The sequence below is a fragment of the Diceros bicornis genome, chromosome 9 (genome assembly GCF_020826845.1).
Source record: "Diceros bicornis minor isolate mBicDic1 chromosome 9, mDicBic1.mat.cur, whole genome shotgun sequence".
NCBI lineage: Eukaryota > Metazoa > Chordata > Mammalia > Perissodactyla > Rhinocerotidae > Diceros > Diceros bicornis.
The window spans coordinates 56,961,579-57,096,790 of NC_080748.1; the positions used below are offsets into that span (position 1 = coordinate 56,961,579).

Here is a 135,212-nt window from a genome sequence, read left to right on the forward strand (position 1 = left end):
AATACCCCTTGTGTGTGCACACATTGTGATCATTATTCCTTCATTCAATGAGCAATTACTGAGTGCTGATATGAGTCAAGAATGTGCTACATCTTTAGCACATTATCTTAATAAAGACAGATATAAAGGCCTGGTCTCTGATCTCAAGGGGCTTCTGATGTAATACCATGAAATATTTGGCAATGGAGAGACTAGTGTAAAGTGGAAGAAATGACTGCGAATTGAAGAAAATCAGAAATGATGATCACGAAATTATGAAATAGCAATATGGGTTTAAAAGTAAGACTAATTATAAAAGTTGATTTGCCACTCTAGGTTTTTCAGTGGAAGAAAGAGCAACGCTTCCTTCTAATCCCTGTGGAATTGTTTATTTCAGCTTGTGGCCAGGAGGATTGCACTCTATTTGCAGTTTAGCTCATGTTTGCCTACAGAAGACTATGAGACTAGGAAAATATGGACATATAACACTCTGAGGAACTGGTAATGACGGGCTGCAAAAATGCTGGTTTTAGTGGATCCGGGAATACGGAGGAAAGCAGCAAAACTTTCAAGTAGGGTTTCTCAGCTTTGGCACCATTGAGGCGAGTTTGGCTGCAAGTCGTGCTTACCCAATTATATCTTGGCTGCTACTTCCCTCGTTAATTGGACCAGCTATGCCTCCGATTGCCAAACCCTGAACTATGTTCATAAGCAGAAATATGGAAGACGTTAAGAAGAAGATCTAGGAAGGCAGAGTGGATGGGTGGTTCTTCTCCCTCTTGACCATCTAATCATCATCTGCTCAAACTTCAAAACTCAGTGTCAATATCACCTCCCAGGTCCAGGTAGAATTCTTCAGCCTCTTCGTTATGTGACACCCATAAAATTGCTCTGTATTACTTTATCCTGGTGTGTTATAGCTATTTAATTCAATGTCTGTCTCCTCAGACATGGTGAATTCCTGGAGAGCAAGCACTGGGTCTCATTAATTTTCCTGTCCCTTGGGACTGAAACAGTACTAGAAGCCTATTAGGCACTTAACATTTGTTAAATGAACAAATGATTAAAGAAGACAAATAAGAATAAGAGGGATAAATTGGTAAACCCATCACAGAGGACAATTTGGTAATATTTATCTACCAAAGTTAAAATGTATAAATCCTTGGGTCCAGCAATTATATCTGCAAGAATTTATCTTACAGATATATACACACACATGCCAAATATTTATGTACAGTGTTATTCACTACAGCATTGTTTGTTAGCAGAAGCCCAGAAATGATAGAAATGTCCATTAATAGTGGATAGTTGAAAAAGATTACAGAATATCCATATGATGGAATGCCAAGCAGCTATGACAAACACAATGTGGAAAGATTTTAAGATATAACGTTAAAGGAAAGAAGTGAGATTCAGAACAGTGTAATATGCAAGCATTTGTGTAAAAAATGGAGGAAATATCTAGATCTTACAGTTGCTTATATCTATATAAGCAATATATATAAGCTTATATATTTATATATGTGAATGTCGCTGGAAGGACCCAGAAGAAACTAATAACTGCACTTTTTTGGAGATTGAAGTTTGGAGATGGTGAAAGAGTTTTCACTGTATTTCCTTTTATACTTTTATTTATTTATTTAATTTTTTAATAATTTTATTTATTTATTTTTCCCCCAAAGCCCCAGTAGATAGTTGCATGTCATAGTTGCACATCCTTCTAGTTGCTGTATGTGGGACACGGCCTCAGCATGGCCGGACAAGTGGTACGTCGGTGTGCGCCCGGGATCTGAACCTGGGCCGCCAGCAGCGGAGGGCGCACACTTAACCACTAAGCCACGGGGCCGGCCTCCTTTTATACTTTTAATTTCTGAAAAATATAAATATATGACTGGTTCAAAATATTGTGTAAATTTTTTTTAAAAAATAAAATTACATATGGATTGGTTATAGCAACTTTATTCATAATTGCCAAAACTTGTTAGTAACCAAGATGACCTTCATTAGGTAAATGGATGAATAAACCATGGTACATCCAGACAATGGAACATTATTCAGCTCTAAAAAGAAATGAACTGTCAAGCAATGAAAGACTTGGAGGAAACTTAAATGCATATTACTAAGTGAAGCCAATCTGAAAAGGCTGTATACTGTATGATTCCAACTATATGACATTTTGAAAAAGGCAAAACTATGGAGACAGTGAAAAGGTCAGTGGTTGCCAGGGGTTGCAGGGGAGGGAGGGATGACTAGAACACAGAGGATTTCTGGGGCAGTGAAACTATTCTGTATGATACTATAATGGTGGATACATGTCATTGTTCATTTATCATGACTCATAGAATGTACAACACCAAGAGTGGTGTCATATTGTAAATTATGGACATTGAGTGATAATGATGTACCAATGTAGGTTCATCTATTGTAACAAATGTACCACTCTGGTGGGAGATCTTGATAATAGGGGAGGCTATGCATGTGTTGGGGGGAGGAGGTATATGGGATTTCTCTGTACCTTCCCCTCAATTTTGCTGTGAACCTAAAACTGCTGTAAAAATAGTCTATTTAAAAAGAAAAAAGAAAAAAAAAGAAAACTGGTGAGTTAGATTTGCACTATCATTAAAGGACCCTAGATTCTGAAGCGATTCCTGGCCATTCTCCAGTCTGACATTGCAATCTAGCTTATGTGGGCTGTGGTATATTATTTTTGATGCTATGAGTGATGTAAGTGCATGCATACATCCATGTATACATACATTTCCTGCTAAAAACCATTGTACTTTTCTGTCACCTGTTAATCAGGGCTTGGGCCACCCTGTAGTCCCGCTACAGTCTCTCGATTAAAGTGCCCATGCTTCTTTCTGGCGCTATGGAGAGACAGTGGATCTTCATGCCCAAGAATGTGGACTCTACAGCCAACCTGCCTAGACTGGAATTCTGGACTCATCTAATTCCTAGCTGTGTAATCTTAGGCTTTTGTTTTCTCATCTCTATCACGACAGAACAACAGTGCCTATAGTGTAGGATTTTTGTGAGGATCAGATGAAGGAATGTATGTAAAGCACTTAGCAATGATTGGTACATACTTAAACTATTGTTGTTGTTGCTGCTGTTATTGTTATTTTTATCATCATCATTATAATCATCATCAACCATGCCTAATCTCTACTGGTTTCTTTGGGCAAGGGTAGTTGCCTATTTTGAGCATAAAGAGGAGTCAGAAATCCTCAGGAACTCAGGGCCCAGTCCTCCTGGTTCCTCCTGATGTTGTCCATGGAGCACACGTTTGGAGTCCTGGTTAAAAAAAATCTGATGTCTTCATTGTGACTTGTCCAGTTGGCAAAGATCACCTCAGTCTCACTGCACCAAGACAGACATGGGCATAAGGGTTAAGTGATTCGCCCACTGTGAATAGTGGGTCTGTACAGAAAATGGAACTCAGGCTCCTGTGGGCTCTGTGCTGTGCTTTCCAGTGGTCTGCATCATGTTGGTGCCATCAAAATGTATTAAGCAATGCACCAGCTTCTGCAGCACTGGCGGTAATTCATTAATTCTGACATCCGCCTGTTCCTAACCAAAGAGAAATTGGTTCTGTAATTATTACCCTAATGATAGTTCTTTTGTTTTAACATGCACATAACATTTATTTTCTCCATCTGGGAGAAAAATGGGGAAACTTCTATCTTTCAAAGCTGGTGTCCTATTTGTATTTTTTTGCATTTTCAGCATCAATTTTGGAATCTCTCTGGGGTGAGGAGGTGTCTTAGTCCATTTGGGTTGCTATTAACAAAATACCATAGACTGGGCAGCTTATAAACAACAGAATTTTAATTCTCATAGTCCTAGAGGCTGGGAAGTCCAAGCATGGTTGGGTGAGGGCCCTCTTCCTGGTTCATAGCCTGGGCCCTCTCGCTGTGTCCTCATATGGTGGAAGAGGCTAGAAAGCTCTGGAGGGTCTGTTTTACAAGAACACTTATATGACCTAAGCACTTCCTAGAGGCCCCACCTCCCAATACCATCATCTTTGGGGGTTAGGATTTCAACATACAAATTTTGACCATAGCAGGAGGTGACAATCATTTAATAACAATTATTAAATTAATGCATGAAAAGTGATTAGAACAAAGCCTGGCACATTAAAAGTGTTATATAAGTTTTGCTGTTTTCACTATTATGTCATAATAACTGCTCCTTTTGGCTGATTGTTTCATTGGATACAACTTGTAGAAAAAGCACCACCCTATTTTAGGAGACAGGGTCAGCAAACACTCCCCCAGCTGAGACCTGTGGCAGACATTGCTAATTAACCATGGCACTCTCCTGTGTAAGTCCAAAGTTGCCTTACAAACCTCATCGTATCCCTCTAGGCAGCCAGCACCAAGCAATTGGCATTGGCATCTGAGATAAAGCATTTGCTGTCCCAGCCTAGGACCTTATGTTCTAAAGAGACCTCAAGAACTCTGGCACTCACTGTGAAATAGGCGTGGTGAAGTCAAGTTATTCTAAGCATTCTCAAGGCTTCCCGGTTCAAGGCCTGAGTGAAACCAAGGCCAAACCTATTTGGCCACCTCCACACCCGTGCGCATTCTTGATCTGACCTCTTCAAATTTTGAGATTCTTAATTTTTGACAGTCTTTTTGCTGAATGTCTCTTCAGCAACGAGGAGTCTGAATTTTGCCCAAGTGTTTAGAATTAGCCCTTTTTTGAATCAAAGATGTGGTTCTAAATGAAAAGACACTGGTGTGGCTTAGTGGTATCGGTTCTTGGTATGTAAAATGAGAGAAACCCTGAATTACACACAGAAATAATTGCTTGGAAGCTCAAAAGCCTTAAATGTACCTTGGGTAGTGTATTTTACTTCGTTACAAGGTAAAAACTTATTTTTCTGATTCTATATTTTACGAAGGACAAAAATGTACATTTAGACATTCTGTAATGTAAGGTTACCTACTTGTGCCTACAAACTGACTCTTAAACTGTTTTAGCCCTTCATTTGGCTAAATGAATACTGAATGATGCTGAATATAACTTCTGTTTTGCTGAATATGACTTCTTTATGGTGCTGAATATGACTTCAGATTTCTTTTTTGAGTTGAGCCAAGTCACATCTTGGTTGTTCAACTTTCTCATCTGCAGTATTAATATCCAACCTCAATCCAATCAACATTTATGGGCATCACAAAAATTTAAAACATATTTCTAAAATATTTTGTGTGAAGTTTCATGAAAAGGCTGTAGAGACATGTCTATATGTTTTACTTTTACAGAACATTTTTCAGTTTAGCTTTTTAAATTCCTCAGCCCAGAATAAGGGCGCATTAAGGAAGTAATGTCCCAGTTCATAATGACTGCTTACTGCTATTGCCTGTGCCTTCCAATCTGAATGTTTCTACTTCTGGTTATAGTCCCTTCCACAGGCATGGCTCAGCTGGACTGTAGTTTTCAGGAGCTGTCTTAAAACTGGATTTGGTTAATTGTTGGGGTGACAGATGAATAAAGGTGATCCAGGAAATTCTAATGACCTGGCGTCTGTGAGCAATGTTCCAGATTTGCTAAGCTTCTTTAAAGCCTCCTGGCTATTATGGAAGGTGCATTTCGGAACCTGTAATAGGATCCCCCACCTAGGTGGCTCTTCTGGATTGTTCTTTCCTCTCCAGAAGCAGGTGTTGTCTCTGGTGTCTACTGCTCTCCTCAGATGTGCAAGAAATTTCAGCCATCCTTTTCACATTTTTATATATGGTGAAATTATATAAGGATCAGAATTCCTATATTTCAGAATGTAGTTTTCCTCTGATAGTTTTACAAAATATTTTGTGTGTAGAATTCGTGTAACAAATTCCTTTTGTATTTCTTGATCCCAGGGTTCCAAAAGACTTTTCTCTCCTAAAGGATCTTGGTTCCTATGAGCAGTATACTTCCTGTGTGTGTATCTGTGCCCCAGCCTTCCAGGTAGAAAGGGCAGACAGAGATTCCTCCTGCCTTGAGTTTTTTGTTTTTAAAAGAGAATCCAAAATAGGTTGGGTACTATGCCAACTTGTCAGTGATATAGTTGTACATATTGTTGATATCAGTTAAAAGGGTGATAAGAGAAGCACATTTTTTTTGATGTAACAAGGCCATAAATTATTCAAAGAATTCACCAAGCAAAGACAGTAGGTCCATGAGTGAGCCTTTTAGTTGAATTGGTATTTACAGAAGGTGACACCCTCTTTCACACCACCCACCTCCTCCCTGGGTGACTCAGCCACCGAGGGAGAAACCTCTCAACTGTTCGTTAACACGGTCAGGTAGAAGTGGAAACTACACACAGTAAACTCCAGGTACACTTTAGTTTCAGCCGGATCTACCTCGGGAATCAGTGCAGGCTGTTTAGACAAAAAGTCCTGGTTTTCTGCTCAAGAGAGGTAAGTTGATTTGCAAACATAAATACATCTGCCTTACTTGTATAACTTTCCCTGTTTTCTTCACAAATGGTTAAAATTAGAACTTACTGTATTAACTTTGTCTTTTTTCCAGTTAAATTTTCACAACTTCCAACGGGCTGTTCTGCTTGTCAACAGCTCTGCTGTTCCTCGTTGTGATTTTAGATGGCATGGCTTTTAATTTCTTGGCAATTTTACACATTTTCAGGCATCACAGAAATGAGAGCCTATTTGAGTTTCCGTGTGGGAGCTGTCAGCTGGAGAATCTTGTCATACATAAGGATAGTCAGTTCTTTACGGCAAGGGGCCGGCACTTGCTGGTCTATTTTTTCAAGTGACTATAAAAGTGTTTTTTAAAAGGACCTCCTTGTTTTCACTGATGATGCTTTTGGTGAAATGCTGAACTGCATTGTTTTATGGATAATAAGTCTTATTTGTTTTTTCTTGACTGCTAAAAACATTGCAAGTTACTGAGCTGTGAGAGAGCGATGCCAAACCCCCTCCACTGGATCTTCCCCAAATAAGAAAATCACATTTTCTTTTTTTGCATGAATGTACCAAGGAATAAATTAGGGTGGGGTTAAATGGGGGTGTGTGGTTTCCCACAGGGATTCGTGTGCTTTTAGCCAACTTTTCTGTGTTATATCCTGAGTTTTAATCTAAGAATTAATTAATGGATATGGAGACAATTTTCAACCTCTATTCATATCCTAGTCCTGAAAAACCAGTTTTGGAAGCCCTTTGATAAGAATAGAAAAGTTATTTTAACCAGGCTTTCCTTTATAATTAATAGCTAAACTGACTTGTCTGACTCCTGTTTTTCTTAACCACCATTTCCATTCGTGATACAGAGCTGTGGAAATCCAACTCAGGGGCCACTCAGTTTGCAGCTAGCAGCTCTGTCTTCCAAAGGGGTGTTCCCCACAACACACCCGTCTCTGCCTTTAGTTCTAGAGTTTTTGTTCTTTCCCATTGCTGACCAGGTCATGTGTCGTCTTGGGTTTAGAGCTGGATTCCCAAAGGCTTACTGAAGAATTTTATAACTTGGCTTTCAAACATTTATGGTAATCAGTAAGCGAAAGTATAGCATTTATTTTTCATGAAATGTGATCAAACTTAAAACTGGCTTTCACTTCCACAGTTTATAATGCAGATATGATCTTTCTGATATTTGCTGTACTCCAGTGTTTAAAGTATTAGGAAAATCAACTTGAGAAAATTGAGATATGACATCAGAAAAAATTTTAGTAAAACATTTGGTTGATTCTAAATGTCAGGATAGACAGAGAATGCAGATAAACAGGCCAGGATTTTTAGTAAAATTTTAGCTTCCTGTAAATCTTAGATCTAATTGACAAAGATTTTCAATTGGAATGGAGCATTGGCTTATTTAGTCTAACTCATGAATTTTCTAGATGAAGACAACAGAACATATAAATCTTAAGCAACTTGCCAGAATTTTAGTAACAGAACCAGAATGAGAAGCCAGATCACCTAAATTTTGTCTATTTTCTCAATGATTTTTCAAATTTTTTTCACATAAAATATGTAGTAGCAATAAATGAGCTTCCTTCTGGCTTTATAAAAGTACTAGAATGGTATGGAAATGAGGATTTCCTTACCCGGTAGTACTTGAAAATGTTATTACAGTCTGTACGGTGTGACAATGACATAATGGGATACGTTTTTACTTTGTGGTTTGTGGGGTCAGTCTTGTTTATTATATTCACGGGTGTTTAATCTCAGGAGCGGTCAGCCCTCTACGGAAAGGTGATGTGGTATGTGTGCGTAGGTTGTGGTACACCCAATCCGGGACATCCCTCACCTCACTATCATTCCATAGGTACTGCTTACCTGGCTGTCTTCTCTAACCACTGGAATTTTGACTGAAATACCTGAGAGATTCATTTTCCTGAGGACTTTGTAAACAAGACAAAAGGCATATGTTTTGAATGACCGAACTCATACTGTGGAATGAATTACATATAATTCACTAAGCGGTCAGTTTAAGCAAACAAGCTTTAACTGATTGTATCCCATATGATTTGGGCATTAACTCAAAGCATTCTTCAAGAGGAAAGTGATAAAGTCCTCGGCCATCAGTCCAAGGAAAATCTTTGTTGGTCCCACACAGCTTGCCTACTGCTGTTATTCTGCTTCTAGGCCATTTATTGATCATTTTCCCTTTTCTCTTGCTGAGAACTTTGAAATTAGGGTTTTATGTGTTAATTGCTGTGAACCTGTCTGCAGATGCTTAAAGTTCACTTTTTTTTTTTTTTTGGTGAGGAAGATTGGCCCTGAGCTAACATCTGTTGCCAATCTTCCTCTTTTTGCTTGAGGAATATTATCCCTGAGCTAACATCTGTGCCAGTCTTCCTCTATTTTGTATGTGAGACACAGCCACAGCATGGCTTGATGAGTGGTGTGTGCCTCCACGCCCGGGATCTGAGCCTGCAAACCCCAGGCTGCCAAAGCAGAGCACGCATATCAAAGTTCACTTTTTAATCAAAAGTCTTTATCAAATATATTTCTTAATTGTATCTAGTTTACCATTGTGAAAATCTGCGTAATTTTAGAATTTGGGAAAGGCCCTTCCTCAAATGGATGCTTTGTCAAATGGCAGCTACAGCTATTAGATTTACCTTTTATATTAGTTGCCAAACTTTCTAAGCATCCGAAGCATCCTTTTATTGTTATTACTAATGGGAAGAATGCATTCTGTGGCTATCCATTAAATGGCAACTGGCTTACTTCTAGACTTGAGAACCAGCAGTCCTGAGCACTCATTGTGCTGTGTACTGGAGAGCTCTAAGCATCTAAATAATTTATCTTTTGTCTCTAAACCCAGGCTTCCCTGGCCTAAAATGTGACTAAGTGTCCACTGAACTTCCTGAGGGAAAATAGTGAACTACAGACTATACTTTTCAAACTGGGAAACACACATCTTGGGAGACTTAGGCAATATTCCAAAACATGCACAGATGCCACAGCATAAGCATGGTCCCTCTGCATCGAGAGCTAGCTTTAGTTAAGAGGTTTTGGAGAAAACTGCCCCCCTACAACCCTCCTCTCCCCTCATTCCTTTCCAGTGTTCTCTTTTTTGTCACTAGTTAAAAGTTTGAAAGTAATTCATATTGAAAAAAGTGCAGGGGGGGAATCCAGATAGACTTGGATTTAATCATGACCCCGTTGTGACCAAGAGTACTGTACAGTCATGCTTATCTCACAGCACCAACAGATAAAAGGAAAATTTAGGATTCTTACTGAATTTTATATAGTATATGTATAATATTTATATAATTTATAAAATATTATATATTATACATATCATATGACATGTATATTATATGACTATTTTTTTCACAATAACACAGAGAAAGGTAAAACATCGAGGAAAAAAATCTCTGCAATAAAAATGTAAGACCCAGATAAAGAAAATCACACTCACTTACTGTAAGGCATAAAGACTTTCTTGAGTAGAAGCTTCTTTGAGTTTTGTTCCTGGATGCGCAAACTGAATATCATAAATGTCAACTCTTCCCAAACCTTTTTATAGGATTCATGTAATTCCAATCAAAAGTTCCAATAGAACATTTATTTTGGAACCTGAGAAAATAATTTTTGAAGTTTATCTAAAAGAAATGAAGATGTGAGAATACCTGGTAGAATTTCTACAAAGGAAATTAATGAGCGGTGCTTGCACTAGATATTCAAATGTGTTATAAAAAGACAATAATTAAAACAGTTTGTTTCTATGGCAAGAAACTAAAGACAGATTTCTGGAATAAAACAGACAGCCATGAAGCACATTCTAGAATATAGAAGAATTTAATATGTGACAAAGGAAGAATCATATATCAATGGGAAAGGGATTCGTTCCACTATTAGCAAAGTAAATCCATATGGATTAGAGTTTCCATATTTTGGTTTCCAAACAATAAAATATTTTTTAAAAATTAGAAAGAAAACAAGTATAAATATTTAATTAATCTCATTTGTTCCACAAATATTTCTCTAGAGCTCATTATGTGCCAGATGCTGTAATACATTTTGGAAATACAACTGTGGAGAAGACAGTCTTGGTTACAGCCCTCAAGATTTACAATGTGTGTGTGTGCCTGTGTGTGTCTGTGTGTCTGTGTTGGGGATGGGGGAAGAATACTCAGCCACACAAACAGGCAGTCTGTGTGCTAAGTGTTGCTATGGAGAGATGCTTTTTGCTATTTGAGCACTCAGTAGGGCCCTTAACTTAGCCTGGGGAGGTGGGGATGGGAGCAGGTTGGGGTGGTGTCACTGAATGCTTCTGAGAGGATATATAATATGTGACCTGAAGGGCGAATAGAAGTCTTTCCTGAAAAGAGAGTAAAGGGTAAGGAGAGCTCAGAAAGAAGAATGTTTTAGGCGTGGGGCATAGAGTGAGCAACAGGTTAAAGATGATAAAAAGGATGGAACCCTCAAGGAACTAGAATGACTCACTATAACTGCAGCTAGAGTTTGAGCGAGAGTGGGGAGTGGGGAGAAATGAGGCTGGAGGGTATGGGCTTGTAAGCCTTGTTAACAATCTGGATCTTATCCTGACAGAAATGGAGCACCATTGAAAAGTGTTAAGCAAGGTGGTGACTACTTTGGCATCAGTGAGAATGGATTAGAAGAGAACAAATCTAGAGATTGGTAATATAGCTAGGAAACTGTTAAAATGGTAAGGAGATCATGATAACTTGAACTGGTAGCTTGAGTATAGAAAAAAATGCAATCAAGAGATATGTGGGAGCAGAATTGTAGGACTTGGCAATTGCTTGGATTTTGAGGGCAGAAAGATGTTTCATGGATGACCTACAGAGATTTCTAAAGAGTGGAATAATTCATAAGGAGAAAGATAGAGAATGCAAAATTAAAACCTGCCAATTTTAAAAAAAATCAGAATTAGAAGCTAAATGAAAAACTGGGAAAGTAAAGATGAAATTTTCTGGTATATAAAGAAAATAAGAAAGCAATAAGAAATCTATAATAGTAGTCAATGGATGTCACAAAATAAGAAATAAAATAACCAATAAAATTGTGAAAATATGAGGTTGAAGCAAAATAATTCTGCTTTTACCTATTAAATTATTAGAGAGATTAAGGAATGATCATTTGAAGTGCTGGCAAATGTATAGATACTCATATGCTGCTGGTAGATTTAAACTGGTATAACGTTTATGGAAATAAATTTGACAATAGGCATCAATAACATTTTAGAAGTTATACCCCTTGACAAGTAATTTCACTTCTAGGGAATCCATCCAAAGAAAATAATCGGAGATTTGGTCAAAGATTTTTGTATGGTTTTGTTGAGAACATCAGAGGAATTACGTTATATCGATAGGTAGACCCATAAGATGATATATTTTGTAGTCGCATGAGAAATAATTATTTAATTATTTTTAAATGCCATTGAAAAATGTATATCAGTAAGATCTAATAGGCAAAGAGGAACCCTGGGAGAAAATAACAATGATTGATGAAAGGTGTCTGATTATTTTCTTCTTTGTGCGTTCTTGTATTCTCCACATTTTCTATAATGAGCATGTATTACCAATACAATGAGAAAGATTATACTGTGTAAAATTGGGATCAAGAATGATTACATGACAGAAGTGTTGTGAATATGAAATATGATAAAGTATTTAAGGTAACTAACAGAGTTTTGGCTCATAGTCTGTGGTCAAGATTTGGATTTTCACTCTTTTAACAAATATTTTCAGTTAGAACTAGAAATAGCCCACGAGGGGCTCAGGTGATAGATCACTTTTATTAAATAACATTTTTATTAATGAACATTAGACCATTGTCTTTTATAAAATGAAATGGATAATTGTCCCAGAGAGTAGGATTCTTCATGCTAAAACTTGATGTTATCATTCTGCAGAGAAGACAGGTGGTGGAAATAAGAGTGGGTGAAGGTCTTATATTAAAAAGAAGAACCAACAGTGAGAAAATTTTTATGGTTGGTGGTTATCAGACTCAGAAAATTGGTAGCATATAGACCTCTGGCTAGTAAAAGATTTCATTTATACTACATTCTGAACTTTTTTCTCCATCAGTAAGCAAGTTTCCCAATGCTAAGCAGACTGAGGCCATGAGACAAAGGAACTAGCCAATTTCTAAGCATTGTGGCAGGCTAAATGAGTCTTTACCAGCTTGATAATTACTGGATTTCCTTCTGCATTGTGCATTCAGGCTAAACACAGTCCGTTAATTTAAATGGACTTGTTAACATTTACACTTCATGAAGTCCTGTTGTTTTCTCCTTAGATAATATTTCATGGTCTCTTAGGTGATAATTACTCGTTTGATGGTTTGTTTTATTTATCTTCCAGGAGATAGTGCTTCTATTCATTGGTTTGTAATTATTGGGCCCCTCTTAATTCTTCTATTGAAAATGATTTGACAGCATTTGTCCTTTTCCACTTCTTAAGCGGTTTTCCCTGTTACCAGGGATTTCTGGTAACAAGTACTAGTGGATCTGGCACTATTATTGGGCCATGAAATGCTCAGGATGTTTTCATGCGCAAATACCACCAGTGCGTGTACATATGCCATTTTCTAGATATTTTTGCTGTGTTTCTTTCCTTACTCTACATTAGCTATTTTATACTTTCCATCACTATAGAGATTTCTCCTAGGCAACTACTTACATTTCTTCTTTTCCATAAAAATATAAATTTACATAAGTATATTAGAAGCTTGATAGATTGATTGGAAGATTTTGGAGCAGTTAAAATATCCAATTATCACTCTATGCTGATCTCACGATACTTTGGTAAAATGATCAAAGAAAGTCTACTCCAAATCTCACTTTTGGTTGAGGTCCATCATGAATCTCTATGCAAAGGGAATGTCATTCTTCTCACCCTTTCTGTTAGCCTGGTAACTTTCTACCTGTTGGCCCCTTTTTGTTTCCTGGGCTTCTGGGACAGGAACTTTGGTGTGAGACCAATTTGGGTTGGGATCCTAACTGTACGCTAGCTATGTAACTGCAGGCGAACTACTCATCCTAAAACCTCTGTCCAGAAAGAACTAGTTTCACCCACTGCCCACATTTCCAACTCCTGCCCTACCTGCAAAAAGACTCTGACTTCATTGAAGTCATTCACCATCAAGTTTCACTTAGGTATAGAATGAGGATAATAATAGTGTCAACCTTAAAGTATTGTGTGAGTTTTAAATGAGATGCTACATATAAAATCTAAGCCCAATATAGCTATAATGATCACATGACCCAAAATATCAGCAGTCAGAACTGAATTCTTTTTCTTGTTTTTTCTCTTTTCTTCTTTCATCCCCTATTTTGTTAATCTATTTTCTGCTTCACATTTCTTTCTTTTCTGTTTTACTTTTCGTATTCTCTTTCCTCTATGCACCACTCTGTTCCAGTTTCTTTGCTCACACAATATTAAGAGAAAATTAGCAGGGAATGGTAAAGATATTATTAGCTAAGGAGACATTTTATCCTGAGGTGGGAAGGGAAGAGTGAGACCTACAAAGTTTTTTTGTCAAGAGGACCCAAAAGATGGAAAAGAAGATTATAGCTTAGTTGGGAGTTGGCCCAGGGAATTCCTGGTGTTGGGACAGGAGGAGCTGGGGCTGGGATTGGGCTAGGGGAGCTGGGATTGGGCTAGGGGAGCAGTGGATCCTAATGGATCTAAATGCTCCCATGGAAGTGTTGTTATTAAAAATGGAGAACACTGAAGGAAATTGAGAAAAACCGTAGAGAGATGAAGAGAAGCCGAAAAGACAGATTTAAAAAATCGAGGATGCTTGATAGTTTCAACTGTATGCAAAGAGAACTAAGAAAGTTGATTGGTTTTGTGATTCAGAATTTAAGAAGAGCAATTTTATCTAAAACCTAAAGACAGATGTCTTTGGGCAGAGGCTGAAGGTAGTGGGTAGAAACTAGCTCTTTCTGGTGTTTGGCCACAGTGAGGAAAGGAAAGATGGACCAGAAGTTGACACGTTTTTTTTCCTCTGTCCTTATTGACTTTGATGTCATGATTTCACATCAGAGTTTTTGACTTAAGCATTCAATGTTTTAAAGGGAAGGGTTTTTGTAGTTCCCAGCATAACAGAGACAGACAACTTTCACACATCTTTTCCCATAGCATTCCACATTTAAAATACGGTTCTGGTGTCTGCCATTGTTAGCAATATGTATAGGTAATAGCTTTTATTTTGGAGGGGGGAAAGATTAGAGTTTCATCTTTCTTATAAGAAGTAAAAACTTAACTGAAATGAAACTAAATTGGACTTAAAAATAAGTCCACTTGGCTAAATTGAGGCTACTAAGGTGTCATTATTTGAGTGTTGAGTAGATTTGAAACTCAGGATAACCTCCGTCCCTGAAATAAGTAATTCCTTTAAAGAATGATATAAAAGTAAGATTGTGTGAAAGATGTAGGAGAAATGTAGGAGAAACACGTAGATTTGATGACAAAAAATTTATTTTCCCACAATATTAGTCATTTTCATTAAAAAAAACCTCCTGCGTACTTACTAAATTATCACCTGACAATAGAATACATTATATTTTCCTTTCTCATTTACTTTGTGTCAGTGGGCCACATGGGGCTAGGAAAGAGTATAAAACATTATCAAACTATCTAGTAGGGAGATAGATCCAAGGAAGGAGTCTGGTCAGGTACGGTGCCAGGCCACTCATGGCTTCAGCCTCAGCCCCGGTGAGGCCAGAGGCTGAGCCGTCCAGGGATGTTGGAGGAGTCATTCATTACCGCTGCTCCTCCCAGCTACACTCCCAATATTTTCTGTCTTTCGGAACTGCAGGGCATTTCCCTGAGTGTCTGGTGTTGGCTATATCTCATGGCTATATCTCATGACATATAGTGTCATGTAGTGAAGAGAGCCCTGGTGTTGCAGTCATACAGACCTGTTTACAGTTCCTGGTTCTGCCCTCATTGTGTGACCTTGGGGAGATTATTCAGCCTCTCTGAGTTTTCAGTTCCTATAATTAGAGATAATATTACTCACCAGGAGGGATTAAGATAATGTGCATAAAGCACATGGCACATAGTAGGGACTCAACTTTGCTAGGAACATTGACCCTCTTTGCTAGGAACATTGAACACATAGATATATTGCAAGGAATAAGAAACATTTTATTAACAGAAGAGACACTAATATCTTATATTTTGTAGACCACCACGGGCTTTTAGAGCTTCTATTTTCTCTCTGATGGCCTTGTAACAGGTGGGAAGAGCATTAAACTTGGGAAACAAAAATATAGAAAAGTAAATTGAACCAACTAGGAGGTTTATTTTTCCCTTGCAAGGAGAAATCCAGAGATAGATAATCCAGGACTATTGTGGCAGCTCTATGATACTGTCCGGGAACCAGGCTCCTTCTGACTTCCTGCCCTGCCGTTCTCAGTGTGTGACTTTAGTCCTTGAGATTCGTCCATGGTCTCAAGATGGCTGCTCCTACCTCCTGCATGGCATCCTGGTTTCAGAGAAGGGGAAGGGTGAAGGGCGGAAGGCTGAGTTCTTCCCAGGGACTTTCATGAAAGAGGCAACAAGGTGAAACTGGGGTGTCCCAGAGAAAGCAAGTGGGTTCGTTGGAAGATATTCCTAGAAAGTATCCCAGAGACTCTGGGGTGGAGCCATTGAGGTGTTTATAGAGTACCTGAGGCTAGTCAGTGGCAGGGAGAAAGAGGTTAAGGGCCATGAGCTTGTTTGAATGTCTTCTCTCATTTGACTCCATTTAACTAGACCTTCTGGAGTATGCCTTGCTGTCAAAGTCAGGAAAATATCAAAGCCTCTAGCAGGAGGTTGGTCTGATTAGAGCCAGCCCTAAATATAAGGTGAAGAGGAGATACTTGCTTTTTTCTCAATACAGCTCTCTACAGGAAGCGCTGACGATCTGGGAATCCCTGGCATAGAGGAGAAAATGATGAGCCTTGAACTAGAAAGCCTCGGGCTCAGTCCCGGCTTTGCCACTCACTAGCTGCTCAAGCCAAGCGTCTACTTCTCTCTCCACAAAGTTGGGGTTATACCACTCTTAAAATGTTGTTGTGGAAACCAAATGAGGTAAACTATATATTAGTATAAAATCATCTGAAGTATTATTATTGTGTGAACTCTCCTTCTTACCTAGCAGAACCTAAAGGGGCAGCAGAAGCCTGGCTTGGGAGGAGAATTGAAGTGGGATATGGGTAGGATACCAAGGAAAAGTCTAAAAAACAACATCCGTATGGAATCATACATATGTCGTCTTTTATGTCCGGCTGTTTTCATTTAGCGTGTTGCAAGCTTCATCCATGTTGTAGCACGTATCAGTATTTCATCCTTTTTTATTGCTGAATAATTTTCCACTGTATGAATATACCACATGTTGTGTATCCATTTGTTGATGGACATTTGAGTTGTTTCCACTCTTTGGCTATTAACAATAATGCTGCTATATCCATTCACGGACAAGTTTGGGTGTGGACATATGTTTATAACCAAGGGAATAAGAAGGAGTACCCAGAGAAGTCTGCTCTGGGAGGGTTTGTCTGCTGTGATGATTCCTTGAGAGGCTTCCCTGGTTCTCTTGCTCTCAGGCGCTGGGGGCAGAACTCATGGGACTTCCCAAGAGTGAGAAGTCAAGAGTCAAGTGACCCCTGCTGTCTACCCACCCCCCGCCAGTCTAATGCCAGTGCACTGGTCTAGTCTTGCAGTGATTCGTGATGAGCATTATTGCTGGTTGCCAAGGAAGGAGTTGGCTTCAGTTTAGAAGCCAGATTCTGCCTCTTACCACCTTGGGCATGTTACATACTCTCCCTGAGCTTCAGTTGTCTTATCTGGGAGATGGAGGTAACAATAGCTACCATGTAGAGTTTATTCAAGGATGAGAGACAGTGCTTGTGAGGTACCCTCTTCAGAATAGGTGTACCACTAACAGATGTTTATGCTATTGGCAATTGCCCTGTGCAGTAGGACAACTGAAGATATAAAGGGCAGAGGTCAGAGACAGTTGTGGCTCAAAGCTCTTTGAATGACTTAGTTATTTTAGGAATGTTTGAATCACTTTTTCCATAAGTACTCTGTTAGTTTGCTAGGGCTGCCATAATAAAATACCACAGTCTGGTTGACTTGAACAATAAAAGTTTATTGTCTCACAGTTCTGGAAGCTAGGAATCCAAGATCAAGGTGTCATCAGGTTTGGTTTCTCCTGAGGCCTTTCTCCTTGTCTTGCAGATGGCCGCCTTCTCTCTGTGTCCTCGCATAACTTTTTCTCTGTGCACACACATCCCTGGTGTCTCTTTGTGTGGGCAAATTTTTCTTATAAAGTCACTAGTCAGGTTGCATTAGGGCCCACCCTAACAGCCTTATTTTAACTTGACCTCTTTAAAGGCCCTGTCTGCAAATATAGTCACACCCTGAGGTATTGGGGGTTAGGGCTTCAAAATATGAATTTTGGCTGAACACAATTCAGCCCATTACAAGCAACTTGGGAGCACCTGCTGTGCCCCAGATGCTGAAAATATATAAGGGAAAGACTCAGGCCTGGCCCACAGGACACTCTCAGCCTTTTGGGAGAGGCAGACAAATAGGCATATAATTGTAAAATGCCTTTTCTCCATTTACCCTGCCCCCTGTCTCATGACTGAGTTTGCAGTCTCTGCAAATGTATCATCAGATATACATTCAGCATTTTGATCACCTCAGAATCCCAATTCAATCAACTGTGAACTCTCCAGGTCTTTACCAGCTCAGGGAAAGAATTCCTCAGAGCCCATTTAGGAACAGGAAATAGATTAGCCAAGAACTCAGAGAAGTGGGGCCAGACTGAGAAGCAATGAACAAGCAGTAGCGATTGAAGTTTGTCCTCACAGGCCTCTTTTCCTCCCCTTTCAGACAAAGTTTTAGCAATCTCCCAGCACAGCCAACCAAGGGCTGCCCTACACTCCCTGCATGCCCGTGGTCCCAATTCAAGGCTGTTCCATCCCCTCCCCACACCCACCACACCTCCCCAATGTCTTTGCTCTCTGCTTTCCAAGGCATGAAGTTAAGAATTGTTGAGCACCTACTGTGTGTTGGGCAGTAACTAGACAATTTACATATGTCATCTAATTTGATCCCCCAAACGACCATATTTCATCTCATTTTACAGATGAGGGAGCTGAACTACAAAACACTCAAGATGACACAGTCAGTAAATAGCATCCCTTAAATGCAGAGCTTTCTGACTTCACTAACCCTTCAGACTCGCAGCTATTAGTGGAGTGAACAGCCGCTGGGCTCTGTGAAGGTAATGCCGTGGTTGACTACATTGGTTGTTGGTCTTAGTTTGGGTTCCCTTGAAGCTGTGTCTGAGAAGAATTTGGGAATCTGTGACTTATTGAGGAAATGTTCTCGGGAGGAAGGAGAAAGGGAACAAACAGGAAGGGGAGGCAGGGGAAGGAGCTGAGCAGGATGTGCTGTCTGCTGGTTTGGCTTCAGCCTGATCCCATGGTGAGCTCTGAAGCACAGATCACCTGCAGAGTTGGCTCTACCCTGAGGAGAGAGACTCGTCTTCCTATCCTGGGTCGGTCAGTCACAGTTGTAGTGTGTGGGGAGCGTGTGTAACCAGGCAGCCTTACCAGCTAAGGGCAGTTCCCCAGAGGAGGTGCAGCCTGAGCCTATAACCCCCAAGCACCAGACTGGTAAAGGAGTCTGGGCACCAATAGCTTCCACTTCTCACTGAGTCCAGGGGAATTGACATTCTAAAAGACGACCCCAGGGCCGGCAGGGTGGCGTAGTGGGGAAGTTCATGCGCTCTGCTTCGGAGGCCCAGGGTTTGCGGGTTCAGATCCTGGGCACGGAGTACGCACCGCCCATCAAGCCATGCTGTGGCAGGCATCCCATGTACAAAATAGAGGAAGACTGGCACAGATGTTAGCTCAGGGACAATCTTCCTCAAGCAAAAAGAAAAGATGAAGATTGGCAATAGATGTTAGCTCAGGGCCAATCTTCCTTTAAAAAAAAAAGACGACCCCAGGAAAAACAATGCCTTGCCAAAGGAATGTATCTTTACCATTTCAAGTCGTGTGGCAAGTTATCGTAGGAGATACTTTTGCATCAGAGGGCTGGAGATGGGGGATTTTAGAACCTCCAAGTTATACCTATAAACAGCTGTCTGATAATACTGCTGTAAATCCAAATAGCTTTAATAGTTTAACAAAGTGATTTTTGCATACATTATTTATTTGACCATCACAACAACCTTGTGAAATAGATGGCAGGTTTCATTACCCCCATTTTTACAGGGAGATTGAATGGTTCAATTATAGACCGTGGATATGATAAATCTGAGCCTAGAACTTGCTTCTGACTTGAGATCTAATTTCCCTCCAACATTCCATACACTGTGTGATTGGATGGGCTCTGCAAAAAACATGATACCTCACCTGGGGTGACCAGCCACCCTGTTTGCCTAGGACTTTCCTGGTTTTAAAACTGGAAGTCTCACATTCTAGGGCCAACTTATTCGTTAAGCAGAAAAGGCAGTGCCTAGGGCCCACGATACCTTTAGGGGCCCACATTTCAATTCCTTTTGACAGCAGAAGAAAAAACGAATATTATAATAATAATGAATGTGTAATAATGAAGCCAGACTGGATTGTTATTCATCTTTATACTAACACAGTCATAAAATATAATTTTTAATTGTGTGTGTGAAAGAAGAGGCCCATGAAAGCAAAAATCCCTAGGATTCATAGTCATAATGCAGCCCTGGAAACCCAGTTAGTCCTGGGCAAACTGGGGCTGTGGGTCCCCTCAATCCCCTAACAGTCTAATAGTAGTGGTTGGTCATAGCTGAGAAACTTTGGGCTTTCCCCTGCAGTGGTTGCCTAAAATCACCCGTGTTTCCCCAGATCCGTGATTTCCAGCCTCTGGTTGCTTGCCTTCTCATCACACATCAGTTTCCTGGGCTCACTGTGGCTCCCCCGGAGAAGGGCTGAAGAGCCTTGCTAGGGCATTCTGCGTACTGTGCCATCAGTTCCCTGTCTCTGTCTCCCTACTCACCTGACCAGACACTTGTCTTACTCATCTTTTTGTCCCCAGCTCCTGGATCAGTACCAGACAGTGCTTATGTATTGATTGAATAAGTGAATTAATTGATGGCCTGATTTGGCTAATTGCTTGTTATATAACAGCAGGGACACTGAAAGCTCTGGGTGTTTCTTCATCTGTAAAATAAATACGTTGAGATAGAAGAACTCTCAGATTCTTAGCGGCACTTTGTGTCATGTATTCATTATACTAGATCATGTGACTGTCAATGTCATTGAAAAATGTGTCTGTTAGCAATGAAAGAGTCATTTGTAGATTCTTAGAGTCATTGTTGTGTTTTCCCCCACCCCCATTTTTCTTTTAGATCCTTACTGGAAGGCAGCATGTCCAATTTTAACTTGAGAAAAACTCCTCCCACAGGAAATGGTAATGTAGATGATGTTTCTCTTACTCAGAAAACTTAAAAATATAGAAGAACCAACTCACAGGTCCTACTTCTTTTATATAGATATTGAATGCTTAGAAGCAACAGTCTAATTTAATTAGCATTGCTAAAGTTAGGCTTAAGAAAAAAGTAAAAGTGCCACAGCTTTACTCATGTCATTGCAATTTAAATATTTAAAAAATACCCTTTTTTATGTGTGACTTTCTATGCTGCTGGCTCTCATGAGATCAAAGAATTAAGTTATTTATAATTAATGCACCAGGACTTATTGACTGTTATTTACTGGGTACTTTAGAAAGCAGTCCTGTGTGTATTTCCAAGGCATATGTCTTTTCGAGTAAAATGGCCAACCCACTAAACCCCAACTTGGTTTATCCCAGGCCCGTGGTTCTACATTTCCAGGTGCCAGATGGAGCCTCGTGAGCGGCATTGGCGGTTTCAGTTGGCACCTGAGCAATTTCATATGTTATCTTTGATGATGGGGTGTGGAATTTGTTCTTTCTTGCTAGTGCATCCTACTTTGAAACAGTACTGGACTTGCCAGCCTAGAAGATTGATGCTGGCCGATCAGATGTGCCTCTCAAGATTCTCAGATTAACAAACCCACACTCAACTCCAGGCAATTACATCTCCTAAGTTTTCATTTTTCTGTTGATAGATATGAAGAGTACCACTCAGGGGAGCACACTGAGGCAGCAGGGTTTTCTTGAGATGAACAAAAGGAGGACTTTCTTACAGGATAACAGCTGGATAAAGAAACGTCCTGAAGAAGAAAGGTAGGAGGGTGTGGAAAGTGGGTAGATGGGTGAGCAGAGAGAGCCATTCTCTGCTTGGGAAGCTAATGGCCATCTGAAAAGCCAATACTTTCCTTCTAAAACACTTTGTTGCATGGCCTAATTTTTGGTAAGATTCAGTAAACAGAAATTGGTTATATCATATTTTCAAGAAAATCTACCATTTTTAATATTCATATATCTAATAGAATGTGAGTCATTAGTGAGAGAAAGCAGGGTTTCATTGTCTAACTAGAATAGACATTTGTGCCTACTTGATAACCTGAAAAGAAAACATGACTTTCCAGTTTCCAAATAGGTAATATTTAATCCATGGTAGGGAGATTCCTGGTGCATGTTGAGTATGTCAGTTGAAACAAACACATAATAGCATGATTACAAATTTAATAATAATTTATCTAAAATTTCATTATGCTGAAGTGAAATCAGTAAATTCTCAACTCATATTAGTCCTAACTGGGTCATATACCTCTAGGTATTGGAAAAGTAGTGGCAAATTTGTAGGTGACAATATTTACCACCAAGAAGGTTGTCTGCTTTGAGCATTGCTTCTATTAGCTATATGTTTAAAGATCTGAAAAATATGACCATAGGCAGATTGCCTCATTGCCAACATAGATTTACAGTAGACATTTGTCCAGCCCAAATGTACTTATTATAAATTATATATATATACGTATACGCATACATTTTTTGATTCCTCTTATGTGTCAGGTTTGATACTAGGTACTTTACATATAAAGCATTATTAAATCTCACAACAATCACACAAGGTAGGTATTATATCCTCATTTTACAGAAGAGGAATCTGAGGCTCAGAGAAGTTAAGTAACTTGTCCAATGGCACACAGCTATTACGTGGTGGAGTTGAGATTTTAACATGACCCATTGTCTTTCCATTACACCAGTAGTTCTCATTGAGGGGCAGTTTTTTCCCCAGGGGACATTTGGCAAGGTCAGGAGACATTTTTACTTGTCAAATTGGGGATTACTCCTGACATTAGTGGGTGGAGGCCAGGGATGCTGCTAAACATCCTACAATGCACAGGACACTCCTCACAACAAAAAATTATCAAACCCGTAATGTCAATAGTGCTGAAGTTGAGAAGCCTTGCTTCTCAACTTACTCATGGTTGAATACTTACTGATGAGAATACTTACTCATGGTTATTTGAGGAGCATACTTGTAACTGTTAAATAAAAATGTCTATTAATTTCTGTTATTAAATCTTATTATTTTAAGGAACTATAGGGGGTTTTGGAGATTCATACTAACTTTTGCAGTTAATACTTTTGGACGACAATCATTTCCTCCTATGAAGCAACATTTACTGCTTCTGTTGAAGCCTAATATGGCATTTCTATTCTTCCATAGTGGTAGAATGATGTCAAATGTAGATCATAAATTTTGGGTTGCAAATATTTGCACAGATGGGTGAAGATAGAGATGTCTAAGACAAATTACAGTTGGTAGGAATGATGGTTTTATGCCAGGCATGCCTCCTTAAAAAGGCCCAGGGAAGCTAGTTTGGATGCCATGGCAGCTGCTGAATGAAGAGGAAATTGGCTCAGATGCTTCTCTCACTCCCACTGGCCCAATTCTGGGCTATGTGTTAATGCTTCTTCTTCAGGTAAAAACGTGTCTGGTGTTTGCTACTCTCTCACAAGCTTAGGGAAGGGATAACAAGAGAGATGGAAAAGCTCTCTTGGGATCTTTAAGGGTGTATATTCGCCAGAATTGTTTCAGTTTCACTGTTCATCTTTCTGTTTTATTGTCTACTACAGTTCTTTTATAGCTTTATTATAAATGGTTTCAGAGTGTTGAGCAATGTTAGTGGAGCAGAACCAGTAGAAATGTGGTATTTCAGGTTTGGTTGGGTTGATATGAAAAAAGGTTCAGATACTCACTCTCTGCCTTGGCTCAAGGCCAAAGGCTCTACTACATGCTTTGACATTTCCTAAAATTGCCTGTACTTTCAGGTCCACTATACAAAGTAAGAAAGACATAGCTTTGGCCCTTTATGTATGAAGGTCTGTTGCAGGGTTGACTGGCAGGAAAAGCAAAGGTTTGAAATAAAAATATCTGAGTCCTAGACCCACTTGCTAACCTTTTGGCCTTAGGAAAGCTGCAAAATCCCTGATCAATGTCCTTATCTGTGAATTGGATATAACAGTGTCTTCCCTGCCTAATTTATAGGATTATTTTAAAGACCAAACAGAGCAACTAGGTCTTCTCATGGTTAAAAAATGGGCTAAATCTCCTGTGTGTGTTAAACCTCCTTAAGCACAAATATCAGTACTTATTTTTCTACTTTTTGTCAAGGAAAACTGAGTCTATCAAATGAAAATTTCCAGACATGATAGGCTTAATTAAATTTAAAACATGTTTGTAGAAAGCTTTTGCCTTTCTGCAGAAAAGGACTCTTGTAATATATACAAGGTAGATGGCCGCATGTTCCCACATTCTGATAAAAACAAACAAAATAACAAACACTCATTCCATTGTTGAATCACATGGAAATCTCATGGGATAAATTAGAATAATGACCATTTGTACTGACAAACTTGTTTCTTTTCACCACGATCTTTCAAGTGGTGACTGGTTAAAATAAATACGTAGTTGTGTTTTCATGCCTGAAGTAAAATTATTAACCTTGCCAAGAATTGTGAGCTCTTTCCTGTCTTCCTTGTTCAGTACTTACTAAATACTGTGGTAACTTTTCACGTGACAATTTTGTTCTTTCTCTGCAGAGATGAAAATTATGGTAGGGTGGTGCTCACCCGACATAACTCCCATGATGCTTTGGACAGGTGGGTGTTTCAGACAAGTTACATCATTAGCAGAAACACAAAGAAGGTAGTTTTTGAGAGAAGACTTGTTCAAGACAGGCTGAATATTTGTGGCTAGCCTCAGGCTTTCCCTGACTTTCTGGGCTCGTGAAGGAGAATCTGTGATATCATCAGGGGTTTCCACAGGGCAAACTCTGTGCTTCTCCAGTTCCCTGCTCCCGGAACTACAGCTTGGAGGCGTTAGAATAACCAATCCTCTGCCTGCTCCGCTGAGGTGGCCCTCCTGATGGGAAAAGGAAAGGGCTCCCACAGAAATGTGACCAGATAAAACATGTCTGAACCTTAGGTAAAGGAACCCTAAAAAACAGACATAACAGCTCCAGAGTTCACTTGTTTTATGGGACAGTATACGTCTTTATAGAAACTCCTGGGCTTGTGGAAAACCACTAAATGATACTCAGTGGCAAATAGACTGACAAATGCAACTTCGTTGGAAAATTCAGACAAAACTAGTAATCACAATGATGCAAATAATCTAAGATTGATCAAATAGATAATATTCTTACTAAAACACATTTACACCCACACACGTACAAACAACCACACCCATTAGAAGAACCTAATTCTTTATCAGATGCAGGTTTTATTGGGTCTAGTAGCCTATGTGTCACCAAGAGGTACTTAGTAAAGGAGTGTGGTTGTCTTTCTTTGTGTGGACTTTCAAAAGTTAAGTAGACACCTTGAATATGTCTATTTTAGAAACTTTTATCTGTGAATTTCTCGAAACCCTTTTAAACCTGTTCATAATTTTGACGTGTTCTAAGGATCCTGAGCTTACAGCCCTCTACCCAAAGTATCCAATTGGTTTTGTGGTTCTTAACCTTAGTTCCTCCCATTGACTGTTCTGTGATTCGGCCGACTCCACCTGTGCCCTCTCCTTGGTCTTCAAGATTTTGAAGATTACAGCCTTGTTCTCAGTTGGCCTTCATCTCACCCAACAAAGGGATCCTGATCTTTGAGTCCAGCCACCAGTGGAAATTGCTCCTTCATTTTATTTGCCTTTCTCTGGAACTATTAACGAAATAAACATAGTTGTTTTGAACTGTGACTGGGAAAACTAAGCTTTATATTCTTAGTATATTTCAGGATAGCAGAAGCTTAATGCCTTCTGTGCTTATTTTGTATTTTAAGCTATATTGGTTTTCTGAACCCTTCCTGTTGGTGGACAGCATTTTAGCTAAAGCAGCACACTGAGCTTTTATCTTCAGTAACAAAAATCTATAGGCCCAAGACATTTTCACCTCGACCTGTAACTAGTGACTCAATCTACATCTTCCCAAAAGGGTGGTGTGGATTATTTTTCTCCTTGCATTTGCTCAAATGGATGCCCACTTGGCACTTTTCTTCCCTTTTGCAGAGGCTGTATCCACTTTGAGGTTCACTCAACACCACTTTGGAGCACCTGCTATGCGCTGACATTGTCCTAGGTGCTGGGAATACAAAGATGCATAAGACACAATCCGTGACTTTAAGGAGCTCTCACATTCATGAAAAGAGATGGGTCCATAAAGTAAAGCACTAGCATTTACCATGGAAAGTGCTATTGTAGAAGTATGTGACAGTGCTCTGAAAATAGAGAGAATAACTCTGCCTGAATAAATCAGAGACCTCACCAAGGAAGTGGCCTTTGGTGTTAGTGCTACTGCTTGAAGGATGAAGAAGAAAGGTTTTCAAATGAGAAAGCACGGCTGGTGGGCATGGAGCAGGGAAAGAAGCATTTCCTGCAGAAGTGACAATATGTGCAAAGAGCTCTGCATAAGCAGAGACTAAAAAAAAAGGAAAAGAAAGCTAAATAATATATTCTCATCACCTTAAATGACAGCTTCAGATTATGCATAAACTAAGACATTTTGCTACGTACTTCCTCTGCCAGATCATTGAAATGTGTCAAATAAGGCTGATAGCACAAACATGTGCAGAGATGCCTGCTGTGAGCTAGATGCTGGCCTAAGGACTGGGAACAAAACAAAGTCCCTGCTTTCATAGAACTTGCATCCTAGTTGAAGGGGGCGGTGGGGGGTGGGGTGGGGACTGAAAATAAATAAACACAATATAATGTGTCGTGTTGCCATAAGTGCTAGGAAGAATAAGCCAACTCATGAGAAGTAAAGTGATGGTGCGTGTGAAGAGGCTGTTTTAGGGAAGGGGGTCAGATGGCCTCACCTGTTTGCATTCACCCATTACACATGGTGGTGAACCATACCATGATTTCACTCCAAGTTTCCTTAAAAACTTGGATAATTGCGTTAAGCATTTTTCATTACTTTTTTTTTTTTTTCTCTTTTTTGCCTTCACTGACACTATTCCCTCTACTTCTGTTTGAAAATGTTCACATCTGTTTATCCTCCATGGCCCAGCTCAAGCTGCACTTCATCCATAAAGCCTTCTCTGATTCCTACCTCTGGAAATAAGCTTTCTCAACTTAGAACTTTCTTGCACTTTACCTGAACCTCTTTTACGACACTGGCCGCTTTCTACCTTTGGGTATATGTATCTAACTTGTCCCTCTAGTTCTGTGTGTGTAGAATCCATAGTTATTTCATTCTTGACTTCCTTATAGTCATCGCACAGTGCATTATGTATTGCTTACCTCCAAATATTTGCTTAATAAAAATTTACTACATCAAGTGAAAAATTAAATCTTATATATACTATTTTAGTACTTTTACTGATTCAATACATTTGATCTGTCAGCTTCAAATGATGCTTTGAAATGCAAACACAGTAAATCATGGTATAGTTCCTCAAAGAGCTTGCTTTCCCTCTATCGTGGGCTTATATGAGGCATTAAACAGGATTGTTTTTGCTGATATATGTCTGATCAAGATATTTCCGCCGCTTTGATGATCATGATTCCTGCTGTTGTCTTCTATTCTCTCTTTCCTTATTTCGATGTCTTCTTCCCTTTCCTCTTTTTTCTGCATATCTATTTTCCTCTACTCTCTCTGTCTCTGTCTCTCCTTTCTCTCCTTCTCCCTATCTCCTCTCTCTTCTCTTTTTCTTCCCACATCTATCCTTTCTCTCTTCTCCTACTGTCTTCTTTTCAATTGTTTCCAACTTTTCTTGTTTCTCTTTTCCTTTCTTTCTTCCCTCTTCCTCCCTCTCTTCTGCCAGCAAGTTCTGGTCTTTCAACCCTGTCCACGGTGCTGAACTTTAAGTAAAGCAGTTTGTATTTAGCCTGTTATGCTAGCTTATGGTGCTGCTGAAACTCTGCAAACAAGACATAGCTGATTACAAAGGATTGAGTTCCTATTATGTAAAAGTCAACAACATTGACAGGAGTACATATTAGTTATTAACCATTTTACATGTTGTGTTTCGTTGTTTTACATATCCTTATCCCCAATTTGAATATGTTGCATTGTAGTTAGAAATAATTAGACCTAGAGAAGGATTCCTTTATTAGCACGGGGAATTGGGTTTGCCATAATTTATTCTATCCAAGGCAAAACTTTGGAATATTTGGGTACTAAAATCTGTCTTTTCTTGATAACATGTATATCTCCTACCTGAATAGGCCAAAGTTTTACCAAATGCATGATAGATATTATAAAATTTTTTTTGTAATCTTTTTGATCTTTCTGTAATTATTATTTGCTACAGGAAAGCAAATGAGAGAGATGTGCCAAAAGCCACAATTAGTCGGTACAGATCTGATGACACTTTGGACAGGTAAGGTGTTTTTGAACCGTGTAAGCGGAATTCATGACATATGTTAAATCCCATTTCTTATAAAGCATGAAGTATTTAAATGTTTACCAAAGTAAGCTTTGAACCATTAATATTTTATCCCCAGGGACAGAAGGGCTAGAAGGACTGAATTATCTTCTTCAAAACTCATAAAATCTTGATCAGATATACTATTTTTCTAAAATCCTGCTAATAGTAGATTGATATAAAAAATTCTGAAGAAATTGGTTTGAGTATAGGTAGAGTGGGCACTGCATGGAATCTGTTCAATTTGAAATGGAGAATATATTTATTTGGGGGCATGTAAGTAGTCGGTCCTTGTTTTAACTTTTGGTACTTCCACCCTGATGGTGGAGAAACAGCAGTTTCTGTACAACTACTTTCTGGAGAGACTGGGAATTTTTAATACAATACTTTTGATCTACTCTAGGATAAAGACATTAGCTCTTTACCTTAGAAAGTGAAACTGCTCTTTCAGCAACGGAATCACCATATGGCTCAAAGAATGAGTCCATTAAGTTGTGCCTGCTGTTAGTTCCCTCTTACTCAGAGGGAAAGGGCTCATCTCTATAGAGAAAAGTGACAATGTCTCTTCAGGTGGATATGTACATGCCACAAATCACATTTTTGTTTTATATTTGGTAGAGATTCTTAGCTTAAGCAAAGAGCAAAGTTAACATTTTTCATTGGAGTCTAGACACAATGGACACCTGAGGCCATTGATAGTTGAGGTCATTCCCTGTAGCTAAAGATGTCCTGCTGGTGTAGACAAACATGCCACCTGCTGCATTTTAAGCAGTTATGCTGACACTTATGGAATCTAATAGATTCTGTATTCAGACTGTGCCAATGTTAATTAATACAGCAAATGTGTATCCTTCTGCACACTTTATAGGTTTTCAAGTCAGTCTACCTAACAAAGGACAAGCAACACCAACATCCCTAAGGAGCTGGCCTCACTCTTGTAATTAAAGCCTTGAGAAAAATGAGTTTGTAGAACTATACGTGCCAGATCTCATCTCCACGGCAGTGTGTGGAGAGAGGAGTCAGAGTACCTCTGTTTATTCACCCTGGCTTCGCAGGCTGTCCTATTGCACCATTAACTGAAGACGGAAACACTATCTCTAAGAATGTGGGAGACCTAATCTTTTGTGGGCTGAGTGTCTGAAAGTTTCTACCAAGTCAGTCAAGAAAGAGCCTTGGAACATTGGCAGTGGACTAGACTGGACCTCACAGACAAACTAGTTGAGTCATTCTCAGCCTTGGCTGCAAATTGGAATCACAGAGTGAACTTTAAAACTTTGCTAGTAACTTGATCCCACCACTTCTCACCTCTCCAAATCTTGATTTAATTAGTCTGAGGTGGGACTCAGGTATATATATACATATATTTTTTTTGGTGAGGAAGATTAGCCCTGAGCTAACATCTGTGCTAGTCTTCCTCTATTTTCTGTGTGGGATGCCTCCTCAGCATGGCTGATGACTGGAGTAGGTCTGTGTCTGGGATCCGAACAGCGGCTGAAGCGTAGTACTCGGAACTTGAACCGCTCTGCCACCGGGCCGGCCCCAGAGGCTCAGGCATTTTTAAAGCTTAGGAAGTGATTCTAAGATGAAGCCAAAATTCAGAGCTACCAATCTAGCCCAAACTCTTCATTTTATACACTAGAAAATGAGATCAGAGATTACGTGTTTTATTTCCATGGAGATTTATGGCATGTTTGGAAGAAGTATCCTGGTCAACTCATTCCCCAGAGAGTGCTATCTCCCAACAGTAAGCTACATCTCTCTAAGTGTGGAAATAGATGTGAGGGAGAGAACACTGGGGTCAGTGAAGAAAGGCAAGTCCTGTTAGCAGGAGTCAGACTTCTGTAACACAGGCCACTCCGAATGAGAGGTGTGAAATAATTTTAGAAGGAAGATGATCAAGTACATCTGGTGCATATCAATAATAATGCATTTATTTTAAATGAGAAAAGTACTGAGTTTACATTTAAAGAGTTCACTTTAAAAATATACGTATGTAGGTAAAAATACGAGATGTTCTAAAGGGACATAAGGTAAATAGTAGTGTATGCAGCATGCGGTGCAATATGGCCCAAATCTTGAGGGTGGTTTAATGACCAATGTGGAAAATCTAGGTTAGGGAGACCTCTAGTGTTCTGCGGCGGAAGTGCAACATTTCCTTTGGTTCTTTTGATCGTATTGCTAATGATAGTGTTGGGGTATTTCCTGTCTCCAAGACTGACTCCTATTGAAACAATCTATTTCATATTACAAGTTGGCAAAAACTTAATTTCCAAGAGAAGTTCAAAGTTAATCTCACTAAGTAATAAGAAATTGGCATATGTATTGGAATGGTGGTTTAGTTTTCTCCGTTATTATTCATAGACTGATACCCCTAGTGGCAGGGAAGAGAAAGTGGAGGGGAAGAATAATAAACGAAGGAAGACATGTTGACCTAACATATGAGAGTTGGAACAATCACATTGCAGAATCAGGTGTATGACATTGATGCCTACTGGAAAGACTTTGGAAATAGACTACTTCCCAGTTGTGTGGCCAAGAGAAAGTCATCCACCTTCTCTGAGATGCCATTTCTTCATCTATAAAATGAAAATAATCATGCCTGCCTTGTAGAAGTGTTCTGAAGAGTAGAGGAAAATGTATAAAATGAAAGGCAAAGATTAGTAGGTAGCCATTTTTATTATTACCTACAGTCAGTATTGCCTATACAGATTTACACTGTAGAATTTTGATTAACTGCATTTAATCGTACCATCAGAACTCGCCTTTATTTACACCTTGAGAATGTTTGATATTAAGATTCTACTTGCTTTAGACAGATTGTTGTTTTCAGGGTACCAGAGTAGCAATTTCCCAAGATTACGTTTATCTTATATGAGGATCTGATAGACAGCTATAGAATCTGGATAGAGTTGTCAAGGAACATTTAAGATTTAAGATTTAGGATTACCTGATATCTTATGGTATCCACACTGGTTTACTGCAGAGCCCTTTAAATACAAACATTTCAGAGGCTCCGTAGCAGTCAGTGCAGGGGACATATTCAGTCTTTGGCCTGATGATCACTTTAGACAGGAATTTTTTGTACATGGATTCGAGGATTCTGTGCAAGTCAGTGCCTGTATTATGAACAGTCTGTTGAGAATGGGGAGCTCTGAGGATTCCAACCTTCCTTCCTTTTTACATTCAAGAGTTATCAGTTTGTGGCAGTATGTACCAAAAGCAGAAACTGTGTTTGGGGTTGACTCATAGAATTTTGAGTATTATATCTAAATAACTTATTAGAGTTATTTACCCAATATTTTAGTTACACATGTCAAAATAACATCTAGGAATTGAAATTATTTTAAACTTACAACAATTAAGTCATATCTTTTCCCACATGAATTTTTTTTAGAGTGAGGCAGAGTTAGTGTCCATCTTCCCAGAAATGGTTTATATAAAGCCCTGTACTAAAGTTGATGGTTAAAGTGAAAGTTTAGAGAAAGTGATAGTAGATCCATAGTGGGGGATCAACAGAAGAGTCTTGCTGACCTTTTGTTTTCCTGAACCTAACTTTGCTACATCCTAGTTTTGTGCAAGCCTGAAGAATGCTCCAGAAGACAGCCCCACATCTCAGGAGAACCTTCCTATATGGTGTAGGGAGGAAAAGGAAGGAATAGGGGCTGTAGCCATGAGATTCTGCTAATGGCGTGGAGACTACAGGATTCCTAATTTTCTTTCCTGACCCAAGGGACAGACAAACACACATTTTCCAGACCTACCCTCCTTGAGGAGACCTGAGATTAGAGGAATTAAAACTTCTGATGGCCAGTAGGACCTATTAACTAAATGTGTTAGTCAAAGTAAACTAATTTGCCAGGGTAGACTAACTCTTTTAACAAGTTCTCTCTGTAGTTCCCAAATCTCTGTGGTTTAGCATAACAGAAGATTATTGCTTGCTCTCATCTGAGTCCAATGTGATTGGCTGAAGGAGTAGGGGACATCTGTGCTCCATGAAGTGACTAGGGATCTAAGTTCTTTCCGTGTTTGAGTGCTTCCATCTTCAACCCATGAGTAGCAAAGCTATAGCAGAAGGGGAAGAAAGAGCATGGAGGATCACGAAAGAGGTCTTATGATGGGTCTGGAAGTGGCAAACAATATTTCTGCCTATATTCTTCAATCTAGAACTCAGTCACATGGTCCCAACTTAATTGCAGTGAAGATTGGGAAATGTGGTCTTCCTGTGTGCTCAGAAGGAAAATAAAATGAGTTTGGCAAACGTATAGCATTTTCTATGCTACAAAACATTTAAAGAAATACTTAAGTCTTCCATTGATGCCTTTTACTGACATAAGAAGTACTGTCATTGACTAGATATTATTAAACAATAATGATTATAAAATAGTTAATGAATTAAATGCTCAGTGAGTCAGAAAGGCAAGTAGAAAATCATCAAAATAACCTCATAAATAGATTTTTTCATAAGTAGTTTTTTCTATTGTAAAATTTTCTAAAATGTAACACCTGAAAAATTCTCTTTACTAGAGAGAGATTATGTTGTGAAGTTGTTCTAGCATGAAAGAGGTCTGAAAGGAGTTTAATAATCTAAATGTTCATTTAGACTTTTGTCTTGTTTCTTTATAAAGGATCTCAGACAGAAATGATGCCACTAAAACATATAAGGCCAATACCTTGGATAACCGACTAACCAATAGGTACCAGTATCTACTGACTTTGGGAATGGCTCAAGTATAATATTTTTCTAAGCATTACTTATTTACTTACAGTTCTTCAGTCCTACTTAATATCTTTCTGTAAATTCTTATCTTCTATTTTTTTAACATGAAAATTCTGGGAAAAAAGCCTTTACTCCTGCTCAAGATTAGAGAAAAATAAAACCCTGTTGCCTGGCTTAAAAATCAAGAGAGCTCATTGCTTCAGGCCATCATTCTTGTCACATTTATGTTTCTGTTTAAGTTATCCTGGGGGCAAGATTATGAAATACATGTAAATGCCAATTTTACATTTCTGTTGCTAAAGAAAATTACTGAACCCAACAGATAAAAACATTGGACTTAAATGATACTGAATTTTCTAAAGGAAAAAAATTTCCTTTAGAATCTGGTATAAGAGATAAAAAGGTCATAAAATCATCTTATCAAATTTATTCAAATATGGATGCTTTCATTTTCTCAAATAATGTCTAACTTTTCATTATAATAACTCTAAATCCAGGGACAATTGTAAATTGATGCAAGTATAAATCCTTTGTTGCTGCTCAAACTTTTCCCTTTTTTTTTCCTTACCAGAAACGGGTCCACATTTAGATCACCGGAAGTAACAAAGAAGTATGTACTTTTCTAACTGAAGTCAAGTTTTAAGAATAAAGTGTATTTGTTCGTATGTGTTTAAGAAAAACCAGGGTATACCTCCCTCAGGCCAAAGTTTATTGTAACATAGCTAAGCACCTATCGCTTAGGCAGAGTTGAGCGGTAGAAATACCGAAATGGTCCTCAAAGCTTCAAATATTTACTCTCTGGACTAGAACAGAAAAAGTTTGCTGACGTCTGCTCTCACCAAACACCAAAACTTGTCATTCTTCTTTCCATTTCTTTTTTTTAAAATCTAGATTCTTTATTGTTTTCCCACAAAACTTTTTAAATTTTTCCTACTCCTATGGCAACTCTTCCTTCCCCTCCATTTTGCTTACCTCCCAAAACACCATCACATTTACAACACAATTGAGCCGTGAAATCATTAGGTTAGGCTCTGCTGACAATCTATTTAGATGAGATATATTTTCCCTGGAATGTACTATTGGAGGTTACTAATAGTCCAAACTTGGTAAGTTTTTGAAAACTTAATTAGTTTTTAAATTTGTATTTACAAGTAAAATAATTTTCACACTGGGCTACACCTCTTACTAGTTGAAACAGGCCTGGATCACTTCCATTTTTGTGAGGGTCTGTGTATATTTATAAATACTAACGATTTAAAATGGTGTGATTTTTAAACATTTTCTTCAACAAGTTAATGCTTTTAATACAAAAAACATGCAATATAATTCTGTTAGTCGCAAAATAATTACAGGATTAATATACATATGTATAAGTGCATACATATGTATATATGTATTTACGTACTCATGTATATAAACCCATAGGACATCTGAATTGAATGGTCTGGATTTCAGACACACAATTACTATCATATAATGAATGATTTCTTCAATTAATTCCTTCAATTTTAGTTACTTAGCTGAGAGCCTGATAATTTACAAAATGAGTAAACTAAGGAGGAACTTTTTCTTTTTGTTCTTTGTTCTTCAAGTGAAAAACTGTGTGGAGATGGAGTGCAGGTGGGGTATGAGTAGATTATAAGACCTTTCAAAGGTAAGCTAGAATGAAAAAGTTTCAGGAATGTGATCATTTGCTGTTCTTGTCATTAAACAGGCAGCCCGGAGGTTTGTTGATTGCAAACACCGCCAGCAACCCAGCTTCTCCCTCTGCGGCTACTCCTGTAAAGAAAAAGAGGTGTGGTGGGCTCCTTGTGTCTGCCTCTTGCTCATATTCTGTCAAGGACTGTTCTTTACTTTCTGAACCAGCTTGTTGACCAAGGCCCCCAGGTGGCGTTAAAAAGTTGCTCTGCCCTTCCTCCTTGTTCCTTCCTCCACTTCCCAGGGATCCAGCACCTACTGGATTTCTTTGTCCTCAAACTTCACTCCTTTTTTCTGCTAATCTCTTTTTCAAATATGTGATCTTTTCTCCAGTTCCCTCAGGGTCTTGAATATCTAGACTTTTGGGTTTTTTTTTTTTTTTTTTGGTGAGGAAGATTGACCCTGAGCTAACATCTGTTGTCAATCTTCCTCTTTTTGCTTGAGGAACATTGTTGCTGAGCTAACACCTGTGCCCATCTTCCTCTATTATTTTGTATGTGGGACACCACCACAGCATGGCTTGATTAGCGGTGTGTACGTCTGTACCCGGGGTCCGAACCCACGAACTCTGGGCCGCTGAAGCGGAGCATGTGAACTTAACCACTATACCACCAGGCCGGCCCCTCTAGATAATGTTTGTGATGATAGAGCTCAAATGTTGAAGGGGCGAGCTACTTCAGGTAACACCTTTTAATAGAGTCCTACGACAGAGAATGCCTTACCCTGAAATCATGACTGTGGTGTGGCTGTATGTTGCCACGCCCCTGAAACCAGCCCGAATCATGACCGCCTCCTCTGCTCTGCAAGTTGGGTTGACCCTCCTTCCAAATATAGAGTCAAAGGCTCCATCTGGAGACATCTCTCCATGTTTGTGTGATTATTGCCACCTCCTCTGACTTTCCCTGCGTGGCCTCCCACATTCTGCCTGTGCTGAGTTCCATTTATCTAGTAGGTGTGGAGGAGAAGCTAGACCTGTGGTGGCAGAATATACTTCATGAGACAGAATGTGATGGTAGAAGCGATTTTTGCATGTTGAAGAGAACACAGTGCTAGTGAATCATGATGCTTATGGAAAACAAGCAGTTGTGAACCTCAGTACTTTTTAAATTTTCTTATTTTCTTTGCCTGCACCTAGGACCAAGCCTGGTATAGGGTAGGTGCTCAGTATTTGTTGATGGACTGGCTGACTGCCATGGCGCTGCCGTAGCCCTCCTGGAGAGAAACGGCTGATTCTCTTTTTCCTGTGGTTGGAATTCCATTTGTATCCACAGTCTCAGAAATGTGATCACCTTTCTCTTAGACCCAAATTTCATATCCCCCTGACCCTTTGTCTGTTAGAAACAGATTCCTAAGGTTGGAAGGGAAATTGAATGTCAGTTAGTTCAATCTCCTACCAGTGCAAGAATCTTTCATTTGATAGGTTGGGCTTAATTCAGGACCATTGAAACCCGCAATGAGACTCTCACTTTTGTGGTGTACCTTTCACTAGCTCTCATGGATGGCATCGACTACTTACGCTGAGTTGAAATCTGCTTTGATCTACCCCCATCTCATCTTAGTTCAGTTCTGTGGTGGCTCGGAGAATACCTGCTTCAAGAATTTAAAGCCAGCTCTCCTGTCCTCCTTATCCCAGCTTTTCCTTCTCTAGGCTACGTCACTCTCCTCTGAACATCTTCATATTGGGTTCATATCTTAGTCTTTTCGACAGTGCCCTTAGTTATCTCTACCAATTAAAATTATACCCTAGTAATGTGAAGATATCTTTCCAATTGAATATATATGTATTTGTATATATACATATATATAAAACTGAGATTAGCATTGCTGTGGTGTTCATTTATGTTTTTAATGTTCTTACTTGTCAGAGTTTTCTAACCCACAGTTTTTTAAAGCCGTATTTTGAATAGAGCATAAGCTTGTTGTTATTTTTCTTATGAAATATTTCAGACATGCAGAAAAAATAGAAAGAAAAAGAGGTATGTTGATGATAAACACCCATGAACCTAGTATTTACATTTTACAAATGTTATTTTCCAGATTTCCTTCAGATTTCTTTGTAAGGAAATGTCTACATTGTTTAGTGTCAAAGGAAATGGGAAAAGGAATTTACTTGGGGGAGCAGATAGCCTGCAATATATAGCAGTTACTTCCTATGGCATTTATGAAATAGCTTTCATTTTATTTCTGAGGCCTTATAGAAAAGTCATCTCATTGCCTTTTTAACTGTCCAACTATTTTCAGCTTTTCCTGCCTGACATGTGGGTGGGATCAGGCCTTTCAAGCACCATGGTTATAACTGATGTCATTTCTTAACAGACAGTCCTGGTTCCCACCCCCCCCTCCAGGTTATAAGGCCACTCTAAGCACAGGAGCAAACAGAAGGTAAGGGAAACGTGTCAGATGCAATTGCTATGTAACTTGTTGAAAGAATGTGTTGGATACTGACGAAGTATAATTGTGGATGCTTTGGAAGAAATTGGCGGCAAGTTGGTGAACTCTGAGCATTGAACAAGACAGTGCCCAGTGGGAGTGAGGTCAGGGTACCAGTGCCCCTGGTGGGAAACCTGACAAGTTGCGAGGAGTCAGTAACTAGCTGTATTAGTTTCCTAGGGGCTGCCGTAACGACGTACCACAAATTGGGTGGCTTAACAGAAATCTATTGCCTCGCAGTTCCAGAGGCTTTAAGTCCAAGATCAAGGTATCAGCAGAGTTGGTTCCTTCTGAGGACTGTGAGAGAGGATCTGTTCCCTGCTCTCCTCTAGCTTGTGGTGGTTTCCCGGCAGTCTTCGGCATTAACGAGTTTGTATAAGCACCGTCCCAATCTCTGCTTCCATCTTTACATGGCTTTCTCCCTGTGTGCATGTTTGTGTCCAAAGTTCTGGTCTTGTAAGGACACCAATCATATTGGATTGGGGTACATCCTACTCCAGTATGACATCATCCTAACTTAACTGATTACATCTGCAATGACCCTATTTCCAAATAAGCTCACATTCTGAAGCACTGTGAGTTAGGACTTCAACATATGAGTTGGGGGGACATAGTTGAATCTATAAGCGTGGTAGAGGATAGAATGGAGTCAAACAGCGGACGGGGCTCCAATGTGAGCTCCTGGCGCTCAGCTGCTTGCAGGCTGTGATGAGCCCAGAGGACTGGGTGGGGTATGTGTGGCAAGTTTCTGGCAAGCGTCAAGTGATAGGTGGGTGTTTGCTACTTTTACTTTTTGTTTGGAGCAATAATCATAACTAAAATTATAGACCATGCAGAGGACACCTTGTTCTACCATTTCCATGCTAGGAATGTCAACAATAAATTAATTTAATAAATGTTTAATAAGTGATACTGTGTGCCAGATATTTTTCTGGGATCTTGGGATATATCAGTGGACAAAACGTGGAGCCTTATTCTAGCTTTCAAAGAAGCAGACACAAGTGGAGAACTCCACTAATCTGTGTCACTTACACGTGAAGAAAAATAGGTCTCTGATTGGGTTTTGCTTTAGGGTGTCCAAAATTGTTTTCAAGTCACCAACGTTTAGAATATCTTCACCAAATATTTCCATGTTTCAATGGTCCTTATTTTCCCAATTCAGCAATTGGAAAAGAAAGTTATTAAATGGTGTGCTTGTTTAATATGAGATTGTTTTTATTTCCTAATATTTTCATCTGCTGTGCAGGCTTTTATATCTCTGTAATTTCTAACTAATGGAAATATTTGGAAATAAATATCTTCTATTATAACTTAGGTTGGGTCTTAAGGATGTAAATAAACTTTAGTTGACCAATAGACACAAAGAGATCAAGTTGCTTTTTCCACACCTGTTGTTGTATCTGTATATACATGTGTGTATTTATATATGTACAGATATATATTATTTATATATGTTGTATATTATTTATATATGTATATAGTTATACACCATCTGTTAAAATGTTTTTTTTTAACCTGCTCATTTATAGATGACTTCCTATTATATGAACCGCCAAGTATGGATTATGTTTCTAGTTTAAAACCTTCTTTCCCCTCAGGCTGTGTTAAGATATTTCTTTATGAGTGATACCTTTCATGGAGCTACCTAAATGGGGAAAATATTGACTAGGAGTTTTTCTAGTTACTATTGTTTCCTGAGTATTGTGCTATCTATCCAATTCTGTCTTGATAGACAATAACTGGTGCTTAGAAATACTTATGAGTTATTTCCAAAATAGCTTCTTATTTTTGTCTTCTATTCATTATTCCAATATTAATGTAAATTATCATTATAATAAGCAACTGGTTATATAACTGTGTAAAAATATGGAAGGATTATTCATGAGTTACCGTTTCATGCTTTCAATGCTGGTTTAGCTTATGGCTCTCTGCACAGAACTGACAGTGCTTGGCTATATGCCCTTACAATTTATGCATCACTGGACGTGATTTACATGGAGGATAAAATGAGTTACAATGCTGCTATTTCTGATTCCTGGATCAGATTCACCGCACCGGAACTAAAAAAAAGAGAAGATTGTTGGACTAGGTTGATCAATTTAGATATCCATTCCTTTTTTAGAGTCACAGATATATTAATATGATGGCTAAACTGAAAGACTTCTCTTTGAGGATCAGAGCTAATGTCATGCCAAGTTTTCAGGGGAAGGAGAGAATAATAACAATGTAGCAATGCCTTTGATTTCTGAAGTGCTTTTCTTTGGAAGAGCTCAAAGTACAGCTTCTGTTTCTCACCTTTAATTCCAGTGCATTCCCAGAAATAGCCTTTTTAATAAAAACTGAAAAATAGAAGCAATTATTAAATGATGAAAGGAAGCAAAGTCTTCAAAAAGAGATCTTTGTCCCCAGAAAAACACAAAGAAAATGAAAATAGGTCAAAAACAGATAAAAATGAGGGACTCTGATTTTTAATGGTAGCTAATACCTCCATGCTAGCCTTATTTCCCTTCATCCTTCACTTACACACTGGTGTCCTTCTCTCTCCCCTCCTATCTTCTGCAAATGAATTCCCCGTTAATACTGACACTCTCACTCCCTTTTCTGTTCTTCATTTTTTTGAAGTTTCATTTTTTCCATCACCTAATCTTTCCTGGAGATGTCATTTCTCCCACATACTCCCGTCTGTGCAGCACATTTGAAAAGAACATCAGACTTCCTAATTATTACAGGAATGAGTCCTTTTCCTGAACATTTTTTCCCTTTGACCTCTTTGTGGTTTTGACATCGTGCATCACCCCATCCCTCAGTTGTTCCTTTCTTGAATTATATAGTGTGCAATAATCAAACTTAGTTGTGTTTGGATTGAAAACCTGTGTTGGTGTTGTATTTGGATTAAAATCTGTTACAGACATGAGGTAAGCTGCACCCAAAGGGTCTCAAGTTTTTTTTTTATCAACAGAAGAACCAATGATGTCACACCTTTATCTATATTTATATGTATGTCTATACCTATGACTATATGTCTACGTCTATATTTATTTCTATATCTATATCTACATGTAATTCTCTATATATAATTAACATAAGGCTGGTGAGTTTAATTAGAGCTTAAATGAGAAAATTTAATTTTCTAAAATAATCATATTTTATAGCTAAAGAAAAAAGCAATTTCTTAAAACAAGTATCATTTTTTGTGTGTGTGAGGAAGATCAGCTCTGTGCTAACATCTGCCAATCCTCCTCTTTTTTGCTGAGGAAGACTGGTCCAGGGCTAACATCCGTGCCCATCTTCCTCCACTTTATATGGGATGTCGCCACAGCATGGCTTGCCAAGCAGTGCGTCGGTGTGCGCCTGGGATCCGAACGGGCGAACCCCGTGCCACTGCAGCAGAGCGCGCACACTTAACCACTTGCACCACCGGGCCGGCCCCAAGACAAGTATCATTTTGTGCATGACATACATTAGTCTCAAAATGGGAGGGTTAAGACCTGCGTGATCAAACAAAATTTTGGAATTAAGAGTTGAATATCTTTGAAAGTCTCTTGCCCTCTTTTTGATAAAGCCAGATAAAGGAGAGGAACTGTAATTCATGATAGCATGACATAACATGTAAAGTTTTGAACTTAAATAAAATTTCTCTAGCTGATTTCCAAGGTTGCTCTTTGGTCATTGGGAGGTAAATGTTCTCTGACCTCCTCTTCCTTCTCTTGCTGAGAAGGGAAACAACCACATAGTGTTTTGAACGACCAACCTATGTCAACAAGATTCTTTCCTCTGAAGTATTCTTATCAAATGCCATCAGAACCTATAATTTCTTTTCATTTTAATCAAGACTGAATCATAATTTTAGCTTTATAATCTCTGTTCCTCATTGCATTCATCTGTCTTTTCCTCTCATTTCTCTGATCAAACCCCTGCTCACTGGTTTCCCCCCTTCTCCATGATCAGATGCCTTTCATCTTAAAAGAGCCTTCTAAAAATTAATAGCCTAGTCTTACAAATCCATTCAACTGGCACCCTATCTCTCCTTCACAGCCAAAGTTCTCAGAAGAGTTGATAATACTTTCTGTCTCCATTTTTTTGGGTTCCTGCCACCATTAGTTCATGGAAATAGCTCTCTCCAGATCACTAATGACCTTGCTGATAAATTCTTATTGATATATCAGTCCTGATAAGCACCTGACCTTTCAAATGGCAGCACTGGCTATTCATGTCTTTATGAAATCTTCTCTCTCATTGTCTTTTGAGAACTCCTCACCCCCACCAACACACTCTCCTGGAGTTTCTTTTATTTCTCTAGTCATTCTTTCTCACTCTCCTTTGCTACCTCATCATCCTCTATCAAGCCATTAAAGGTTGATGTTCCTAATGGCTCAAAGTCCTTCTTCTCTTATCATTCTCCGCTCTGCCCTTTGACAGCATTATCCATGCCCAGGGCTTCAATGGCCATTTGCATGTTCTCAACTCCTTCATTTCTGTCTACTCTAGACCTCTTCTCTGAGTTATTTTTGGATAGCCAAGTGCCTACTTGACACTTTCACTTTAATGTCTCAAAAGCACTGCAAACTCAACATGTTCAAAATGAAATTAATAATTTTCCACACTAAGCTGGTCCTCTATCTCAGTTAATAATACTGTCCTCCAGCCAGTCAAAACCCCCAAAACTTGAAGTTGTATTTTGCACCTTTCTCTCCTTAACCACCAATATCCAATCCATTAGTAAATCCTGCCAATTTGCCTCTTAAATGCCGCTTGAATCCAAATACCTCTCTCCATTTCTGTCGTCATATCTCCCCTGGGCTACAACAGCAGCTACCTAAGTATTCTCTCTTCATTCACCCTGATAACTCCCCTCCCCCAATCTCTTCTCCACCCAGTTGCCAGAGTGATATTTATAAAAGGATGATCGGAACATATCACCCTCCTAAATAAAGATTATGACTTTTCATTGTTCTTAAAGACTTAAATCCTTAGGATTGACTGCCTACATTTACCTTCCTTCCATTCCTCATAACTCCCCTTTGCTCTCTGTTCCAGTCACTGAATCTGTTTTAAATGTACTATACTCCCACCTTCTACAGACCCTTATCGTGTAAGCTTCCTCTGTCTGAAATGCTGTCTTCTTCCCCATCTGGGGCACTTATGTTCTTGTGGCCATGTTTTGACGTGATTTTTCTTCAAAATGTCACTTCTGACTTATCTGTGTCTGTTCTCTCTTTTAAGCCAGGCATAGAAGGTGGCAGCTTCTTTTCCTTGATTTGTCCAAATAACACTTGCATAAGGTTTTAATAAAGATGTCAGATGGTGGGAGTGGTAGCAATACACCATAGAAGGCCAAACCAAACTACGTAAAATGTAATATTGGAAATTCCTGTTTGTAAGTTCCTTGGCCACCCCTGTTATTGGTCATTTCTCATTGGCTGACATTTCTCTACAGGCCTGGCCCTGTTCCTGTTTTTCTCTGCAGCCTCTCACTCCTTCTTTCTTCTATCTCTATTTTACTCTTTTTCCTCACTCTCTCTGTCCCTCCCCCACCACACACACACATACAATTTCTATTAATTACTTACACTGGGTGGTTTAGTTCTCTCTTTGCTATGCTAGGCTGTGCTCAGAGAATCTCATCCTCATGACCAAACATGGTGATGTATTTACTCTTTGGGAGGCACTCTATGCTACCTTTTAAAATAAAATTACTTTCTGATGTCACAATAATATAAACATCTAGTTACCGACACTTAAAATACCAAAACTGTCATCGACTTCTCTGTCTCCCTTACTCCTCTTATTCAATCAGTCATTGCAGTGAGTTTGAGGGATTGGATGTTGACCGAGGGAAAAGGTATGACCACAGGGTGACAGTAGCACACTACAAGCTTTATTTGGATGGCGCTTTGACAGGTTTGCCTGGGAAGGAGTCACTCACAGCGTGAGACTTTCCAAAGGCAACCGCACAGGGGCCACCACCAGAAAGAAAGGAGGGCAAGGGAACTCCTGAGGGAGGTGGGGAGCAGAGAGAGGGCTTCCATGTCTAGGTGACGCCCCTCAGCAGCATAGCGGGCAGTTCCTGGGTCAGAGAACTCCGAAGGGCAGCAGCAGCTTGGGGTCTTTAATATCTCCAAAAGTTGGATAATATGGATGCACGAGTAACCACAACACCAGATCAGCTGTGGGATCACGAGAAAAACATCAGCATTTGGGAGGACCTCTGATGTGTAGGGAGACCGTCTAACAGGAGATTCCGGAAAACAGTCCTGAAAGAGGTTTTGGGGGAGAGGAGTAGAGGAATTACACAATGCTAGGTTTCCAAGCCTGGGGTGATTTTAAGCATAGTGATGTCACCAATCAATGTAGAAAGAAATAGGGGCAGAATGGGGAGTACACAATTGGTTTCATGAAGCTGAATGTGCGTTGATTTCAGCTGGTAGAGCTTGGGATACTGAAAGCATATATTTGTGGAGGTAATTTCCAAGCAGCGAGAAATGGGGAAAGTGCTCAGGTAGGAGATCCAGATTTGAGAATGAGCACAGAGATTTTAAAGGTGGTATCTTCAGAGTGAAGTTACCTATGGAGAAAATTTTAGACGAGAAGAGAATGAAAGTTGAACCTTGATGTGTGTCTACACGTCAGGTGGTAGAGGAGGAACCGGAAAATGAGACCATAATTAGTGGAATTACATGGTAAAGGTGAGGTGTATGTAGGGTGGAGACAGGGAGGGCGGGTTCATCCTACCATCCCAAACCAGCCCATCCTTCAGTCTCATATGAATTACTTCCTCGACACAGCTTGCTCAGCCCAAGGGGTTGTTTTTTTATCTGAACTCAGAAAGCTTATCGTCTGAAATCCTCAGTTGGCAATTAATTGTGAGTTACCTTGAAATATTACTCATTTTTGGGGTATACTCATCAACTAGCTGATGTCATCTTATAATCCTTTGACTCATCAATAAATTTATGCATAGTAATTTGTCAATAAGTACATATTGGTTGATTAATTTTAATATTTCTTAGTATCTACAAGATAAGGAATTTCCCTCAATCCATTATCATATTTGTCTCTTTGTAGTTAGGCTTTATTCTATGCGCTTAGTTGTGATGACTGTTTAAACATCTCCCTCTCTCTTTCTCTTTCTCTCCCTCTGTCTGTCTCTGTCTCTCTCTCTTTCCAACACAATTGTTAAGCTCTGACTATGTGCTGGGAAAACAATTTGCTAGAAGCTAAGAACACAGAGATGTGTAAGACCCAGTCCCTATTTCAAGAAACACAAAGTCTATCAAGGAGTCAGTTTTGAGCCAGGAGTGCTAAATATGAAGGCTGGCTCCAACTGAGAGCAGGTCCTTGGGGTTATGATAAAGGGAAAGGCTGAGACAGCAACAAAATACGCAGAAGGATGGAGAGGGAAGCAATAGAGGATGTGTTTGAGGTGCAGTAGGGTCAAAAGACAAGATGCTTGAGGTAAGCCTTAAAGAAGGAGTATGAGTAAGCCAGGTGCAGAGGTGAGGTGGGGATGGGGCCATTCTAAGCAGAAAGGAGAGGAGGAGTAAAGGTTCTAATGCCAGAGAGCATGGTGTGTGTATGTGCGTGAGTGCACACTTGTGCGTTCATGTGTCTTTGTGTGTGTACAACTATGGGATTTCTATCCAAGAGATACTCTCTGAATTCATCCTTTATTACTAATGTTTAGTAGTAGCAGGACATCCAGTAATTACAAATTCGATGTCATGTGAAAAAATGTCTTTTAGTATAAGACATTATGGGTAGATATCCATTCACAATTTATAAGCAGCTTAGGTAACTTTTCAGAATATCATGTTTCTATTTTAAGAGTTAATGCTTTGCTGTTATGTAATTTGAGCTCTGCTATGTGCTAGAGATTATGAAATATATTTAAAAAAAATACAAATGTCTTCAATATGAAAAATTTTAGGTCAGAGCCAGTGACAGTTTTTCCTTTTTCACTTCTTCCATTTTCAGATTTATCAGAAAATCTGACACAAAGCATTTTGTCAGCAATCACTACGTATGTCTTCATTTTTCAAGTTCTTAAACTTTTTCTCATCTTTGAGTCCTTCAAAAGAGTGATGACATTTACCCCCAGGCTTGAGACAATGGAGTGGATATTAGGTACCATTCATAAGAAATGTTCAGTTGCTTCATAGTGAAATATGGGCATAGCATTTCTAGGAATTTGATGATGAAGTTGCTTCTGAGTTCAGAACCCACCGTTAAATCTTGGTATTCTGTTCCTGGTAAATTCAAGTGCTTCTGACTATGTATGTAGGTGACTTAGAGGTTCAGTGGTTAAATGGCATGTGAAGTTCATTTAAGAAACTCACTGAAGCTGAAATAAGGTAGTTGCTTAACACACAATATGAATGTTTATGATGTTACCCATTATACTGATTCAGGGACAACAGTGAAGCTACCACCACTACCACCACCAACAAAAAAACAATGTCTTCTTTTCTGGAATCATTTCCAAAGACAGAGAAGGAAATAATATCCGATAAAATTAAAATAGTGGGAACACACCTAGGAAATTACCATATAATTAAACACTTGCTACGTACTTTCATAATTTCTCATCCATATTTGTTTCAACCTCTTCTCCTTCAGTGGTTTTCACTTCTAGTTAGCTGATTGGTAGAGCTGAAGGAGGAAAAAAAATCCTGATTGAGAAGCGAGTTGCCATGGCAACCTTGCACTACAGTTATATTTTTCTGTCTGTAACTATAAATGGTAAAATGTGACCTTTCTAATTATGCGGCAATATTTTTAACTCTATTGGTACCAAACGTTCTACAAAGTTTGCTATCATGCTAAATTAAATCAATGTGTTTCATTTTTATGTCAACAAAAGTCTTCGTTATATTAACTAGAATCTGTTTTGCAAAAATTAAGATTCTAAGACTCTCACTAAAATGTCAAAGTACGGTGGTTTTAAAATCTTATCTGAATGCCTAGAATATCCATTCTAAACAGTCAAAATAATTAAAACATTAAGCTGAGTTAAGGTTTATTGTTTTTGAAAAGTGTTGCTTAAATAGAATAAGGAGACAGCTAACTCAGAATGTGGAAATGGAGAACTTAACCTTTAGCAATGAGTTGCTTTTTCCTCAGTCCTGTGAGGTCAACATAGACAGTCTCTGATCTCCTGATGCTGGTTTTAAGTAACTCATGCATTCAAACAACAACCAGCAAAAAACATCCCCGCTTCCCCCAATCCAGATTCCCCCGCCCCTCCATTTCCTGGAGTCCCTGTGGCCTCTGCCACTGCCAGGGGAGCCCCCTGGAGTGTGATGCAGCAAGGGATCTTCAGGTTCAGAAGCAGGGGCGAGGGACAAGCTGTGAGAATCAGGATACCTGGGGGCAAGTGCTCTGCCAAAAACATCACCCTCCAAGCTACAACTCCCTGTGCCCCAACCATAAAAGGCAAACAATTTTATATAGAAAAAATTTATTTCACTGTTTAGGAGTATTGCCTGAAGGTGTATCAACTAGAGATCATAAATCTCACCTCAATTAAAAGCCTGAAAACTCTGACAGGTTAAAGGGGCTGTCTCTGGTCATTCAAATCTCAGTGTCAATTACATGAATCAGTTTTCTTTCCTGCTAGAACCGGGTAGAGTTGGAGCACACTGAGGCAAAGGTGGTTTGGATTTTGTGGAGAGGAGAAAGCGTTGTAGCAAGAAGCCTCTGGAAGGCAGGGAGGCCCGGGTGTGGTGTAGTGTGGGTGACAGGAGCATACTCTGACATAGGGACTGTGCTTCTAAGAGCCTAGGGGGAGGGCAGTGAAAAATAGGGGGTGGGGGTGCAAGGACCAATATTTTACTTAGGACTGTCTTCATACATGGGGACACTTCTTTGTCCTCTGATCTTTCTTCTTCCTCTCTTAGATATATTCAGAATGTTATATAAGTGGAATCACAAAGTATATATAGCCTCCTGAATCTGGCTTCTTTCACTTAGCATAATGCATGTGAGATTCATCCATGTGGTTACAGGTATCAGTTTCATTCCTTTTCATTGTTGAGTAGTATTCCATTGTATGGAGGTACACAGTTCATTTATCCATTCACCAGTTGAAGGACATTTGGCTTGTTTGCAAAGATGCTTTAAATGTTCACACACAGCCATCTGACAATCCTTTGTTAGATATGTGATTTCCAAATATTTTTTCTCTGTATGTGACTTGTATTTTCATTCCCTTAACAATGTATTTTACAGATCAAAAGTTTTTTAATCTAATGAAATCCAATTTATCAAGTTTTTTTTAAATTAATTGTGCTCTTGGTCTAATATCTAAGAACTATCTGCCTAAACCATGGTCACAAAGATTTTTCTTCTGTGTGTTCTTCTAAAAGTTTTATAGTTGTATATTATATACATAGGACTATGATCCATTTTGAGTAGACTCCTTTTTTAATGCTGAAAATTTTCACAGTTTCATTTGATAATAGTTGGACTATTCTTAGTACGTCTTTGAGAAAACATATCAAGACCACAAGCTGCTACAAATTCAGCAATACTTAAAAATTTGTGTTTATTGATCAGCTAAAGTTTATATATGTTCTCACAGATCTGACCTAAATTATACTAATTTACATTTTGTTAACCACAACTGCAACTACATATATTTGGAAGTGCAGTATATGAATGTGCATCATACTTAGTCTATAGCAAGTACTCGGGGCTCTGTGGAATTGAGGATTCCTTGCGATAACTCTTTCTCCCAGGGTCACATAGTGGTTTGCCAGCCACGTATGTGGACCAATCTCCTCCTCTTGTAAATGAAGAAGCAGAAACTCAGAAAGAATCAGCATTCTTTCCAGGATCAAACTGAAAGTTAGTGGCAAAGCTAGTCTAGAACCTAGGTCTCTGGAATTCTAGTCCAGTGCATGCTCCATTGCTGGTTATCGTTTGTGGAAATGGCCACTGGCTGCTAGAAAGGGAGACATCATCACAGTAATCATTCTTTTGAACATGTGCCTTGCATTCTATAAGCTCTTTGAGAGCATGGACCACACCCTTTCCAGTCTTTGAATGCCTGGTTTTGCCTCATACACTGCTATGCGTCCTAACATTATTACTGGGGCAGTTGTGCCGTAAGTGCTTGTTGAGCTACCGACTCCTTCCTTGGGAAAGGAAATAATACAGCGCAACCTACTGTTCTTAGGTTTGCATTGGAAATACCTGGAAAAGTATTGGTTTGATACAGTATTATATAGAGAAAAAAGCATGGGATTTGACATCAGAAAGACTAGGTTGAAACCCTAGCTGAACCACTTACCAGCAATGTGACACAGAGCAAATTACTCAACATTTTTGAAACTCAGTGAAAAAAATAATAATATACACTCCACAGGATTGATGTACAGATTGAATAAAATAATGTATGTGAGAGCTTGGCAAAGTTGGCGTGTTACTGGAACTGAAAAAACATAAGTTTGATCTCCTTTGCCATTGTTGGAATAAAAATTATATTTGTGGGCTACAAAAGCTAAGCACAATGGAAAGTGAAAGCAAAACTCATAAATATTAGAGTCAATTATTCTTGTTTCAATCTAGACCTGTGCTGTGGTAATAGAAATGTTCTTCACAAAGTCAGTCTTGAGCAGAAGTCACAGAGCCAAGCGTGTTATCTAAAAAAGCCATAATGGAAAGAAGTGATCTTTGCAGCAGCACATGAAAATGAAGAAATATAAACAGCTTTACAGTGTTATTTCTATTAGCTCTGGCCTTTGAGCTACTATCTACAAGTTTTCACGTGTTTCTTGTGAAAGCTGCCTTTTTATCCTGAAAGTTATTGTTTACAATTATAGCCATTAATGTGGTGGCATTGATCCTGCAGAGGTCTTGTGGGGTTGAGGGAAAGGCAGAGGGTAGAGCCAGGGTCAACTTGTCCAAGCTTAAACATTGCATCTCAAAGTGGCATTCAAACAGGATCATTCCACGTGAATGTCTCTTGTTTCTTTCTCTTCAAAAACATTCCGGGCCACAGCTTCCTGCCTTGCTCTTGCATTTTAATCCCTCTGCTTGGCATCACATCGAGCTCCTGGCATGGCATGAATGACTTCTCTCATTGCCCCCAAGGGCTTGGGATCTGTCATCTGGGGCTGTCATTGCAGAGATGCGAATGAAAGCTCCTTTGAGGTGAATTGAAGTCAATGTGGCCTCTCCTGGCCCCTGCCCAGCAGTGGGTAAATGCATCACCCTCGGGAAGAACTATGCCCCTCTGCTTTTCTTGGCCTTCGCAACTGCACATCTACCTTTTCTTTCCTGGGTATCCCCCAAACCGTCTCTGCACTGTGTACCCAGATCTACCTCTCTACTCGTCCATCTCTGCCTCCCAGACGCACCTGATCAATAACCACCGCCTCTTCGAGGCCTTAGCCATTCTAAACTGGAAGAAATTTAGCTTTCATCAACATGACTCTGGCATAAGCAAAGTTTCGCACCATCTTATTTCTCCTTTTTGTAATCCTCCTTTCCATCTTGTTAGCTCTCTCTCGCCTGTATCCAGTGCCCTGGACAGACTTATTATTACCTAGGACTGGCCACCCACTCACTCCTTTCCTCTACCCCTGGAAGAAAACCATATAATCAGCTAACCCACACAGATGCACTAAAGACACACTATCACTTGAGTGATATAACATTATCCCCAAAACAAGGATACTTTTTGAGAAGAGAAGATGATGGCAATACAAATAAAATAATATCTAATTGTAAAATGTAACACTGGGCCAGAATAGGGAGACTATTTTCGTGTAAATTATTTTTCCAGGCATGTCATGTAACACAATAACTCATCTGAGTGCCTGGTACTTACTAGGTATTCAGTAGTGGAATCAACAATGGACTTCTCCTATGGGACAACTAAACTTGAACAGATTTTTAAAGTTTCAGGCCCCTCTTCGGTAGCCATTTCCCTCCCCCAAAAATAAAAATTCAGTCAATCATTCCCTCTTTCAACACATCTTTATTGGGCACCAACATCACACACAATCCTAGCACTTAGGATATAACTATCCTTTTAGGAGCTTTCAGTCCAGTGTAGAGACTGAAAGTTATGGATAATCCGGAACAGCGTGATATTTGCTATAAAAATAGTGTGCTATGGGAGACATAGGGACATATCTGGCATAGCTTTGGGTACCACCGGAGATGGTAACATCCAAGCCAAAGTCCGAAGGGCAAGGGGGGAGTATCCAGGTGAAAGGGAGAAAGAGGTGTGCCAGAGAGGAGAGAGAATATGGTGGTGTGTGGGCTGGGGGGTAGGAAGTGCAAGTGCTTTGGCAAAGCTACAGTATTGGGTTCATGTGAGATAAAAACAACGGCAGCACTAGGCATTTACTGAGCACTTACAGTGAGCCAGGCAGTGCTCTAAGGCTTTGCATGCCCTTCTGCTGGCTTCAATGCCACCATCAACACAAAAGCCAGGAGATTCACCATGCTCTGTGCTCTGCTGCTCCACTGCCCATCACCCGGAGACTCGCTATCACACTCTGCCAAGAAAGCTTCAGGACTAATTCCATCACATCCTCCATCCTTGTGGCCATGGATCCCCTTGGGAACTCCAGTCACATCATTTCTTCCTTTTTTTTTTTTTTTTGTGAGGAGGACCAGCCCTGAGCCAACATCCAATGCCAATCCTCCTCTTTTTTTTTTTTTTTTTTGCTAAGGAAGACTGGCACTGGGCTAACATCCGTGCCCATCTTCCTCTACTTCATATGGGACGCCGCCACAGCATGGCTTAACAAGCGGTGCGTTGGTGCGCTCCCTGGATCCGAACCGGCAAACCCCAGGCCACCGCAGCAGAACACGTGCACTTAACCGCTTGCACCACCGGCAGGCCCCCACATGATTTCTTATTACCTGGAGCATCCCCACAGCGCTCTGTGTATCACTGAACCCGACCCAACGTAACTGCCTCCTAACTTCTCAAATCCTTCTACGGCGTCTCCCTGGATGTGTCATCCATTACCATCAAAACTCGTTACTCTTCAGCCTCACCTCTGAATGATCTCTCACCTCTTGCTTGAGTTCTCCTAGAAGACCCTGCTCCCACAGCCTCTCTGTCAGTAAGGGCAGTTTTCCTCCTTACTCCACATATCACAGGGTCTGGAGGAAGGGGAGGGGTCCTGTTTGTTCCTGATTGCCCCTTCCTCTCAATTTTAACTCCCTCCTCCCTAAAACTCCCCATTTCTTTGAACCCATTCCATCCTGAGCTTCTCTTCCTCACTGGAGTCACCTGAAGGTCTTTGAGTCACTCACTCTCACTTTTTTGAAGACTGGCACAGTGGTCATTGTCTCTCGGAAACACCCCTCCTGTCACAGAGCTTGGTAATTTCCAAATCTGTTTAGAGGATCTGTCCCTATCCTGGCCTCTCACTTCCTTGACCTCCTCTCCAATGACCTTGTTCTTTACCCTACCTCAGCCACCCATAGATCTTGCCCTTGTAAGTAACCACACATGCTACAAAATTTCAATTGCAAAGCTTTCTCTCTCTGGCTTCCACTTTCCATCTGTCCAGCTCACTCCCTCCAGTTATCTGATTCCAGAAATTCTTTAGCCCCACCACAACTAGCAATGCATTGATTCTACCACAGTCCCTCTCCCCTCATATCCTCACTTTCCTCCAAGTCCCTCTCAGATTCCACGGTCCCTCATTGTAATCACTTCCTTGTGTACTCCTTCCCCTCCCTTGCCATCTTTCTTTTTGTTGCACTCACTTGGCTGAATCATAAACTTAGTTAAATCCAACTCTGTCTATTCTATTCCTGCCCCTGAAGCAACTGAATATGGCGAGAGAAAATGGTGCCAACTAGCCTTATTTTAATTCCATGAGCACTAACCTTCACTGAGCCACTGGTGCTGCCCAAGGATCCCTTTAGAGGCAGCAAAGCATGAGGAGGACTTGGAGCCACACTTCCTGGTTCAGATTCCTCACTCTGCCCATTACCAGCTGTATCATCATGGCATATACATTTTTACTTTCTGTGCCTCCGTCTTTTCATCTGTAAAATAGGGAGAAGAATGATACTTATTTCTGGGATTGCAGTGAGGATTAAATGAGTTAATATGTATAAAGTATTTAGAAAAGTTCTTGGCACGTAATAATCACATATAATGGTGTGTTATTTTTATTATCATCATACTACATTTCCTCAATCCATTTACTGTCCTGTTCTCCTAGAAACCATTTCACACATTCTCTCTGCTCCTCTCTTCTCCAACTCCTGTTCCCCCTCCTCACTTTGAATTAATGAACTTGATTCCTGTTTTACTGAGGAAATAGAAACAAATGAAGGAAAATTTTTTCCACTCCAAATCAACCAGCATACCTCAGCTGTATCCATCTAGTCTCCTTCCCTCCTGCTACTATGGATAAGCTCTCTCTGCTGCTACAGAGTAGCTACTACAGAGAGTAGTACTACAGAGAGTAGTAGCTACTACAGAGAGCTCATCCATAGTAGCAGGTCTGTCTAAGACCAACCAGCCCACTTGTGCCTTAAGTCCCATCACTTCCCAAGGACATCTGTCTAGCACTTTCCACTCACTCTCCTGCACCATCAAATTTAGCCTCTTCACTGGATCATTCCCATCATCCTAACTACATACTGTAGTAACCTTTCTTGACCCATCAACCTACAGATGGCTACTCATTTCTCGCTTCCCTCTTCACTGCAAAATGCCTCAAAAGAAGTATCTACATCAATGCCTCTACTTCCCATATTCTCTTGAATCCACTCCTATAATGTTTTTTCACCACTTCCCCATCAAAACTGCTCTTATCAGGGTTTCCAATGACCACTATATCGCCCAAACCATGCTAACTTCCCAATCCTTGTTTTATTTGATCCGTCAGTAACATTTGGCTTGGCCAATTACTCCCTTCTTGAAACACTTTCCTCACTTGGCTTCCGGGCTATCACACCCTCATATGTCTCTTCTTTTCTCCTTGGCCACTTCTCCTCAGACTCTTCTGCTGTTTCCTTCTCATATTCTTGACATCTAAGTATTGCAGGGCCCAGGGTTCAACCTTTGGCCTTCTTTTCATCTTTACTTACACTAACTCCCTTAGTGATCTCGTCCAGTTTCAGCTATTAAATACCATCTCTAAGCTGATGATGTTCATATTTATATGCTCTTCCTCCAATATCCTCATGGCTCATTTTATCACTTCTTTCAGATCTTAGCTCAAATTTCGCCTCACAGAAAGACCTTCCCAGGCCATTCTATACAAAATAGTGTCCCTACCCCATCACTCTATATCCCTTTCCTGTGTTTTAGTTTTCCTCGTAGCACTTTTCTCCATTTGTCATATATTTATTTGTGTATTGAAAGCCTTTTGAGAACAGGGGAATTATCCATTTTGTAGAATGCCTTGTACATAGAAAGCTACCAAAAAAAATTTGTTAAATAAAAGCATGATCTAGTCAATTATACAGCAATAGAAAGAAAGAAATAAAAATAAAGTACACAACGCTGTCAAAAAAATAAATAAATAAAAAAATAAATAAATAAAAGCATGCTCTCATTCAGTGCTGGCAACACCCCAACAATCCTATTAGAAAGGTTATTTCAGATGAAGAAATGGAATCAGGTTAACCCATTACCACACAGCTGGCAATTCAGGCAGCCTGACTCCAGAACCTATGTGCTCACCTCGCATGCTGCAGAAGCCAGAGGGGTAAACAGAGTCTATATTACAGAGTACTTTAACCAGGTATGAAATTTATCTTGAGGATAATAGGGAACAACTGGAGTGGTAGTGGTTGGGGTGGAGGGAGTGACATGCCCTGGGTATGGTGCTGATTCCATCCAAAATATGCACATAATTGCCTGTCTTCAGTTCCTAGGTCATCCAGTCACACCAGCTCAGTGGTTACCATGGCGCTTCATTGGAAAGTTTAGGCTGACTGTACATATATGCTTTGCTATTATCAAACTGGCCTGTGCTGACAATATTTAAGTCAGATTTAGTTAAGAACTTCAAATCAACTTTACCTTGAGGTCTGTGGAATTGAAACCATTTCTTGCTGTTTCCGTAGCAGCCTGACAGTTGACATAATTCCTAAAGAAGCTTATATGTTAATGCCCAAGAACCATTTACTATGCTCGTGTGCTGCTGACCCAAAATGCCACGGCTTGAGCTAGACAGTCTAGCACAATATTAAGCTGTTTAAAGAACACATTATGTTTCAAACTACAGTTAAAGATGATAGGGTTTCCAAAAATCTGGTTAAATGAACTTTCAAAATATCTGTAATCTAAATATTTGACTTCTTTAAAGGTCAGTGCTCCATAGGTTCTGACCTTTCAGGTACTTCATGCGTGGAGGTTGTGAGATGCAGGAGATATTTCCACGTAGGCAATAAATGCATTTGGTTAATAGATGCTAAACTTGACCATGTTTCCATGGTGAAACGAACTGCTGTTTTCTGCTTTAAAGGGAACCAACTGTTCACCCTCCAATACCTCCAAAGCCCAGTTCTCCTGTTTCATCTCCTAACCAGCTAAGACGAGATAATAGGTAAGACCTAGCACTGCAGAATTTTTTGCCAAAATGAAGAAGTTCAACGGAAATGAAAGCAAATGAATTGCGGGCTGTTTTGTACAAAGCATGGATATGTTTTGTGTGCACATTCTCTGAAGAGGCACTTGTAAAGCTTTTCTAACTCTGTTTGCCAACACAAGTGTGTATTTATGTTTGCCTTCAAATACTTACGGCCATTACACCTTCAAGATAGAAATGAACAACATTCATGTCTAGGAAGTGTTCATACTCAGGCTTCCACTAGGTTATGTATTAGGAGCCAATATGTAAGGAACCTCTCTCTCTGTATATAAAAATATAAATATATATGTATATATGTATTTGACATATATTATATATAATATCAATATAAGCCATATATATATACATATACACACACACACACAGTTTATATTTACTCCTAGTTAAGTTTTCCATTAAGAGCTACATTTTCTGATGAAAGATGTTCTTGAAACTTTATGTTACTGTTCAAACCCTCCCTTATGTTAGAAATACCTTTGGGTAGTTCTTTAGTGTTGTTTTAGCTAAGGAATTTGTAATCTATTTCAAAACTATCACAAATTTTGAAAAATGTTCTAATTAACTTCTCTCTGAATCAACAAAAAAAGACAGACTTGCTTTTCCACTTTGAATCTCTGACACTTTATAATTAATACTAAAAAACAAATTCAGAGATGTGAAAATCTTCCCATGTGTTCCTGTTAAACTGTTTAATAATCTCAAACCATTTTTCAAGACATACGTTGCACATTTCCATTATTATTGTGCGATTTTAAAAAATGGTATCTCAATGAAGACTGAATACATTAGATCTGCTTGATTGCTGCCTTTGATTCTTTGGTATGTTTGCTTTTGATGGTGATTTTTTGACAAAATGTGAGACAATTCTAGAACTATTCTTTAGTAAGAGGATAAATTCAGCTAGAATATGCCAATTGGGAGGCAGGCCTATGTAGCATTAGGGGTTCAGCCTACTGAGTTAAAAACTCAGGTCTGAATTCAGTGAAACTTCACAGGATCTTTGAAATTTTGTCCTTAGGATGAGAAGATAATTTTTTTTTTTAACTGAGTCAAGAAAATACTTCTTCATCGAATTAATAAAAAATATAAATGAGATTTATAACTTTTTATTTGTACATTGGTTATAATTATACTCTTAATAACTTCTCAAACTTTTTATCTTATTTTTCCTTTTACTCTTATAGTATTGCACAATTAAATCTCAATTTGAATAGGATTTTTTTTAGGGGGCTAAGATAAATTGGCTTTAGTACCACCTAAATTCTAATCTAAAATCAGCATCTCTAGAGCAGTGAGCTTGTGCAGTTTCAAAAGAAGCTAAATTTCACGGGAATTGGTCTAATCCATTTTTACTACTCTAGTTTCTTTTTTCCACCAATCATCTTAAAAATAAAATTAGGACAACTTGCATGTTTTAAACCCTGATTACTTTAATCACAGCAAGATGATTTTAATGAAAGAATATGAAAAGGAAGTGTTTCCTATGTAATTAACACATGTCCTCAGGGGTACAAAAAATAGTTGAATAGAGTTTCTTGAGGAAAAGCAAGAATGTATAAGTAGGTCAATAAGATACTTAGAAAAAGAACAGAGAAAAGCCTTATATCATAAATTGTCACAGAACCTAACATTGTAAAATTTAATACTGTCAACTCAATGTTTTCCTTCTTAATGTGATGGGTGTACTAGAAATATAAAAATATTTCCCATCTTATCTGAGCAAATATACTTCTTGATAATATTCACATGGAATGTCTTTAAGAAAAAAAATCATTCCTCTGATGCCTAATAATAAAAAAATGATTCTTAATATTTTAAAATCTTATATCGTTATCTAACAGAGGTAAGTATGAAAATGCTTTATTGATGATTGGAAACTAAAATAGAATAAACATGAACATGTTTAAGACAGATATATCTAAATATATCCAGTGGTTAGAAGTATATTAAAACAGATAAGCTAAATTGCAAAGTTAGTATATTGGACTCTAGAACTTCAAATAGAAGATGGTTGAGTTCTAGTGAACCAAAAGAGCTAAGGTAAGTTTGTTATCTCAAGTAGTACTGTTGTTCTGACACACTTATCTTTTTGAATATAAATGTTTTCCTATAAATTTAAATTTAACAGAGAAGTGTTTCCTTACCTAACAGATGTTATTTTTAACTTTAAAAATATAGGCAGATATGTCCACCTAAACCAGGTGTATATACAGAAACTAACAGATCTGCTGAAAGAAATATAAGGTACAATGATCTACACCTATATCTATGTAGTTGTAGAAATGATAAAGTATGCTTTATTAGAACACTTAAGAACACAAAACAGTTAATAATTAAAGTCAATTTTCCACTTAAATATAGTAGATGATAGATATTTTTATATGTAGCTGAGAATTTTATTCCTTTTATTTCTAGTTTAAGCTTTACATTAAGAAAATAACCAAAATTGTCTGAACGTGACAGCAGAATAAGATTAGACCCCTTAAGACAGGAAAATACCTCTTTATTCCAGCATTTGTCCCCAGTTCTGTGATATAGTTGGTGTTAAGGCATACGTAAATGAAGAGGTGGAAATATAGTTAATTAATTGAACTTGTTCTACAAAAGCTTTGCCTGGAATTGGCTGTATGATAAGGTCACATTCACCCCCACCAGCATCATCAGGAAGAGGCTTACAAATTGTATTGATGCCTTTGGGTAAGGTTTCCCCATGATAGTCCTGATTTATGCCTGTTGTCTTGTACATCTCATCTAGTTTAACATTTGTTTTAGATATATCTTGTTCTCATTTTTTATTTTTTGGGAAAACCCACTATTTTTGAAATTAGTTTTTGAACAATGCTACTTTATAGTTCTATCAATATGATAAACCAATTTTTTTATTATGGTAAAAAACATATAACATTAAATTTACCATCTTAACTATTATAATAAATCAATTTTTCAGTAAAAAATTTTTTTGACTGAAAACGTTTTTCGAAGTTCAGAAGTTACATACTTTTCTTTTCTTTTTTTTTTTTTTTATCATTTCCCTTGACTCTCAGAAGAGTCCCAGTTTGAAACATACCTCACATAGATACCTTACCTTTGGGGAAAATCATGTTTTCCTTGTACCTAGTGACTTAAAGTGCAGCGCTACCTCAGCATTTCCCAAACTGTGTCCCATGTGCCACGAGACATCAATGCATGTTCTGTGAAAGAAGGGGTTAATGGCCCAACGCTTTTAGGGAACATAATTAAATAGAGTCCTCTGCCACAGGACTTCTCAGAATCTTCAGTGTGCTCATATGTATTCTGAATCTCCAGAAGTAGGTTACATTTCCCAAATTTACTTGACTACAAAATTCTCTGTTCGTGGAAGTCTATTAACCTTCTATGAGACATTGTTTGTGAAACATAGGTCTTAATTACAGGGAAACCTATAAGGATTTTTACAATTACTCCTTTTCATGACCTCGGGAGACAAGCATGGATTCAAGCCCTCTATGGGTCACATGCTTCCACCTATCCTATAGTTTAAAACGTACTTTCTTTCCCTTTGGAAGCCTAAGACAACAGATATTTTCACCTCATGTGAGGGACTAATTAATCATCTGGATATGTTGCTTAATGCTCCTTGGCTCCGGTAGAAAAACTTCTGAACACACTTCTGTGTTTACTTATGCGGTTAACTGTATTTTCTTGTCCATACCCTATTTTAAGTAGAGAACTTGGGAGCAGCCAATATGAGTCTTTAGAAGAAACTGTAGTTATTTCTGCGAGCACTAGATGGCAGAGCCAACGCCCAGGTGGAATAACAGGGGGGAGTGTGTGTGTGTGTTTGTGTGTGTGTCTGTGCTGTGTGCTGATACGATAGAACTAATTTGTTATTCAGTTAAACTCAATAATTCCTGAACAACACACGGACTATCTCTTTCTTCACTAAAAACAGATGAAGAATTTTACCTACTTCGAAGATAGCTTGACTGTCACTGACTTGTATTTATTTTTCATTGAAGGAGTCAGGATCTCGAGAACATTGTCAAAGTGGACACCTCACTTCAGAAACCTGACAAGGGGTAAGATCTCAGAGCTTTTGAGCTTGTTTTTTCCTTCTCTTTATATTTCAAAAATGCTTAACAAGTACCTTTAAGGATTCCAAGTATGCGGGCCTGCCCAATGGCATAGTGGTTAAGTTTGGTGTGCTCTGGTTCAGCGGCCCAGGTTCGCAGGCCTGGATTCCAGGCTCAGACCTACACCATTCATCAAGCCATGCTGTGGAGGCGTCCCACATACAAAATAGGGGAAGACGGGCACAGATGTTAGCTCAGGGCCACTCTTCCTCAAGCAAAAAGAGGAAGATTGGCAACAGGTGTTAGCTCAGGGCCCCTCTTCCTCACCAAAAAAAAAAAAGTTCCAAATATGAACAAAATCCCAATGCTGTTTATTATACCTAGTTTAAAAGAAGAAAAAAATCAGTGTCTCTAGATATGTGTCCCTGAAAATTGGGTGACGCTGACATTTATGGATACTCTGTTTCCTCTGCCTCCTCCTTTGGTGATTGTACTCATCCCAGTTATCTCAGCTGTCTGTGGTTTTGACCTTGTCCCAGTCCTGTATTTATGTTGCTGGCTCAGATCTCTACTTATCTATATCCCCAGCACCTCGATTTAGAATGTCCTAAGCTACATTCAACTTCCTTCTCAAACATGCTATTTCCTGGCTTCTCTCTGTTCTTTCACTCAGGCAAGCTCATTTGTCTGGAATGAATCATTCTTTTGTTTTTTTCCTCGTGAGGAAGATTAGTCCTGAGCTAACATCGATGCCAATCCTCCTCTTTTTGCTGAGGGAGACTGGCCCTGGGCTAACATCCATGCTGATCTTCCTCTACTTTATACGGGATGCTGCCACAGCATGGCTTGACAAACGGTGCGTCAGTGTGCACCCAGGATCCGAACCCGCGAACCCTGGGCCACCGCAGCAGGGCACGCGCACTTAACTGCTACACCACCTGGTCGGCCCCCTGGAATCATTCTTGGTTCTTCCATGTCTTGTTCCCTTTATGTAGTATCAGGCACATATGGATTAAATGTCTAAAATACCCCTCATGCCCACGTGGCCTCACCCTAGTTCAAACCCTCGTTGACTCCAGCATACGTTGTGAGAATATCTATCCACATTTTCTTACACTCCTTCAGTCTCTCCTCCCACAAAACCGTTACTACCCATCACTGCCAGAGTTTTCTTACTAAGATTTTGCTCGAACAGTCACTCCACTGGCTCCCCATTGCCCATTCAGTTACTTACAACCTCATTCAAGGCCTTTGTTAATCTGGCTCCAATCTAACCTTCCAGAGTTATCTCTGACTTCACACTTACATTTACCCTCCATGCAATACCAAGTTAAACCACTTCATCTCTATAGTTTTCAGATACTCTGCCTTTGTTTATGCCACTCTACCCACATGGCAGCCTTTTCCAGCCTCAAGGCCACCATATCAATCTATCCAGGTCCTACCCATTTTTCAAGATCCAGGTCAAATACACCTCCTCTGTGAAGTCTTCCCTGAGAGATCCAGTGAGTTGTGACTTCTGCATCTCTTAGATATTAGAGTCCCACTATTTATGTTTTATAACAACTAATTATATTTGGTGTTGTTTCATCTTCTCTATCATCTTTTTAATCTCTTAGATTAGAGCAGATATTTTGTCTTATTCACCATATGCCATTTGCAAAATCTGACATGATGCTTTGTGTAAAGTAGTTGTTTATATAATAGCTAATGGTAAAATAATGATGAGCAGTGAGAAACCCTTGAGTATGAACATTCCATAGTTTAAATCCCATACATACAAAAATTTCCCTGCTTAATGGAATTTAGCAATGCTAAGAGTGTTATTAGAGGTTGCAGTCTCAGTCAAAAGAACTGAAGAGAAGAAACAGAAGTGATGCTTAGCTCTTCTGTGCAAATTCATAAACAATACAGGAGATCTGAATCTAGGCAGGGACTCTAGAAAGTATCCTGAATGTTTCATTTCCATTTCTTCTCTCGTTGAAGTGCCCAGATCTCTAATTTTATTTATTTATTTTTGTTTGAGGTAATATTTTGTTTGTAATAGAGATTGGACAGTTTTTTGGTGGGTGATCAGTATGTTTGTGGGAGAGAGATAGGTGAGGGGTGGTGGAGGGAAATTGTGGTTTGGCATAAATCAAACTGAAACATTGATAACTGCAGTTAGTTTAACTGTCCTGTCCCCTCTCCCTAGCCACATGCACGAATTCCACAGCCAGACACATTCTTCACAGGGAGAAGTTGCTGCTTTGACAGGGGCCGGGAAAATGTCTGTTGCATCGACGTAGCCGAGTATTGTTACTGTGGGCCATCCTTAGGGACTAGAAATAGCTTTATTTATCCAAGCTGCTTTTTGTGGTATTCTTTTATGAAATGGACTGTTATTCCGATCTGATTAATAACATTTAATTTATTGCAAATGCAGTGGTGAAATTTGATATCCAAAGCTTTCATCAATTTAAGGTCATTTTAAAAGCTCAACGTCTTTGTTCAGAATGCAATCTCCATTTTTGTTAATTTACCACAGAGTGTCTTCTCATGATTTATGCTAATTTTCTTGTGATAAACATGAGCAACTCCAAATCCTGATAATCTTATCATTGTGACTCACACCAGGCAGAAAGGTCTGAGGCTAAAATTTACAGGATTCTTAGGTTTGCTCTTTCCCTTGGGGACAAGGGCAGATTTGCAGCCTCAGTGTTGGAAGGTAGAATTTCAGCAAGAAACAACAGTGGGGCATTGTGTCAGAGGACCAGGTAGCATTTGTCCCACACAAGGATAGAACATTGACCAATTTTTTTGTCAGAGTCAACAGCTTTTGTATTTCAGTATTTCAATCCTACCATTGAATATGTAATATTACTTGAAAGGGTTCATCTGTGTGATCACTGTTAACTTGACGTGTTTTTAGGGTCTGTAGGAGGACTGCCCCAGCAGGTATTCTGACAATATTTTGTGCCAGGCATCTTCAAAGCACATAAGTGACTCAGCAACTATACATCTCTAACGCTGAGCCAAAGTCTTGGTGTCTCTAAATGCAGTTTAAAGCAATAGATATAGCAAGCATTTATTAAATGAAAAATTTAGTATTGACTGGGAACTGTTTGTTGTAATGGCCAAAATTAATTGAGAGTTTATGAATTGCCAAGCATCATGCTAAGCATTTTATATTCACTAGCTTATTGATTCTTTTATGAGGAGGGTACAATTAGTATTCTTATTTTACAGATGAAAAAATTGAGGCAGCAAGAAGTTAGGTAACTCACCCAGAGACAACTAATAAGTGGTGAATCCTGGATTGGAATCTAGGTATCCGGCTCACTTGGGAGCCTGAATGTGTAACTACTGAGTTTAACACCAGTGATGAATCAAGAAGAAAGAGAAACACTGAGAAAGTGTGGAAAACATGTGATTCTAGAGCAAGAAGAAGGGAGAACCAAGATTTGTGAACTGAAAAACTGGATGAGGAAGGCAAGAGAAATGGGAGTGAAGTGGGTAGACAGAAGAAGACAGGACATGCTATGAGGAATGAATAGGAACAAGGAACCCACCTAGGCTGCCTTCATGGGGGACAGAGCTGAGCTCATGTGGTTCTAAGGGATATTCTGGAACCAGGGGTTTAGCTTAAACAGGTTGCTCCTGAAGAAGCAGCCAGAAAGTTGCAGTTCTCAAATATGGAAACAAGATAGCAAATTTAGCTGACCTAGCATGAGGTAGGAGGAAAATTCAAGAAAGAAGCCAGACTTACTGATGAGCAAGTGTTTTCCAATAGCTACTTTGTGCTAGTATGTTATGCAAAGTTAGAATCTATAATTAGTCAATGTACCCATGTTTGTTGATTCTATTAAAAACCTGTATTAAGCACCTACTGTATGAAAAACACTGTATTAAAGACTGAAGAGGATCCAATGTAAAGTACGGCTCTAAATTTTAAGTGGTATTGGGGGAGGGCAGGAGCATTGACATGAGACAAGTGTGTAACTGCTGTAATACAAGGTATAGTAATGTAAGTGCCATAAAAGAGAGGCAAAAAAAAAAAAAAAAAAAACCCAAATGCTGCAAGGGTTCCAAAAATGTAGGGGACTCTATTCAATTGGAGGACTGGCAAGGATTTCTTGGAAAAAGAGTTGTTTGAGGAGAGACTTGAAGGATAGACAGAACTTTCGTAGGTGATAAAGGTAGGGCATGTGTTATATTTCACAGAACTCAGAAATAGTTCTTTTAAGGTGAATCTTCCCTTTGACTCTGAGCAGACTTTTACTGATATGAGATTTTTTTTCTCTTCCAAAAGTGAAGAATTAGATAATCTCATCAAAATGAACAAAAGCTTGAATAGGTAAGATTTAAAAACATCTGTTTTTGCTTTATTACTGAATTGCATATTATAATTTCTTATATCTTTTCAGTATTATGTGAGGACCCACATACTGGCTAGTTAAAAGTATCCTACAAATCTTGAATAAAAAGCTTGCAGAAATCATCATCATTTCATCATTATTATGAATGGTTATTACAATCTAAAGATACTAATATTAACATGTTTTTAATAACTGCCTTACTAAACTACGTTTAGTAACATTCTCTCCTTATTTTGAATCATTTATAATTGCATACTTTAAAAATTATAATAATTGAAGTTTGTGTTAGAGGTGTGTGCAGTTCTCATTTTCTCCCTGTCAGTTTGCACACTTACATACTCAATGGGCAGGGACCAAAGAGAAGGAGAAACAAAGGAAATGTCAAATGAGTTAATTGATTTGAGGATCAAGAGATGTGGTTTTCATACCTCATTCTGACAATAAGGATCTATATGATTGACTATCAACAATTCACTTAAATTTGCTGCTTTTCAGTTTTCTCATTTGTAAATAGAGGAGGAATTAGATCAAGAATCACAGACTTCACGGCCTTTTGAGGCCAGGCAGGTGTAAGTGAGTGAAGGGGGCTGACTGTGTGAAACATAGGGGAAATGCCCTGTCCAAAGCGCTCAGCTGTTTCTCAGCTCCAGCTGATGGTTGACATGTGAGAATTTGAGTCCAGTGTTGCAGGACAGTTTCAGAAGATACTGGAAATCCAAGTTTCTATGTGTCCTGGCCAGCTTTGTAAATATTGCCTCACATTAAAAACAAAAACACTCCATGAACCCAAACAACACGTCTGTGGACCCATTACAGATTGTGGGTCCCCAGTTTGTATCTTGCCTTTATTTTCTCTAAGGTCCACTGCAATTTAAATTTTGAGTCTATGAAAATACCTGTGTGGAATAAAGCAATTTCAAGAATTGTGGCTCATCTTTCGCCATCAGCTTCTATTTCATGTCTTAGATGTACACTGGTCTATGTTTCTATAGAGTTAAGTATCTGTTATTACCACTGACAAAGTTTTTTATTCAATATATTTAAAGAAATCAAGGTCTTGATGGTCTCTTCAGAGCAAATCTTAAGGCAGAGCAAACAGAAAAAAGGTGAGTGCATCTGTCTCTAACCTGAAAATATCATCTCCCAGGTTGCTTGTTTTATCCTTTCAGACATTAGCCGGAAGGGAGTTGTATCCTCTGGCATGAAAATGTACTAGCAGGTGGGGTAGCGCTCTCGGTACTGTACACTTAGTTCAGACATAACTGCCCGGAAGGATTTCTGCTCTTCCGTTCCATAAGAGTAAATGAGCAATTCATGAAGAACGTTTATTGTATCTGACCTCGTAAGATACCACCCAATTTTATTTCAATATTCAGTCTTTCATTTGAATTTCTTTATGTTTTACAGAGCCAAAAGCCTTGAAAATCTCATCTTTGTGAATACCCAGACAGACAAAGATGGCAAAGGGTAAGATTTGATGAAAACTCTTACAGGCCTCTTTGGTTGAGTCCTAGACTGTATAACATTTCCTGGGGGAGACCTCTTGCTCAGGACAAAGGTCAGACAGGCTGGTGGAACAGGCCCCCCTATCAGGGTCAGGAGATGGGTGGCTGTCTTGGTACTGGCTCTGCCACCAACATCAATCTGGGTGACCCTGGACACATTGCTTAACCTTTAGAGACCTCTGTTGCCTCATTCCATAAAATGTTCCCAAGTTCCCTTTTATATCTAAAAATGAAAGAAATCAGATTTGCTGTTACAAGTAGTGGACAATACGCTGATTCCTGAACTAAATATATTTACCATAAGACATTTTGATACTGGGAGCATAGCCCATCACTACTGAAGTCTTTATAATGTGCTAAGACACTTTTCAGTTGGAATCTTGGTTGAGTCACTTCTTATATATGTTTCAGATATATTTGTAAATATCTCAAGGTCAAGAGCCATGCTTTTATTTATTTTGTATCATAAAGAGCGTTAATGAATGATCAGTAACTGAACTGATAACATTTAAGAGGTTAACTCATAGTTCTGGACTGATATTGATATGCTAGAAAATAAGTTACATTACTGATATTATTTTTTGTGTTGAAAGAAACCAAACTCTTGACAGTTTCATTAAAGAAAATCCCCGAACAGTCGAAAATAACAAAGGGTAAGGATTTACGAGATCTCTACTGCTTTTTCTCTAGATTCACTGTTTACCTTGTATTTTGTTAGTCATTAAATTTGCTTTCCTACAACGATAATTATTTCTATTGTCTTGGTTACCTTTAAAAACCATTTATCTGTGCCAATCTGTGCACAGAATGGTATTCCGGTTTTTCAAGTCAATCTTGGCAGATACATTCTCAACCTCTCTGATGTAGAACACGTAACGACGTCTATATAATAAAAAGTGTTGGCAATAACAATCCCCCAGACATTGAATGCTTGTTAACAACACATTACCATAATGAAAATGTGCAATCATTATTACAGGTGAATTTTTTTGGAGAACAGATGAAGTGGGAAAGCAGTCAATTTCTGTTAAGTGGTTATATGAGTTTTACAGGAAAAGATGACATTTCAGATATTTAAGAAATGAAGTTTGGAAAGTTCCACAAAAGTGGTGGAAAATGGGAAAAGTAGGATGAACATCACAAGTAAATCATTTTGTGGGTGAGAAAGGAGGATAAGAGAAGTGATTTGTAATCTGGAGTAACTTGATAGCAACTAGGCTTTGATGCAAGAGTGACTGATCTCATTGGTGTAGTAGGGAGAGTCCGTAGTTCCTTTTCCTTCTTCCTTCCCTCTCTCCCTTCCTTCTTTCTTATATTGAAAGAAACTAAAATATCAATAGTATTATCACAGTGAAATCAGAGACAGATAAAAATGGCAGAGGGGAACGCTTGGGCAATTGGGGAATGTAGAGGGATTAGTTTCCATGTTCCCTAAAAATTTTAAGCTCTTGGCGTGTGAAAGTTTTATCAGTTGTGGCTAATTTATATGAAGCACTGAAGCCATCGTAGAGTTATTTTTACTTTTACAAGGTTACTTCAGAATCTTGAACTTTTTATTAAAAATGACTTGTGTAAATCTTCAGTGTTTAGAAAATGTTGATCATCTGATTTTTACGCCTGATGTGAATGATTTTCATGTTTAAAGAAGACAATATCTCAACAAATGTGTTAAAGTTAACTTCCCATCCACACCCCCCTCAAAGGAGAAAGATAGCAAAAGCTGAGACCTGCAGGGAATTTTTACTTTTAAATTGATTTAATCATAACTGAGTAATGGTTGGGAACTTACTATTAGAATGATTAGCATATCTTTTCAGCATTTTGCACAAGGAGTAGAACCACTTGAATTAAATATTTCTAAGGACTTCTGAAGCTTTAGGTACTGATAACATCTTACTCCTGTTGTGAGAAATCTGCTGTTGTCATAAGAGATTGAATTGTTCTCTCTCTTTCTCTCTCTGTTGCTCTGCCCTCCTCCACTTTCCCCCAATGTGGTAAAGAAACCAAGGCCTTGAAAGTCTTATTAAAGTTAGTCAAAGGACTGACAAAAACGAGAAAGGGTGAGTAAAGCTTCTACCTTGATGGGGCTCTTTTTTTTTCAGGTTAGCTTTTTACACTTCATTAGAAATGGGAGTGTCGTGCTTTCCTCTGTCACAGATGAACTGTTGCCCTTTTGGCCTATCAGAGACAGTAGGTAAAAGGATACAATGAGTGCTGGTTCCATAGGACCACATGTTTGAGGTGCATTGAAGTAAGTGCAGGACAACCTGCTACATAATCTCTTATTCCACATTTTCTTAGGTAGTTTTTTAAATGAGCCAAATTTTATATTTAAATTAAGAAATGAAAAGGACAAAATTGCAAAGTGAGGGAGATGTTGGGCAGATTTTCTAAACTGATTTAAAATAAGTACTACTGTGGAAATTAATAAATATAAGCTCAGGATAATTACGTCAAAGATTTTTCTGGTCATTTGGCCTTGGAAACATCTGACACCCTTTCAAGGACATGTTTATACAGATTTCTGAGAAACTGAATGTAACCTAACTGACATAAGGTTTTTGTGTTTTTCCCAAAGAAGCCAAGGTCTCGAAACAATTATCAAAGCAAGCGCCAGGACAGATAAAACTAGCAGAGGGTGAGAACTGCTTTGATGTTTCTGAAACTTGGTTATTTTCCTCCAGATTAATTGTGTGATCGTCTCAGAGATATTGAGGGGGTCACATCGTTGAGTTCGTCTTCTTTCTTCTGTATCTGATCCCTATTGCCCTGATTTTCAGTTTGCAGAGTCTGCAGTACCTTCTAGCTAAATTTACATGTACATATAGCCCAATAAAATTCTAGAGATTAATTTAACTATATTATTATAGGAAATTTTAATAATAAAAATGAATTTAATATAAGTATAGTAATTTTCTTCAAAAACTTGAATTAATCATCAATAATATGCAATGTATATATATGTATATAATATGATGGGAATACTTTGAAACTGATCTAAACTTTTTTTTTAAGGGATGAAGACCTTGATAATGTCATCAAAGTGAATCCCAAAGGAAGTGAAAATACCACTGGGTAAGACTTATTAGTGTCTTTAAATCTGATTTCTGTAAGTGGCAATTAATAAGATAAAATGATTTGGCATTTTAACTTCATAACCATATTTTATTAGCATGGAATTGAACAATAATGATGGGCCACATGACCCTCCGTCCTTGCTTCCAGTAAAATCATTTATTTTAAAAAGTGTCCCAAGATTTAATAGTAAGTTGCCTTTTCTCCCAGATTTTGGGCTTTGATTTGTTTTTAGAGATGAGTTACTGAATTGAATTTCTTTGTGTCTAAAGAAAGCACAGTCTTGACAACATTTTCAAAGTGGATCTCCAAAATGACAAAGATAGCTGAGGGAGGCTTGACTAAAACTCTAGTAAATCAATTCTGTAAGGATGGTGGTCTCAGAAGGTAGCCCGGGGGAGGGGCTGGGCAGGTACATACACTGGGAGTGAGGACATTCCACCACTTTCTCTCCTCTTCAGGGCTATGTTGATGGGGCAGCAGTACCCAGTCATGATACTTCTGCCATCATCTACTGCCCCTTTTGGGTTCAGGTGCTGCCCCTTTGGGTATTACTCAAGGCATTTTAATGGGGGTGAAATGTGTTTCCCTGAGAAGTGAGTCATTAATTTTCCTGCCATGTCAGGGTTTTTTTTTTTGCCCTTTATAACTCATCATAATCTACTTTGAAGCAAATAATATTTTAAAAGATTTGGATTGGGGTAATTGTTGAGTTTATATGATAGCATATATTCTATCATTATTTTTAGTATTGTTAAATTTTTATTATTATTACTTTAAAACAAAATAGGCAATTAAATCTGATTTGTTGAGTAGAAATTTATATTCTCTCTGGATCCAGTATAGAACTTTATCTAACTTATATTGCTTTATTGCTGCTCATTTGGGATATTCTAACAAGATGTATCTGAGGGCAAAGTTGATTTTGTTAAATAACAAGTTTCACATATACTTATGCATTTTGAGAAGAAAACAAAAAATTATATGTTTCTTGTTAACAAATAAGGAAACTTAAGTGGTCTTCAGCTCAAGATGTAAGAGAAAAGTTTTCATTTACATTTAGAGCTTTAAAAGTTACATTGACAGAGAACTTAAATATTTACCACTTAATTTTTCCAACCATTGTTCACCGGATTAGTGTTTTATTTTAATAACATTCATTAAAACTCATTTCTTTATTCAAAGAAAACAAGACCTCAGTGGGCTTCTTAAAGTGAATTCCGAAACAAATAAAAATATCAAGAGGTAAGACATTTAAAGTTATTTTCCTTTGTCGTTTATGAGGACGTTGGAAATCTGACTCCTTGTATACAGAAGAGTAAATTGAAATTCAAACCAAAACTGAGCTCTCTTTTCCCCAAATGTATGATATTAAGCAATTTTATACAAATGATACACAGAAGTGACCTCTTGCATTTTATTCGTGGGTGAAGTTTACCATCAGGTAGATTTGAGAAATTAAATGGGAATTTGACTGACCTTCTCTACTGAGCTAAATAATTTATTTCTTTGCATGTATGTATGTGTGTATTGTGTAAATTCTAGTCCAAGGGCAGAAGACCAATGACTCAGGTCAAGCAGTTAGGCAGGCGAAGTCCCCTCGTACTCAGCCTTTTTGTTCTCTTCAGGCTTTCAACTGATTGGATGGGGCCCACACAGGTTAGGGAGGGCTATCTGCTTTACTACCAATTCAAATGTTAATCTCATCCAGAAACACTCTCACAGATACACCCAGAATAATGTTTGGCCAAATATCTGGGCACCCTGTGGCCCAGTCAAGCTGACACATGAAATTAACCATCATAATGTGTGTATATGTAAGTGTATGTGTGTATGTATAAATAGTATGTGTGTATAAGTGTATGTGTGTGCATAAGTAGTGTATAAGTGTATGTATGTGGATGTGTAAATAGTATGTGTGGATGTGTGCGGGTGTATCTGTGAACTGTGTGTGCATGTGTGTAGTGTATTTGTGTGTAGTGTGTGTATGTGTATGTAGTGTGGTATGTGTTTAAAGATGAAGAGCTTAACCAAGTGCACTCTATTAAGAGAGTTCTCCTACCCATGAGTTGTCAAGTAAATCTGGAAAGCTTATGTCCTCTTGCTTTTGATTTTTTTAAAAGCAGATGGAATATATTTGAAACTGAGCTGGTTGGCATGTTGCTGAAAACAACACACCAAATAATTCCATGTGATTTCCTTTGAACTCCTTTCCGTTCAGTCACCTCAGTACATGATATTATTAGTTGATTCTAAAATGTGTCACCAATGCCTGCAGGCCCAGTCGGCAGAGCAAAGGCTTGGCTAGATGAAAAGCTGGCGTGCTCGCTGTCAGGCTGTCCTGTTCCCAGCAGCAGGGCATGGTCGGAGGTGCAGCGACCCAATAAGTTAGAGGCTTGTACAATTTTGCAACCAACAGGCTAAGAAGAAAGCCTTAATTTCCTTGGCTACCTGGGTGGTTTAGGGAGGTAACCTGAGGTGGTGAATGCTGGCAAAGAGTCCAAAAGACCTGGGTTCAAATTCTGACTCTGTCACTGGCTAGCTGTGTCCCCGCGCCTCAATTTGCTCATCTACAAAATAGGGATCATAATACTATCATGCCTGGCACACAACGGATACAAGTAATTGTTAGCAATAATAAAGATTCACATCAATTATATTTCCTTAGTGATTTTGATACTGTTCAAATATTTAATTTACTTTGACTCTCCAAGAAAAATCCATGTTTTCCTTTCCAATTTTTATTAAAGAGAATATTTTAAATCATTACCTATTGGTTTTCGTACATTGGTGTATGTGTGTGTGTATGTCTATGTGGGCATATGTGTATAAAAGCATGCAAACGTTTGTATGCACTTGTGTCTGTGTGCTTGTGTGTGCATGAGTGTATATATATGTATATGTGTGTTTACGTGTTTATGTGAGTGCATATGCACACGGGTATGTGCATGTCTGTGCAAATGTGTGTGTGTGATTGCATACATGTGCACGCTTGCTTGTGTGTGCATGAATATATGTGTTAGTATACCTGTGTGCTTTGTATGTATATGAGTACATATGTACATGGGTGTGTATGTGTATGCACCTGTGTGTATGTGCGTAGGACTATTGCAGTGAGTGTGAGTGTGTCTGTGTGTGTCTATTCATATGTGTGTGTTTCACGGGAGATTTTAGGGACAGTGCTTGTCATTTTCTTTTACTACACATGATTAAATTCTGTAGATAAAAAAGTAAAATACGATGATTCTCCCTCCCTTACTAAAAATTTTCAATATTCTCCCATTTCAGGTAGAATAAAATTCTAACCCTTAGCCATGGCCTTTTACTTGTTCAATAAAGTCTAGCCAAATTGCTCGTTTTTCTATCGCAGGTTCATTCCTGCCTTAAGTCTTCTGCTTATGCTGTTCCCGCTTTGAGAGTGCTCTACCCCCATATTGTCACCCTCTCAAAGAGGTCGTTTCTGACCATTGAATATAATTAAGTCACACTCCCTCCTCCAACCCCAGCACTGCAGGCATAAGGCATTCTTTTTTATTTTCTTTATAGCATATATCGTTATCTGGAATTGTGGCATTCATTTATATGTTTGATTGTATATTGCCTGCTTCTCCCGAGGTTAGACTGGAAGCTTCATGAGGGCTAAGCCTATGTCTGTATTGTTCATGGCTATCCCAGCACGTGGGGCCAAGAGTAGACTTTCCATAACTACTTGTGGATTGGAAGAATGCATAAATATTGAAGATACATACACTATGAGGCATTGCTTTACATAGTTTAACTCAAAATATTATTTTACATTACTATATTAATTAGCACCCTCTTCTTAATTAACTTTATGAACTTTGAAATTTAAATACCCTTACACTGATAGGTGCTTTATTATTATTTAATATGTTTAAAGAGATCGAGTTCTCGACAATATAATCAAAGCAAACTCCACAACACAAATATTACAAGGGAGGAATTACAATGCTTACTGCCGTGTTATTTTCTTTTTGAGTACTCAAATCTGGAAATAGAATCCTGGCAACTTTTTTCTCAATCACTGGCATTCAAATCTCACATACTTCATTTAGGCAAAAATCAACAAAGTGTAAAAAAAAAAAGCAACAAGGGATATTCTGGAGTAGAATGGTTGTTTCTGTTGGGTTAATTGTTTCATTATTTGCATGAAAAATGTCCAAATTTTTTATTGCTGCTTTTAGCCTAAGTATACGATTCTCAGACATCTGGATACAAGCAAAAGCTTGAGTCAACATCTGGTTGCTTCCAAATATCTGTATCTTTGATGTTGTATAGATGCAACCTCAGAGACTTTGTGATACGCTCTTAGTAGGGCCAGAGGGCATGGAAAGTACGGTGTACAAGTACCTTCTGTGGATGTTCTTTACCCATGTGGCATCCTCTGTAGATCAGAGGAGCATTGGCTGGCACTGCATTTGTGGAAAACACAGGTAGATGCAATAAGAAAAGCAAATTTCCGTCAAGATCAGAAGCAGATGTACTGAAGGGTAACAATAAAATACTGATGTGTTTTCAGTGACTACATGGAGTTTTATATTACAGTAAATGTATCTTACATTTCAGAACTCTGCAGATTTTAATCTTCCTATTGTTTGTTCCCAACACAACTAGTCAAAATTTGTAGTTTTAACACACAATTATAAGTACTAGAAGCAGATGCCATGTTGTATATCATGGACTTTAACAAATTGGTGTTGTAAATAGAAAATCTGCCAAAAAATGTCAATTTTATAAAATATGGATTCTCCAAAGTTCAAAAATCCCACCACGTGTTGGAAGTCGATATACAGAGGATGTGCCTTCTGGAATGTTCCATGAAAATATAGTGAATATAGACTATTACAAAATGTTTAGTGCGCCTGGCAAAGGCTAAGAGCATAGTATTAAATGAATCAAAATAAGGACAGAATCCTAGTGCAGTATTTGCTAGTGGCCTAAAGGCTCCAAGATTAAAATATTGTCTCGCTGAATCTCAATGAGTTGCAGAGATGTATAAATCCCAAAATACTTCTGCATAGTCACTTTTAACAATATTCAACTCTTTGACAAGATCTGTAAGTGTTTACACTGTTTCTGAGTTTTAATGAATAATTTTACCACTTGGTGTTAATCTATCATTAACCTCATCATTTCTTCTGTGTTTTAAAGAGGACAGAGCCTTGACAATCTCATCCAAGTGACCCCTGAAGTAAACAGTAGTAACCCAAGGTGAGGATTATGTCTTATCTTTCTTCCTTTCCCTGTCTGCATCAATTTGTGGCACTTATCGGAGAAACTGTGTTGGAAAATCTTTGGGTTGGAATCAGAAAGTCTGACCTCCATTAATTACCAGGTGGATGCCTTCAAGCAAGTCCCTCCAACACTCTGAGCTGTGGCTTCGTTAGCTATAAAATGAGGATTGTAATGTCTGTTCCACCTTTGTCACTTGATTGTTGTAAGAATCAAGTGAAATAATAGATATAAAACCCCTTTAAAGCAAAAAGGCACTACAAACAGAAATTAACAGAATACAGTTTAGTTATAGCCACAGCATTAGATGGAATATTTAGAGAGGCCAGGTGAGAGTTTTTGGCAAATCATTTCATAGTCCCTGAATTGATTTATTTATTTTTTTTATTGATGTTTTAATAGTTTATAACATTGTGAAATTTTGGGTTTTACATTTTTGTTTGTCCATCACCATATATATGTCTCCCTTCACCCCTTGTGCCCACCCTCTACCCCCATTGCCCCTGGTAACTGCAATACAGTTTTCTCTGTCCATGTGTTGGTTTATATTCCACATATGAGTGAGATCATACATTGTTTGTCTTTCTCTTTCTGGCTTATTTCATTTAACATAGTACCCTCCAGGCCCATCCAGGGGGGGCCTCGTTGGGGGGCCATCATTGCAAATGGGACAATTTTGTCTTTTTTTATGGCTGAGTAGTATTCCATTGTATATATATACCACATCTTGATCCAATCATCAGTCAAGGGACACTTAGGTTGCTTCTACTTGGCTATAGTGAATAATGCTGCAATGAACATAGGGGTGCATAAGCCTCTTTGGATTGTTGATTTTAGGTTCATTGGATAGATCCCCAGTAGTGGGATGCTGAATTGATTTTTTTTTTTAACTCAATCTTGGCCTAATTTTATTTTGAGGGTAAAATTGGAAACTGAGCCAGTATATCAATGATTTGTATGGAGGTCAAAATTTTTACTTTTTTAAATGAAGAGCATAGACTGGTATTGATTTTTCTTAAAACTTTATAGTAAAATTCATCTTGAGCACATATATGCTTTAAATTAAAATACTTAAAAAAAAAGAAAATAAATAAAATACTTAATTGATTTAATTCCATTTTACTTATCATTTTTTTTGTTTAAAGTTCCAAAGACCTTGATAACCTCATCAAAGTGGATTCAAGAACGGGAAAAAGTGTGCAAGGGTAAGATTTAATATGCTTCTCTTTTTTTTCACACTAACCAATGCTTACAAACATAATTAAATTATCATTTCAGCAGACTGACACTGAAGTCAATAATAGTTCAAGAAAAGCCATGCAACCTTCATGACCTCACATCTAGAATGTTAAAGATTTTAGTCAATTGATTTCTAATATAATGGAGGTACCCTTTGATTCATTAGATACACAATTGTTTTCCCAGGATGGACAGGACACTTTTATTCATTGATTTGTTTGTTTTTCTTAAGCAGAGGATGGCACAGGAGAGCAGAAAGAAGGGAGCTCATAGATGTGGGTCTAGGCCTGCCTCTGTCCCTCACTAACTGTGTGAAACGGGACGGTCACTTCTCCTGTTTGGACTTCAGTTTTCTCATCCTCAAAGTGAGGAAACTGGACCAAGTGCTCTCTAGTCACTTCCAACACTAATTCAGTTACTAAGTTCCAATAAGATGGGTTGGTGTCATGGAAAAGCACATGCAATTAATCTTACATGGAGTTAGGTTATTTAGCCTTAAATTCCAGCCCTGCCACCACTAGCCATGTGGGAAAAACTTAATCTTTTTGTGTCTCAATTTTTCAATTTGTGAAATTAAGATAATAGTACTTCCTATGTCAAAGGATTGATGTGAGGACTAAATTATATAAAGCACTTAGGACAGTGCCTGGCACATCAGGAATTTTCTAAAACTGTTAGTTATCGTTTATTATTTCTACGCAGTTATAGTTAGGCTCAAAAATATGTATTCATAGTCAGCACTGAAAAACTCCAGACTTTTGAGGTGATCTCTGTTTTAATAAATATTTCATAATAAAATATTTTATAATAAAAAATATTTCTCAGCTTTAATAAATACAGTCACATGATGTAAATTGACCACTGATCTTATCACTTCTTCCGTGTTTTAAAGGGCCCAAAGTCTTGACAGCCTCATCAAAGTGGCTCCTGAAACAAACAGAGCTAACCAAGGGTGAGGTTTATGGAACTCTTCTCTCTCTCCTTTTTTTCTATTCAACATAAAAAAATGTGATAAAATTCATTGTCCCACCGTAGAGACAGCCAGTAATGGACCCAAAATCAACAGCTCTGTGTCATAAACCTGGTGTTCAAGTCCTTGCACAGGGCTCTCTGGCCATAAGCTTTAGTTGAGAAGACACAATTCCTTAAAATATCTCTTATCAGTATGAGATTTGTGTTCCATGCTTGGGATTTCCTCAAATGAATCGGGATTCCCCATGAGATGAAACACTACCCCAAAACAATTTCCTAGAGCTAAGCCAGCTAAGGGAAGGTCTTCATGTGAAGAAAAATTCTCCTTCCTTCTTCCTGCATCATTCATTCCCTTTCCTCTTACTATCTACCACCCAGACAATTCCTAACGTTGGGAGGTCATTTTCAAAAATTGCTCTCAGTTCATTGAAATAATAAAGAATACAGAGAATGACATTTGTCTTTTTCTTTTTGGTGAGGAAGATTGTCGCTGAGTTAACATCTGTGCCAATCTTCCTTTATTTTGTATGTGTGATGCCACCACAGCATGGCTTGTTGAGCGGTGTGTAGGTCCGTGCCCAGGATCCGAACCAGCAAACCCCAGGCCTCTGAAGTGGAGCACGCAAACTTAACCACTATGCCACCAGGCCAGCCCCATGAATGACATTTGTCTTTTATAGAGAGAGAATTTTTTCTAAGGCATATCATGTTAAGTAAACAAAGAGACATGACAAAACCGTGAAGCTATAAACATATATTCTTATGCTAGTTTGAACATAAGCTAAATATAAAAGATACCAAAGTATGTATCTCCTTTCTGACAGATTTCTTGTCTTACTTTGCATATGGGAATACTCTCTATTTTTACTATCATGTAAAGTTTATTAGACTAAACCAGGGGTCAGCAACTTTTTCTTAAAGGGCTAGATAGTAAATATTTCAGGTTTGGGGGGCCAAAACAGTCTCTGTTTTAACTAGTCAACTAGTGGTCCTAGACATTGTAAATAAGTGGGCATGGCTGTGTTCTTAAAACTTTAAAAAGCCAGACTGCAGGCTGGATTTAGCTTGAGACCTGCAGATTGCTCGCCCCTGGGCTAGGTAGTATTTTATGTGGGTGGGTGAGGAGGATCAACTCCGAATGTATTTGGGGCAGCTTCTGGAACACAGCCTGCTGCCCATCCCCCTCTCCCTTACTTATGTTGTTTCATTCACTTTATGGTTAGACCAAAAGTTTCATCATTCTTTTATCTGAATATTTTATGCTAAATTATCCTTTGATTTTGTTCGCTAAATAAGAACATAACGTTATCATCATTTTCTGAGAGTCAGGTACTGAATCAAGAGACCATATAATACCTTACCTTACAGATTAAGATTCAGAGAAAGGCAGGTGTCCCTTGTTCCTCTTCCAAGATGACTTAGTTTGTAAAGGTGAAGATGGCCCTAATCATGTGACCTCCCCTGTACAGTATTTGGGCCTCTATTTTAGTACCCACATGCTGCCATGGAGTGTATTTGGTCATGTGTCGTCTCTTCCACTTGGCAGTAAAATTTTTAAGTTCAGAGAACACTTACTAACTGGGTAATTTTAGACCAATGGCTTAATCCCCTTTAAGCCTCAGCTTCTTTATCTGTAAAGTGGGGATTGTAAGAATTAACTTCTTTGTGAGTTGCTAGAAAAATTAGATGAGATCAAGCTTATAAAGCACTTAGTGTTCAAGTACATACCAGACATTGTCTATTGGTATTATTATTACTGTTACTATTTTTTCTTCGTTGTTGGGTCCACATAGCACCACTTGATGCTAAATTCAAAGAAGATACCAAAGAAATTATCCTATTAGGTGAATCTTACAAAATTGCTGACAATCAACCATTTTTGACCCACAAAATGACAATTTCATATGGTTCAACATAGTAGAATGCAATAATTTACATGGGAGGATATGTAATGATAAAATTAGTTTATAGGTTAATCCTAAAGATTAGTTAAGTGATATAAGCCTTTCTGGTCCTCTTTTCTTCAGGATATATAACGTATTGTCCAATAATAAGATATATCAAATTAGGCTTCTTGTTCAGGCCTTTTGGTGTTAGGGTTTGTATGAGAGTCCACTGTGATAATAGAAAGGTCTCTTTAGAGTTATGATTGCCTATTCCAGCGTTTGGAACAAAAACAAGTTATAGGGGCCGGCCTGGTGACCTAGCAGTTAAGTTCACTTGCTCCACTTCAGCGGCCCGGGGTTCACTGGTTATGACCTTGGGCGCGGACCTACTCACTGCTCATCAAGCCATGTTGAGGTGGTGTCCCACATAGAAGAGCTATAACTCTACAACTACGATATACAACTATGTACTGGGGCTTTGGGGAGAAAAAAAGAGCAAGATTGGCAACAGATGTTAGCGCAGGGCCGATCTTCCTCAAAAAACTCCGAACATGGCCTGCCCAGTGGCGCAAGCGGTTAAGTGCCCGTGCTCTGCTGCGGCAGCCCGGGGTTCGCTGGTTCGGATCCCGGGCGGGCACCGACGCACCGCTTGTTAAGCCATGTTGTGGTGGCGTCCCACATAAAGTAGAGGAAGATGGGCATGGATGTTAGCCCAGGGCCAGTCTTCCTCAGCAAAAAAGAGGAGGATTGGCATTGGATGTTAGCTCAGAGCTGGTCCTCCTCACAAAAAAATAAATAAAATAAAAAAAGTTTAAAAAAAAAAAAAAAAAAAAAAAAAAAAAAAAAAAAAAACTCCGAACAAGTTATATAATCTGATATGTATAATATAATTTTGCTTGTTCTGATTTAGCATTGCATGAAGTGTGATTCTGAAGTGATTTGATTAATATCTTAGAATAGCCTCAATATTACGTATTCACATTATGTATATTACTTGCATACCTTAGAATCAGGAATTAACTCTTTTTTTTAAAGTCCTAGGTTTTGTTTTGTTTTGTTTTGGAGGGGAGAGGAGGGAAGCAAGGAACACATGAAAATGAGGAACAGTTTTATATTTTTCTCTTATTCGTTACAACCTTCAAACGTATTCCAAATGCTAATTCTACTACAACTATAATATGGAAAATAAGGAGTTTAAGAGTAATTTAAATTTGAGGTTGTCTTGAAAGAAATATGAATAAAACTAAATTAAATTCTCGTATATACATAGTTGTGTGAGAAATGAATTGATAGTAGCCATCCACTTTTACATAGGGCTAAAAAGAGAATTCAAGTAATAATAAATTTTTAAATTAGCAACACTCACTTAATTCAATTTTAAGGTTGAAAAAATGTATGAATTATTATTTATTTTAGTTGATTTTACTGGCTATTGACACTTACAACATATTTTTAGGAACAAAGACCTGGACAATCTTATCGAAGTGATTCCCTCAGCAAACAAATGGTAAGCTTATTAAGATTATTGAAAACTCCTGAGCAAATCTCCAAATTAGGCCAAAAAATAAGATTAATTGTTTTGCTAAGGACATTTTGAAAGGGGACGTGAAAAAAAATGAGAACAAATCGATTTGTTGATGTGTAATAATCCTGGATAGATTTTTCTTTTATTATTGCTTCAATTTATTTCATTATAATATTGTTTAAAATTGTAATGTTGAAACTAATTCTGTTTAATTACTACTTGAGAAATTCATTTTGACACAATAATAGGATAACTAGATTATTACTATAAATTTATAGTTAGCAAATTATAAATTCATAAAACTGAATAAGCCAAAGAATATTGGCTTTCTACTCTTTCACAAACCCAAGGATTAATTTTTAAATGACTCTTGAGAAGGTGACATAACATTCGTATACATGATTAGAATATTTTTGCATGACTTTGAATATACTTTTGTCTTCCTGAGAAGTTAAGACCCATTATGCACTGGAGCAAAAGTTAAGAAAGCATGACAGAGTAACTCCAAGCTACTTCTCAGAATTATTGTGATGATAATGTTGGTGAAAGCATTGTGCAGATGTAAGGAATTGTTGTGAATACAGAGGAAGGAAGGATGTTAGCATGAAGGAGCGTGAGGTTTGGGGTCCAGTTGCTATGGTTTCAACCTGGTTCACCCTCAGCCACTTCTTAGGTACCTGGGCCCAAGGAGTGCCTTAACTTCTATGAAGCTCAATTTCTTTATTTGTAAAGGGAGGATGGTCCTATCTACTTCACCAGGTTGTTTTGAGAATTTTAAAAAACTTTATAAAGTAGAAACTCGGTAAACTTATTACTTTTTATCTGGGATCCCATTGAATGATTCAAAAATGTCAAAAGGAAAAATGCTGGACATAGAATTTGCTGTTTTCCAACTGAATTTGACCTTTTATTTTATTTTGTTTTAGCAGTGAACAAGGTCTTGATGATCTTATTAGTGTAAGCCCCAAAGCTGTCAAAAACACGACTGGGTAAGAGAAGGATGGTCTTTACTTGTTTTGTTTTTTCTTAACTAAGCACAATATGAATGTAAATGACTTATAATTATTATGTGGGCAAATTGAACATAAGTGTTAAAAAATCATCACAATTTTTATATGTCCCTGGAAACAGATATTATCTATTTGTTACTAGCATGAAAGAGAGGCAACTGAAACAATATATGATGGAAGCTTCACTTCTTTCAGCCTCAAGTAAAACGATTGGAAGGAGTGACTAGTGTTGGAACATAGCTAGTCTATGTGCTATATTTTATAGTATTGATGTTAATGCCTCTGTCTGGAATTGCTTAAAATTTATTAATAATAGTTAATTAGAAAAACAGACCTAGACACTTCATTAGATTCATCACCAGCAATATCATTCACCTCATTTTTGAAGAGTGTTTTCTGGTAGTCAGTGGAAGTTTTAAGAGATTTGTTGTTTCTTAGATGGTTTGCTGCTCCCAGCAAAGTTATGGACTTAAAATTTGATAATTCTTTAAGTTGTATCTGTAAGATGATGAAATTCACTTTTTATCTCTGGTTATATGAAGGTTTTTATATCATTACACACTACTATTATATACCTATATATCTTAAGAATGTTTTCATGATTTCCCTTTTTGAATTTAGTTGGTACATATAAAAACTCCAAAATTTTAGAGCTAGAAGGAAGGAACCTCAGAGACCTCCTAGCCCTATTAGTCTGAACAATTTTGAAAACCACTGTTTCACCAAAACCTATTCAATTTACAGAAGAGGAAATTAAGAATCAGAAACATTAAGTGATTTGACCAGGGTCACAGAGAAAACTAGTGGAAGACTGATAGTAGTTCTGTGATCTGTTAGGCAGTGAATAATTACTGAGCACCTACTGGGTTTGAAGCCTACAACTAGGTATCATTAGTTGCACATTAGGTATAATTACAGGCCGTGGACGCCAAAAAGAGAATTCGGTAGACATACTCAATCTTATTAACAGCAGGCAATTATCATAGATTAAAGCTAATTATGTACCGGGGGCACAGAGATGTTACTCCAAGACAATAATAGGTTGTCAATTTAATATATTACATTTTTGGAATATTCATGTACTGCTTGCTGAATATAAAATGCATTGTTAATGCGTTGCATTTAAAAAGAAAAAGAGACATTGAATAGATAATTTAATAAACCCAACAGGCAGTTGAATTCACATTCATAGTTTCCTAGGAGTAGAAGATCTTGGAGATGGACAGATCCTTAGAGATGATCCAATCTAATCTCCTCATTTCACAGATGAGAATACTGAGATCAGGGGCAAAAATCTCATAGCCTTCTGTGAGTTCTTCTAACTCCCAGCCCAACTCCTTGTCTTTAAACCACAACACACAGACTTTGATCTTAAAATAAATTAAAGTTAATTAAGCACCTCAGGAAATAGTAGAGGCTATAAAGCTGGGATTGTTGCTCCTGTCATGGGGCAGCCAGGAGGTGCCCCTTAGTGCTCTACAGGGTCACTTGAAAGATTACTTCATAGATGACAATGGCACAAATGTGCAAATGACTGCAAAACACTTTACAACTTTTAAACTACATGGGAGTAATAATAGCTAAATATTCTAACACATCCCTTTACTACATCCTTAAAGCAAAATAAATAGAAGTAGTAACTTGAGTAGGACAAATGTTATATTTTTCCCAGATAAAATTTAGGTATAAGATTCTTGTGTTTGCAGGGACCCAGGACCTGAAAAAAAAATCTATAAATTTGTTGTTTTCAATTCATTGCGATAAATTGCGTGATGCTATCAATCAAGGCAATTCAGAACTGTTACTGAGATTCTTGTTTTATTAATACACAGTGTTGTCTTTTTAGAAGTAGTGGTAGAACATAGCATACATTTATATGTTTTCTAAGTTTTGGTGTTTCTCAAACTGTGGGTCCCAACCCATTAAAGCGTCTTGTGATTAATTTGGTGAGTGGCAATAAGCATTGTCCCCAGTTAAATAGAATGAATTAAATAGAGTAGAAAATATGAGAATTCTTCTTATGTAGTGAGGGCATTATGTCATGAAATTTATGTTTTATTATGTGTGCATGTGTGTGTCTGTCTAAAGACAGAGTACTGAGCTGTGATATAAAATGTATTTCTTAGTGGACCTCATGAAACAGCAGTGTGTATATCACTGTTCTAGGTTGTTGGATGAATCAAATTTTCTGTGCTCAACAGAACAGTGAAAATGGAAATTCTCATGTTTGTGTTTGCACTTTCTGTGCAGCTTACTCTTAATTATGCTGGTACATGAATATTATATGTAGTTACAGTAAAAAATATTGTAATTAATTTTATGTTAAAAGGTTGTGGCCTTTGAACGTATTATCTCTTCTACAAAGTTTTATTCTTGTCTTTTTTCTTCTGATATGTGAAATTAACCTCATTTTAAAGATTGTTGTCTTTCAGGCACAGTTCAGCTTTATAATAGATTTTGCAATCAATTTATAAAAGGAAATTATATTTTGAATAGTTCTCATATGTTAATCATTCCTTTAATAGTATTTGTAGACATCAGTTGATTATCTTTAGTTGAGGATATTATCTTGAAGATGATTCAAAACAGTGAAAATTCAGTTAGGGGCTTTCTGTCTACCATGGAGATTCTGAGAGCAATGCTAAAGAGATCAAACTGAGTGAAGCTATGAGCTGGGAAGCACATTCTGTGGAAAGATCTAAGACTGGGGAAGGGAAATGCAGACCTTTCTCAGATCTTCTTGATAGTTAACCTCTAAGTGGTTCCCCTTCAGTTCTTAACCTTGCATCAATATTTTTGATGAGTAAAATGTATTTTATTTTTATATAAAGAAGAAGAACTCTTGGGGGGAAGGAGGTACAGCGATGTTGCTGTCCAAGATGGTACTGGAAGCAGATGTTATCAGTCCTGCGATTTCTTGCCGTGGCAGGCTATTATATTTCTTTGAATAAATATTAAAAAGGAATTTAGAGGAACACTTTGAAAAATCACTACTTTCCAACCCTTAAAACAAGGTGTTATACTGAGGTGGTGAATGACAGCAAACCACATGGGAGGAAATATTGTTCTGTGACCGAGAAAAGAAACTGGTAGGACTTCAAATAGAAACCAGATAGTTTTCAGAGTATGTAATTTGACCATGAACAACTGATTTTAATTTGTCTTTTTAGTCATTGTCGAGAAAAGAAAAGTCACAATTTTGATGGATTGCTAGAACTCTCTTTGCCAAGTTTTATGTTAAGTACAATACCAAATTTAGAACTTATTATTATTTTAAAAAATGTCTTTAGTTGGTGAATATGATTTTAAAAATAACAAGCACATTAGAATCAGTTTATATTTTCATAATGTGAAAACATTCCAGAGTGAAAAGTGGTTGATCACCATATGTTTGCTGTGAACACTTAGCCAGCATGCTCTTGTGGATGTGCTCTGGCAATAAAGTATGTAAAGTCAGGGTAATTTTTTTTCTGAGCCAGCAAAATTCGTCCTTCCCTGGATTGGTTAGAAAATTTGTTTCAAGGCTGTTCTATGCCAAACCAACATGTCTCATACTAAATGATAAGATAGCTAATCCCTTCTTCCTATTTCCAACCAACTGAAACCTGTATTTTCTCTAACTGAAGCTGTTTCAATTTTTTTCCACTTAAAGAAATCAAGATTTTGATAAGCTCATCAAAGTGAATCCTGAAACTCTCACCAACAATCGAAGGTAATAGAACTATATTAATTTTTGTGCTTTGGTCAGGAAGAATATTTCGTTTTATTATTATTTCAAGCAGATATATAACCTTAATGATTTTACCAAAAGAACTTTATAATTAACTGGCTCTTTTTTTATTTTTCTATTTAAAGAAACCAGGATCTCAATAACCTCATCAAAGTGAATCCTGCAGTAATCGGAAGCAGTCAGAGGTAATCAAATAAAAGCAGTCATGTTTTCATCTGTCTGTTGCCCCTGCATGGAGTGGATTAAAATATTGTTTTATTCATATAGATACAGAGAATAGATTGGTGGTTACCAGAGGGGAAGAGGGGAGGGGGGAGGGCAAAATGGGTGATAGGGCACATGTGTGTGGTGATAGATGGTAATTAATCTTTGGGTGGTGAACATGATGTAGTCCCCCAGAAATTGAAATATGATGATGTACACTTGAATTTATGTAATGTTATAAACCAATGTTACCTCAATAAAATAAAATAAAATGTTGTTTTACTGACCTAGCACAACCAAAAAAACTATCACTAATCTGAACTTATGTTTTTCTGTTTTGAATAGCCAAAACTTGGACAATCTTATTAAAGTGAAACCTTCAGCTCTCAGAAACACAGAGCGGTAAGTGACTTTGCCTAACTATCTTGATATGTTCTCAAGATTCTAGATTAGGAATTTTCTGTCTTTTTCTCTCTCTTCTTTAAAGAAGCCTTTTCTTTTTCTTTAGTGTTCAAATAAGGACACATTTATAACCCATGTGTCTCCTGTCAGCAAGGAAACATGTTGCATTCTTCTGGAATCAATTGTACTATTTTGGACTAAATTCTGTACTTCTTATTTGCACTAAGACAACTTAGTATTTTTTGTCTGTAGGAAATGGAGTGTCAGGACTGACATGAAAAATGAGTGAAATTAACTAAAAAGAAAAAGTGTTTTGGAGAAGCTGAACGCAACTGATGGTTTACATAGATGCCTACAGAGCATCAGAAAGGATATTCAGGGTCTTCAAAATTACAGATCCACAGCTAGTGTGGGCCCACAAAATATTACAGCCAATTTTAACCTTGAACTTCCATTTTGAGTTCTGCAAATATCTTATAATTCACTATCTTTATGTCATATCTTTTACCTAAAGGGCTTTATTAATAAATAATAGATAACGTACCAGAGTGCATTGTGTTTTTGTTTTTTTTTTTTGTGAGGAAGATCAGCCCTGAGCTAACATCCGTGCTAATCCTCCCCTTTTTTTTTGCTGAGGAAGACCGGCTCTGAGCTAACATCTACTGCCAATCCTCCTCCTTTTTTTTCCCCCCCAAAGCCCCAGTAGATAGTTGTATGTCGTAGTTGCACATCCTTCTAGTTGCTGTATGTGGGACGTGGCCTCAGCATGGCCAGAGAAGCAGTGCCTCGGTGCATGCCCGGGATCCCAACCCGGGCCGCCAGCAGCGCAGCGCGAGCACTTAACCACTAAGCCACAGGGCCGGCCCCAGAGTGCATTGTATTAAAAGTCCAAATTGTTCTGCTGACTTGAAATTTTATCATAATAAACATATAACAGGGAACCATAGTCTCAATATTCTGGATGAACAAAGCAAATTAAAGTATGGAAAAGTGCTTTGAACCCACTGGGAGCAAGAGGAGAGGGTAATACCCTCGTTGACCTAGCTCATATGTCTTCTAGTTTGTTTTCTACATTAGTGCTTTATTTTGCTTTTTCTGTCTGTACATTATCACTGGGGTGTCAGTGTCTTTGAAGCAGGAAGGTACAAAGGCAGCTGAAGAGCAATTGCTACTTAGAGAGTAGCATTTATTGAGCACTTATGGTGTGACTGGAAATTTACATACATTTAATCCTCACAACAACCCCATGAGAAATATATTCATATACCCTGTTTTATAGAAGAGGAAACTATAGCTCAAAGATATGACATAACCTTCTCAAGAAAGAAAATGCATCCTGGATCTAAATTCAAGTCCTTCTGATGTCATTGCCTAGAAGAAAAACAAAAGATCTGTGGCTAGAACAACTCAGGCTCTCTTCCTCTTTCCATCCTTCGTACTCCCTGCAGCCCCTTCCCTTCTAATCCCCTTCCTACTCCCAAAGTTAAAAGACTACAATTAGATACATTTATTCTAGAAAAGTGTTGTTAAAATGATAGGGAGGAGAGAAAGTGCTTGTCTCATAGAGGTTTTCTGATAGCTGAAATAACAACAGACTTTTAGTGTTGACCCTGCCACTGATAGTCATATGGAAATTTCTTTGCTAAGTAGAACCACTTCTTCATAGTGGTATTGGTTGGGGCAGATTTTTTTTATTAGGAACAGTTTTAGGAGGTTCCCAGCCATGTTGGAAGTGGTTAGGTTTAATAACTCACAGTGTATTCTACTGTAACTAACTCCTCCCCCAGTGGCTGAGTCCATAAAATGTACTTCCCTCCCTCTCTCACTTCCCCTTCTTCTCACTTTCTCCTCCTTCCCTTCCTCTGGCAAATGTGTTATGTTGACAGACAATAGTAACTTTCTCATAAGAGTTTTGCCTCATTAGAAAGGCTAATTTTATAAAAAGGTAGTTTGTATTTCAGCAACTCCTAATGAAATGGGTTTTATTTAGATAGAAGACATTCTACAAAAAGAATTCATTTTCCTTATACAGATGGAAATTACTATAAAAAGGAAATTTAAAAATATTGGCCATCATGTTGCTTTCAGATGGCAGCTTAATCCACAAACTAGCCTAAGCAATGTCTGATTATTCTTTTTTTTTTTTTTTTTTGTGAAGAAGATCAGCCCTGAGCTAACATCCATGCTAATCCTCCTCTTTTTGCTGAGGAAGACTGGCTGTGAGCTAACATCTATTGTCAATCCTCCTCCTTTTTTTTCCCCAAAGCCCCAGTAGATAGTTGTACGTCATAGTTGTACATCCTTCTAGCTGCTGTATGTGGGACTCAGCCTCAGCATGGCTGGAGAAGCGGTGCGTCGGTGCACACCCAGGATCCGAACCCAGGCTGCCAGTAGCCGAGCGCGCGCACCTAACCGCTAAGCCACGGGCCGGCCCCTGATTATTATTATTATTATTTTTTTATAATTTTATTTATTTGTTTCCCCAAAGCCCCAGTAGATAGTCGTATGTCGTAGTTGCACATCCTTCTAGTTGCTGCATGTGGGACGCGGCCTCAGCATGGCCGGAGATGTGGTGCGTCGGTGCGCGCCTGGGATCCAAACCCTGGCCGCCAGCAGCAGAGCGCGCGCACTAAGCCACGGGGCCGGCCCCCCTGATTATTCTTTAGTAGTTACACCAGGATCAGCCAGGATGTTCAAGAACAATCACAGAACAGACCAACAGGAAAGCTGCCTGTTTGAAAAAAGTGACTTCATTCAATGGGTTCAGTAACGTGTATCTATAATATATCTATGCTGCCCACTTGATTTTAACAGGTAAAGAGAGGGGACATTTTCAAGTGCCTCCCAGTAGGAATAACAGCCACAAGGCATTTTTACATCCAATTCAATGTGACATGAGCACTGATTATTTAATAGTGTAACAGCAGTGAATCAGAGTTCTTTTTATGTGACTTTGCTGACATTTCCAGCAGCTGTATATTTGATTCACAGTTAGGGGCGGAATAAACTTCAGTCATTGATCAGAATGTAAGCAGGTGTCCCTGAGCTCCTCCTAGGAAGACAATAACCTGAACAAATGCAGATGTGCACAGAATTTTCATTCATTCAGGGAGAAACTGCATGACTTTTAGCAGTGACAGTTTCACATTTTTGTGAATCGACAGTAAAGAGAGATATTCAATTATCTGTAGCCTATAAACTGCTGCTCCCAAATGAAGATTGAAAAGCATCTAGTGACACGTGGGCTTTTACAGTTAGAAAAGGTATCTTTCATCTGAAGTAGAAAAAAATATTCTGAACTATTTGTAGTATTATCCTTCCATCTCTTTAATGGCTTCCTATTTTCTAAGACACATAACTTTAAGTTTTTACTATTCCAACAAGAGAAGAGTTCCTTTCTATCTTCCTGTTGCATATTTCTCATATTTCTGCTCAAGACAGAAAGCTGGGAGGGGATAACCTTGACTCTTCCGTTGCTTCAACTCCCATAATCAATAGGTCACTTTGGATGCTTCTAATTATCTCAGGAACTGAGACACTTCAACATCCCCACCACTACTGTCTAGATTACTGTGCAGTCTCCTAACAGGTCCCTCTGCTGCCAGTCTTGCCTTCTGCCCATTAATCCATTTGCCACACTGTAGAGTGATCTTCCTAAAACACAGATGTGATCACGTCATTCTTCTGATGAAATCCTTCAGTGCCTTCCCACTGCCGTTGGATAAGGGCTGTACTCCTTAACTTGGTTTCCAGATCCCACCTGATCCTGCCTCCACAGACCTTCCTACTCCCCTGCCCTATTACACTCCACCTGCAAGCAAACCCCACCCACACACCCTGACTCGCACACTCCTCACTCCTCCTTCATCACTACTGTGTGGATAACTTCTACTTAACCGTTTAGGTGTCAGCTTAGGTGTCTCTCTCTCAGGCTCTGGAAAGCCCCGCTGACCCACTACATCTGCACCAGGTGCTTTTTCTAGATGTTCTCAAGCTCTGTCCTTCCCATCCTATGGCATTAGTCTCTTAGAGGGAATTATTGTTTAATCATCTCTCTCCGTTTATAGGACATTTACAGGTAAAGATTGAGTCGGTCTTGTTCATATCTGTCTACATGGCATAGCACAATACTTGGCACATATTAGGTGCTTAACAAATATTCTGTGAATTAAAGGCTAAATCTCAAACAAACTGAGGCCCTGTGATCACCTGCCTAGATAAAGCCTATTTCTTTCCAGCTCTAACATTCTGAGCCCCCATGAGGGAAACCAGACTGAAGGAATCTGATATCTTATGATTAGTCTCCTTACTTAAGACAATGACTGTCTCTTGCTCATGACACGATCTCAATGAACCACGGTAAATTAGAGCCACTGAAATTCTTGGTCACATTTAAAATACCTAAAGTGTCCGATTTCTCTATAGACCTGTTAATTTCTTTAATATAAAATCTTTACGATGCCTTCATTGAAATGAGTTATACAAATTTATAAAGCTGGGCCCATTTTGCCACATCAATAGAGTTGTTGGAGAATTGTACCAGTTATTGCACTGTATTCTACACTCCTTTCAGAGAGACAAATATTGCTTTTGAACTAAAGCTTTAACGCCTAAGATTTAGTTCTTGGCATAAAAGAAGTAATAGTAAATTTTTTATTTGGAGGCTCTTAATTTTGCAAGTGTGTTTGATACTCTACAAAAGCAATTTAAGTAAGCTGTAGAGAGAAACATATTGCAGCTTTTAATAAATACCTCCCACACCCTATAAGAGAAGAAGAGCAGTTGGTAGTGAGCTGATAAAGCTCATGCAGAGCTTATCCTAGGAAAAGTTGTGTAATAAGAGACGTGATAATACCTTGGTCCCCAGAATCTCTATATTTTTCCTTAATCTACTCTATAAAGGAGTGTTGTGTTCCTTAATGTGGCAGTGGAAAATAAATGATATTATTATAACATGGGTAAATGCTTATGTTCAAAATTTATGCTATGACTCTACCTAACAGTTAACTCATATTTTCTCCCAAACATTTTGAAATCTACATAAAAAAACATTTTTAGTTGCAATAATTAACAACAATTTCTTTTGGCATTTCTCACTGTATCTACAGAGAATTGGTGATTTTTCTTGGAGTTATTCCAACTGCTCATAAATGTACGAAATTATAAGGTCTTCCTCCTACTGCAATTGCCGTGAAAAGGGTTTGGAGTCAAGCCTTTGCTCGACCCTGCAGCATTTGGCTGTGCTTCTATAAAAATCTGTTTTTCACACTTTGATTCACAGCTCTTCATCTTCTACCACATTGTAAAAAACACGATGTAATAGATGTGGTCTTAATTAAAGAATGAAATTTATTTTTACCTCTTTCAACTTGGGAAGTTTATGAACAATCTGACTTCTTTTAGTGGATCTTCAAATCTAGCTGATGACATCAATCAAGGTGAACAACCAAATCTGGAACTTTTTATTTTGCTTTAAATATTAGTATAGATTATTTAGATTAAAATCTTATAATGCACTCTACCAAACCTGATAGGTGATACTGTTTAATAAAAACAACAAAAATTCTATGGAACCACTAATAAAATGGTTTATTCGATGATTTGCCATTATACCACTCTGGGAGTCTGCTTCTTTGAAGGCATGCATAGATCCAATTTTGAGTTATCTATTCGTAGTTGTTGGATTTGTAAGATTCTGGTTTCTTCTTCCTCATGTCCATACCCATTACCGCTCTCCCTCATAATAGCTAGTGTCCCAAAAAGGCTTGGGTACTGGTTGGGGAAAAGGGAACAGTTGTAGGCAGAGCAAAGATGCAGTATCTCAGCTAAGGGCGGAAAGTGCCGGAGGAAGTGAGGATGTCCAGTATTAGGCTGAGAAACTAAACATAATCATGTTGTGAGGGCAGAAGCAGATCTATATTAGTTTGCTATGGCTGCCATAACAAAGTGCCACAGACTGGGTGGCTGAAAACAAAAATTTATTTTCTTATAGCTCTGGAGCCTAGAAGTCCAAGATCAAGATGGCAGTAGCATTTGTTCCTTCTGAAGGCTGAGAGGGAAAGACCTATTCCAGGCCTCTCTCCTTGGCTTGGAGAGGGCTGTCTTCACCCTGTGTCTTCACATTGTCTTCTATCTGTGTGTGTCTGAGTCCAAATTTCCTCTTATAAAAACACCAGTCATATTAGATTAGGGCCCACCTTAATGACCTCGTTTGAACTTGATTAACTCTGTAAAGACCCTATCTCCAAATAAAGTCACGTTCTGACTTACTGGTGTTAGAACTTCAACATATGAATTTGGGGGGAGGGGGGCACAATTGGACCCATAACAACATCCCAAAATAAGGAAACAAACCAGGGTTGAGAGCTATGAAAAAAAGGAAAGAAATATGTGTAATTCAGGGGTGAAGTAAGGCAGGTTCTGGGTGATTGACACAAATGGAGGTGAAATGTCCATCACTGGCTTTACTGATCTTTTTCTACGTGGTCATGGTGTGCACTATGTACCTAAATGTGGGCAGAGCTGACTGCCTTAAAGGTTCGCGGTCTATTCTCTTTCCTTTGGGTCCCCTTCAATGACTTTTCCCAGAGATAGGTAAGGTAAATAGATTTCCCCCAGAGAATGAGAAAAAGAGAATTTAAATTAATTTAACTCCATGAGTATTTTTGGAGAAGCTACTACGTGCAAGGCCACGCTAATGTGACTCTACTCTCAAGTCATAATGAAAATCACTAGTTTCCTTAAAAAAAAAAGATCCTCAGTTCATCCCAGGTTAGCAGTGCAGAGAGAATCACTTCCTGGGGCAAAATTCTAATTCCCCAAGATTCATAGTTCCTGGTGATCTCTCGCTATTTACCACTGCCAACCATCCCAGTTTGGCATTCCTAGGAAACTGGATTATGGAATACCATGATACTTCACTTAATTTTATTCTATTATTCCCAAATATTTAATAAAATATTACCTTAAAATGTGAAGGGGAGGATCACTTAATGCCTAGGCTATTAAGATAGTACGGTGGCCCCTGAGGCCAAGAAGGTGGCTCGAGTAATTAGAGAAGGACCGTCAGGGGTTAGGCAAATGCAAAGCCGTCTGTTTCCATTTCTAAATTTGAAGGATGCAAGCTGGGAGGTTTCCTTACTCAGTTCTAACAGTTATCTTGAGAAAGTCAGTTTTGAATTCTATATCATTCAGACTGAAAAATCAAATGATTCTGATACTTCTGAGCTACTTCTGAAATGCTGTACTTTTTCAATATATTAATTGGCATGTTTTCTACTGTAACAAAAATAATTTAACTAATTTTTACATTTTCAAAAATACGTAGCTAGTATTTTATTTTATTTTATTTATTTATTTTTGTGAGGAAGACCAGCCCTGAGCTAACATCCATGCTAATCCTCCCCTTTTTTTTTGCTGAGGAAGACGGGCTCTGAGCTAACATCTATTGCCAATCCTCCTCCTTTTTCTCCCCAAAGCCCCAGTAGATAGTTGTATGTCGTAGTTGCACATCCTTCTAGTTGCTGTATGTGGGACGCGGCGTCAGCATGGCCGGAGAAGCGGTGCGTCGGCGTGCGCCCGGGATCCGAACCCGGGCTGCCAGTAGCAGAGCTCACGCACTTAGCCGCTAAGCCACGGGGCGGCCCATAGCTAGTATTTTAAATGTGAGGTTTAAGTGTAGCTATAGAATGCTGCCTAATTTGCAAATTTATCAATTATTGGTGGTTTGGATGTTATATAAAGAGAGTATTAAATCTCATTCCACATAAATATGAGAACTTTTAACATTATTTTTCATCTTTATCAATATTAATTTTGTGAGTGCGAGTCCATATTACTGATTCCAAGTATAATAAACTTATCTAAATCCACTATTCAGGATCATGAGAAGGGAGAATTCTGAAAACTGGAGTTAGTTCCAAAGATGTAAAAAGTTAGAGCAGAAATAAAAATGAAAAGGTTGTCCCTCAAAATTTTGGAATCAATCATGCCTACTGCTGTGTCACTGCACTTCTACTAACCATAATTTATTTATGCTTACTCAGTTCACACACAATTGGAGTCATCGTGCCACAAATTTTATTTACATTAACTCATTCATTCTCACCACAATCTTATGAGATTAGATATTATTATCCTGGTTTACACAATGAAGCTTAGAGAGGTTGATTAGCTTGCCCAAGGAAGGAGGGGAAGAGATGGCTTCGTTGTTCTGACTCTAAACAATGCTGCTAACCAATAGGGTTCATGACAGAGGCCCTTCCAAACTCATGAAAAATATATCAAGATCTACCAGTGTTATAGCAAATATATAAATCACATGCCAGAGAACATTGTATCTCGTGAGAGTGTGTCAAACCATTACCACAGCCCAAGATTTAAGAATCCAATTGTGCCATTTATCCTCCATATTATGAAATGTTTCTTCAAATTTTGGGTTGACTTCTCAGGTGTCTGTGATCCAAAAAGCCAGAATGAAGTTTCTAATTAAATATCTAAGAATTGATTTCAGATGGGCAGGTGGCTCGGCCTCCAATCTTGACTCTTTTACAAATTTGTTAATTGACCTTGGAAAATTCATTTAACCTTTCTGAGCCCCAAATGCTGCCCTGCAGGATTTTGTGAGATCTGAATGAGATAATCCATGTGGAAATACACAGCTAGTACTTTGTGACACAAAGGTAGTACTCATTCATGTTAGCTGAATGTGAATATTAAACAGTTGTTTCTTTTCAGACCAGATTTTTCAAACCTTCCAAAAAATTCATTTTTTTATTTCTCTCTCGCAACGTAATCCATGCTCTCATACTTGAGTTGTATAGATTAAATAGTTGGATGTCAGACTTTCAATGTCCCATATCCTTATAGACCACAAATGACTGTGTCTAAGATTATGTACTAATTTTTAAAAATTTTATAGTAATATTTGATTTCCTAAAATTATATATTAACTAAGTTAATATGTGTGTGTGTGTATATATATATATACATATATATTTTTTTTCTATAGAGACCAAGACCTGGAAAAGTTAATTGAAGTAAATTCCAATTCTAAAAATAAGAATGGAAGGTAGGACTTATAATTTACTTTTTTCTTATGAATTCCATATGAGCCTACCTAAATTGTAGAATCTTGGAAGATTTTCTGAGCAGTTAAACTGTATTATGGTATTTAAATATAAATACGTTCTAAATACAAAAAACAATGTACAGTGTGCTTAATAGCTGACATAGAAAAAAGTTCACAAAATTTGAATTCTCTTAGCATTTCTGACTAAGGGTCTGCTGCTCCACTGCTTAGTGTGAAAGGCATCATGGAAATTCAGAGCTCTGCACTGGGGCTGTGAAGATTTATTTTTACTTGCTGTTGCTTGGTAGGTTTTAAGTGGTGCAGAAAGCACTCTGGGAATCTCGTCCTTGGATACCGAGTGCTAAAAGAATGCACAAATTCATCACAGCCGCAAAATGGGATCTAATTTTGACATTTCTTTACACCACAGAGTACAATGGCTTTAAAACTGTGGTACCTTGGTTGTTTTTACAGGGAAGGTTAGAATAGAAGCTATACTTCATTGTTGTTACAGACTGTTTAAATTAAGAAAGAATTAAGAAATTCTTCCATGTTTAGCAATTTTTCCCCAACAGACGGAGGGACCCTAAAAACAATATGTTCCTATTTTTTACCTTCCTAAGATGCAGCTGCCTTTTCTGTTTAAAGAATTTTTTTTTAATCTAAAGAAATGATACTGTCGATGTTGTTTGCAGAGAGTGGAAAAGCAGGAAATGAGTTGGCTCACTGTTTTTCTGTTGTTTTTCATTTTCATAATGTCTAGAAAAGGCTCTTGCATCTCACAATTCATAGTTTCTTTCTGTTCCCATAATTCCCCAAATCATCTTCTGCTTTCTTTTTTTGTGACCCCAACCAAGACTTTGATAGAATGAGGAAGGATAAATTTTCAATAAGATCAATTTGCCTTGTGAAAACATCCACTATTTTGGGATGGGATGGGGCTTATGATTAACCAGTCTCATTCAAATATTATTTGGAAGTGATCAAGGTAAAAAAAATTACAAGTGGTTAAGTATAATTAAGGAACTTATGATTTGAGAGGCGCTCCAGATTCATTTGGACTTGCTCATGAAATGGAGTTTTATTGGAAGGATTAATGAGGAAATGGAATTTCATCGAAATTCAAGAGCAAGAATGGTACCATGGCCAGGCTTCGTAGATGCCTGAACTGGCACGTTGGTCCTTCTTAACCAGAGGACATTCCATCAGGGATCCCTGGACATTAACTCTAGTTCTTTGCCATTAATATAACTCAGCTACTTTCTGAGTGTTGGCTTCTGCTTATCTTTCTCCTGCTCCTCCCTCTACGTATTGGCTTCCTTATTCTCTACTCTTTATCTGTTTGATAACCAAGAACTTTTGTTGCCTCCCAGTTTCTGCTTACTTATAACTTCAGCTTACTCTAGTTTTCCGTGGTCTGTCTGGCCTCCTTTAGCAAGGCAGCGTGGGTGTGGCCATCTGCATGGAAGGTGTGTAGATGGAAAACACCATGGCTGACTATAAACTGCACATACTCTGCTTTTCATTCCTGCAATGTCATCTGTGCCTCCTGCCTGATGTAATCCAACTGTCACAAAGACGTTCACAAACGCACCCACTCTCTCCCCAGTGGGATGGTGATCATCACATTCAGTTACTACATTCACAGGTTTTACTACCACCACAAAACCATTTGTTGATGCCTGAGTTCGGTTTCCAGGTGATATTTATTCTCCTTCACTTCTGTCATAATCCTGTATAGTATGATTTCTTGTGGTCCTGCTATTTACAAATTAAATGGAAAATGTAACCACTGCCTAAACACCAGCAGAACAACAATTATAATAAAAATTTTCACTTGAAATACAGTGAGAAAAGAAGAAATCTCTGGCCCCTATTTTTGTATCTATGTATTCTGGCTACAGAAAGGAAAGTTTACGTTACTTTCAAAATGGGTAAATAATTAACAGAAAGAAAATGGAGGATCAGAGAGTGAGACTTGATCAGGTTAGTGAATTAGGTTAGTATATTAGAGAGGTGGAATGAACCCAAGTGTTCTGGCATCTCTATTTTTCTACAGTAGAGTACTTCTTTTTATATATTTAACATCTGTAATTTTTACAAGAGCTCAAGACCTTGACAGTTTTGTAGAAGTAAACTCTAATGCATATGGTACAAAATGGTAAGCTCTTAATAAGCTTTTACTTTTTATGCAAAAGAGATTTATAAAGTTTGCGGTGATGTAGGTGTTTATCAGTTGAAATTGTTTTATGCTGTTTAATCTCAGGTTGCTCAGGTTAAGTTAATAAGACAATGGAAATCTAAATAAGAGTCTTGGGCCAATCTGCTAAACAGGCTTGAGTCACTTTATGAATGTATTCACTTTGTATAGTAATTAGATGCTCAAGAAAGTATGTTTTCTAATTAGTATATTCACAGAGTTGTGCAACAATTGCCACAATCAATTTTAGGATATTTTCATCACCTCAAAAAGAAACCCAATAGCCATTAGCAGTCACACATCATTTTCCCTCAACCCCTCAGCCCTAGGTGACTACTAATCTACTTTCTGTCTATGAATTGCCTATTCTGGACATTTCATATAAATGGAATCATGCAATATGTGGTTCTTTGTGACTGGCTTCTTTCACTTAGGATAATGTTTTCAAGATTCATCTATATTGTAGCCTGTATCAGTACTTCATTTCTTTTTATTGCCATACAATAATCCATTGTGTGGATATACAGCATTTTGTTTATATATTCATCAATTGATGGACATTTGGATTGTCCCCACTATTGTGAACAATGATGCTATGAACATTCGTATATAAGTTTTTGTGTGGAGTATGTTTTCATTTCTCTTGGGTATATACCTAGGAGTGGAATTGCTGGATTGCAAGTAACTCTGTGTTTAACCATTTGAGGAAATGCCAGACTATTTTTCAAATCAGCTGTACCATTTGATATTCTCACTAGCAGTGTGTGAGTGTTCCAGATAGGTAAATTTTCAAGGTGAATTTTCACTGCAGGACACATTTTCTCAAGTGTAATTCCAACCGGAATTCTGTAAGCTTCAACACAATGTTTGGGTTTATATTTTATAGTCAATATTTAATTAAGAAACAAAACTATGACCATTGACTGGAAGACACAATTCAGCAATTTGTTTCAATGAAAGATAACTTCTTAATAATAAAGCTGTCAAGTGACAAACATTGTGAGTCATCAGTTCTCCTTTACGAATATTATTCAACACGTCTGAAGGGACCACTTTGGCAGAGAGTCCTCTTTTGCACTGGTTCCCAAACTCTAGCATGCATCGGAATCACCTACTGCTCCAGGGACCACATTTTGATAACCAGTGCTCATTTGGGTAATATGTTGAACTGCTGAACCTCTAAGGTAGTGGTTCTCAACCTTGACTTGCCTGTGAGACTCACTGGGTAGGTTTAAAAGAATCCCAGTGCCCAAGCTATAGCTCAAACCAATTAAATCAGAATATCTAGATGCGGGACCCCGCAGCATTTTAAAAAGCACTACAGGTTATTCTACCTGTTGCCAAAGTATTGACTAATTATTTCTATGGTTCTAAATAATAAAAAATTAGTGTTACTTATTGGCATCAAGATAGGATTTCCTTTGTAAAATCTATGGCCTTCTCATGAAAAACAAAGAAAGACTTGGCAACTATCACAGACTCTAGGAGACTAAAGAGACATGACAATTATGTGGAGGTGGTATCCTGATTTTGGACTCTGGAACTAAGAAAGGACATCAGTGGAAAAACTGATGAAATACAAATGAAGTCTGTAGTTTAATGAATAGTACTGTACCAATGTTAATTCCTTAGTTTTGTCAAATGTACTGTGGTTTTATAAGATATTAGCATTAGGAGAAGCTAGGTGAGGGGTATACAGGGATTCTGTGTACTATCTTTGCAATTTTTCTATACACTTAAAATTATTCCAAGATAAAAGGTCTATTTTTTTAGACTGATCATTCTCCAAACCTACTTGAGGAGCAAAATCCAACAACAAAGAGTTTGTTGTTCTACACTCCAAATTTATTTACTGACATTTGGTTTTTATTCACAATCGTAAAAATTAAACCTTTCATGAAGACATTGTCATTAATCTCATTATAAACACAACTAGGAAATGCTATTTGTATTAGTTCTGGCTGCCACAACAAACTATTACAGACTCGGTGCCTTAAACAACAGAAATTTATTTCCTCACAGTTCTAGAGGCTGAAGTTCAATATCAAGGTACTATCAGGGTTGGTTTTTTGGTGAGCCTCTCTTTTTGGCTTGCAGATGGCTGCCTTCTTACTGTGTCCTCACATGACCTTTCCTTTGTGTATGCACACACATAGTGAGAGAGATTGGTATCTCTTCCTCTTCTTATAAGGACATTGGTCCAGTGGAATTAAGGCTCTACCCTTGGGACCTCACTTAACTTTTATTATCTCCTTGTAATCCCTGTCTCTAAATCACATTGGGAGTTATGGTTTCAAGATATGAACTTTAGGAGGACACAATTCGGTCCATAACAGTAGTGTTTGCAAATTATTTCCCTTTCCTATTTGCAGATTTTGCAAACTGGTGATATTTGATTTTATGTTGCTGAGGACAATGCTAACACATTTCAAACTCACTAGCAACCTTTATCCTTTGAAGCTGCCTATTTGTTAAAATTGGGTTTTGTATTGTATATTATATGATTTGGATATTTCCAAACTATTCCTAGCTAGGTTCACTATTCCTGGAATGACATATTTTAATAATCACATTAGAAAATCTTCTAATAATATTAATTCCACATTCTCATTACTTAGTGTCATTTTAACTCAGTTGTATGTTTTGTGAAACATCTGACTTAAAACTAGAAGACGATTTTTTGCATGCATGCCAGAGACGACAATATGTGAACAAAGGTTTTCCTCTTCTTTTAGAGCTATCTGAAAATGGAAGGAACAGCCTGTTTGACAATGATGTCGTGATTAAGATTTAAACTCTGCTCTTGGTTTTCATGTCTCTCCTATATCAGAGTTTACTAACATGGAGGAGGAAAAGGAGCTCAACTTTCACTATTCCTGCATTAAAATGTTCCTGTTTTATAGGAAAAAGCAAATATGCCTACACTTTGTTAAGCATAGTTTTTAGATTAGAAGAAATATAGGTCAAAGTTCTGTAATCTTCGCGATATTGCTTCCCATTAAAAATAAAATGGAAACTGGAATTTCTCAAAATAACCCCAGGATAATTTTCATTAAATTGGTAAACTCTCAGATATATTATACATATGGTGGTCTTGTGGTTAAGATTTAGCACTCGCATCAACGTGGCCCAGGTTCGTTTCCCAGTCAGAGAACCACACCACCCGTCTGTCAGTTGTCATATTGTGGTGGTTGTGTGTTGCTGTGATGCTGAAAGCTATGCCACCGGTATTTCAAATACCAGCAGGGTCACCCATGGTGGACAGGTTACAGTGCAGGTTCCGGACTAAGATAGAGCAAGAAGAAGGACCTGGGCACCCACTTCTGAAAAAACTGGCCATGAAAACCCTGTGAATAGCAGCGGAGCATTGTCTGATATAGTGCTGAAAGTGAGATGATGGCACAAAAAGACCAGGCAGGGTTCTGCTCTGCTGTCCACAAGGTCGCTAGGAGTTGGAATCAACTCCATTGCACTAACAACAAATATTGTACATGAGAAGCTTTCTAAAATGGCACTGCTGCTGTGAAAATGTTACTGGAACCAATTTCAGATGGTTCCTGCCCTTGACGAAAAGGTATTTTAACCTATGGTTAGATACAGTGACACACACCCTTAGACTATTCTTAAAGGTAAGACAGTGGTCTCTGTGGAGGCATAAAATAGTATACGTATTCTATTTGTCTATCTGTGCAGAAACCAGGCAAACATAAAGAGGTTCACTGTAAAAAAAAATGTTAATTGAACAGAATTTTAATAAAACAAAAAGCTTCTAAGTGGCCTAATTTTTAAGTGCCAAATATTTGCGTTTGCTTTCTCAGGCTAGACAGCCAAGTCAATGGATCTACTGATGCTTTAAACCACCAGTCCGCTGGAACCCCTGCCTATTCTTACGAAGCCAGGAAGAATCTCAGGTACTGTGATCAATTATAAAACAAATGACAGGATTATTCTCCTTCTGTTTTTAAAAACCATCCCATATACAACCTGACCCTTCCTTTGAAATGCAGAAATTTCTAATTTTATCATTGGCTAAACAGGCTTACACAAAGGTGTTGAGTTAGCAACTTAGTCATTGGTAAATTGTGACATCTGAATAGGAAAGTGTAAAATGTGATTTTTCCCTAAAAAGTCTACAATTTTTTTTTTTAAAGCATGATTGTGACATTGATGTTAGCATTCTTTAGGTAGATTTAAAAGTTTCGTTAAATCAGATGTTATCATGTTGGTTAAGGTTTTCTTTGAGGTTTGTGGGGGAAGTTATGGATTGGAAATATGAACGGGACATGAGGGAAACAGACACTAAAACATATTACACCAATATTCAAAATAAACTTCATGCCTTCAACACATTTACTGAGTGACCAATTTTTATAATAGTATTCTATTATTAAGTAGGCCAAGACCGTGGAAGTTAAGAACAAAATGGAAGACATAAAGAAATTTTGCAAAAGTGGATTAATACCACTTTAACATTTATATTTCAAAGGTTATAGTTTAGAAGGAATAAATGAGGATTATTTTTTGCATTGGATTGGATAATAGCCTTGTTGTTTTGATTATCCTTGTAAATAAACTTTAAACATGAAGTAAGATGGTTTGTATTGCAGCTCCAGTGCTAAAACCAGGCACGCAGGACCAAAGGATACTCTTGTGTACACAATGACATACATGGAGAACAGGTACTGGAAATTTATTTTAGATATTTTGCTATATTTATTTTATAATTTTGAAATGATCTATGTTTAAGAAGAAATGCTATTATTTTAGAGTATGCTTGCTTTTTTCACATAGAAGTCCATTTAAGAGTATATTGAGGGAGAAGGTCAAATACCGTATGATTTCCTTCATTAAGTAGTAGATAATAACAACAATAAACAAACACATAGAGACAGAGATTGGATTGGCGGTTACCAGAGGGGAATGGGGGAGGGAGGAGGGCGAAAGGGATAATTCGGCACATGTGTGTGGTGATGGGTTGTAATTAGTATTTGGGTGGTGAACATGATGTAATCTATGCAGAAATAGAAGTATAATGATGTACACCTGAAATTTATACAATGTTATAAACCAATGTTACTGCAATAAACAAAAAATTAAAAAAAAAGAGTATATTGAGTTCTAGGTATATAAATCTTTATAACGTTTCCAATATTAAGTAATTGTCAAATAATCATAAAAAGTCATTGGATGACTAAATAGTATTTTAATATAGCACATGCATATATAATAGGATACAAAGAGCCATTTGAAAGGTCTCACATATTTGACTATATGTTTATAATAAGCTTTATAGAGTTGCACAGATATTCCTATGCTAATTTGGGGGTCGCACTTTAATTAAAAGGTTCTATCTATTATTGTTTACCTCTAATCTGAAATAAGAGGTATAACTTTTAGTAGATATACTCTGGCCCATATTACAGGGAACTGATGTCCCACAGAATCGGCTGTTTGGTTTGATGGATGTTGAGGGAAGTGTGAACCCAGGTCAGGGATTCACAGTCCATTCGATTTTCAAGGAGTATAAAAACAAGAATCAGCCTAATTGTGGGGTAACGTGACGGCGGGCGTGCAAATACAAATATACGTGACACTTATGTTAATCAGAGCCCATTTCAAAGAGGCTAAAGAGCAGAGTGTCTGGAAAGCATTTCTGTGGGGAGGAGGCTCTAGGAAATACAGAACATGTCAGGAGCGCCATCCCAAAAAGGTTTCTCATCCCACACATAATTTACCTTGTAAAATGCAGCCTCAAATTTGATTTTTCTGCTTAATCCAATTCTCCCTAAAATCTACACTGACAGTGCAGTACGGCATAGACGCCCTCGAATCAGACTTGGGATTGAATCTTTGTTTGTCATTTACCGGCCATGTGGTCCTGGCAAAGCTACTTAACCTCTTCAAATCTCAGTTTCCTCGTCAATAAAATGGGAGTAATGATATATGTACCACATGTAAATACGTGCAAACTCTTATTTAGCATTGTGAGTTATCTGTTCTATAGAGTAGATTCTATTTCTGCCAGCAGTCTGCCTCCGGGCAGTTTGGAGGGAGAGAGAGATTTCTCCTTAAAAAATCCCAAGGTAGGGCTGTGGAGTTATCACTCCCTGTATGAAATAACAGGAACATATTGCTTCCAGTCCTGTTACACTCTCAGGTAGCGTTAATACTTGGGAAGCAATTATGAGCAGCCAGCTGGTTGTGTGTTGCAGATTTCATTTGTCTCCAGGAAAGAGAGAGGTTTACAAACTGGAGAAATCTAAGAAATGGAACAAAGAGGACTTTTAAAAATTACGGATTTTTTGCTTTCATTCTAAACTATTCTTTCTTGGATGTTTTCAAGTAAAAATAAAAATTTCTATAGCTTTCTCTAAAAGTTCAAGAGTATTTCTCTGTGTGACTGGTACATGTCTGTAGGTGCTTGCATTGGCTTGTGCTTTGTGTATGTATTTCCTTTATCTATGTTAGATTACATACACCTTTCTTTCAGTAAATAAATGAGGGAGGTGCAAGTATAAATTTCGTGAAAAATGATAACTTCTTTTCCTGCTCACCCTATTGCTGCACTCCATGCCCCATTCTCTGTGTACATTGGTAGATATGTCAATTTATGTCAACCTGGAGGTGGCTTGTGTATCAATACTTCTCTAGATTAAAAAAAAAAAAAAGGTGTTGGTACATTGTCCTGGCTTGGAACATCACAAAGAAGAGTAATAAGGCTGCATGAGGAGGTGTGTATGCTTCCTTACCTGCCTAGAGGTATGTACATCAACACTAGGGAAATAGCCCAGTTATCACATGTCCATATGTGTTTGTTTCTAGTAAATCACCAAAGGATGGATATCAGGAGAATTTCTCCGGAAAATACATACAAACTGTTTATTCAACTTCAGATAGGTGAGTGTCTATATTTCCATACATAAAAGTATATATATGTGTGTGTATATATATACACACACTGATACATACTTTACAGTCTTCCCTCTGTATCTACAGGGGGATTGGTTCCAGGACCCCCACAGATACCAAAATCCACAGATGCTTGAGTCCCGTATATAAAATGGTGTAGTATTTGCATCTAAGTTACACACATCCTCCTGTGTACTTTAAATCATTTCTAGATTACTTATAATACCTAGTACAATGTAAATGCTATGTGAATAGTTGTTATATTGTATTGTTTAGGGAATAATGACAAGAAAAAAAGTCTGTACATGTTCCGTACAGACACAAGCATCATAGGCCTTTCCATCTGCAGTTGGTTGAATCTGCAGATGCCGAACCCACGAATCTGGAGAGCCAACTTTATATATGTGTATTTTTGTTGTCCGTTGTGCTTGGAGATGGCTCACCTGAAGGTGATTGTTATATATGTGTATGAATGGAACAAAGTACAACCTCTGCATCCAGGAATTTGTTCCTTGGCCTCCTGACTGTTGCTGCTGTTTGATATTGATGCACTTTATTCCAATAGAGCTTTCCGTGCCTTACAGGTGCCTCCCAGGCCAGCCCCTCTGCTGTTGATGATTCCCAGGTGTCCCTACTACTGCCACATTATCAGCATCTAGGTTTCGTGCAGCACTAGACTGCGCCCACAGTACCCTCTCCTTGCGGTTTTCTGAGGCCAGCTCACCTTACAAACAGCTGCCTGGATGTGCTACTATGACCCACTCTGGGCCCACGGCTCAGTTCCCAGGAGGGGGGTTACGATGAGTTCAATTTAGTCCTGGTAAACTGATCCCAGGCTTTTGCTGTTGGTGATCCTCTTTTACCATTTAATGTTCAGTGGAGCAGATAGATGACGCACAAGAGAGTGTGGCCTGCAGATTTCCAGTGGAGGAAATGAAAATAAATAATTAGCATTTCAACCCGACCACTGGAAACCAGCTATAATGCAAATGCCCAACACTCTACTGATGGTGTTTCTCTACAGCAGGGCTGGAAATATGACTCACTGAGGGTAAGGACATATCCTATTTTTATCCACAGCCTCAACCTGTAACACAGTACTCAGTAACAAGTACTCAATAAATGTTTTGAAAAAAAATGAACCTACGTCCCCTTTGCTAACATCAATGGACTAGGCATCAAAATTATGTCCTCTTTCAGTCACTTTTATAAGACCTTGCCCGTTACCAATCCTTTTCTGAGTGTCTTGCCTTTAAGTCACACCTCTTTGAGGAGTGAAGTCATCTACACAAGCATTAGAACTACAAATACTGTCTAGATAACAAAAAACAAAACAAAAAAAAAACCCCAGAGCTAGGTTTTTCATAATACTTTGAAAAGATCTTTGACTAACAGTGTGATCTTGATAAGGACAATACCAACGTCAGAGCTCTCTCTGGGCTCATATTTTTATTGTTAATTTAAGGAAAGAAAACATTCTTCATAAAAGTATTGCTCTTAATATGAAACATTTCAGTTCTGTTCCTCAAGTGGTCCTTGAAATTTTTCTTAGTCATCAGAGCAAAAGTCAATTCGCCATAAGACCAGTCACTCAAGCAAATTTTTCTGTTGATTATTGCATGAAATTAGCTATGTCCCCACAGTTCTTATCTAAGCATGTTAATCTCATTTAAAATGGCTTCCTACTTTATAAGATAAAGACTAAATTCCTTTGCACATTATTTATGGGCCTTCAAACCTGCTCCTGCTGATTATTGACTGATGGTCAATCAATCACTCCAGACACCCTCATTGTGTAGCAGCTTGACACGTCCTATTCTCTCTGCTCAGAATTGTTCCATTATGCCCTTCCCCACCTCACTAGGCTCACCTTGAGAGCTCCTTCGTCTTCAAGTTTAACTCACATGGCACTTTTTCTGACAAGGCTTTCCTTACTTCACCCCGGAGACTAGTTGCTCCCTTGGCTGTGCTCTCCTAACTCTTTCCACATATCCATAATATGCTGCGATCATTGAATCCAATGAGAAGCCTAGTGGAAAGAAAGCTTCTTATTGGAGGAGACTGTCTCACTCTTCTTCACATTGCCAACTCCTAGCTCAGGGCCTCTGGAGTGGAAGAATGATAGAGCGCACCTGTTTTCTACTCTTGACGTGCTTATGGTCTTACGTGGGAATTTAAGTGTGTGTGCGCATATGTATATATATTCGTATTTGTAGTCATATATGTATATATATGAATTATCTGTAGGAAAATATTTGCCAGGAATATATAAGCAAGTAACTATAGAGTTAATTGAAAGAGGAAAATATTTATTTATGTACATAAGGGTTAGGAAAACTTTACTAGAATGACTGAAAGTATAAAACCAGACAGGGCTTATCTACTCTAACCCCTTTCCTCTCCCACCTCATCCTCCCTTCCATTTTTCCTCCTCTCTGCTTCTAGTCCTGGGCTGAATGTTAGGATCATGGTTCCTGGGCATTGATTAGTTCATCTCAGCACTGTGAGCCCTATAAACCTCATGGGCAGGCCCAGAGGTAGCACAGGGACTCTGGGGCCACGCTGCCTTCATTAAAATCCTGCCTCTGCCACTCACTGGCTGCATGATAGGAACAAATTACTTACCCTTCTGTGCCTCAGTTTCCTCTTCTATAAAATGATGATAAAAATAATAATACCTGCTTTTCAGAGCTGTGAAGAATACATGAGTTTATACAAGTAAAGTGCATGGAAAAATACACCGCACATATTAAGCATATTAGCACTATACAAGTATTAGCTATTTTTATATCACTACCCCATTATGTATCCTCCTCTGGAAATTTCAAACCTGCATGCTAACACCCTGAAACTAGTAAATTCTGCAAGGTGCTATTTAAGACACTTTGCCAAAGACTTTCCAAAAGAAAAAGAATCACACATTTATTGGCCTTTCTTAAGGCTCTGGTGTGACCCAAGGTATTTTGGACTCTGCTGATCACATCTACAATTCTTTTAGTATTGAATAGTATTTTTCCAAAATAAATAACAAAACTCTTTTTTCCCCATCAAATTTGTGGTAGATTACGTCTTTTTGGAGAATATAAAATTTTGTCTTAAAAGGCAGCACGGTATTCTGAATCTTACAATGACACCAAGTGAAGTGTCCTAGGGGAGCATTTTGGTGACCCTGGACCCTAGAGTCTAGGGTACTACAGACCCATCATTTATAAATTTACCAGCACACTCTAGAATGGATTTCTATTTTTGTCCTGTTGAGTGTTTTGAGAGTTAAAATTTTACATTAATCTACAGCATAATTTTTCCATGATATATGTAAATTAATAATTCAAAACCCTCTTCTAGCTTCAAGGGGTACTTATGACCTAGTTCAATTAGGATACTGTGAACATCTTTGCCCTGCCCAGATGCACTCTTGATTGCTAATGAATTAATAATTTGAGACTTTCTTCATGTTAATTCTTTGATATCATTTTGAGGTAAGTAGAAGAATCAATTCTATCAATAGAATAAGTAAACCTTGAACTTTCCTTGATTTTTATGCAATTTCCTAAAGTATCAACAAAGTTAACATATAATTTCTACCTGACTTTGTGGGGAACACATCTGTCTTTTGCATAATGACAAATTTATTTTTAATTGCTTACATCTCTATAGGTCTGTCATTGAAAGAGATATGTGCACTTACTGCCGAAAACCGTTGGGCATAGAAACTAAAATGATTTTAGATGAATTACAAATTTGCTGCCATTCCACTTGCTTCAAGGTAAGGATATGTTTATTGCATTTAACTAAACATAAAATTGCAAAATGACTGGAATAAAAATAATTATTTGATGAAATACATGGGATGAAGTTAAAGCTTTCAGAAACACTATCATCCACATTAATAATGTACTATTTAAATATTTCTCAGAGTTCTGCAACCTAAACCTCAAAGGTTTATAATTACTATCTTGGCTTTAGGCTTAGAGTTGATTACTGACATATTTATTACTCTTACTTTAGAGATTTAAATCTGTAAAAAGATAAACACTTGTTCTCTTTATAAAAGTTTTTGCAACATTTTAATAAATCATGCATTACATAAAATATATAATGAAATCTAAAAAGGAAAAGAAATTGTTGGGAAGAAAGCTAGCAGCTCCTTACATCATGAAATTAGGACTGATGGGCTTAACGGTTGTTGAAACTCAGTCTGCTTTTGAGAGCATGATTAATTATAATGAATTGTGGCTTAGTATAATAATAATAAAGCTTACATAGTGGAATGCTTCACAGTTTGTGTTTTCATATGCCATTTCTTTTACTTCTCACAATGACGTTGGGTAGGTCGACATTGCAGTTTTTGGTGTAACTGGATGAGCACAGAATGGGGAATCTGAATCCCTTCGTTTGAGTTCTAACTCTGCCACTAACAGACTGTGTGATTTTGGACAATCACCTAAAATAACTTGGCCTCAGTTTCCTCATCTGTAAAGTGAGGTAGCTGACTAGACCACTGGTTTTCAACCCTGGTGGAACATTATAATCATCTGGGGAGATTAGGAGAAAAATAGAATGCTTGGGACCAGCCCCAATAAATCAAGAATCTCAGAGATGATTCCTAGGCATTGGTATTTTGAAAAGCTCTTTGGATAGATCCAATGGGAGCCAGTTTGAGAAGGATTTACCTAAGTCTGTGGATCCTTTCTGGTGCTGACATTCTATGATGTCAGATTATCTAATTCAGTCAAATAGAGGTAATACTTTGACAACTGATTGCTTCTCCTCCAATTAGCTTCAGGCTAATTGGAAATATGATGCCTCATTTTGAGCAAAAAAAAGAAAATCCAATTTTAGTACATAATATATAGAATTCTATATAAAATATTATCTGAAGATTGCACAGTTATTTAATTATGAGAAAATGAACATTTCTTTTAGTTAATAAAATTTACTCAGTAAACAAAAGTTAATCTATAGATCTTTATTTTAAATTATTATGCATAAATCTTTTTAAAATGAAAATTCTCCTGATTATTGCTTTTGTAAATAGGAGTAATTTCCATTCATTATATTTTGGATGACTTATTTCTGTTTTCTTTAATTATAATTTAATTATGAAGTACTACTAACTGAGAATAAAAATGTCCCCACACTCCTAGGAAAAGACGGATTATTCTATAGCGTGATAATATAGAATCACCTGGACTGGTTTAAACATGTCGAATTGATCAATGACAGTTTGCTTCAGTGAACTTGCCACTGAAAGCCAACCAATCAGTGAAGCCCCATGCTTGAAAGTCAGCCAGTGGGCAGTGGATTGGCTCCATTGAACACATGTCTAAGGCAGAGGTCAACTCTTTCCTGCCTCCGTAACCAACACAACTCAAAACAAACTTTCCCCTAAACCCTATGTAAGATCAGAATTTTGTTTTGCTTAAGGAGCCTATACACGGATAGCATAGCTCTCCTTTAATAAGCAAACAGTAAATATGGTTTATGTTTTTGTTTGAGATATTGAGTGGTGATCTTGTCCTTGGCATAACCAATTTTTGAAAATTTATATCTACTCTATTGTGAGTCAAGTAGAAACTTCGGTGGTAGATATGCTCTGAATTGCACACCTCCATAGAGAGATGCTGTGAGAATTTATGTGAAAAGTTTAGGATGTGGATTACAGAGACATACACTCTCACTTCCCCTGTGGATTCTCTTGAGGCTTCATCTGAGTGTTGCTATGGAGGATGGTACCAAATGAATTGAAAGGGCTTTTCTATCATGTTACACTAAGAATCTAGACTTCATATATAACGTTAACTTTATATATTGATTTTTCCTTAGTGTGAAATATGCAAACGGCCTTTGGAAAACCTACAAGCAGGTGACAGCATTTGGATTTATAGACAGACAATACACTGCGAACCTTGCTACTCTAAAGTTGTGGGTGAGTATTAAGCTCTGCAAGGAACTATCACTAACATTAATGAGCACTTAATACTGTTGAAAATAAAGGATTTGAAAAGTAAAAAAATATTTCATTAATTATATTTAGTTTAGAATTCAGCTGCTGATAGTTATACTATGGTAGTGTTATGGTATAAGATCAGTCAACATTTATATTTTCTTCTCATATCAGACCAGATATAGACACAACTAAGCAAAGAAGTCATTTATTTTAGAAAATTTTCCATTTTTTCCAAACAAAATAGATCTTCTCTGCTCAAATAATTGTTGAAATTGAAGTCTATTTCTGTAAATGACCTTTTACATTGGCACTAGAATATACTTTTTTACCTAATTTGGTTATTATGCTAAATGCCTTTTAATGTTACTTTTAAAAGGAAAATTTAGAGTTAATTCTAAAAATTCTGTATTAAATATGGCATCTAAGTATTTTTTGTGAGTTTAACACCAATATTATTATAATTTAGGCTCCTAATTAGCATAAATGATGTGAGAAGAAAACATTAAGAATATGCATTTTTAGCTCCTACTTTCTATAAAGTTAGAATGAAAGCTTTAAAAGTTGATTTAAAAGATATGCAGAATGCACAGTAAGTTAGCAATATAAAGTCCTATGAAACGTGGTTAGTTTTTAAAGCCAGTATCAACATTTTATTTTTAAATTCAATGTAGTAAGTAGATAGAATAATCAAGACAATATTGGGGAGCTGGTCAACAGCACCATGCAAAGGACAAGTCTCCTGATGTCCTGTTGGTGTGGTGAATGCAAGAGGAACGTTTGTGATTTTTACATGGGATCCAGAATACGGAATTTAATGACAAATGTGTGATGTTAATGACATACTGGGAGGCTACATCTGGAAAATGCTCTGAAAAATATTCAGAAACCCACGTTCCATCAGGCTACAGAATCAATTACAAGAACAAACCTAATTATATTCATACTTTGCCTCCCATTTTCTGCTTTCCTCAGCCAGTTCTCGTGTTCCGTTTCCTTCCTAATTTAGCAGCCTTATCATGATCCAGTATTATATCAAGGGCCTTGATGTGCATAGTGGCAGCTCTAAGCTTTCAGTCTCCCAGAAGTCCATGATAGGGCCTAGGAGATGTGCTTAGCAAAAGACTCAGAATCCTTGTGTCTTACTCCCTGTCTATGTGCACTCCATAGGCATTGCATTTTTTATCATACATATAAGTTGTCAAAATATCACTTTCAGGCATCCCATGTGTACTAGGCATCGCTACTTCATATATACAGTATGACCAAAAGCCATGGTGATGAATGCAGTAGAAGGAAAAAGTAAAATGCTTAATCCACCATTACCCTTTGATGAATAATTATTTTTAAAAATTTTAATTATAAGCTTATTTTTGTACTGAATTCGTATATCTAACTGCTATTTTCTTTAAAATTTTCAGCAAAGTGGATTCAATAATTCTGACACATGGACATCAAGATGAAAGCACTCATTAAGGAATTAAAATTTTTATTTTAAGAGTATATACTCGAAAAGCTTTTAACCCAAAGAATGACTCTTGTATAGAATTAATAATTCTGCTATTGCCTAAATAATCTAATTGCCTTCAATAAGATCATATACATAAAGGGAACCATCTGGTATCTAGCTAGATTTAGTGATCAAAAATTCAAGTGGTTCCAATTACCAATGTGAAAGGAATGATGCTTCTGATGGCAGTGAGCATTGTCAACCTTAACCAGGTCCATCTCTGCTTCATATTTAGGCTGTGTGCTATGGTTTCCATTATAGACAAGTTCCTCATTTTCTCACCTTTGTTTCCCCAAGAATTTGGGTTTACGGATGTTATTGACATCCTGACAAACTGTCAAGGAAGCAAGATATGTTTTCTTCATGTGCAAAAGAAATATTGAAGGAAATTTTCTTATGAAGTTTAGCAAAAAGATGTTAACATAAAACTTTTCAGATCTCTGTGTCATTATCTGTAACATGAGAGGCGTTGGCCAAAATGTTTCCTAAGGTCCCTTTCTGCTCTCAAAATTATCTGATTCTAAAACAAGTTTTTATTTGCTCTTTAGAAACATATCTGAATGTGTGTTTGTTAAGCATTTTGAACTAGATAGGACATCTAAACAATTTAACCTTAGTGTCATCCTGCAGTTGATCACAGACATAATTTTTATACAATGTGTTTTAAAAACAGAAAGACACGGATTTATGGGTAATGGGTAAAATCATATGACATGTCTAGTTTACATATTGTAATTTGCTAAGTTTTATTTGCATGCATTTCAAAATCTAGATATAGAAATAATCTAAGAGAAATAACTGTTATGAACTGCAAAGACGGGTCCTTTAGCATGTAACATCTATTCATATTACATAGCACTTTATATTTACAGATGGGTTATAAAAATAAAATTAACTATCAGTTACAAAGAATCTTTTTGTGGTGTGTCTATAAATATCACTTACTGACATTGATTTCGTCAATTATAGTGATCGGAATTTATTATATTCTATGCCATGCTGCTTAACTTAATTGCTTAACTGCTCAAGCTATAGCTTTTATTTTTAAAGAGCTTTTTCTTAAAGAATTGAAAATTCAATAATCATATATGAGGAATTAGAATTATTATTAAAATTGAGAAATTGAACTCATAAACTATTTTATACGCACATAGCAACTGCTTCTTGAAGAAAGGCAATTCTAGGGAAACTTAAGGCAGTTGTGAAAAACTGGTGTAAACTGGAGAGATTTAAAGATAATCATGTATTTTCTAAATGTTGATAAATTTAAAGAATTATTCTTCTGTGTAATGATTTCAAGCAGCTGTTCCTCTTAGAGACTGGTCCGCAAAGTGTTAAACACAAAATGCTTATCAAAATACAGCAATGTATAATTGTTGTCCTATGGAGAGGGAGCCAGAAAAAACAATTAATAATAATTTGATATTCATTAATTCATGCTTGATGAGAAGCAGTGGTAATTGAGCCATATGTTTTATTGTTCTTTTATTACATGCTGTCAGAGTGGATCAAAAGAAATAATTTTCTTAGAGTTGGAATTCATGGCAGAAAAGGAAGGATGGAATAGTATCCTTCCCTTTTATATAAAGTGTATTAACATCTCAATGCCTTTGTAGTAATTAAAAATCATTTGAATATCATTTTTAAAATATTCTACTTTTTAATGCTTCATTTAAAAAAACACTAAAAGGAACATATTTCTCACTTTTCTGTAGCTGTTTAAGGGACCTTTTCTTCTACAATAATGTATTAAATTAAACCAAAAACTGTTATAAAAATGGAATAAATATGAAGTGGAGAGAGAAGGGCTTCTGACTCACCAAGTCCACTTCATTATGTCTGGGTTTATTCACACCATAGGAATGACAGATTCCTAAAACAATTTGGAAGATCTTATTTTTTTGCAGCCAACTAATTATGTTACAATTGGCATACTTTTTCTGGACACAATTCCCTAAATCTCAGAATACCAGGCCCTAAATTCTATTACTAATTAAGAGATGTCTCTAAAAAATAGTAATTGCTCCAACATGACAATATCCTTCTAAAAAATCAAAATGAAAAAAATATAATTTAAGAAATAGAATTGGTTAAAATTGTATTGTTTCTTTTAATAAGGCCAAGAAATAAAAATTTATTCAAGAAGTAATCTGTACATCCTTAATTGTTTGATTGCAATAACTCCTATAATTAGATATGAGTGATGAGATGGTCCAGCTCTCACTGTCAGTGCACACTCTGACTTGTTTACTCTGATAGAAAATCATGAGTGTTTGGAGCATTTTCCTACTCAGCTTGATTCAGAGCTCTACCAAAACAAGTGACTGTTTGGTCTACATCATGGCAAACTGACAATGATGATGGTGATTTTTTTTTTTTGGCACAGCTGAATTTACTGGTTATTTTGGTACAATGTAAATAAATTACTTTTAGAGTTCCACCTATTCCATAGTACTCAACAGTTCCCAGAGGCACCCATAAATATCTATATTAACTTGGGCAGGCCATTTCCCTCAGGGGCCTATTCCCTGCTATTTAAAATGTGAGGTTTAGAACATTGGCTCACTAATGTACCCACCAGCTCAAACATTGCATGGATCTATGAATCCCTTCCTGCTGCTTACCCTATTCTTAGGTTTTCTCTTTTATTAGATGCCTAAGAGTTGTTGAATGTTTTGTATGTGTTTTAGAATTGCATTTTGACTTTATCACAACACAAATGTTGGGCACCATTCTGAATCTTATTGACTAGATCTTTGTCCTGCCATTTGAGAACTGTGGCTTCTGAGATATTACTGAAGTCTTCAAATACATGAGTTAAGTGTTTTAGTTTTTTCACTAGAAGAAAGGAGAGTGAGCATCATCATTGCCTTATAGTTCAGTAGTCCCCCCTCATCCACAGTTTTGCTTTCAGCAATTTCAGCTACCTGCGGTCAACCCTGGTCTAAAAATATTAAATGGAAAATTCCAGAAATAAACAATTCATAAGTTTTAAATTGCATGCCCCCATTCTGAGTAGCTGATGAAATCTCTTGCCCTTCTGCTCTTGCTCGCTGGGGAAGTGAATCACCCCTTTGTCCATCACATCCACGCTGTATATGGTACCCGCTGTTAGTCACTTAGTAGCCATCTCGATTACCAGATAGACTGTCGCGGTATCTCAATGCTTCTGTTCAAGTAACCCTTATTTTACCTAATAATGGCCCCAAAGCACAAGAGTAGTGATGCTGGCAGTCGGATATGCCAAAGACAAACTTTCAAGTGCTTCCTTTAAGTGAAAAGGTTTCAAGTTCTCTAATTAATAAGGAAAGAAAAAAATCATATGCTGAGGTTGCTAAGATCTACAGTAAGAATGAATCTTCTCTCCATGAAATTGTGAAGACGGAAAAAGAAATTCGTGCTAATTTTGCTATCGCACCTCAAATATGTATGTAAAGGAAAAAAGCAGTATGTATAGGTTCGGTACTATCCAGTTTCTGGCATCCACTGGGGGTCTTGGATATATCCCCTGCAGATAAGGGGGGACTACTGTAAATGCCACCTGGAAAAGATCTTTTAATTTCATTGCCTCTGTATTCTCTTTGATACATTCTTCTCATTAATATATTGAAATGCCCAATCATTCTAGGCTCTGTAGAAAAAAATGCATGATTTATAATCTACCATCATTCATTCATTTGTTCTATTATTCGATAACTGAAAAATCTTCATTTAGAACCTATATTCCAGATCTTAGTGAGGACCAAAATAGCCAAGGTTCCTGCCCTCACGGAATCTACATTCTAAAGGGAGGGTGGAGGAACAGTTCGAAAGACAGAAAACAAAGAAACACAGTAATTTCTGAAAGTAATAAGACCCATGAAGGAAATAAAACACAGTGACTAGATGGAGTAGTTTCAAAAATAATGTCATCAGGTGATATTTCAAATAAGAGCTGAACTATGAGAAGGAACCAACTTGGGGAAAAGTGCTCCAGGAGGAGCTGTCTTAGTATCGGCCAAAATCAAACCATTTTCTGGGCTAAACCTTTTCTGCCTTCTTTTAAACATAATGAGATGAAAGTTCAAAGATGCCAGGAGACAGAGACCAGTCAAAGGATTTTTAAGCTTCCTCTATTCCTCGTGCAAGAAAATATTCCACTATTACTCAGATAGCTTTCAACTCTCTGCCAAGGAGTAGGTTACCCCAAACGGCTGCTTCGTCCTAGACCTCAGGCTGAAGTTGCTCACTTGGATAAAGGATACAGGCATGCTCTGGGACTGTGTCAAAGGTGGGTCTGAACCAGACCTCACCTGGAATGGAAACAATGGGCCAGATATGACATCACCTCACCCTCAGGATCAAGTCCCTTTCTGTTTTCCGAAAAGAAACATTAAACAGGCGTCATCGTTTCTGATTTAGGAGAGGCTTCTCGCAGGAATTTTATAAACATTACATGTTCTCTTCCCTTGTTGCAATATGAATAATGTATCTGGTAGAAAGGAACATTCAGTTCCTGGTATAACTTTCTTGACAGTCACAATTTGTTAATTTTACCTCCTTTCCCAAGAGAAAAGGAAAGATCATGAGCTTCAGGGGCCCTTCAGGCCCATAAGCGCAAATTAGATTGAAAGTCTCCTACAAGGAAGTGATTGGCCCTAAGGCAAGTGTGAATTTGGTGTGGTCTAGGAAAAAAAGACTGCCAGGAGGCTGGAATTAGTGAACAGGAAGAGATGAGGTTGAAGAAGCAGGCAAGAGACAGGTCATTTCATAATAGAGTATTAAAAATATAAATCATGAAATGAATGTTGACATTTAGTAGAATTCATTTTATGCCTTTAGATTTGAATCATTAAAATATTATTGAATGTTATTGATTTCATGAACAGGTTAAAATGTTATTGAGACAAATACAGTCTACTGACTTTTGACAAAAGCACAAAGGGGCAATCCAATGGAGAAAGAATAACCTTTTCAATAAATGGTGCTGAAACAATTGGACACCTATATGCAAAAGAAAAAAAAAAAGATCCTAGACACAGACCTTACGTCTTTCACAAAAATTAACTCAAAATGGATCATAGACTTGAATGTAAAATGAAAAACTATAAAACTTCTATAAGAAAACATAGGAGAAAAACAAAATGACCTTGAGCTTGAAGAGTTTTTAGATACAACACCAAAAGCACAATCTATAAAAGAAAAAAAATTAAGTTCAACTTTATTAAAATTAAAAACTTTTACTCTGTGAAAGACACTGCTAAGAGAATGAAAAGATAAGCCACAGACTGGGAGAAAATATTTGCAAAACGTATGTCTGATGAAGAACTTGTCCCCCATATACAAATAACTCTTAAAACTAAACAATAAGAAAATAAAAAACTTAATTAAAAAATGGGCAAAAGATCTGAACAGACACCTAACCAAAGAAGATATACAGATGGCAAATAAATGTAAGAAAGATACCCAACATCATTTTTCACTAGGGAAATGCAAATGAAAACAACAGTGAGATACTACTTCATGCCTGTTAGAATGGCTAAAAACTGACAATGCCAAACGCTGGTGAGGATGCAGAGCAACAGGAACTCTCATTAATTGCTGATGGGAATACAAAATGGCACAGCCACTTTGGAAGACAGTTTGGCAGTTTCTTCCAAAGCTAAACATAATCTTACCCTATAATTCAGCAATTGTGCTCCTAAGTTTTTACCCAACTAAGTTGAAAACTTATGTCTATACAAAAAGCTGCACATGAATATTTATAGCAGTTTTATTTATAATCATCAAAAACTGGAAGATACCATAATATCCCTCAATAAACAAATGTCTCAACAAACTGTGGTACATCTATACAATGGAGTAATACTCAGCAATAAAAAAGAATGAACTATCAAGTCTGCAGAAACATAGATACTTCTTAAATGCATATTGTTAAATGAATAAAGCCAGTCTGGAAAAGGCTCCATTCTGTATGATTCCACTTATAGGACATTCTGGAAAAGGCAAAACTACAGAGACAGTGAGCTGATCAATGATTGCTGGGAGTTCAGGGGGAGTGGGGCTGGGGAGATGGAGAGTTGAATAGGTGAAGCACAGGGAAGTTTTTAGTTCAATGAAACTATTCTGTATGATATTGTAATGGTGAATACATGACACTAAGCATTTGTCAAAATCCATAGAACTTTACAAAGAATGAACCTTAACATATGCAAATTAAAAATCTCATTTAGGTGGTCAGGGGCAGAGATGCTAGGACGGAATGCAGAGTGTGACAAATGACTCTGTATTACAAATGTATGAAACGGTCTCATTAAAGGGGGTGGGGGGAGGAGAGGGAAAGGTGCTGACCTAAGTAACTTTGGAAATGAGTAGATTGTGTGTTGGTTCACAACCTCCTTGGGAGCTGCCCGGGTGTAGTCTGAAACCTGCCTCCATACTTGGAGGGCAGGGAGAGATCTAAAAAGGAGGAAGACCACTCCAGATTGGTAGGTGGCAGTTTTAACAAGCAAGGGAACTTACTTAGGAGGCTTGTCTTGGATGGCCACAAGACGAGTAGTTGTCTGCCCCTGCCTGCCAAATCTTAAAAGAAGTTTATATGGAGGCCTTAACGGGGTTCAGTCACGTACACAGTCCAGAGAGTCTCATCATCACATTGCTATCTCAAGGCTGTATCCTTGGGGCAGCTTCTGGGAGCGGGGAAGGCAAGCGAATGCACATTCCAAGGACAGGGGAGAGGATGAGGAGCCTCCAATTGCCCTGGTCAGGCTCATGGTCAACCTGGCAGTCATGTCCTCTCGATGACCTCCTGCAACAGTGTGTAAGACTGAAGATAAAAGTAACTGTACATGAACACTGTATTCTAGTTGATAAGGTTGTTTTTCATGGCATACAGGTTAACAATGCTGAAAACACTATGCATATATACTGGAATTGAAGAATTAAGTAAACAGGTAGTAGATGGTGGCAGTCAGATTTCTCACAACTGGAGTGGGAGGTTACAGATAAGCAAGGAGAAGAGACTAGAATGATCCACATGGTAATGAATAAGAGTTGGAGCCATCAGTATGAATTCATGTTTAGTTTAATATAAATATGGATGGTTACATATAGAAATATTTATAGATATGTGCATATACATGGGTGAGTATACACACATATATTTTCTTGCTCTGTCAGCTAAGAGAGCATAGAAGCAATGAATTTAGATCTTGATTTTTAATGCCAATAATAGGGACCAAAGCTCCTTGGAGAAATGACTGGTTCTAGGACTGGTACAGGATGTATATAAGATGAACCTGGTGCCAGAAAATAAGGAAGTGCTCAAACACACACGTACACAGAAAATGATGTACATATGTGGAAGGGACATGGGAGTCAACTGAAAGAGCTCCCACTGGCCAAAGCAGGGACAATTTGAGCAAGTAAATAAATAATACAGTATTGAATTATAACCCAAAGTATAAAATAAAGATTTGTGAGTCCATGCTGGTATAACTAAATGATTGAACAAATAAATGATGGAGGAGACACAAATCTCCCATGCAGAATTCCAAATAATTTATGTAACTACTCCATCCTCAATGAGGTAGAGCATAACTGTTCACTTCTTATATGTGGGCCGCATGCTGACTTCCTTCCAGAATACAGTATGGGATGGGGGAAAAAAGAGTAACTTTACAGAGGAGAGACTTGGCAAACACTGCTTCTGCAAAGAGATCAAGATTAACATCAACAATAATAAATCATATTGCTAGTAGGTACTTGATAGGATGTGATAAAAATGGCACACTATCTCTGTAGTCTTCTTCCCCAAAACTCGTAACCCCAGTCTAATCATGAGAAAAACATGAGATGCATCTTAATTGAGGGGTCAATACTCCTCAAAACTCTCAGTCATCAAAAATAAGAAAATCTGAGAAATTGTCACAGCCAAGAAGAGCCTAAGAACACGTGATGACTAAACGTAATATGGTTCCTGGGTGAGATCCTGGAAGGAGAAAAGGATCTTCAGTAAAAACTAAAGAATTCTGAATAAAATATAGGCTTTAGTTTTGTTTTTTCTTTCTTTTTCTTTTTTTTTTAAAAGAAAGGCAGACTGCCACATGCAGCGCCTCATTTGGATATGTCTGGAGTCTTGAAAGCTTGACTGCCCTCCCTATGTTCTCCTACAAACAGACCTTGAGACCTTGTTTGGAAGTTCTAGCAGGGGAGCACCGCTACTCACATACCCTTGACTGAAGAACGGTCCTCCTCTATCGGGGAAGGTCATCCTCTTCGACCGAGTGCACAGCTTTGAGAGGGACACGCATGGAGCAGTGAGGGAGGAAGGGGACACCTGCCTAGCCAGCCAGATCAACCGAATCAACCCTGGCAATCAATGGGGTGACAGATGTCACAGCCAGATTGCCCTCACATCCAAGGCTTTAGTTTATAATTGATTCATTGGTTGTGACAAATGTACCATACTAATGTAGGAAGTTAATCATAAGTGAAACTGTGTGTGAGATATATGGGAACTCTGTACTATCTTCACAATTCTTCAGTAAGTCTAAAACTACTCTAAAATATCAAGTTTTTTAATAAATTGAATTGAGAAGTTAATATTAAAATCCTGGGTCCGGCCCGGTGGCATAGCGGTTAAGTTCGCACACTCTGCTGCGGCGGCCGGGGGTTCACAGGTTTGGATCCCAGGCGCGCACAGACGCACTGCTTGTCAAGCCACGCTGTGGCAGCGTCCCATGTAAAGTAGAGGAAGATGGGCATGGATGTTAGCCCAGGGCCAATCTTCTTCAGCAAAAAGAGGAGGATTGGCAATACACGTTAGCTCAGGGCTAATATTACTCACCAAAAAAAAAAAAAAATCCTACTCCATCTCACTAATGCTGGGAGTGGAGACGTTGTCAAATGATGGATGTTGTGTTAGAGTACAGGCTAAGCTGATAGAAAAAAGAGATCCAGAAAGTCCAGCATTCCAAACATATAGAAATTTATTTCTCTCCCACACAACAGCCCAGAGTTAGGTTGTGGTCCAGGAAAGGTGAGCAGATCTGGTCTGAGGTCACCCAGGGATGCTGCTTCTTTTGTCTTGTTGCTCCACCATCCCCTAGGGGGCTACTTTTACTACAAGATCAAAGCAGGCTCACCACCAGTGCTTCCTCTTTCCAGCACGCAGGAAAGGGAGAGTGGAAGCAGCCATCTTCCTTTTTAAAGATGTGACACAAAAGTTGCACACAACACTTCCACTTGTATCCCTTTGACATTTCTTGGGACTCATGGCTAGGTGGATTGTACAAGAGGATGAAATGTAATCTCTAGCCATGTGTCCCAATTAAATTTGAAGGGTTTCTATTACTAGGGGAAGATGGGAGGATAGATATTGGGGACAAAGAGTAGAATCTATTACAAATATGTTCCTCTAGCTACCTCCTCAAGTATCCAAGTGCCTCTTTTCTTCCCACACACAGAACACACCCCTCAAGAAGGCGCATCCCTAGGTCCCATTTAATCACCCAGTTCAAAGACCAGGCGTTCTAATTGACTCTCAGTGCCCTTTATTAGGTCCTGACATGACTCCTTCCAGTGCAGGGACCCAGAAACTGAAAGGGGAGTTGTCTATCCCCCCAGACATCCAATAAACAATTGTGAAGTAGGAGCAGGGTAATCACAATTAAAACCCTTATTCAGAAAAGGGAAGAATGGGACACGTAGCAGTCAGTGGTCTGTAGCAGATAACAACGTTTGCTGGGCAGCAATTGTGAAAAGTCCCCTCTGGCATTAAGTTCCTTGATTTAACCTGGTTCTGCTCTCTAAGAGGACCTCTCTTGTCCATTATCCACAATAGTCATATCTGAAATGGGCATTGGAGGTATGGATTTGGAGGCCAAGCTGTTGCTGCAAAGTTGGCTGGATGGCAAGCTCTCACAGACTTCAATAAGCCTAGTTTATGTTCTATTTTTCAGCAGACCAATTTGCTCAAAAATTAGTAGGTTCCATATGAAAGTAACCTTAGCAAAGGCCTTGGGTGGTCATAGTTCCTCCATCTACAGATTCCCCTCTCTTATTTGCTGTCCTCTGTGCTTGGCTTCTCCCTCTTTCCTTCAATTAAGTGATTTTTACAAATAAATTGATTCTTATTTTCTAAGGAAGAGCATTTAATGGAAGACCCTGGTTCAATTTCTGAGAGACAATGATACCTCTTGTTCCTTCTCATAAAGTTGCAGCTGGCTTTTCTAGCTTGGTTAAGCCCTCAATCAGCAGACTCCCAGTCAATTTAGATTACAGGTGTCAGAGCAGAACTGCAGAGTCTAAGCTTTTATGTTTGCAAACTGGCTAATTTATGCCTTACTTCACCTCTCTCATGGTGTCTTGTTAAATGCAGTAAGGAGCAGGCAACATATAATATTATTCTGAGTTTTTCCAATCTTTTATCCTTGAATCATGGACTCCATAGCTAAAGTAAGTGAGAACTTTGCTAAATGTTTTGCCATGGCATAAAAAGAATAATCAGATTTCCAGCCTGCAGTATTTATTTCCTCATTCCCTGTTACACAAGCAGGTAGCCAATACCACGTGTTTCAGGCATTTGTTTGATAACACCCTATTTCTAGTGCTGATTTCTAAATAAGTTTAGGGTGCAACTAAGTGGCTGTAATAAAGAACCTCTAAAATACAGTGGCTCAAACAAGATAGATATTTTTTTCTCTTTCTCATAGCAGAACAGAAGTAAACTCTGTCCACGAAACTCACTAGAGCATATTGTTGTACTGCCATCCTCTAGTAACTCATGATCAAAGCTGGCTCACTGACTCCATGACTGTGCCCCTGCCTGAGGGGAGAGAGAAAGAAAGGATGTGATGAAGAAGCTGCCTCCATTCCTGTCACTCGTATCCAATTGGCTACTCACAGCCCACCGGCCACACTGAACTACGAGGGAGGTTATGAAATGTAGTTCCTGACGTGTCTGCTAACACTTTTGGAGGTTTCTATTACTAAAGGAAGATGGAGAAATGGATTGTGGGAATAGGTTGTAGTCTCGGCACAGGGCCCTGTTAGCTGGGCCTCCTGACTCATCCCCTGTGATAGCTTATCATTGGATGGTAGTTCAGGGTCTCCTATATAACATCTCTTTGTATATGAAGACATTGTGAACAAACCTTCCGGTCATTTTCAATAATGTCTTTTCCTGATGAACAAAGGATTTTAGACCTGTGTGGTTATTTGATATAATTTTGGCCTCATGCTTTCAATTTACAGGATCTGGAGATGAAGAGTTCTAAAGAGTGCTGAGTCCCTGAACAGTTCCATGATATAGCCAGTTTGTCAGTGGCAAAGCTAGGACTGGAAACCAGCATGCTGAAGTCTCTTTCACTAAATATGGAGTTTTAAAATGAATACAATAATCTAAAAATGATTTCACCAGAATAGAACACCGTGACAGACTAAGCCTCACAAGCTATTCTTTTATTTAGATAATTCAATATTTTTTATGCCCTTAAATATTTTATTTTATTTTATTATTTTTTTTAAATTTTTTGTTTATTGCAGTAACATTGGTTTATAACACTGTATAAATTTCAGGTGTACATCATTATACTTCTATTTCTGCATAGATTACATCATGTTCACCACCCAAACACTAATTACAACCCATCACCACACACATGTGCCGAATTATCCCTTTCGCCCTCCTCCCTTCCCCCTTCCCCTCTGGTAACCACCAAACACCAATGCGTAAAGATACATGCACCCCTGTGTTCATTGCAGTGTTATTCACAATAGCCAAGACTTGGAAGAAACCTAAGTGCCCATCAAGGGACGAATGGATAAAGAAGATGTGGTATATATTCACAATGGAATACTACTCAGCCATAAGAAATGATGAAATCCAGCCATTTGTGACAACATGGACGGACATTGAGGGTATTATGCAAAGTGAAATAAGTCAGAGGGAGAAGGTCAAATACCGTATGATTTCTCTCATTAAGTAGTATATAATAACAACAACAAACACACACATAGATAATTCAATATTTTATTAACTTTTAGAATTACAATGACACACTGCTAACTCCTACTTAACTTGTGGTTTTTATGATTCTGGATCAATTTACGCCATATCTTTGCAAAATAAGTTTGGTCCTAGCATGGGTTTGTATGGATTTCCTTGTTCATGAGTTTCTTTTTGTACTCTGCATGTGTCACTATTGAATTAGTTGAATTTACAGTCCTTTTGGATCCCATTTAACATGAGATGCTTTAAAGAGTCAAACCTTGGTACCAAATAAAAATTGTACTAAAGTTAATGTTTATTATATCTATCATATGCCTTCAACTTATTATATTTATCACTATTAAAAATGTTAGATTAGGATTTACTCATTTAAAAGACATATTCTTTTCCATATTTTCCTATTTTGAATATGTATTCTAATATTTCTTCTGAAAATATAGCTTATTAGTCTACATTTTTATTTTTTTTAACTTAATTTAATTTTTTTGTGTGTGTGAGATCAGCCCTGTGCTAACATCTGCCAATCCTCCTCTTTTTCTGCTGAGGAAGACTGGCCCTGGGCTAACATCCATGCCCATCTTCCTCCACTTTATGTGGGATGCCGCCACAGCATGGCTTGCCAAGCAGTGCGTCAGTGCGCACCTGGGATCCAAACCCATCAACCCCAGGCCACGGCAGCGGAGCACGCGCACTTAACTGCTTGCGCCACCGGGCCAGCCCCAGTCTACATTTTTAGACTTGTTCCTCCTAAATGTGGTTCCCTTTTTCACTTTTAGGCTTTTCCATAAATACTTTCATCTTACATTTGTGTGTAGAAATATATTTCACCATGCACTTCTGCAAAGTTTGTGGGTCCTCGAGACCATCCTCACTTCTCACACCAGCTGCAAGTTCAAGACGTCTCCAAGACCACCATTCAGTTCGACAATTCACTAGAAGGACTCTCAGAACTCAGAAAAGCTGGTTATACTCATGGTTACAGTTTATTATAGTGAACGAACACAGATAACATCAGCCAAGGGAAGAGACATATACAGCAGTATCCAGGAGACACGAAGCACAGAGCTTCAGTTGTCCTCTCCCAGTAGATTTGTTTGGACTGTGCCTGTCTCTCACAGCAATGATGTGTGACAACACTCACTGAGTTATGACAATAAGGGAAGTTCATCCCATTCTTGGTGTCCAGAGTTTTTATTGGGGTTCAGTTGTGTAGACTTCGTTGATGGCTCACATATTTGACCTTAGTCTCCAGCCCCTCCAGGTATAGAGCTGATCCGGTGTGGCCCAAAGCCTCTAACGTAAATCACATTGTTAGCATAGAGTATCTGGAGTGGCCCCAGGCCCCCAGGTGAACAAAGACACACTCAGCAGGCAGAACGTTCCAAGGATCTCCCAGGAGCCAAGGGCAAAGGATAAACCTCTCTTTGGGCTAGATTAATCCTTTACTATACAACTTTCAAGTAAATAATAATGTAAGCCTTGTAAATCCAGTGACACTCAACGTTCAGTCCCATGACAGTGCTACATTCAAGAAGTGTAGTTCAACTCTTGAAATGTAATTAAGAAGAATTCTGTCTTTTACTAGTGACTTTCAAAGGACATTCAAGAATATCCAAGTACATACTCCATATCCACTTTTATTAAAATCCCCTTCCCTCATCCCCAACACTACCTTCCCTCCCCAAAAAACCTCTTCACCTCCCACCCTTCTTAATATTGCCTTCCTCCTTTTCTTTCTCCTCTTTCTCATCACATTGCTGGGGAGATTAATTTAGGGTTAAATTCAGCACAAAACTATTCATCTCCTTTAGGAGGTAGGAAGAGGTGAAAAATTGGGCTCCCCAATGCAGATTTTCTTTGACAGGCAGGGAAATGGGGAAAATCAAAGCACACACCAATACTAATAAATATTTTTGACACAATAATAATAACTTCCACTCACCAGACACCAACAATGTTTTATTCACTTTACATACATGTGTTTCTGGATCTGATATCTCACCTTTTCAGAGATGTCACAACCTGGGAAAAAAGTTTCAACAACTGTAAGCGGAGGCAAAATCATCCGAGAAATACTGTGGGAATATACTGCTGAAGTGCTTAATTCCACGATACTTTGATTTCGTAAAGGAAATATATACCACAGGAAGAAAAATTAAATATGTAAGCATCAAAATATTCAGCTTCAAAGATTCCTTTTTCTTTTTTTCTTATTTTTTACTCTGATGGTTGTCTTCTGGCTTGACATTGGATGGTTAATTTGGGGAGAAAAGGAAAAAATCTTAAGATTCTACCAAATTTTAACAAATAACAAAATTCTAAAATGCAGGCATGTGTGCGTATATTTATCTCTTTTGTAAGGTATTGACTTGTATGTAAATCCAATAAATGTGGAGATGCTTGCATCTGTTACAAAGTTTCTTTCCTTAGTAGAGAAAAATGAGCTAGAGAGAAACTTTTTCCACTATCTATGTGCCTTAACAGTATCATCAGTTCATTTGTTAAACTGCTGATCTAGATGCTTCAGGGTGAATTAAAACCAAATTTGAAATATGATTTATAGTTCATTCTCTTGGCAAAAAGAAGCAACAAACCATCCTTTCCCACCTTGATAACCCCTCCACGCTTCCATCCGCATCGAATTTCCACTTGCCTCTTGCCTCAGGAGACTGGTTCAATGTAGCTAACATAGTATGCTTGCTATATTACATTGACTATGCTTACATTTTTAAAACATGACATAATATCATCAATATATCTCCCAAATCAGCTATAATTTTTTAATCTCCTCAAATATCCAGGCCGTGCTCACATTTCCTAAATTGTGCTGTACATGTTCTCTTTCCATTAAAGTTTGAAACGGGATTCAACAAGCTCTGTACATTGTGTTTGGTTAATATGCTCGTGTCTTTTTTAATCTATAAATTCTTTCTCCATCTCTTTATTTTCTCTTGCAATTTTGTTCTTGTTGTAGAAGAAGAAGAAGAAGGAAGAGGAGAAGGGGGGGAGAAAGAGAAGAAGAAGCTGGGTCACTTGTCTCATAGAGTTTCCTGCAGCTTATATTTTTATTTTATTTCATGCATGTTTCTCAATGCCTGTATTTCTGTCTTGAGATGTGGTCAAATTCAGGAGTGGTGGTGGTGGTGGTGGTGGTGGTGGTGGTGGTGGTGTGTGTGTGTGTATGTGAAGACTACTTTAATAAGCGATATTGGATACTTGCATCAGAGACACATAATGTCTTTCATTTTGTGGTATTAGCAATTCATCGGGGATTGCCAAATGTAATGTTTTCATTCTGTTTTTCCCTTTTTGTTTGTTAGCCAGAATACATCTATAAAAAGATACTTTCTCTCATCAACAATTTGGTTGCCCTGAATTTGTATAGAAAAGGCAGAATAAAGGCTTTATCCTTTATTTACCAGTTTTCAAAATAATAACTCAAAGCCCTAGTATTCTCCAAAGATGACCTATGTATTTAAGTATCGTTCTGAACTCATGGATTTAAACATATTACATGTGTTTCAAGCCATGGTGGTTATTGTCCTTACTGACATGTAAATCATCTCATCTTTGCACAATGGGAGCTTATTCAAGTTGACTCCTGAGTCCTTTTGACATAGTCCCACTAGTCTTTGATAAAATGTTTCAGGCTCATCTAGTACATTTCCTACCTTAGACCTCCAACCAGCCTCTTTTTTCAAGAACTCTGGTCTTTTTCTATGAAAAGGGTATTTAAAGACCAAAATCTAGGCACCAGGGTTACTCATTGCTATTGTGCTGGTAAATATCTCCAGGTCATTTCAGTGGATAGTGCTAAACATAAATATTTATTTTACTAAAAAATATAAATGAATTTACACTGATATTCCAATTCAATTCAATTCAGGATGATAAGGTTAAACTCACTCATCTTAGTGATTATCGCTTTTCTCCCATGCTGTTATCAATGACACAAACATAATGCTCATTTGCTTTATACCATAGTGCACACATCACAGTCTCAAAATAACCATATCAACACTACTACCAACAATATATTTCCAGTAATTTCTTCAACTCAAATAAAATTATCTCTAGGAAAGGGATGGAATCTGAAAACTGACTGTATGGATCATTCTTTTGTAAGCAAGGACTGATTGCATGGCTTAGACACATTTACTCGATGTTATTTAAGATCTGTATAAAAATGTTGAAGTATTATAGTATGTGTGGAAGTCCAGCTCAGGAGGATGGTGGAATTTTCTTCTCAGAATTAACACTTTGTAATTCAAATGACTCACCAGAACGTCTATAACTAATTCTTACTTTACTGTGCATTAACCAGAAGGCTAACATATTTGCAGAGAAACTCTCTTGTAATGTGACAAGACTCACAATGAGTTGATCTCCCTCCATGAGAAAGGCACAGTAGGGGTCAAGCCATACCCGATTATACCATGCTTCTGTCTGGTATCCCCGAACAGTTCCCATAGCCACTTGGAAGCACTGAAGTAACAGATGGCAAATTTAAAAGAACAGCTTTTTAAAATTTAAAACATATCCAAATGTAAACCTCCCTCATCTTCTCCATTCCACTCTTTGCCAAAAAAGGAGAGAAAACATCACAAGTGTGATTCTGAGATGTTTATTTTAGAAGTATCATTTATCCTAGGTTTCAAAATCCATTACGACTCATATTAAACAGTAGCTTTTTTGTAAGCCAAGTCCTCATTTTTATCAGCTTTCCCTAGCCGATGACCATTATGTGGAAACAAGAGTTATGAGACTACAGTTTCTAGGAGGCAGAAGCAGAGTGGCAAGCTGCAACCACTGCCCAGTTGACTCTTCCAGACTGGTACAGGACGTCATGTCACTATAGCTGAATGAATGTGAAACTGTTTCACCTATCTGTTTATGAGAAAATGTTGTATGTAATTTACCTGTTAGTTTCTATATGAGAGAGAAGTTTAAAACCACTGTAGCTTCCTCTCATTCTTTGAGCAAGGACGGGGCATGCTGATTAAATGGTGGACAGTGAATGGGGCACTAGAGGCTGCCTGGAGCTGTGACATGCAGAGATAGGCAACACATAGTCAGACATCTACTGTGGAGTGGGGTTATGATGCACTGTTTAATTTTTTTTTTTAAAGTAGGTAATAAAAGAGTGTAGACTTCTTATCAAAAGGACATTCAAAGTTCACCCTTTGAGCCACTCACAGATTCCATGTCCAAACATATAACAATGAGAGAAAGAAGTAATCCTCTTTATGGACCAGGAACTGAAGAGATATGTGAGACTGAAGCCACAGGACTGATAGTCTCAGTACCAGGTGTGGCAGAGACAGGGGGGATACAAGTTCCCAGGACCACAGAGAAGTAGGGTGGAGTAGAGTGGAGAGGGATGTAATACTAAAGCCTTCATCCAGAATATAGCAGACAGGCAAAGAGAAAAAAACAAGCATTTGAAAGATCAGTTGAGACATATGGAGATAGATTGATATGGTGATAGTTATGAATGAATGAGTGAATGAATGAATACACACACACACACACACACACACACACACACACGCAAGGAATCCCAGAATAGAGGAAAAGATAGAAGAAACAAGCAGAGAGATAAAAACTGAGAATTTTCAGAGTTGATGAAAGACATGGGCTGTTGGATAAAAAGTATACTCCAGATAAATAAAAGTAAATGCACAACTAGATACATTAAAATAAAACAGCAAAACACAAAGATATTCTTAAAATTAACCAGGGAGAAAAGACAGATTACCTACAATTAGACCTCTTATTACCAGTAGATGCCAGAAGAAATAGAATTATATCCTCAAGGCTATATGAGGATATATATCTATCTACCCAGATATCTAGGGACGTCTATATACCCAGAGGAAAATATCTATCTACTCAGAATTTTATATCTAGCTAAAGTTCATTCAAGGATGAGGGTGAAAAATAATTTTCCCACAGACTCTTACTGAAAAAAACAAAACACAGGCAAAACCGCAAAGTTTAGAAGAAGGAAACAGACTCAGAGTTAAGAGAAAGATAAAAGAAAAAACAATGAGGGTATAAATTGATTTTTTAAAGTTAGTAATTCAACTATTTATTGTTAAAATAACTATTTGTGTGTGCATGAGTGTGTGCTAAAAAAAGATGAAAACTAAAACTCTAAGCAACAATAACAAGGATTCTGAGGAAGCAATGCCCATCAGATTCTAAAGTCCTTGTCTTATTCTTACAAGGAAATAAATTGAAATTTTGTTAGAAAAATTTATAATTGAACATGAATCTTAAAAATTTAAGGGTAACCGCAAAATAACAGAAATACAACCCATAGTTTCTAGAAAAGCAGAGGGAAAAAAATGAAATATAAAAACGTATAAATTCAAGAAAATGTAGAAAAGAGGAGGAAAAAGGAAAAAAGAAGGATGAACAGAAAATACAAAACATTAGGATAGAAATAAGTCTGGAAATATCAATAATCATAATAAATGAATACATTTAATAAATAACAGAGACCATCAGAATGGATGATAAAACAAAATCCAGCTACATGTACCTATGTAAATCACTTCTAAAACAAAACAATAGAGAAAGATCAGAAGATTAAAAATATTACTTGAAAGAAAGCTGGTATAGCAATATTAATATTATTAATGTTAAGTGAAACATATTTTAAAGCGAAAAAGCATTAAAAAGAATGAAGGGAACATTACGTAATAATAAATGGAACACTCCACAAAGAAGATATAAATCATGAACATGTATGCATAAAATATATAAAACAACAGATATATATTTTATATATACGTTATCATAATTGGACATTTGAACACTTTTCTATCAGTAACTGATAGATAAGACTATGGAAGATTTGAATAACATGAATAAGCAACTTGATTTCAAGTAAATATACATGAATTATATATTTTCATAAATATTATGTTTAGATAAATGTTGTATATTTATATAAATTATATATGTCTGTATGTATCCTGCACCTAACAAACAGAATGTATACATACTGTTGAAGTACACATGGAATATTTCCAAATACTGGCAGTGTACTAGGGCACAAAGAAAATCTCAGCAAATTGCGGTGAATCAAAGTGAAATAAGTCAGAGAAAGAAAAATACTGTATGATCTCACTTATACGTGGAATCTTAAAAAAAAAACCACCCGAAAGCTAAACTCCTAGACACAGAGAATAGATTGGTGGTTGCCAGAGGCAGGGGGTGGGGTGGGGTGAAATGGGTGAAGGTCGTCAAAAGGTACAAACTTCCAGCTATAAATGAGTCCCGGGGATGTAATGTACAGCATGGTGACTATAGTTAACAGTACTGTATTTTATATTTGAAAATTGCTAAGAGAGTTAACCTTAAAAGTTCTCACTACAAGAAACAAAATTTGTAACTATGTGTGGTGATGGTTGTTAAGTAGACTTACTGTGGTGATCATTTTGCAATATATACAAATATTGAATCATTATGTTGTACACCTAAAGCTAATATAATGTTATATGTCAATTATATCTCAATAAAAATTTCAATGAATTAAATTTATATAGACCATGATTTCTCATCACAATTCCATTAAATTAGGAATCAATAGTAAAAGACAATGCAAAAAGCCAAAGACACAATCACAGTGAATTTACAGCCAAACAACTGCAAAAGCAGGAGATACCAAAGGTACGGGAATCAGTTAAAATATTTAAGATAAATCTTAGCATTAAGTTTATTTAGTAGCAGGAAACATTTATGTAATAGTGTACTGTGTATTATAGTAGGCAGTGCTGTCCACTAAATATTTCTAGTTCTTCTGGTCATACGGTATGGTTGCATACCCCTGTTGCCTTGAAGTTACAAGTAGTGATATGACTTGCTTTGGTCAAGGAAATGTGACTAGAAGGAATTTTTACCACTTTTAGGCAGGAGCTTTATGAGCTAGTTTACAGTTGGCCAACCCTTTATTCTTCCCTTGCCAGTTATAGAAGCCTGGAGATGGAACCTCCCTTAGCCTAGGTACCTGAGTAAGGATGACAGTCTTCTGAGTCCTCCTCTGACTCTTCCTATCTGTCCACATGCGCGGTGCAACAGCATCAAAGGGACAGGTTGTCACCATCTCATTTCCAAGTTAAGTTTCCAGTTATTCTCTGGATTTCTGTCTTCCACAAGCTGAATGATTTTAGATTTCCTTCTTTGGAGCTGCATTTACAGTCTGTTGGCCTAATCACCTAATAAGCCTGATTTTTAAACATTATGTTTTATTGTTTGTTGTTTTCTCTATCTCCAGTTTTGTAGTAGCATCTGAGAGCTTTCAGACACGGTTTTTCACAAACTAATAAAAAGGCTTACAAATACCATCAAATAAAGCCCGGAGTCTGAAAATAAAGACTTTAACTGTTTATAAAGCTGGAAAACAGTCCCAGGAGTTAGTCCCCCCATCCTACCTATTTGACTCTTTAGTCACCAGAGTACAGCCATCTTTGAACCGTTTTGGCATTCTGTTTTGGCGAAGGCAACCATATACTTAATAAAATATTTTCTGCGAATTGACACATATCTTCCTTTCTGAAAATAAACAAAAAATATTCCTGAAGAAATAAGCACATATCTGTAATCATGATGACAATCCTTCAGTGACATGATTAGAATCATTGTCTCTGTGAAGCATCTAGGATGAGACATTACAGTTGAAACACAGATCACCTCTTGGTGATATAACTATTTTTCTCTTCTGGAAATACATTTATGTGCACAGACCATGATTAGGCACTCACTGACCATTTGTTTTGAATACACTTGCAGCAACTTCTTTGAGGCTGGCTTATAACTTCTAGAATGTGATGATTTGCCCAAGAGAAGGCTACGCCGTTTTCTCTGTGCTGCATTCCACTGCCACTTACTTCGATCCCAATAGTCATGTCCTTGTAGCTGTGCCGGCTCCTTGAAGAAGAACTAAAGGATCCACACTCATAAGAGGGCTGGTCGTCCTGCCCTGTCACACAGGCTTTCAAATGATTTCTGACTTTGGTTTGTAACACTCCAGTGTGACTGCAATTTTTTGTAAGGGAGTTTTATAAAAGCTCTGGAAATTATCAAAGAAAAAAACTCGTTTGAATTAAAGAAAGAAAACTCTACTACATTGACTTTTATGATGAGAGAAACATTTGAGGAAAACAAGAAACTAGATTCTTCTAAATCCAAGTACTTTCGAAAGCTCTAGAGTAGACAGCCAGTGTGACAGTAGCACAAAGTACCAATTTTTGCCCGCAAGATTCAAGTCATACCAGATTCATTTTTCTCCTATAAAGTTAACAAATTTTGAAAAAGAATTTAAAGATCCTTTTCAGTATGATGTTATCCTTTGGGGTTTTAGTAATCTTACACACTTATTTTAAGAACAAACCTTGTTCAAAAATGTCTACTATCTGTTTTGGGTAAAAAAGTTTCAGATTTTGAAAAAAGTTTCTAAAGGTTTTTTTTTAATATTTTTGAATTTTAAAATACCTCCCAAACCACTATGGGATCTGTCTGGGTCTGACATAGGCTGAGAGTGATATTGACATTTGAAGAATCCAAATGGCTAGAAATGCAAAACAAAGCAGTGATAGTTTCCGCTGTTTTGTCATCTGCACAGAAATAAGCATTGAATGAATAGCCATTGTACTCTCAGAAATGTTGTACCAGCACTGGTAACTTTGTTGATCTTGGAAACCAACTGTTTTCTAATCTGTGCTTGGTGACTTTTAAAGTCCCAGTAATATTTGCTTGTTAATGAATCAGACTTTGTTCAAAACATTCCTGGCTATTGATTTTGCATTAGTCAATAGTTTTTATTGATAAGCCACTAAGACCAGAGCAGGGTATTCTGTTAGGTGCTGCCGAAGACCGGAAAAGAGATACTGCAGTTTACAAGCTTGGACTCTGAGGCCAGATTGCCTAGCGTCAAATCCTGGCTCTGCCGCTTACTGGCTGGGTAATGTTGGGCAGATGGTTTGACTTCTCTGTGCCTCAGTTTCCTCATTTATAAAACAGGAATAATAATAGAAACTACCTCAAAGGGTTGTTTGATGATTAAATGAGTTAATACAAGTAAAAGGCTTGGAACAGTTGCTGGCATTTAGTAAGCACCAATAGCTACTATTCAGATACATTGTAAAAAGTTTCATTCTAGTGAGCTATTCATAAAAACCAATCAAATTGACCACAGAGGAAGCAATATTGACTAGGAATTAGAGCTGGTGCTGTATCCTAGTTCTATAGTTGCTTTGACACATCCGATATCCTGTCTGATAAATGAAAATCACAATACCTGCCCCAGTGCCCCACAGCTTGATAAGGAGAACCAAATGAAACCAAATACACTTTCTACAGGAAGCCTTCCCCCAATTTTCAGCCCAAATTAATCGCTCCTTCTTGGGCACTCCCTATGCTGTTGACTTGTATTTTCATCATGATGCTTATCACACTAAGACTTGTACTATAGTTAGTTGTTTGTGTGTTTCTTTCTCCAACTAGATAAGGTCTTGGTGGTGGAGACCCTGTCTTACTTTTAAAAAATCATCCAGCATTGTGACTTGAACATAATAGACAGGTAATAAGTATTTATTAAAAAGGGCCCTGACAAGTATAGCTTGCCAGATAAACACAATTATTACTATTATTGTCATTGTAACTACTACTCTATGGGACTTTACAGGGTATAATTACATGGGTTGTTGGCATGAATTTGAGTAGTGAAGTTGAGTGGGGTTTGAACGGAGCAAGCTACACAGGGATTATTTACTTAATCCTGGCTTCATATATTTTTCTCTGCATTATCCCCGTACATGAAAATACACACATTAGATGCAGCAAGTATTTTTCTAGCTTTTCATTGGGTCAGATGTGAAACAATCAATTATTATGGGGTCTGCAAAAAGCCTTCCAATCCTCCTGTGTTGTTACAATATGATAAATGAGTCTTATGGAAATTACCAATTAAGTTCTTGTCTAAATTCCAGCTAGAACTTGGGGACTTTTATTTATTTGTTCATCTGTTTTTAAGAAAACCATTTTGATGTTTCTTTGCTATGAGCCATACACTGTGCTAGGCCCTGCACAACGGCAGTGGGGACCCACAGTATTCAACTCTATTCTGTGTGGATAAACAAGAATCTCCATTAAGAGGTGAAGAAAAAAAAAAAAACCGAACACTGTAGTCCATCTGAATCAACTTGAAAACACTGTTGGGGATCTTTGATCCTAGTTTGACACATTAAGTGATTTTCTTTTCTTGCAGGATTGGATCTATCAACTTGAAGGAACATAGTGCTCACCTTGGGGTATGTCCAATGCACTGACTGAAAATCTACTTTTAAAACATATGGGGCTTAATCCTAGAGGAATTTTACTATAAGACAAAGGTATAAGGAGAAGAGTGGTTGGGTCACTAGAAACTGTTCTGAAAACTGTCGTCATTGTCATTACTGCACTCAGGCAAGTAACCTAACCTTGTTAGCTCATCTGTAAAACTGGGATAATAACAGGCTGTTCCTAGATTTCCTTGGAGAATTAGATTTACAAACTCAAGAAGAAACTATGCTTCCTTTGCAATTCTGTGGCTGGATCAATTTGATGTCCATAGATCCTATTAGAGGTATATGTGAAAAATACAAACCAAATTAAGTTTATTTTCTTTCTTAAGATTCACTAGAGTGACTAGAGTTTTGAAGTGTAAGGGATGGGGCGCACTGGAGAAACACATTTCTTCATCCGGTTTGGAGTGTGTGATATATGGATGTTTCTCATCAGTTTATGGTGTTTCAAATGTATCCTTAAAGCATAAGGTTTTAATGAGACATACACTTTCATTTTTCATATCTTCTTTGTAAAACTCTGAAATCACCTTATGGATTTCATTTAAAATAAAAATCTTTTAAAATCGAGAAACTATGCGTGTAATTTCTTTCAAAACCCAAAGCTTACAAATTTGCATCAGAATGAAAAATCAAGACTGCTTAACTAAAACCTTGACACCATCAACCTCTTTAATTATGTGTTAAAAAGACTGGCATCGTGGGGACACCAACTTAAAATCAGTGTGCATTTTGAGTGTCTCTGATGTGTGTACATGTGTAATTCACAAGAGGGGAAAAAAGAGGTGCTTTAACAGAAAGGAAAGAAATGATTTAAAATTTCTCTAGACATGAATCATTTCACACTTTTAAAACAGTGAGGAAGAGGGCAAATTTGTCTTTCAGAGGAAGAATACAGAACAGAAATTTAGGACAAAACGTTTCTTCCCTTTTCTACGTCTAAATTTCAATGAATGCTTTCTTTTTAAGCAACAAAGATTTTTATAACAACTGTTACTTAGAAAACACAGTTCTACAGCATGACTACTGTTGCTTGGATGTATTCTATAGACCATATCGGGTAAATGGGGGAGGAGTGGGCTGTTTATTTCTCTCCTTCTCCAGAGTACATAAATTTTGCAGTAGAATGACTGCTTTTCTTTACATCTTAATTCTTGTTGTCTTCACGATTATGTGCCTATTCCCAATTTCTTGTGCTAAAGTGGAACCCGGCAGCTCTTTGTTCTCATTGTGTCTCTCGTCTCCCTTTCTTTGTGTTGCAGGGAAACTGCTACCCGCATCTGCCACTGAGCATGCGGAAAAATCTTTCAATAGATTCTTTACTTAGGACTTTCAGTAGTATGACTCCACGTCTCCAGGTTTTCATAATAACCAGAATATCCAGAAGATGGACCGAAACTTGGAAAGGTGATGAGTGATACAGGTGGTTAGGTGGTGGTCTAGCAAGCCGGGACACCAGATAGGAAGAAGGTTCAGGGTAGTTACCACACATATTTATCTGACTTATGGAAGCTCTCACCAAGCAAGTTAAATGCAGAACACCCACCCTATACGCAGAAGCTAGAGATATCAATTGACAACTGAGAAGACACAAGTGTTTCTGAGCAGGAGGGCATAGAGCCATATCTAAACCCAGAGGATACAGTGTGCTAGCAGTTCCAGAGGGATGCGGTGCATAGTCACAAAGATCCGTATGTAAAGTCCCTGAGCAGGGACCTTCACTAGATAGCATATCATCTGAGGATGAGAACCAGCTGTGTGTACTTTTCTCATAATAAAATCTCAGACTTTTCTCTGATTGTTTTAAACACTCAAAATGCTAGGTGAATATTAATTGAATGAAACTTGATTTAATTCTTCTGCTTAAAAGCACCCTCCTCCCTGCCCTTTTTAAAGCATATTTGCCAAAGGTTTCCAAAAGATGTAAGGAATAGCAGGTTTGGCGAAGAGATTAGGGGTAGAGTTCTGAGGTTTTTCTGGCCCCTCTCCCCCAGCAAGTCTGACCTTAATAGCTTGTAAATTATTTAACAGATGGAGCACTATACAATTTTACTCATGTTTCTCCCATAACGATTTTTGCCTGTTTTGTTCACTGCTTGCATGGCCAAGTCTTAGAATGGTGTCTGGCACAGAGTTCGGTGCTCAAAGATCTTTTGTTTAATGAATGTATGAATATATATAGTATTAAAAATGCTCGTTTTATTGGAGCAAACATTGGCGGTAAGAGAATAGTTCAAATTTGACTATTTTACAATAAACTAAAGTGAACACTTGGCTCTTTGGCAGCCAGCCATTCTCCCTCTCTTAGTGAGACGGATTTCTTCTTTCTCCTCGGCCACCCGAGAAGACTCCCAC

At 37.9% G+C, this 135,212-nt stretch overlaps 1 protein-coding gene across 6 annotated transcripts; it reads left to right on the forward strand.

Moving 5' to 3' along the window:
• The first annotated feature begins 6,276 nt into the window (after positions 1-6,276).
• Positions 6,277-109,925, forward strand: SCEL (sciellin). 6 transcript variants are annotated; one of them, XM_058548337.1, is made up of 35 exons: positions 6,277-6,383; positions 20,796-20,857; positions 21,535-21,652; positions 24,422-24,481; positions 28,124-28,192; positions 32,863-32,931; positions 33,526-33,564; positions 34,669-34,749; positions 36,969-37,034; positions 54,542-54,622; positions 56,846-56,911; positions 58,666-58,725; positions 63,011-63,055; positions 64,124-64,183; positions 64,485-64,544; positions 65,176-65,235; positions 66,583-66,642; positions 67,161-67,220; positions 67,598-67,657; positions 68,843-68,902; positions 72,830-72,889; positions 74,056-74,115; positions 75,042-75,101; positions 78,464-78,514; positions 79,459-79,521; positions 83,195-83,254; positions 83,398-83,457; positions 83,822-83,878; positions 92,889-92,948; positions 98,967-99,059; positions 99,756-99,827; positions 101,971-102,045; positions 105,715-105,823; positions 107,884-107,986; positions 109,426-109,925. In XM_058548337.1, the coding sequence occupies exons 2-35, from the start codon at positions 20,815-20,817 to the stop codon at positions 109,440-109,442; spliced, it is 2,217 nt and encodes a 738-aa protein (XP_058404320.1). In that variant the 5' UTR covers positions 6,277-6,383; positions 20,796-20,814; the 3' UTR covers positions 109,443-109,925. The 6 variants fall into 6 exon arrangements, with proteins under 6 accessions (XP_058404320.1, XP_058404324.1, XP_058404323.1 ...); XM_058548338.1 differs by lacking the exon at positions 6,277-6,383 and adding an exon at positions 18,561-18,686; XM_058548341.1 differs by lacking the exon at positions 92,889-92,948.
• Positions 109,926-135,212: the final 25,287 nt, after the last annotated feature.

Bases quoted from the DNA above. Each gene is read 5' to 3' on its own strand.
- SCEL (XM_058548337.1), top strand. From the start codon at position 20,815: ATGTCCAATTTTAACTTGAGAAAAACTCCTCCCACAGGAAATG. The intron at 37,035-54,541 runs GTAAGGGAAACG...TCTGCTTTAAAG, and splicing joins AGCACAGGAGCAAACAGAAG to GGAACCAACTGTTCACCCTC. The intron at 105,824-107,883 runs GTAAGGATATGT...ATTTTTCCTTAG, and splicing joins GCCATTCCACTTGCTTCAAG to TGTGAAATATGCAAACGGCC.